The sequence below is a fragment of the Mustela lutreola genome, chromosome 2 (genome assembly GCF_030435805.1).
Source record: "Mustela lutreola isolate mMusLut2 chromosome 2, mMusLut2.pri, whole genome shotgun sequence".
Lineage (NCBI taxonomy): Eukaryota > Metazoa > Chordata > Mammalia > Carnivora > Mustelidae > Mustela > Mustela lutreola.
In genome coordinates, this window is record NC_081291.1 from 105,607,443 (window position 1) to 105,726,172 (window position 118,730).

General features: G+C 38.7%; 1 protein-coding gene across 1 annotated transcript; it reads right to left on the bottom strand.

The window, feature by feature from the left end:
• Positions 1-1,391: 1,391 nt before the first annotated feature.
• OSBPL11 (oxysterol binding protein like 11) lies at positions 1,392-99,586 on the bottom strand. Its single transcript, XM_059162949.1, has 13 exons — positions 98,674-99,586; positions 64,533-64,601; positions 53,362-53,537; positions 52,394-52,473; positions 50,421-50,597; positions 47,420-47,621; positions 42,769-42,914; positions 36,993-37,133; positions 29,769-30,267; positions 26,533-26,719; positions 16,379-16,561; positions 7,052-7,205; positions 1,392-3,074 (listed from the first exon to the last, which is right to left on the bottom strand). The coding sequence occupies exons 1-13, from the start codon at positions 98,868-98,870 to the stop codon at positions 3,009-3,011; spliced, it is 2,277 nt and encodes a 758-aa protein (XP_059018932.1). The 5' UTR covers positions 98,871-99,586; the 3' UTR covers positions 1,392-3,008.
• Between the last annotated feature and the right edge of the window lie 19,144 nt (positions 99,587-118,730).

Here is a 118,730-nt window from a genome sequence, read left to right on the forward strand (position 1 = left end):
TAATGTATTAGTACTAGGATTATTGAGTGAGAAATTCAATACTTTTTATCTTATCTGTGGTTGCAAGTAGGCATTAGAGGCGATGTTGGTCACAGTTGAAAAGGCCAGTGAATTGATAAACAGATGCCGTATCTCACCCAATACATAATCTAAAAATTACTTTTCAGAGCTTAAACACTGTCTATTCAAAATGCAATTAATTAGAATACAATTGTGGAGCTTAAATATAAATATCTGACAGAAGGTATAGGGTAGTGGTATCACTATAGTAAAAAAAAAAGTAAGTAGTTCAAATACATGGCCAGGACATTGTCGTTTTGTTACTTCTGGTCTTGGACTTCTTCACACATAATTCCTAACAGCCAGAAGAAAAGTCTACCTTTAAAACTCTGACCTAGGGGCGCCTGGGTGGCTCAGTGGGTTAAGCCGCTGCCTTCGGCTCAGGTCATGATATCAGGGTCCTGGGATCGAGGCCCGCGTCGGGCTCTCTGCTCAGCGGGGAGCCTGATTCCCTCTCTCTCTCTCTGCCTGCCTCTCCGTCTACTTGTGATTTCTGTCTGTCAAATAAATAAATAAAATCTTTAAAAAAAACAAAAACAAAAAAACTCTGACCTAAAAGAGAGAGATACAAATAAGTAGCTACTGCTATAAAGGCTCCTTTCTCTGGCCAGGTGTCAACAAGGTGTGAATAGAAAAATGAAACAAAAAAGGCCTCTTAGCTCTATCTAGTAGATAAACTACAGTGGGAAGTCAAGAAGACAGAGACAAAGTAATTACCCAAAAGTAGTAGTATTTCAGGGTGCCTGGGTGGCTCAGTGGGTTAAGCCTCTGCCTTTGGCTCAGGTCATGATCTCAGGGTCCTGGGATTTAGCCCCACATCAGGCTCTCTGCTCAGCACGGAGCCTGCTTCCCCCTCTTTCTCTGCCTACCTGTAATTTCTCTCTGTCAAATAAATAAATAAAATATTTTTTAAAAATTCACTATTTAAAAAAAAGTAGTATTATTTCACTCTTGTCAAAGAAGCAACCCATTATCATGAGATTTCAATTACTCGTAAATGTATTGTTTTCCTGAAGAATTTTTAAAATTGTATTTCAATATTTCTTAAAATGGCTCAGCAATTCAAAGAAATAAATGGGTGTTCAAGTGGCTCAAAGAACAAAACAAAATCACTAGTTTAATTTTACATTCTTGCTCTATTTCTAGTATATTTAAATTAAACATTTTAGTTTTTAAAAACTCTTATTGAATTTATTTCCTTTTCTCCCTAAGAGATTCTTGAAAATAAGAATGTAAAGAGAAAAATCAATATCCCTCTCATATGAACAAGGTGCTAACTCTACTAAATATAAACTTTCTATTTCTCTCCATTCATAAAACAGACAAAGGCATTATTATTCTCTAGTTTTATTATTTTTCAATCTTCCCAACACATGAACTATAACTCATTTTGATATTTTTCAGTGCATTTCACAGCAAAAATGAACAAGGGAATCATTAAAATGGTTGTACATAAACCAGTTATTTTCTTAGAATTTACAGTTTGTTGAAAAAAATTATTGTTTTGCTGTTTTCATCCTATCAACCCCTTCAATAAAACACAATTTATCAGAGCACAAAGCTTAAACTTATTATGATGATGCAAGAGATACAGCCACCTAACAGGGCTGATGCATAACAGGTATGTTACACACACTGATTGGAAGACCACATCAGAAGAAACAGAGTAAGGCACCACTCTTCGAAAATTAAGGTAGCTTGCAGTAACAAGTGTTGAGCACCATAAGTAGGTGCTCAATAAATACTTGAATGAATGACAAAAGCCATAATTAGCACTATCCTTTTAATTGCCAGCAATTCTTCAACCTCAATAAAATACTTATTTAAAAAAAAGATTTGTACCTGAATACAACTTCCTGATAACTTTTTATTTCTTATTCTTTCTTCAGCATTTGAGTTTCCTTGAAAAGAGAACCACACCATACATGCACTCAGCCACATACACAACTTCTGAATTACTGACAAATATGAATAGTTGGTTTAAATTTGAGTGAACAGAGGTAAGATGAAGCATACTTATCCAGAGGGATAGCACATAATACTGGGTATTAACCTACGAGTGAAAAAAAGGTAAGGAAAAAGTAACAGTTTTATTCTTTAATGTTTGCTATGTTCTTTAATGCCTCAGTTCTTGAGAAAGGCCAAAATCTCATCATATTGACATGAACACATTTAAAAAAATTGTCTCTCAAGTGTAGTATTTAATAAAACTAGGTACTGAAAAACTGTTCTGAAATTTTTCAAGTCAATGTTGTTTTCAAGTATATTAAAATGCTCAGAAGAAAAAATCCTCCATGGTTATAATTCTAATCAATTTATAAATATACTTTTTAAAAGAGAGTTCCAACAGAGGTGGAGAATGGATAAGCTCCTCAGACACAGGCACACAGTCTCTTTGAAGGAACAGAATGCCTTGTTACTACAACCTGGTTGATTTTTTTAACACTGATTTCAGGCACAATGGCTGAATCCACTTCTGGGTCATCGTCCTCCTCCTCCTCTTGAGTTTGTAAGAGTAGTGAATACTTCAGTTACTGACAGAAAGCAACACACAAACTCTGATAGAGACTTCACTTCTCACTATAAAGAAATCAAAATCACTGAGTTCTCACTGTTGTGTGTGTCTTGCTGCCCCCCTGCAAAGACAGGGGATTCGAACTGAACTTTAGGAGCGGGGACTGGATAAAAGATTAATCACCTAACAATTCCCGTGAAAGGTTTTTAGATGATATTGCTCGTGTCATGTGAACAGGTTGGTGAGAGGCCCATCGTGCTTCTTCAACACTTTGGTCTTACTGCCGTTCTACGGTGCCTTCACAGGTACATTCGTGTTCAGCTAGATTCAGTCTGTGCGATCAGGAAGCAGGTCACTCAGTGCAATGACTCCATTCTGGGAGGGTTTAGGGTAAACAGAGAAGTTCATTTGGTCGAGTCTTAGATAGCGTGTGTCACTCTGCTGGTTGTGCTGTTGGGATTAGTTTCCAAAGGGGTTTATGATAAACCCAGCCGTCACCCTGAAACAAGCAAAAAGTGTATTAAAGAACGGTTCCTCTAATAGTTTCACAATCGGTGACCCAAACTAAAAGCAACACCTTCTCTGAGGTGGAATTCTATTCTCACATTTAAAAATAAGAATTTTTGTGACAGAGAAAAAAATCTGTGCTTAAGACATTACATGATACCAATGGTTTAGCTAGGATTAGGGGAGAAGTTCTGGTGGGGGCCCCTAGTTGATGCTCAATGATCACTTTATTTGCAGAATTCATTTGTAGCAATTCTGCCAGTTTTGCCAAGACGCTGCACACTGATGGGCACCAAGCAGGCAGAGCATAAAGAAATGGTCAAGGTACTAGCTGTTCTCTCTACCTCAACCAGCATCTCTAGTATCTGAGTACTGTGTCCTAGTTCTCTCCTGACTCTATTCCCATTAGTTTTCTCTGGCTCCTGTGAACAGAAAGATACCGCAAGAAGATAAAAGCTAACAGTCAGAGAATGAACTAGAACCAGGGGAATACCAAGTGAGGAAAAGAAACCCATGAAGCTATATACTGGGGGTGCAGGACTTGATAAAGATTACCTGAGTTCTGTGTTCACAGGACTAGGTGAAGTAACACATCCTTAATGCATACTTCCTTCAGTTTACTTGTATTAAAAATTTTCTTAAAAATTTAAATACATGTAGGGCACCTGGATGGCTCAGTGGATTAAGCCGCTGCCTTTGGCTCAGGTCATGATCTCAGAGTCCTGGGATCGAGTCTCGTGCATCAGGCTCTCTGCTCAGCAGGGAGCCTGCTTCCCTTCCTCTCTCTCTGCCTGCCTCTCTGCCTACTTGTGATCTCTGTCAAATAAATAAATGAAATCTTAAAAAAAAAAAATTTAAATACATGTATTTTATCTTGTTCCTAAAATGACTTGAGGCTGGCAATTACTTGGTTTCTAGTGACAAGGACTCATTCTCTCCTTGACTACATTTCAGTTGGACTACTTTGAGCTCTCTTCTCGACTAGGCCTCAACCATGGCCTACTGAGCTCAATTTTAGCAAAGAATTCTGATAAGCCAGTTAGCCAAGTATCCCCCGACCCCAAATCCTTGATTTTGAAACTCTTGTTTTCCTACCCTTGATATGTAATCAAGTTCCTCTCTCCCCACCCCAATCCTTGATATCTAACCAAGATTCTTTTTTCTACTCACTCCCTCACATTTCCACTTATCCCTGTACTCAGCGCGGAGTTCAATTCCTCTTCTCTATTACAATAGTCCTGAATGAAAATTTTCTTGATGTTTTTAGTAAGTATCAAAATAATTCTTCTTTAATAATAGCAACCATTAGGGGCATTTGGGTGGCTCAGTAGGTCAAGTGTTCTGCCTTTGGCTCAGGTCATGAATGTCAGGCTCCCTACTGAGCGAGAGGAGTCTGCTTCTTCCTTTCCCTCTGCTGCTCCCCCTCATGCTCTCTTTCTCCCTTGCTCTCAAATAAGTAAGTCTTTAAAAAAAATAATAGCAACCATTAGATTGTTTATATTAAATCACCTGGTTGGTAATTCTCAACTCCTTTAGTACTGTTCTTTGAAAAAGATGTCAATTAATTACATCACAGAATGCCAGATTGGTATATCTCCAAGAATAAACGAGAAGTCTCAACTTTACATGTCATGTTATTAGCAAGAATTAGGGTGCTTATCTTTTAAAATTTCATTAGTTGTTATTTTTCTTTTTTTTAAGATTTTATTTGTGAGGAATTTCTACACCCAACACAGGGTTCAAACTCACAACCCTGAGATCAAGAGCTGCATGCTCTACTGAGCTGGCCAGGCGCCACTATATCTTTTAGCCATTATAGCCCCCTGCTCTCGACTCCCAGAGTTCACTTTTAATGATTTACAGAAGTCCTCCTTTAGAAATTCTCCTCCTAGAATCTACTCCTGGTATATCTGCCTTTTTTTTTTTTTAATTTTATTTATTTATTTGACAGACAGAGATCTCAAGCAGGCAGAGAGATAGGCAGAGTGAGAGAGGAAGAAGCAGGCTCCCCGTGGAGCAGAGAGCCTGATGTGGGGCTCGATCCCAGGACCCTGGGATCATGACCTGAGCCGAAGGCAGAGGCTTTAACCCACTGAGCCACCCAGTGGCTTCTTTGAAATGAAAAAAAAATCCAAAGCTACCGGACTATAACATTGAGTAATAACAACAAAGTTTTATTTTTTCATATAAAAGACTAATGTGAAGTATTTTTCCCTTTATTATTCCTATCCATGAAAATGGCCAGTATTTTTTTTTTTTTTTTACGATTTTATTTATATATTTGACAGAGAGAGACACAGCAAGAGAGGGAGCACAAGTAGGGGGAGGAGGAGAGGAAGAAGCAGGCTTCCCACTGAGCAAGGAGCCTGATGCGGGGCTCGATCCCAGGACCCGGAGATCATGACCTGAGCTGAAGGCAGACGTTTAACCGACTGAGTCACCCAGGTGCCCCGGACAGTATTCTTAATACTCAAAAATTAGAAAAATAAAGGTAATGAAGCCACTATAATAAACTATGGATTTTTAGGGTTAATAACTATGCAAAAATCAACATCAAATTACTTTTGGCAAAGTCCTCCTGATGGACCAATATTAAAATTCAGTGGACTTTAGACGTGTTTATTGACAAGAGAACATTTTTTTCTCTCTTTTAAAAATATTTTACTTATTGGGACGCCTGGGTGGCTCAGTTGGTTAGGCAGCTGCCTTTGGCTCGGGTCATGATCCCAGCGTCCTGGGATCGAGTCCCACATCGGGCTCCTTGCTCAGCAGGGAGCCTGCTTCTCCCTCTGCCTCTGCCTGCCATTCTGTCTGCCTGTGCTCGCTCCCCCCCACCTCTGATAAATAAATAAAATCTTTAAAAAAAAAATTTTACTTATCTATTTTTAGAGACAAAGGGAGAAAGAGAGAGCACCTGCAGTGGGGAGGGACAGAGGGACAAACAGACTCCCCGCTGAGCAGAGAGTCCAATGCGGGACTCAATCCCAGGAACCTGGGATCATGACCGGAGCTGAAGGCAGATGCTTAACTGACTGAGCCACCCAGGTACCCTTTTATTTTCTCCACCCAACGTGGCGCTCAAATTCACAACCCCGAGATCAAGGGTTGTGTGTTCTTCTGACTGCGCCAGCCAGGCAGCCTGACAAGAAAACTTTTTGGCATCAGCTCTGGTCCACTATTCACCTTTCTCTGAGTTCTACCAGAAAGTAATAAACAAAACAAGACAAAACAAAACAAAAATCTTTAAATTTAGATAAGATTCCATAAATCATTTAATCCAGCTGCAAAATCAGTGCATCAAAGTCTTCCAAGTAAGCCATGGTCTCATATAGGACTAATGATGCATTACTATAAAATGTACTCCCTTATTATTGGATATTTTTGATTGTTGTATAATTCCTTCTTATTCTAAACTCAAAATTCCTGGTAGGGTAGGCCTAACTCAGAACTGCTATACAAACTGATAAAAAATTTCTACAAGATAAAGCATACACATATCTGAAGAAGATTACAACAAATGGCCCTAATTTTCGGTTTTCTAGGCTAAACACCCTACTTTATTCTTTTTTCCTTAAATGTCAAGATTCCAGCCACTTCATTACCCTTTGTATAGCTATTTAAGTTTCTCATGTCTCCCCTTAAAATGTGGTCTCTGGAAGTAAACAAAGAGTTTCAGTGTTTTTCAAAAGGTAATAAATTATAAATTGTATCCTCTATTACTGTGATTGAGATTATGTTATTAGCATTTTTGTTTCTGACCAATTTAATCCTGAAATCTACCTCATCTGAACTGCTGCTAAACTATTTTACCTTGGCAAACTGTGAAAAGCTCATGAAAAAGCTCCTCGTTAAGCTGGACTAGTTTCAGAAATAAAGATGTATAAGTGATAACAATTCAAGAAAGCCTAATAAGCTAAAGTCCTCACTAAGTAGATAATGAGTTTTAGTCTGAAGATACGTAGGACAAACCTCTTTAATAAAATACTTGGTTTTCCAGGGTGTGCCTGTTTCAGTTCGATGCCTTTCTTCAGTCCTCTGGCGTTCTTCCAAGGTACGTTTATGCTCCGTGGCTTTATCAATTTCAGATTCCCTCAGAGAGTCTGTCACATTTTTCCACAATCGCCTAAAATCAGAAAAGCCACAGATCTTACAAGCATTCTTTAAAAAAAAGATAATAGAACTGATACCCTTGGAATTAAAAGTAATTTAAAAAAACTTTGTCTCCTGATTCAGATATATAGTTTCATGTATATGAGTTACGAAACCATGGAATAATACTATGGTGCTGATATTGATGTCCAAGATGCCGCTCCTTTTGCTTTTTCTTTTCAAATAAAAAATAGTTTGTATTATATAAAGTAATAGATTTTTATTTTTAAGACACTTAGGAATTAATAAGCAAAAAGATAAATAAATTTTTTAAAAGCTGAAAGTTTAGAGACTTCTACTTCTGGACATGATAAGAATGTGGGGACCAGACTTAATCCTCCTGCCTTTAATCAGCTAGGAAACCAGACAAAATATATTGAAACAATGGAGACTACAGATATTGAGCAAAAGGCAAGTACAGGACAGTGATTCCTGAGAGTAGGAAATAGATAAGGAGAGTCCTACGGGTGCTCCAACTCACTGGCTAGAGTTTATTGGCACAGCAGAAGAAGGAAAGCTCAACTAACTCCAAGCAAGAGAAAACTGCCCAGACAACTCTTTGGGAGAAAGAACAGTCTGTTCAACAAATGGCGCTGGGACAAACGGATATCTAAAAGCAAAAAGAGGACCTCAGACCCTTACCTCAAAAGGAAACTTTTACAAGAACACACAGGAGAAAATCTCTGAGGCCGGGTTAGGCAAAGATTTCCTAGATACAATACCCTACTCCATAAAAGAAAACATCGACAATCTTATCTCAAAAAAATTAAAACCTTTTACTGAAAAATACTCACTACAAAAATTTTAAAATAAGGAACAGACAAGGAGAAAATATTTTCAAAACACATATCCAATAAAGGATTTGTATTTAGAATTCAAAGAATTCCTGCAACCCAAGAGGACAATCACACATTTCACCAAACAAGATAAACAAATGTGTAATTAATTAGCACATGAAAATATGTTCAACATCATTAGTCATTTGGAATATGCAAATTAAAACCATAATAAGACTATTTCACACCACCTAAAAGGAGTAGATGGGTATAAGGTAGGCAATAACAAATGTTGATAAGGATGTATGTGGAGAACTGGCACACTTCTACATTGCTGGCAGGAGTGTAAAGTGGTGTAGCCACTTAGGAAAATAGTTCGGCAGTTTCCTGGAAAGTTAAATGTAAAACTTCCAGACAATCCAGCAATTAACATTTCAGATATTTACCCAGAGAAATGAAAACATAGCCACCCAAACAAGAATGTTCATAGTGGTATTAATCATCATAGTCCAAAACTGTCAATGTCCACCAGCTGGTGAAGGGATAGACAGACAGAATGTGGTTCCATATGATGGAACACTATTCAGCAATATAAAAAATGAGCTACTGATACATGTTGTATCTTAGATGAACCTCAAAAACACTATGCTAAGTGAAAGAAGCCAGGCACAAGATATCACATATTATATATTCCATTTATCTGAAGTATCCAGAAAAAACACATTTATAGACAAAAGTAGGTTCCCTGAGAATGGGGATGGGAATGGAATGGACATTAGCTATAAATGGGAATAAGGGTCTTATGGGATGCTAAAGGTTGTGAAACTGATTTATGGTGATGACTGCATTGCTCAAGAAAGTTGCTAAAAATCACTTATATATAAACTTGAAACAGGTGAATTTTATAATATGTAAAATATATCTTGATAAAGTTTTTAAGTATTAAAGCAGAACTTTTAGTATTAAAAAAGCAGAGTTTTAGTATTAAAGCAGAATTCAAAGCAAGAACTATCACAAGGGGAGCGCCTGTCATTGGTATCTGCCTTTGGCTCGCGTCATGATCCCAGGGTCCTGGGAACGAGTCCCGCATCAGGCTTTCTGCTCCATGGGAGGTCCTCTCCCACTCCCCCTGCTTGTGCTCTCTGCCCTCTCCCGCAGTGTCTCTGTCAAATAAGTAAATAAAATCTTAAAAAAAAAAAAGAAAAGAAAAGAAAGCTATCACCAGGGATAAAGAAGATCATTTCATAATGATCAGAGTTCAGTGCATTAAGGGGACATACAATCCCAAATGTGTTGTCCCTACCACAGAGCTTCAAATAACATAAAGCCTTAGACAACTATGAAGAGAAATATGCAATTATAATTGGTAATTTCAATAACTGACCTCAACTGATGAAACAAATACACAGAAAATTAGTAAAACAAAGAGTACTAGAAAAATACTATCAACCCAGTTGAGCTAATTGGTATTTATAGAGTACTGTCACCTAAATCAACTGAATACACACTCTTGTCAAGTGCCCACGAAATGTTTACCAAGACAGAATGTATTCAGGGTTATAAAACAAATCTCAATAAAATCTGAAGGACTAAAACCATACCAAGTATATCCTTGGCCAAAATTAAGTTAAACTAAAAATGAATAGTGGGACGAAAGCTGGGAATTTTCCAAATATTTGGATATTAAATAATACATTACTAAATAACTTCATGAGTCCCCCCCGCCAAAAAAAAAAAAATCAAAGGAAAATCAGGAAACACATACCAAAAGTTTGAAATAGCTAAAGTAGGCTTAGAGAGAAATATATTAAATATTTATATTAGGAAAGAAGAAGAAATCGGTCTAATGAGGGGTCAAACTATGGCTGGCTACCCAAATTTTTATTATAACACAGTGGTGTCTATCCTTTCAAGGTCTGTGGCTGCTTTCATGCTTCAGTGGCAGAGCTGAGTAGTTGTAGTAGAGACTATCTCGCCCACTAGGCTTAAAATATTTACTCTCTGGGCTTTTATAGAAAAGTTCGCTGATCCCTGACCTAAGTTTCCCTTTTAAGAAACTAGAAAAAGGAAGAGCAAATGATGTACCAAGCATAAAAGAGGAAATAAAAGAGCAGAAATCAATGAATAACAAAATAGAAATATAGACAAAAAGCAATGAAATAAAAACTGGCTCTTTGAGTAAAATTAATAATTCTTTAATAAATAATCCTTAATAAAAATCTTTAAACCCATTGATAGGAAAAGAAAATATTACCAACATAAAGAATGAAAGCGGGACATCACTATAGAGATCCTACACACATTCAAGGAAAACTAAGGAATTATTATAAACTATATGTCAATAAATTTGACAAACTAGATGTAGGTGAAATTAATCAATTCCTTAAAAGACATAAACTACCAACCTTCAATTAAGACAACCTCACTATCCCTCTAAAGATAATGAATTATATAGAAATAAAATAAAAACTCTCTCAAAGAAAACAACAGACCAATATCCCTCATGAATGTAGATATAAAAAATTCTTAATAAAATTTTAGCGAAGAGAATCCAACAGTATCTCTTTTTTTTTTTTTTTTTTAAAGATTTTGGTTTTTAAAAATTATTTATTTGACAGAGATCACAAGTAGGCAGAGAGGCAGGCAGGGAGAGAGGGGGGAAGCAGGCTCCCCGCTGAGCAGAAGGCCAGATGCGGGGCTCGATCCCAGGACCCTGGGATCATGACCTGAGCCGAAAGCAGAGGCTTTAACCCACTGAGCCACCCAGGTGCCCCTCCAACAGTATCTCTTAAACATTTGTCTGCTTTAGTAATAGCTGGATTCTTACAAATGTTTCTACATTCAACCTGTTCTATTATTTTAGTTTAATTAAAAAAAGAAAAATCTAGGGGTGCCTGGGGTTCAGTGGGTTAAGTGGCTGACTCCTGGTTTCTGCTCAGGTCATGATCTCAGGGACCTGGGATCAACACCTGCATTAGGCTCTGTGTTTCGTGTGGAATATGTTTGAGATCCTCTCTCTCCCTTTGCTCCTCCCACCCCACCAAGTGTGTGTGTATGCATTCTCTCTAAAATAAGTAACTTTAGGAAAAAAAAGTACACAGATGAAGGAAATCCACAGAGAATAAATGGTAACATTGGTGACACTCTCTAGAAAATAATAAATAAAAATAAGTCTTAAGAAAATCTGGCCTCACATAGATACAGAGTTGGAAAAGAGAATATTTTAACATACTTCTCAAGTAATTTAATTCTTTGGTATTGTATTAAATTCACCAGGTGGTATTTTTTTTATTCTTATTTATGTATTTATTTACATAATCTTAACCAGGGTCTGTGTTGCACAGAGACCAATATGGGCCTCAATCTCACAACCCTCAGGTAGTGACTTGAGCCAAAACCAAAAGTCCAACATTTAACCAACTGACACACCTGGTTACCACACCAGGTGGTAGTTTTTTAAAAGTTGCCTGCAGTGTGGAAAATGAAAGATGTCAATTAATTTCTTATATTGTGCTACAAGGAAACTCATTGGTCTAACTGGCATCATGACTGGATTTTTCTTTTTTTTTTTAATTTAAATTTTAGGTAGCTAACACACAATGCAATGTTGGTTTCTAAATCAGAATTCAGTGATTCATCACTTAAATACAATATCCAGTGCTCATCATAACAAGCGCCCTCCTTAATACCCATCACCCATCTAGCTCATCCCCCACCAACCTCCCTCCAACAACCCTCAATTTGTTCTTAGGAGTCTCTTATGGCATGTTTCGCTCATTCTTTTTTTTTTTCCTTTTCCCCTCTCTCATATGTTCATCTGTTTTCTTTCTTAAATTCCACATACGAAATTTTCCAAATTCTGATTTTTGTCTTGAAGCTTAAATAGTTTTTCCAGTTTAACTGAGATACAAATGACATACAGGACTGTTACATAAGTTTAAGATGTACAGCATAGTAAATTGACTTATATACACTGTGAAATACTTACCACACTGAGTTTCGTTAACATTCATCATTGCATATAAATAAAAAAGTTTTTTTCCCTTGTGATTAGAGTTCTAGGATCTACTCTTTTAACAGCTTTCAAATATACCACATGGCAATGTTAACCATAGTCATCATATTGTACACGACATCCCCTAGTACTTGTTTACCTTACAAATGGAAGTCTGTACCTTTTGATCACCCTTATCTAATTCTTCCACTGCCCAACCCCCACCTCTGGTAACCTCAAATCTGATCTATTTTCCATGAGGTTTTTATTTTGCCTAGATTACCTATAAGTACGATCATACAGTATTTGTCTTTCTGTGACTTATTTCATTTAGCATAATATCCTCAAGGTCCATCCACATTGTCACAAATGGCAGGATTTCCTTCCTTTTTATGGTTGAATATAATTCCGCTGTGTATATATACTACAACTTCTTTTCAAGTTAAAAAAAAACTTATTTAAAAATAATCTCTACCCCCCAAATGGGGCTCAAATTTACAACCCCAAGATCAAGAGTTACATGCTCTTCCAACTCAGCCAGCCAGGCGCCATATATACTACATATTCTTATCCATTCATCTGTTGACAGATACAAGTTGTTTCTGTTTATTTATCTACCTATTTACTTTCCACTTTCTCTTTTTTAAAAAAAATTTTTCACTTTATTTCTTCATCACGGTATTTCCCCCAACCCTCACCCACCTCCCCTCTTGGAACCATGAGTTTGTTTTTGTTTTTAAAGATTTTATTTATTTGACAGACAGAGAGAGATCACAACTAGGCAGAGAGGCAGACGGGGGGCGGGGGGGAAGCAGGCTCCCTGCCGAGCAGAGAGCCTGATGTGGGGCTCAATCCTAGTACCCTGGGATCATAACCAGAGTTGAAGGCAGAGGCTTTAACTCACTGAGCCACTCAGGTGCCCCTCATTTTGTTTTCTATAGCTGAAGAGTCCATTTCATGGTTTGTCTCTATTTTTCTCTCTGCTCATGTGTTTCGTTTCTTAAATTCCACATATATGAGATCATCATATATTTGTCTTTCTCTGACCTATTTAGCTTATTATACTTTCCAGTTCTATATACAACATTGCAAATGGCAACATTTTCTTCTTTTAATGGCTAAATAATATTCCTCTGTGTGTATGTGTGTGTATGTACCATACACACACAGTGGGTTAAAGCCTCTGCCTTCAGCTCAGGTCATGATCCCAGGGTCCCAGGATTGAGGTCCCCATCAGGCTCTCTGCTCAGTGGGCAGCCTGCTTACCCCTCTCTGTCTCTGCCTGCCTCTCCGCCTACTTGTGATCTCTCTCTCTTTGTCAAATAAATAAATAAAATCTTAGAGGTGCCTGGGGTGGCTCAGTGGTTAAATCCTCTGCCTTCAGCTCAGGTCATGATCTCAGGGTCCTGGGATCGAGCCCCGCATTGGGCTCTCTGCTCGGCAGGAAGCCTGCTTCCTCCTCTCTCTCTGCCTGCCTCTCTGCCTACTTGTGATCTCTGCCTGTCAAATAAATAAATAAAATCTTTAATAAATAAATACATAAAATCAATCTTAAAAAAAAATATATATATATATATAGAGAGAGAGAGACAGAAATAATGCTCCTCTAAATATATACAGGAGCATGTATCCCTTCGAATTAGTGTTTTTGTACTTTGGGATAAATACCCAGTAGTGTGATTGCTGGATCATAGGATAGTTCTATTTTTAATTTTTTGAGGAACCTCCATACTATTTTCTACAGTGGCTGCATCAGTTTGCATTTCCACCAACACTGTAAGAGGGTGTCTTTTTCTCTACATCCTTGCCAACACCTGTTGTTGTATCAGTTCTTTATATACTTTGGATATTAACCCTTTATCAGAAATGTCATTTGCAAATATCTTCTTCCATTCTGTAATGTACCTTTTAGTTTTGTTGTGCAGAAACTTTTTTTATTTTGATGTAGTCCCAATAATCTACTTTGCTTTTATCTCTCTTACCTCAGGAGACACATCTAGAAAAATGTTGCTACAGCTGATGTCAGAGAAATTATTGCCTGTGTTCTCTCTATTCTAGGATTTTTATAGTTTCAGGTTTCACATTTAGGTCTTTAAGCCATATGTTGTTTCCATTTAAATTTTACTATTAGCAAAACATACTGTCCATTGTTTTTCTTGAAATGTCATGTTCATGTCATTAATTTGTGAGAAAAATGTCTGCCCAACATTGAATTAGAATAGTCATAGTTTGCCAATCATTCTTTTCTAATTTAAAAAATTCTTCTTAAAAGATTTTATTTATTTATCTGAGAGAGTGAGAGAACACAAGCAGGGGAAGCACCAGAAGCAGAAGCAGGCTCCCTACTGAGCAGGGAGCCCACTTCTCCCTCTGCCTGCTGCTCTCCGTGCTTGTGCTCTCACTGTCTGTCAAATAAATAAAATCTTAAAAAAAAAAAAAAAAAAAAAAAAGAAGTGTTGTTTCATGAAAGCAGCAGTTAATTCAGCTTCTAACTCAAACAACTGCACAAGTGCTTTTCCTCCAGATAACCACCGTACTTCTCATTATCTACCACCAGCACTTTATGCATACTACCAATCTGTCAGGTAGACTATTAAAAAGATGAGTACTCAATTGTACTGACATAATAAAATTAACAATCTGTACTTAAAAAAAAAAAAAAAACATTTTATTTTTATTGAGAGAAAAAGAGAGAGAGCATGTGCAGAGGGAGGAGGAGAGAGAATCTCAAGCAGACATGCCAAATACAGAGCCCAGTGCTGGGCTCAGTCTCTCATGATCCTGAGATCATGACCTAAGCCAAAACCAAGAGTCAGAGGCTCAAGTGTGCCACCCAGGTGCCCTGGAACTTTTTAAAGGATATTAAAACAAAACAAAACAAAACAAAAAAAACAACAAAAAACCTGGCATCTTAAAAAAATGCAAGTACATGGGCAGTGAAGAATACAATGACTTCGTGTACAGTTGTGTGCCACTGCCATGATTAGTGTGAAGACTGGCAGTGCCACCCATCACCGCTTATGTACCACCAACCCAAGTGCCACAGAGTGAAAGAGCAAATAACATCTTAGCATTATTATGAAAATAAAATTCAACCTGAAAACCTCCTGAAACTCAAGGACAGCTGGGGGTCCACAGACTAAACCTGAATGAAGAACCTCTCCTTTTGAATCACTGTATTGTAAACCTAAAACTAGTTTCACATTCTGTTAACTATGCTGGAATTAAAATAAAATAAAAAGAACCTCTCCTTTAGGATAAATCCCTAGAAGAAAACGTTTCCCTCATCATTACTGTTTTGTTTCATGATACAATCTGAGTCTTTGGTTAATTATAAATGGTTAGATTTAATTATATAATTATATAATTATAAATGGCTTAGTTCTATTTATACAATCTTAAGATGTTTAATGCTTCCATTTATTCCATTTTTCTTTTTTTAAATTGATACAGCAATCCTTCCACAAGATATAAAATTTCAACAGTTCAAAGGGGATTCTGTGGGGCACCTGGGTGGTTTAGTCGTGAAGCGTCTGCCTTTAGCTCAGGTCACGATCCCAGAGTCCTGGGATCAAGTCCCAGATCAGGCTCCCTGCTCAGAGAGAAGTCTGCTTCTCCCTTTCTCTCTCTCTGCCCCTCCTCCCCCACCACTGATTCTCTCTCTTTCTCAAATAAATAAATAAATAAAATCTTTTAAAAAAATGAGGTGGGGAGGTTTCTATAAAAGGAAGTCTCTTTCCTATCCTAGATCCCAGTACTTCTCTCTAGAAGCAACCACTATGAACACATCTAGGAAACTTCATTTATTGCCAAAATACCCTCTAGGGAGGTTGTACCAACAGTATGAAAATGACTATTTGCTCACGTTTTGTCAAAAGAGGTATTATTTTAGGGACACCTGGGTGGCTCAGTGGGTGAAGCGTCTGCCTTCAGCTCAGGTCATGATCCTGTCCTGCATTGGGCTCCCTGCTCAGTGGGGGAGCCTGCTTCTCCCTCTCCCTCTGACTCTTACCCCTCTACTTGTGTGCTCACTCTCTCTCTCTCAAATAAATAAAATCTTAAAAAAAAGAAAAAGAAATATTATTTTAAAAACTAATTTATCTTATTGTTTAATTTCTATTTCTTTGAATTCTAAATACACGGAGTAATTTTTCATTCTTAGTGGGCCTTTTCCTCTACTTTTGAACTGCCTCTTTATGTTCTTTACTCCCATTTGGGGCATCTGTCTTTTGTGAATAATTTGTTAAGAGTTTTTCTGATAAAGATAGTAATCCTTTGACTGTGAACTGGTGAAGTGACTTGCCTAAGGCTGCAAACTATGAAAAGGCTTAGACAGAGCGTTGGACTCTTTCCTGGATGGATGTGGGGATGACATACCTGGACTCAAATGGATCTTGCTTCTCCAGAGGTCTTACTCTCTTCTTTGTTACTGCCAATTTAGTCAAGTCCACATACTTGGTCTCTCCATTGCTGTAAGTGAACTCAAGAACACTATTCCATTCACCTTGCACTCTGCATACCACAGTATTGGTGATGTTGTGCTTTACTTCACCTGTAACCCTAGAAGCAGGTAAGAAATAAAAATGTGCTCTAATAAGTGAAACTAGGCTTGTTTCTTAGTATTCTGAAACCTAAAGACATACTTTCTGAATTCTGTTTAATTTGGTTAAATAGCTCACTTCAGTTTGTCAGTGCCAAGCCAGAATGTAAATCCCATGACAGCTTACTAGATAATTTTTTCAAATAATGTCACCTTTAATCTTTTAGAAAGAGTACTGGGACTCAAACCAGAGACTAAGTTACCATAAATGGTCACAAAGTGTGATCTTTAAATGCTTGCTACAAATAAAACTATAATACTAAAACTAAATAGAAATATAAAAAATATTAACATTTCCTTTTTAATTACAGTTTTTAAATGTTACAATATTACAATTTAACTTTTTAAAAAAACTAGCCCTACTCATTTAAAAGTTTCGAGTCCCTATATTTGAAGTTCTGGTATAAGCGTAATTTTATTTATTTTTTATTTATTTTTAAAAGATTTTATTTATTTATTTGTCAGAGAGAGAGTGAGCGAGAGTGAGCACAGGCAGACAGAGCAGCAGGCAGAATCAGAGGGAGAAGCAGGCTCCCTGCGGAGCAAGGAGTCTGACGTGGGACTCAATCCCATGACGCTGGGATGATGACCTGAGCTGAAGGCAGCTGCTTAACCAACTGAGCCACCCAGGCGTCCCATAAGCGTAATTTTAAATATAGACACCAGATAAACCAGTAAGAGGCAGAAAAATTGAAAAAAAAAATAAAAATTTTAATATTCTCTTGCCAAAAGAGAAAAATTAAAAGAGTATGGGCATAAAAAATTATCATCATCAACAGAGAACTCCAAGAGAACTCAAACACTATTATTGTTGAAAGTTTAATGAAGAGTAAGTTATCCAGCTAGGTTATCAACAGACAGGATGTGGCTCAGATGAAGATCAGAATAAACAGGTCTAATTATTTTTATTAATTTTTTTTAGAGATTTTATTTACTTGTCAGAGAGAGAGCAAGAACTGGGAGCGGCAGGCAGGAGGAGAAGCAGGCTCCCTGCTGAACAAGGAGCCTTGGGACTCGACCCCAGGACCCTGGGATCACGACTTGAGTTGAAGGCAGACACTTAACCGACTGAGCCATCCAGGAGCCCCTGGTTGAATTATTTTTAATGAAGCATTTTGTGTTCACTGTAGGACACAAGTAACAACAGGGTCAGATAAGACAAAGGTTCAGAACTTAGAGAATAGTGGGCAAATGTTAGGGTCTAATCAGTGCGTCAGTGACTGTGGTTTATCTGGATTCAAAAGGCAGTCCACAAGACCAAAGCCCAGTGGTTCAGGCTACAGGAAGCAGTATTTGTCAGGAATAAGTCAAGGTACTAGGAACCAGAAGGACACAGCGAAACATAAGGAGCCCATCCATGGTTTTCAATCAGGAGAAGTATGCAAACTCAGAAGTCAAAGCAGAGATATAGGGACCAATAAGCAAATGATCTATGAACCAGATTTTGGAGATCGAGGTAGGAGGGATTTGGAATCCAAGAGCAAACCAAACGTCCAAAATCAAGAGCTATGCATAATGACAGCTCACTGGACACAAAAGAACACCATGGCTACAAGTCTGCTTGATTACAGCACAGATGGGAACTTGGTTATACTTCAAAGCATATGAACTTAAATAAGTCCATGTGGAGGGTTTCTTGCCTGTTTCTTGTGACATCCGTGTTTCCTCTCTGACCCCATTTGCCAACATTGTTCCCTTCTTTGAAAATCTGTTTCTAACCAAACAGGATATGAGGAGATGGCACTGAGTACTTTATCCGTTCCCTTCTCCATCCACACATACACAGAACCAAATTCTGAGAATTAAGGGACCATCAAATATTCCTCACTTGATCTTTTACTGCCACATCACAATCTCTCAAGTCATCATCTCCTGCACACGCCTTCCCACTGGAAAACAGCACACCTAGGTCCCTGTGCATGCATGCTAAGTTACGTGGGGTCTGTGCTGCTTGGTGCAGCTACACGGCAAGAGCAGCACGAAGAGGGCTAAGGCGGGGAACAAGAATCACACATACTAGAGGGATGGGGAACATGCAAAAGCAACACAAGGACGAAGGGCCTCACCTCATTCTGCTTATAGTAATTGTTCCTAACAGCCTAATGCAGGGCTGGCAAACTTCTGTAAAGGACTGGGAATTAAATACCAGGATTTGCAGGCCAAACTGTCTCACAACTACTTAGCTCGGTCACTGTAACATGAAAGCAATTATAGCCAGTAAATAAATGAATATCTAAACGTATAAAACACATAGATCTAGGGGCAGCTGGGTGGCTCCGTCAGTTAAGCATCTGACTGCTGATCTCAACTCAGGTCTTGATCTCAAGGTCACGAGTTCTAGCCCTATGTTGGGTAAAAAAAAAGAGAAAGGGCATGTAGCTCTAGACCTTGGTACCAACCAATAACACTGACTATGTGGCCCATAAGATACTAAGAGCTGAATCTTAAGCTATCATCCTACTCATCTCTAAACTGGGAATAATTTGGTAATTGATAAGGCATTATTCTCTCACTTTCTATAAATATGACAACAAGTTAGCCTTTTAGATGGTCTAGACTCTGTCTCTACAGCTATTTGGAATACCAGAAAATCACTGAATATATTAACTTGGCTTCATATATAAAGTTTTCCTTGACTGCGGTGCCTGGCTGGCTCAGGTGGGGGAGCATGCAACTCTTGATCTCAGGATTGTGAGTTCGAGCCCCATATCAGGTGAAGAGATTACTTAAAAAAAAAAAAAAAAGTTTTTACTGATTGAAAGTTAAGATTTTTAACTTTGGGTTTTATTGATATATATATATATGTATAAAATACCCACATGAAGGATAATTACATTTTATGCAGAACTACTGAAGGAGACATTGCCTATTTGTGTTTCTAAATGTCACTTATATAAGGATAGCTGCAACAAATCCCTTTAAATTTTAATACCAGGAAAACAGTTTGTCTCTCTTGAAAATGTGATAGGCTTCCTTTATCAAACAATGAGAGGTATGTTGAGCATCAAGTTTCCTTTTTTACTTTAACATGAGTCAGAATTAAATTTTCTTTTCATGTATAATAATTATCTAATCCCTCCTCCATTGCTATGATTATTATAATAATAGACCTTTTAAATATATGACATTTTCCCAAAAAGCCTTACAAACAGTTTCCAAAGATAGGGTGCTGGGTTCTAACACTACACTGAAAGTTTCTTGAAGGCAGAGGTAGCCTTTCTATACTGTACCTCCAGTAAGCAGGAAAGTGTGTCACTTGACAGACAGTTCACATAATCTTAGTATCATTCCACTAGACAGACAGACAGAAGATAGAGTGCTATTTATCTGTACTGCTAATTCCGACCTCACTTTAGGATGACTTTATAAAATCATCATCATCCTGAAGTGAGTGTGGAAAATGGGATCAGGAGATAGACACGGACAAGAGGAATAGTTAAGTAGGCTCACTTGGCTGCACTGGACAGAGTTGTGGAAAATGAGGGAGTAAGGGAAGACAAGTGGAAGATAATATATTTATATCAAATGCAGACAGCAGATAATGTGTCTGCTCTGATTATAGATAGCAGTAAAAAACTAGGCTGTCTGAGGAGAGAGGCACACCATTAATAAAGGCATAAAAGAAAACCTTCATTATAATATTCTTGTAAAATCAAAAAAGAAAAGATATCAAAAACAGAAAAGACAGTTTCTAATAGGAATTTTTTTTTTAAAGATTTTATTTATTTATTTGACAGACAGAGATCACAAGTAGGCAGAGAGGCAGGCAGAGAGAGAGGGGGAGGCAGGGTCCCCGCTGAGCAGAGAGCCTGATGCAGGGCTCGATCCCAGGACCCCGGGACCATGACCTGAGCTGAAGGCAGAGGCTTTAACCCACTGAGCCACTCAGGTGCCCCTCTCATAGGAATCTTTTAAATGAGAAATTAGATGAAACCACTGGTCCTGGGAGAGATTAGAATGGAAAAAAATGAGGAAACTTTAGTCAGCTGAAACTATCCATCAACAGTTATGGAAAGAGTGTGTATGTGAATCCAAAGGAAAGAGACTTTGTTAGAGAAAAGGGCAGTACTTCCAAGTGACAGAAAATCAAGTGATTGTGGCCTTGTGGAAAGGTAAAGGGTATGGAGGGGAAAAAGAAAGCAAATATGATGACTGACCATTAACAAAACTGAAAATGTCTATTTAAAATTATTAGGGTTCTTCAAAAAATCAGAGTATGAAAACCAGGTATCAACCTGTTTTTGTATCAATACGGCTTTTAGAATATTGGTAGATGCTTCCTCTAGAAATCTAGCTGCCAAGGTGGAAGAAGCTGCAATCATGCAGAAAGGCCACATGTGGGCCCTCTGAATGACAGTCCCAGCTGGGCTCTTGGTCCACAGCCAGATCTACTGTTTCCTCCCACGTGAGTGAGCTAACCTTGGATATCCAGTGGATCGGCCCCTTAGATGGCTGAAGCTTCAACTAACATGAAGGACATCACGTAAGAATCACCCAACCGAACCTAGTCAGTCCAGAAAACTATGAAAGATAATAAACCGCTATTTCAAACACTTATGTTTTAGAGAAAGCTATCTTAGCTGCCCTCTGACTTCTCTATATCCTGTTAGTTAGTCCTTTTTTTTTTTTTTAATTTTTTTTTATTTTTTTAACGATTTTATTTATTTACTTGACAGAGATCACAAGTAGGCAGAGAGGCAGGCAGAGAGAGAGAGGGAAGCAGGCTCCCTGACAAGCAGAGAGCCTGATGTGGGGCTCGATCCCAGGACTCTAGGATCATGACCCAAGCTGAAGGCAGAGGCTTTAACCCACTGAGCCATCCAGGTGCCCCCCTGTTAGTTAGTCCTTAAAAGGTCAACTCTGAATGTCTAACTGGTTTCCCTTCTAATCTCTCTTCACTCCCCCTGCCCACCAGTCCATTCTTTACCTGCCACCAGATAGGTCTTTTTAGAAATAAATACTTAAAACATATAATTTCCAGGCACAAAACTGCTTAAGGTATTCCTGCCAAAACTGCATAACCTGAACCTTTAAAAAAAAAAAAAAACAAACCCACACTGAGAAGCAGTCTATAAAACTGACCTGTCATTGTCATAAGAAAAAGAGAAAGGCAATGGAAAATACCAATAGACTCAAGAGACATAACAATAATACAAATGCACGATCCTGGGTAGGAGAAAAAATACTGCCAATTACTGGGAAAACTGACAAAATTTAACATGGATTGTACTTAGTTATAGTATTAATTTAACATAACAATGTTAAATTTCTTGAATTTGACAACTATTCTGATTGTATGAGAGATGTGATTCTATATATTTCCTTGTTCTTAGGAAATTCAGTCTAAAATATTTTATTTTTTTTTATTTTTTTTTTAAGATTTTATTTATTTATTTGACAGGCAGAGATCACAAGTAGGCAGAGAAGCAGGTAGAGAGAGAGAGGAGGAAGCAGGCTCCCTGCTGAGCAGAGATCCTGATGTGGGGCTCGATCCCAGGACCCTGAGATCATGACCTGAGCTGAAGACAGAGGCTTAACCCACTGAGCCACCCAGGTGCCCCTAAAATATTTTATTTTAAAAAAAATATTTATTTATTGGGGCGCCTGGTGGCTCAGTGGGTTAAAGCCTCTGTCTCTGGCTTGGGTCACGATCCCAGGGTCCTGAGATTGAGCCCCACATCAGGCTCTCTGCTCAGCAGGGAGCCTGCTTCCCTATCTCTCTGTCTCTGCCTGCCTCTCTGCCTATTTATGATCTCTCTCTGTCAAATAAATAAATATTTTTTTAAAAATTTATTTATTTGAAAGAGAGAGAGATGGAGTGAATGCATTTGCGTGCAAGTGAGGGAAGGTGCAGGAGGGAGAGAGAGAGAGAAAGAGAGAGAGAGAGAGAGAAAGAATCCTTAAGCAGTCTGACTGATGAGCAAGGAGCCGGACACGGGGCTCAATCCCAGGACCCCAGAATCATGAGCTGAATCGAAATCAAGAGTCTGCTACTTAACTGACTGAGCCACTTAGGTGCCCTACACTAAAATATTTTAAAGTGTCAGGAAGTCTATAACTCTCAAATGTTTCAGGAATAATAATAATAATGATAATGATATGTACATAGAAAAAGATTCTGACAAAGCTAATGAAGCAAAATGCTAACAACTAGGCAAGGGATACATGAGAGTTTGTATAATTATTCTGGAGGTTTGAAATGACTTCAAAAGATAAAAGTAATTAAATAATATATATTAATTCCATGCTTAACATTTTAATTGGCTCCCCACTGCCTTCGGAATTAAGATCAGAATTGTTGGGGTGCCTGGGTGGCTCAGTGGTTTAAACCTCTGCCTTCAGCTCAGGTCATGATCTCAGGGTCCTGGGATAGAGCCCTGCATCGGGCTCTCTGCTCAGTGGGGAGCCTGCCTCTCTGTATACTTGTCACCTGTCAAATAAATATTTAAATTTTTTTAAAAAAGATTTATTTATTTATTTATTTGACAGAGAGAGAGAGAGATGACAAGCAGGCAGAGAGGCAGGCAGAGAGAGGGGAGGAAGCAGGCTCCCTGCTGAGCAGAGAGCCTGATGCGGGGCTCAATCCCAGGACCCTGGGATCATGACCTGAGCCGAAGGCAGCGGCTTAACTCACTGAGCCACCCAGGCGCCCCAATATTTTAATAAAATATTTAAAAAAAAAGATCAGAATTGTTAGCAAAATAGTATACTGTATTCTTGTATCAGAGTTAAGAGATACATTTAAATGGCAAAGACTTAACAGGAATACAGATAAACATACTTAATTTGAAAGTAAAAAAAAAGGTACTATGACTAGGGTTGGATTTTCACAGGTTAGCTCAATTAAACATTCCAACACAACTTTCTGTACATGTGGGTGTTTACAAGCATCAGTGACCCCCGAGAGGCTGACCCTCACTGCCCTAGCGGCTGGCACCCATGTTGTTAATATGCACTGATGTACTCTTGCCTGTCGCTCTAGCATTTTCATTTCACTTACTATCAACTATTTGGCAATGAGAACATACTAATATCAAAACTACCCTATTAGTTCTTCATGTCATTAAGAATGACTATCAAAGAAATGAAGATGTTAACTGCAAGAAGAAAAAAAGGAAGAGAGCCTGCAACAGCTGTTTTCAAACCTCTGCAGGGCTCTCCTAGGAGGAGGAAGGGGATAAAAACTGAGTGAAGTTCTAAAAAAATCTGATCTAAGAGTTCATATCTAAGAGATTATGTTAAAGGAGTAATATATTAAAGGAATAGGTACAGTTTGAAAGGGTGGACTAGATTCTATCTCCAAGAAGAGAGAAACTCACTCATAATCATATTTCCAAAGACAAATATGCAAAACTTTATGAATAACTTACTATGTACACTGTATAGATGGAACAGAAGGCCCAAAACAGTACAGTTCTATCAAAAAACTTACAGCCATATTGGGGGAAATAAAACAACTCAATCAGGAGAATAAGTTTGTGTATTAATAATTTTTTTTAAATGTTTTTACAGTTAGTATGAGTCCTGCAGGATTTCAGGTAACACATACATATGCACATATACATATACTCTCAGAATTAAGTTTCAGGGACCAGAAATAGTTTGCAAAAAGACAACTAAAATCACTCCATGTCTCCTTATCCAGAAAATAATACTTATAAGAGAAAAAAATAAGCAACAGGCCACTAAGAAATAACTTAGTGTCATGATAATAAAATAGTGCTGGCTTGGGAAGATTTATCACGGCAGTTGTTTCCCCTAAGCATTCTATTCAAGCATACAGAGAGACTGAGGAATACTTTCACCAAGGCAAGAATGTTACAGGGATATAGGTTTCAGCTCTAACTTCATATAAATAAATAACATATAAATAAAGGGAGTCTGAATGGACTGCCTCTCACTCACTGTGAGTTTTGTGTGAATAATAAATGTTTGAAAACACTGAACTATCAGTTTTCAGACATGTTGCAAAGGGATATATGCACCTAGTAAATGTTGGTCTACAACATCTAGTTTTAAGGTGTGAATCCTGTGATTACTATAAAATGAGCAGAGTAAGTTGAAGCACATAAAGCAAAGTGTTAACCACAATAATACCTTCTCTAAGGGTAAGAGATGACTATTTTGACAACGTCTAGTGGTTCTGTTTGGGTAATATGTGTGCATATTATAATTCTTGACGTTAGTGTTTTGAAGTCTGTATTTTTATTTTTATTTATTTTTAAAGATTTTTAACTTTATTTATTTGACAGACAGAGATCACAAGTAGGCAGAGAAAAGCAGGCTACCTGCCAAGCAGAAAGCCCGATGCGGGGCTTGATCCCAGGACCCTGGGATCATGACCTGAGCCGAAGACAGAGCCTTTAACCCACTGAGCCACCCAGGCACCACTGAAGTCTGTATTTTTAAAGGCCCATTTGGTGTCTGGGAACCAATCAATCTCTCTTTCCACTTCTAAAATTTTTAAGTACCCAAGTGAAAGTACTAAGTGAAAAAGTAAAACAGCTATATGCAACTAGCTGGAGGGAGAGTACTTTGGTAATAACCCCTTATAACTGTTGGTCAGCATCTATTCAAGTTCAACTTCCATTTCCTATGACCCAGTAATTCCACTTCTAGGTATCTATCCAACAGAAATTCACACAGACATTCACCAAACAATGTTCTAGCAGCACCATTTGTAATGGCCCCAAACTGAAAACTACCCAAATGCCCATCAGCATTAGACTGAATAAGTGAATTGTGGCATAGCCATACAATGTAATACGGTCTTCAGTAAGGAGAATAAGCCATGCTACACATGGATGAACCTCAAAAACATAATACTGAGCAAAAGTCAAATCTGAAAGAAAACAGTGTATGATTTCATTTTAATATATAGTTCAAAAACAGAAATAGCTAATCAATGGTGTTAGAAAGCAGGATAGTGGCTACCCTAAGAGGGAAGGGTATAAATGGTTAACGTGTGTGTGTGTGTGTGTGTGTGTGTGTGTGTGACTGTAACAGGGCATGAAGAGGGTCTCTAGGATGCTGGTAATGTTCCATGTCTAGATCAAAGTGCTCAGATTTTTACTTTGTGAAAATCATCAACAAGAGATGTATTTTTCAGTGAAGAGTTACAGACAGAGAAAACTATCCCTACTTTAGGGAAAGTCAGAACAGACATGAAGGGCTTAAGGAAATGAGTCAGTATCCTTTTGAAGATTCTATTAGACAACCTGTCTTCACGAATGTTGGATGATCTGGCCCGTGCTGAAGAGACAGAGAAGCTGAGATGGGGGTACAGGAACTGGCCATTTCCTGATGGGATTAGAACAAAGGCCTTATTCCATCACTGCACTACCTCAACTATTTCATATGATTTGATACATTCTCATGCTACCTTGTACCAACAGCTGCCTTCACTGAGGCCTGGATTGAGTCTGAGCCCCTTTAAGGCAGAAACTGGGCCAGAGACCGAATGTTCATTTGCTAGGAATTCTACTCTACGTATTGTTACCTATTTAACCAGGAAAATTTTGTAGGAGTAGATAGATCTGTCACTCTTCTAAAAACTAGATCAGGATGGGGGCGCCTGGGTGGCTTAGTCAATTTAGTGTCCAACTCTTGGTTTTGGCTCAGGTCAGGATCTCAGGTCATGGGATCAAGCCTGGCACTGGGCTCTCCATTCAGTGTAGGCTCTGCTTCTCCCTCTCCCTCTCTTTTGCTCCTCCTCCCAACTTGCACTCTCACTCTCTATCTCTAAAATAAATAAATAAAATCTTAAACAAACCAACAAACCAACAAAAAAAAACTAGATCAGGATGCCCAGAATGTCTCAAAAAAGTAGAAATAAATAAAACTACAACTCCATCTACATAAAACAAAGCAGGAAAGAATAAGGAGTTATAAACAGTAGAATAAGAGCCAGGTATCATTTAAATGTTCTTACCGGTGTAGTTTGCCACCATAAAATGGCTTAGTATGAAAAGTGATGCTGGCTGAATACCCAGTTTTTGCACAATTGACACTGACTTTACCACCCAGTTCTACCCAAGGAACAGTTAAAATTGACCGGGCATATGCACACGGTAGAGAAAATGTATACTCTTCTCCATGCTCCAACAGACTGAGGACACCTGAATGTGAAAACATAAAGATGGTTAACATCTTAAAAAAAAAAAAAAAGGAGAGACAGTTATAAAATATCCATTATTAGTTTTTCTCAAGCCTAATAAACAAACATCACTATTTTGCTTCACTTTCATTTAACTTTGGATTAAACTAATTTCACTTAAAATTGTATTTGTAACATTCCTGGTAATAGTGAATCTGAGTTACATTCATTATGACTTTGCTATCCCTTTGGGGTTCATGGGACCAGAAATGTTTTAGTAGAAATAGATCAAGATTTCCCTCTAATAGACTCTTAAAAATAAAACCTTAAATCAGATTTTAAGAATATGCTATACTGCATCATGGTATGGTCTGATAATTAATACTAACAACTTTCTTAGTTTGGGAATAATATCTAATGCTGTAGAGTCACAGAACTTTGTCTCAGTTCAATGAAAAAAAGCATTCTTTATTCTATGTATATTAGGAAGAAAAAAACTAATTCTGTCATGAAAACTATTGTCATAGTAATAACTTTGTTTGCAAAATTCTGAAGAATTTGGTGTGAGGCTACAAGAGATTGAAGTGACAGTTTTCAAACAAATATTATTCTAATAAGACTTGTTTTATATTAAGTGATGCTATATTAAGGATGGTTTTTTAAAAGAAAAATTATAGGAAGAGAAATTACATTAATGAATAATCAACTTATACCAGATAAAGAAGACACACTAAGGATATTTGAGCTACATTACTAACCCAAGCTCATTATCTGGGTCACTAGGAGACTAAATACTGAACTGAACTCTAATGGTATCTTTCTCTTAATGAATGCTCATTAACTACTCTGTTCTTAATGTTTGCAAATAAGGAAGGGCAAGAGTTATAATAAGTATTTTAAGATAGTTAATTCTTAGAATAACCAAACAGATAAACTGAGGATCTCAAGCAGTCTACTTTACATAAAGGAAAACCAACTATTTTCTTGTGTAACCTTTACAGTCTTCACAAAGGGCAATAATAAATCAAGAATTATCAAGCAATTTCATAAGGAACCTGGTTCTGGCTGTAAGACATTTATATGTAATGGGAGCTGTCAGAAGACATACAGACAACACACTCGGGTATCCCTGAAGGATTTAATAGTAACTGCTGATTCATTTTAAGTTAGAAAACATAGGGGCGCCTGGGTGGCTCAGTGGGTTAAGCCGCTGCCTTCAGCTCAGGTCATGATCTCAGGGTCCTAGGATCGAGTCCCGCATCAGGCTCTCTGCTCAGTGGGGAGCCTGCTTCCTCCTCTCTCTGTCTGCCTCTCTGCCTACTTGTGATCTCTCTCTGTCAAATAAATAAATAAAATCTTTAAAAAAAAAAAAAAGTTAAAAAACATAAGTTTTGATTATTTTTCTAAAAATATGTCCCCTTATAACCTGGATTTCTGATCTCTTATTCTGAAACTATATTTGCCATAAGTATCACACACAAAATCTAAGTAATTTAAAATCAGTCAGTTTTGAATGTATATGATAATAGTCTTATTAGGACAACAGATTCAAAGAATTCTAAAACCTCACGTACATCATCATTAAATGGAATTTCCCCCTAACAAATAAAAACATGTTCCTGTTAGAACAAAATTGTCTAACTCCCATTTTCTGATTTTGTTTACTTTTTATTGAGGTTACAAAAGAAATTTAATTTCTAAAAGGCATTCCACAAATATATAATAAGCACATAAATACCAAAAATCACCTATTTTAGACCTTCCTCATGATTAATGCAAGGTTAAGATATTAATGCTTTTCCTTATTTCCTGAAGTATTTCCTTCTTGAAGAGGCTACCATCGGATTCTCAGTAACAGCTAACCGTCCTCAGGGAGAGTGTGTTAAAGGAGGAGGTTCTAAATCTCGCTATGCCTTAACTTTTGTGACCTTGAATATGTCTCATCACTATGGACTTGTGTTTTTCATCTATAAAATCAAACTGATTTATGAAGATCTTAGAGCTAATGGTACGAAGCTTATAAGTGAAGATGGCAAAATTCTAACAAAACATTAAGACTTTCTAAAATTACAGAAGCTTTGATTAACTTAAAACATTATTTGGAAATTGCTAAGACTCATATCACAACAGATTTTAACAATGGGGAAAACTGAAAAGGGGGATAAAGTATTTTCTTCAGAGGTATTTTAATACTATCTCAAAATGTTAGTATCATATATCATAGGCTTAATTATGCCATGCTAACACTGTAATTTTACATTCTGAACATATTATTTAATGCACAAGGGTTTTCCTTTAACATTAAGATGGTAGGGTTTCTTCTGCCTTTATATTTTTACTAACTTTGTAATGGTTTTTGTGGAAGTTTTTTGTTTTGTTTACTTTTGGGGTATTACCTTAAATTATTTTTTCATAACCTTTTGCTGAAGTGAAATTAAAGACTGGGGATGTTTTAAAATATTACTTCCTTGGAAGCTATAAAAGATCAAACTAGAAGATATTTCTAGGTAATATATTTCTTGAGTGCTTTTTACAATAATGAAAATATAGAAACAACTTCAATGTCCAAATAAAGGAAATTGTTAAATAAAAGATGGCAAATATCTCATTTCATAGGGTATTATACAGTCATCAAAACATGTTTTAAAGTATTATCAATTACATGGGAGGAAAATGAATATTTATTGCAAAAAAGCAGGACACAAAACTATATAGAGAGAACTAATCCCAAATTTATAAAACAAAAATAAAAGTACGAACATAAATACAAAATGTTAGCTAAACTCAGCCTTCTCTGGATGGAGGTATTAGGGACGGTTTATTCTCCCCTTGATATTTTTCTAAGTTTTCCAAATACTCTAAAATTTTATATCTAAAATCAGGAAAAAAAATTAAAGAAGATAATTTATATTTCTCCATAAATATGAGGCCCCCTTCCCCACAATTCTGGAACACATTAAAAAATGGAAAAAAGTGGCACATGTAACATTTTAAATTTATATTTATCTAGCTTCCCCAAACTTAAGATTATAGCTTGATACGAAAAATTGGAGAACAGTTTTGCTACTTACCTTCTCCAACCATGGTCACGCCTATCGACATGCCTAAGAATTTGCTCTTAGTCCAGACATGCGCATTTACACACATCTTCCTTTCCGCACATTCTGCATAAAATCCTGAGACTGGAGGATGATGGGAAACCTGCTCAGCAACAAATCTGACTGTATAACAGTCTGATCCCACCTGGCTCAAAGTCTCCTCTGACAGAGGAGTGTGATTTGTGATTGCCTGGGTGGAAGAGCTGCTGACAACACTGGATGCCACCTCGCTTTTTGGCACCCTCCAGGAACAGTGAAATGTTTCTCCAATGATAGGATTGTACGGTTTCTTAGCAATGGCTCCTTTACGGCCTTCGTGAAATGAGGTAAGGTAGTACTCAACAAAACGAATCATTCTATCCTCAGCTGTGGCTCCATTAGTGATGGCTATAAATAGGTCTGGATGAGACATAAAGTCTGCATACATTTCCAGCAAGGAACGCTTCTCTAGGATAAATGTAGGAAGCACCACCTAAAACAAAAACAAAAAAATCAACCAAAGAGGAAAATTTTAATCCATGTGTGTATCTGCAGAAAACTATTCCTACCTTTCTGAAAACATTTCATTCTAGATGAGTATTAAAAACAAAGTCACAAAAGTACCTGGTCTCATTAAAAAATAAGCATGCTTAAAAGGAAATGAAAATCAAGTGGTTAAGATTAAATACCAATGCACGACCGCAAGAGGGTCAGGTAGAAGACATTTAAAAAAAAATCTTCTAACTTCTAGACTGGATATCAGGTAAATGACGGCAAAACTCAAATGCTGGCCATGCCTTTTTTCCTTTCCCACTTTAAAAATAAATTACAGAAGACTGATTAAGATAGAAGAGAAATTTTAATTCCCTGAAAATAGACTAAAGAGATCACCAATCAAAGCAAATACTTTAACTTACAACTTAATTTTAAGCACAAGAGAACTGTCTTTAAGAAGGGAATTTTTAATTTTATTATTAAAGATTATATTTATTTATTTGAGAGAGAGAGAGAGAGAGACAAAGAGTGTGAGTGAGAGAGCAAACACAAGCCTGGGGCAAGAGGCAGAGAGAGAAGAAGACTCCCTGCTGAACAGGGAGCCCGAGGCAGGGCTCGATCCCAGGACCCTGGGATCATGACCTCAGACACAGGCAGATACTTAACTGACTCAATCACCCAGGCATCCCTAGAAGGGAACTTTTTAAGTAGGCTCCACACCCAATGAGGGCCTTGAACTCACAACCCTGAGATCAAGAGCCCCTGCTCTTGAGGCGCCCCACAAGAAGGGAATTTTTGTCTTTTTGCCTTTGTGAAGATGGTGCCAAAGGTGAAGAAGCAATCACCTGCTCCCCTGCCCCAAAGCAAAGGCTTTGAAGGACAAGAAAGCAGTGCTGAAAGGTGCCAACAGTCATTCGCACACAAAAAAGAAAATCCATATGTTGCCCACCTTCCCATGCATGAAGACACTGCATCTCTGGAGGCAGCCCAAATATCCTCAAGAGTGCCCCCAGGAGCCAAGCTTCACCACTATGCTGTATCATCAAATTTCCCGGGCTACTGAGTCAGCCATGAATAACGTAGAAGACAGCAACATACTTGCATTCAAGCACAAGATCAAACAGGCTATGAGAAAGCTCTAGGACATGGAGTTGGCTACCCTGATCAGGCCCAACGGAGACAGGAAAGCATATGATCAACGGGCTCCTGGCTATAATGCTTGGGATGGTGCCGAGAAAATCGGGATCACCTAAAGGGAAGTCCAGGTGGCTAAATCTAATTTTTTCTCATTGAAAACAAAACAAACAAAAGAGGGATACTTTTAACACCTAAAGCCACGTAAGTTTAAGAAAGATTAGTTTTCTTTCTTTTTTTTTTTTTTAAAGATTTTATTTATTTTGAGAGAGAGAGAGAGAGAGAGAGCATGGAGTGAGCAGGGGAAAGGGTAAAGGGAGAGGGAGAAATAATCTATAGTAGGTCCTGAGCCGAGCTCAGGGCCCGATCCCACAACCCTGAGACCATGACCTGAACCAAGATCAAAGTTCGACCTTTAACTGACCGAGTCACCGCAGGCGCCCTGTGGATTAGTTTTCTTCAGAGCAGAATTGGAGAGGCACTGTAAACCCGTTCAACAAATTAAGAAAGCAGTCCCGTAATATTTTTCAAGAGCCCGAAGATGTTCATATCCATTTAGCCTAGTAATTACTCTTCTAGAAATTTAGCCTTAGGAAACAATATGAGTAAAGAAAAAGAAATGTGCAAGTAAAATTAAAATCCATGTTTTTAAACTGTGGTTCTAGCAAACTTAAAAGATCGAACTTCCACTTGATAAACTTTATATCATTTAAAAAGACAGTTATAGAAAAAAAGAGATGGTTATGAAGATGATACAACTAATACAGAAGATATCACTGTTTCAGATTCATTTCATGGTGCATTGAACACATACATCTTAATTTCACTTTCTTCTGAAATCCATTAAAATTATATTAAATGTATTTTATACAAAGACAAACCTGAAGATACCAGGGAAGTAGACAAAGCAATAAAAACTTCTTTTTTTAAAGAGAGTGTGCACACGAGCTGGTGTGGGGGGAGAGGGTGGGAGAATCATAAGGCTCCACACTCAGCGCAGAGCCCAATGTGGGGCTCAATTTCATGACCCTGATATCATGATCTGAGCCCAAATCAAGAGTCAGATGCCTAACCAACTGAGCCCCCCAGGTACCCCTAAAAGCAACAACATTTTGGGAGGTAACTAGAAAGCTGACTCTTGTGCAGTAGTTTGCAGATTCCAGAGAGGGCTCAGGAACTGACAGCATCAGGTATCTCTGGATCTGAGGGTTTACAGGAATGCTAAAATGATGACTGAGTGGAACCTGTGTGCAGAGCAACTGAATCCTTAAATCCCCTCCCCAACTACACACCTCCGGTAACTGTCCCTCTTGCATCCCAGCCAAGTTCTGGAGGTTTTGTCTCCGAAGAGTGAAACAAGGCAGCTTATTCTCTAGTTTGGGGAACATCAGGGACTTCAAAGAGAATGGATACCATACTGATAACAGGTATGAAGTAACTCTACATGAAATAAACATTAGATGCTAAGATCCTCCCCCACCTTACTCTCTTCTCTTCTACCGCTCCTAGTTGCTTTCCTCACCAAGCAGGAGATCAGAATTCCTTCTGGGGTATTTCACCAACCTGAGAGGGAAAATCTAATGATACTAACACTAGGTTCCCCCAACAAATCCAGATTACTTGTCCTGAGAAGCACAGGCTCCACCCATATGTTCAAAAGTTAAAGTCAGGTTTTTAGTTTCCCTAGACTTAAGCGTGAGCAGAAATCCAAGAAATATCAGATCTCTGAGAAAATCCCTAAACAGGATTACAAAGACCAAAATACAAAAGATCAAAAAAAAATGGGGGGGGGAACCTTAAAAATAAAGAGAATTAATATCTTCAGTCTTGAGACAATATTAGATATATGAAACAAATATGCTTTTTGAAAAACAAAATTCAGAACACTTTTAAAACATGGTAACAAAAATTAAAAATCAAGAGAAGGCTCAGAAGATAAAATTGTGAGAAAATCTCTCCACACATAAGAGAGAGAGAGAAATGAAGTGAAAAATAAGAGGACCAGAGCAGGGAGTCCAATGACCATGAAATAAAGATTTCAGAGAAAATAGGAAAAAACACTGGAGACAAAGTCATCAGTGAAGAAATTCAAGAAAATTTCAGAGAACCAAATTATGGCTGTCCTGCTACAAAGGCCCACCGAGTGCCCAGAGATAATTTCAAACTTCAGGGGACAAAGGACAGATTCCAAATTTTAGAGAAAAACAAACAAACAAAAGAAGTCACAAACAGAAGATGATGAACGGAAATGACATCAGTCTTTTCACCAGAATGCTGTAGCAAGGAGGCAATATTCTAAAGGAAAAATTAACTGCAAGTTAGAAATTCTATCCAAACTAGCAATCAAACATGAGGACAAAATAAAGATATTTCAAACACACATTTTCACATTTTGCCTCCCACAGATCTTTCTCAGAGTTTAAAGGATGATGTGCTCCACTGAAATGAGAGGCAACCAGAAAAGAAGAAAAGAATACAGGAGACGGATGTAGCACAAAAGGACAATGAAAAGACATCCCAGGAAGAAAGCTGTAGAGCAGACACAGGGAAACTGGTCCAGATCAGAGTGATGTGATTCAAGAGACAGATGTATGGAAGACCGTCATCCGTGCCCTCCATGCTGCCACTGTTACTGTCTTTTGAAATCTGAGGACAGAATGCTCAAGGGAAACTGGTTCCATCCGCACCTGTATTTGGCCGGTGGTGAGCATCTGTGGAAATGCCAACTCTCCTTTCCATGCCCTGCTGTCTGGGCTGGCTGAAGACATTCATTTCACCCAAAGACATGTTCTGGTTTCAGTCTACTGCTGAGTGCTGGGAAGTGGGTCACAGTTTGCTCAGCGGTAGAAAATACTGAGTAGATTCTTCCCTCTGTCCGCATTCCTGCTGAATGGCCAGTAGCTGGCTCACACCAAATGCTCTAACTTTTTGAACCATGTATTTCACAAAATTCATTTAGAATTTTGCCTTCTTGTGGCTTCAGAAAGGACTCTTCTAAACTTCCTCAATGATTTATAAGATGCTAAAGCCAAGGACTTGGTTTAGCTCATCTTCTCCTAGGAGGTTTCTTCTATGAACGGCAACAGAGCCCCTCCCTTATACAGCTAAACTTGTGCTGGCTATTCACTTTTTCCTAAATTAAATAACATTGTTATGGGGGTACATATGCAGGTGGTAAAACCATTAAAAAAAAAAAAAAAGTAGGGCTCTACCTAGGTAGGTAGTAGGTTAGATCTAGGAAACACAGGGGACTACAACCAGAAGGGGACCTCAGAGCACATCCTTCTGGCAACGTTCCAAGACCTGATAGGTGAGGACACCTTTTACCATGTTCTTGAAACTGTTCATACACACAGAAGACTGTGTGTAATATATTTCACAAAGAAAGAGTGTTAACTGAAAAAAGAAAATGTACAGAACTGGAAATAAACTACATTATATGAAGAACGATTAGAGGGAATTCTCAAAATTTAAGTGTTGTGTGGTTAGGATAATGAAGTCATAGGAGATTTTTTCCTTTATTTTCTCAAACTTTCTGTGAACTGTATAATTATACTGAATCCATAATATTATTTAAAAAGGAACAAAATGAACAGTTATTACTTATTCACAACACGCAGGCTGGGACCATGGTTACCTTTCTTGCTGCTGTAGTTCCAGCACCTAGCACAGTGTCTGGAATATAAGAGGGGCTCAAAAAATATTTGTTCTATCAGTGTTTTGTTAGAAAAGAAGGTAGATGTGACTGCAGTTTAGTCACCAGATTTCTAAAAGTTGCTAAAAAAAAATACGGTTTTTTTTTTAACATTATGTGAATGTTCATAATTCATGGTTGGTTAAAGTTAATGATTTTATATATAAATACTATATATGTATTTGCATCTTAATTAACAAGGAACAAATGTCGGGAAGCTGTATTATATATAGTTATCATGCCTAGAGAAAGCTTTACCATCTGGCTTACTATCATAGCACATTCTTTTCAAATGTTCTTATGCCTCATAAACCCCTATACTGTTTTTATGCCTTATAAACCTAAATCTACTAAAGGACAACAAACACCAGAATAACAAAACAAACCTTTAATACCATTATTCATTTTAACTGATTTTACAGGTAACAGTCTTTTCTGAACCACTAATATTGAAAATATTTCTAGAGCAGAAATATTTCTAGAACAGAAAATGACACCCAGTTGAAATATTAAGGTTAGATAAAACAGGAAAGGTTAATGGGTTTCTTTAATAATTCCTACAATGTCTATTTCTTAGTAGGCTTTTAATTCAATCCATTTTCTTTTAAACTCCCCTGTAATCACTGCAAGTCTAAATAAAGAAGGAAATGTGTTTTGATTTTGAGATGCTTCAAAGTAAACGCTAACGGCAAAATGCTTTCTATTTAAGTTACGTTTTACTTAAGTCACTTTCACTACCTTCACTGACATCAAAACCCTTAATTTGAAATATACATCCTGATGTCAATTCTGAAATTCCTCACTAATGCCAAGAATAATCCCATACTAGTAATATCTAACATACATAGGTTTTGAACCTAATTTCCTTTTCGAATTAACATCATAGGTTAACTGCTAGAATAAATGAAGATGCACTAATTAGATAGCCTGGAACTGGAAAAGACTGATGTAAAATCAAAAACTATAGACTACTGTTTCTCAAACTTTAATGTACATATGAACACATGGGGATCTTATTAAAATACAGATCTGGTCCTCTAAGTTGGGGGATGGGGGCTGAGACTCTGAACTTCTAGCAAGTTCTCCAGCAATGGTGATGCTACTAGTCTTCAGACAACAAATTTGTCTTCAACAAATCAAACTGCAAGATATTTAAAGTGATTTGATATATTTGTACACTGTAAAAGAATTCCCATTTCTAGTTAATTCAGACCACACTTTTAAAGTAAGCAAGGCAACAGACCAGAGGACTACAAAGTATGGCCTTTGGGGAAAATGTGGCCTCTGTTTTTATAAATAGTATTTCGTTGGAACACAGCCATGCCCAGTCCAACATATTATTTATGGTCGCTTTCATACTATAAAGGCAAAGCTGAGTAGTTCCAACAGAGACCTGTGTGTAATATTTATTATCTGGCCCTTTACAGGAAATGTTTGCTGACCTCTGTTACTGATAACACCCAAAATATACAATACAACACGGTAAGAGTAAAGTAGACGTGTCAAAGTCTTTCATGATTTTCTGGGATTATAGCCTTTCCTTTGGATTCTGTATACCAAACGACCTCTTTTATTTGCACAGAAACAAGATTACAGGTGTTTACTTGCCATGTGACTTCCTGCTGCACAAGATAACTGTCACATTTTTTATCAAATAAGAAATGTTGATCAAGAAACTCAGAAACCAGGGGCAGCTGGCTGGCTCGGTTCCTGGATCTTGGGGCTGTAAGTTCGAGCCTCCATTAAGGGTAAAGAGATTACTTAATAAATAAAATCTTTAAAAAAAGAGCGAGATTAAGAAACCAATTCATAAAGAATAAAAAGACCTGACAATATTAATAATTACAGGTCGTCCTGACTTACTGCTCACCGCAGCCAGTTATCCCGTTACTTACTCTCGTTAAATCCATGCCCAGCTTCAGCTGTGACAAGAGATGCAGGATGACACTACGTTGCTCTTCCACAGCTCCTAAGTCATCCTCCTTGTTATCACACGTATCCTCTACCTCATCATCTGCACTGATTTCTTCTGGTTCCTTGAAGTCAAACAAAGCAAAAGTCTAGTGTTATAAGTGCTTGCTAATATCCATAAAGAATAAAAGGTTCTTTTCTCTCAGTTTCTTTGTTCAAAAAGACTCTAGTGTTTTCTTTATTTTCAATACAGAAATTGGATTAAACAGCAAGCTTTGCAAACAACAGATAGGACAGACTTCGTTGCTAAATAAAGGACAGATTTCACAGCCACATTAAATAAAAGAAGAAGAAAAGTATAAACAGTAGAATTGAAGACATTTATACTGGGCCTAAGTGAATCTGGATATGAGCAAAAAATCTTTCTAAAAATATAACTTCCATCAGTTGGCCATGAAACAGATTTCCTTCAATGAGTCTATTATCATTTACACTGAACATACTGTGGTTTTGCCATAAAAATAATAAATAAAATACATATATTTTGTAAACATGGGATTTTTCAAAAAGAGTGAAGTGTCTCATCTCAATCTCAGGCTTTGAGGACTGGCTACCTATTTGGGGACACCATGAATACCTATAATTTAAGTTGAAGATGCTTTGGGAATAAAATATTTGCTCCCCCCCTTTAAAAGATTTTACTTATTTATTTCAGAGAGAGAGTGAGAGAGAGAGTGCGCGAGCACGAGTCAGGGAGGAGCAGAGGGAGAGGGACAAACAGATTCTTGCTGAGCAGGGAGCCCGATGCGGTGCTCAATCCCAGGACCCTGGAATCATGACCTGAGCCGAAGGCAGACGCTTAACCAATTAAGCCACCCAGGTGCCCCAATGTTTGCCCTTTTTAAAAGCTTAAACTAGGGACACCTGGGTGGCTTAGTTGGTTAAGCAGCTGCCTGTGGCTCAGGTCATGATCTCAGGGTCCTTGGATCTAGCCCCAAAATCAGGCCTGAGAGCCCGCTTCTCCCTCTGCCTCCCCCTCTCCCTACTTGGGTTCACTCTTCTGACAAATAAATAAATAAAATCTTAAAAAAATATAAAGCTAAAATTATACAAGTAAAATTTGTAAAAGTGACTGTACATGTTAAGTCTAACTACTAAAATCTATATTGATATTCACTCATTCCTGGAGATGTCTGGAAGAAACCGCAGGGCTGAAGAGAATTCTAGGTGAAGGTATGGAAACCCTACGCCTGCTTATGCCATCTTAATGTCACAAAAAGGTTCTCTGCACAGCTCTTTAATTAATCAATAAATCAACTTCTTGAAAAAGTGAAAATGTTTAACCGTCATTTCAACAGCGTCTTAGTTCCAGATAATTGGTTAAGAGAAATTTCTTGTTTCTACTTAAATAATTTTAAGTAACAGTTTCAAATTCCAAGATTCTATAGAATCTTATATTCACCTCTCATGTGTATGTGGGGGGGGGGGGTCGTGGCCCACCTGTCAGTGGTACCTCTTTTTTAACCTTTATGCAAGAGAGTATTAGTACAGTAGACTTAGGATTTTTTAAAGGAAATGATTTTGATAATGTCTCTTTGATTTTCTCTTCACACAATTAAATTCTATCAAAGAAGAAGCCCATCTGTTCTCTGTAGCTAGGCAAAAACCATTCCTAATCAGGCATAAAATCAAGAATGTAACGTTCTCAAATATTAAAAATATTAGAAACAAAATATGAAACACATTAAAAGTAATGCATTCCTGCTCATTCTTTTGTCTTTTTCTCCTTTTCTCTCTTCCGTTTTACCAAGGAAACTACAATGCTCAAATTCTCATAATTTAATTAATGGTCTAGCTCATTTCCTCATGTTAAGACCATACAGACAACTACTGTTTATATATTTCAGAATTACTTCTGTTTTTACAACCTGAAGGAGAAACCCCAAAAGCTTTCTATATCCCCCTTTTCAAAGGCTAGGAAGTCTATCAAGAAGTACTTCCTGTTGCCTACTCTAAATCAGTTGTATAATATAGTCTAATAAAGTTTAAGTGTACTTGTGACTGTTTATTCACTATACAATGGGGGAAAGTTGATCATCCTCCTCTCTACATATGGATACCAAATATAATAATTACTCATTTGAGAAATGTTGAGAAAAGTCCTATTAGGTCTTGATTAAATAATGTTCTCTAACCCTCTGAAGAGATACCATTACATATGAAGTCAGAACTTGGGATACAGATTAGTAATGCAAATATAACCTTAACATTACTACTTAATACAAAGTTTACTTTGTACTTTGGAACTTCCTCTAATGAAAATAATATTAAAGAAATAAAACATAGGGGGAGACTGGGTGACTCAGTTGGTTGGGCATCTGCCTTCGTCTCAGGTCACGGTGCCAGGATCCTGGGATCGAGCTCCGCTTCAGGTTCCCTGCTTAGCAGGGAGCCTAATTCTCTCTCTCCTTCTGCCTGCTGCTCTGTGTACTTGTGCTCTCTATCTCTCTGTCAGACAAATAAATAAAATCTTTAAAAAACAAAACAAAACATAATCTGGTAGAAAAAATATTTAAGAGTACAGTTCTTATTTTTTTATAAAAAGTCTTGTTTATTGGAATAGAAAAAAGAGGAATTCTATTAATTACTGATTCTAAATCTTGGTGTAAACGGAAGAACTTGGAAGCTCTCCTTTCTTATCGAAATGTCTCTTCTTAGAGGTCATCATCCCTTTCCTAAAGAAAAGCTTAAAGCATTACCACAATTCAAATGAACGTGCACTGAATGTTTAATAGCCCTACAAACCCAGAATGGTTAGCAGACAGTGGCAAGAGCTGTTGAGTTGCTGGGAATTTATAATATATGGACACTGGATGGCAAAGCAAAACCCCAGTACTCCACCAAATTTATACTAACCTCATCTTTATCTTTCTGATTTCTGACTTGGGCACAAAGGAACTGTGGGCTTCGTTCTAGCCTTACTAGGATTTACTTTTTCCATCACCTGGCAACAAAATCTCCCCTACTAGATATCTGTCTCCAGCTTACATTAACACTCATATTTCAAGGCATGTGTGGTATTTTTAGAAAATCCAGGTCTATTCTCATATGCCTGAGTGTAGTGTTTTTGTAATTAAAAATAGTACCTGTGCATTTATTTCTACTTACACTCAGTGATATATGTGGTCTACTCACTATTTCAAGATTTGGAGGGCGCCTGGGTGGCTCATTCAGTTAAGTGTCTGCCTTCGGCTCAGGTCATCATCCCAGGAGTTCTGGGTTCAAGTCCCGCATGGGGCTCCCTGCTCTGCTGGAAATCTGCATCTCCTTGTGACACCGCCCACCTCATACTTTCCCTCTCAAATAAATAAGTAAATAATTTGGAAATATAACAATGTTCTTCGCCTTCCCATCTCTGTGTCCCACCTTTAACTCATGCAGCATGAATGGTCATCTGGATTTGTAAAATCCAATCACCCTATGATAATTTTCCATAATCCAGGTGCTCTGCTATATTCACTTTATGTTCACTTTATGTTCTTATAAGCCATTATTATCCCGGCTTTACAGATGAGAAAATTGAAACTAAGTGGTTAATTATTGGTCCACATGTTAGTAAACGACAGGACCCGGGTTTAAAAACCATCAGGCACAGGGCGCCTGGGTGGCTCAGTGGGTTAAGTCGCTGCCTTCGGCTCAGGTCATGATCTCAGGGTCCTGGAATCGAGTCCCGCATCGGGCTCTCTGCTCAGCAGGGAGCCTGCTTCCCTCTCTCTCTCTCTCTACCTGCCTCTCCATCTACTTGTGATCTCTCTCTGTCAAATAAATAAATAAAATCTTTAAAAAAAAAAAAAAAAAACCATCAGGCAAGTTTTCACAATAAGCCTTCATATCCCTGCTCCTACTATCCCTACATCGACATTATCCTACTACTCTTCTTCTCTTCAAATCCTGTGTTCTTTCAAAGCCTGATTCCAATTCCACTTTCTCTCCAAAGCACTCCTCTTCCACTCTACTCAATACATCTTTCCTTCTTTCTTTCTCTGAATGCCATATCCCAACAGCCTAAACCATGTCAATTAAGATGAAAAAAAAAAAAATTACTTCATGTTATCCTCTCATTGTCTCCATGTATATGTAATTGTGACTCCAGGCAGATCAGTAAGTCTCTCTAGTGAAAGAACTAAGACTTCAAGTTTTTGTGTCTCCTCTAATTCCTAACATTGGACTTCTCATCCACTGGACATCTTAATAAATACTGTTTGACTCTAGAAATGAGCTGGTCAAGAAGTTACAGGGAAAAAAAGAAAGCATTTCGTATTTTTTTTTTCTTCTCTCCTATCCATACTGCTGCCATTGTGTGCCTCATTAAGCCAAGGTCTTGGCCAGTTTTGGAAGTCTCAGTGCCAACGTACTATTTCTTTTTCTTCCTTCTTTCTTTCTTTTATTTCATTTTTTAAGATTTATTTATTTATCTGGGGGGTGGAGAGGGAGAGAGAAAAATCTCAAGTAGACTCCCAGCTAAGCACAAAGCCCAGCAGGGGACTTGAACTCATGACCCTGAGATCATGACCTCAGATGAAATCAAGAGTCAGATGTTCAACCGACTAAGTCATGCAGGTGCCTCCATGTACTTTTAAGAAGTAATTTGCTAATGGGACACCTGGGTGGCTTAGTAGGTTAAGTGTCTGCCTTGGGCTCAGGCCATGATCCCAGGGTTCTGGGATCAAGCCCCGAATTGGGCTTCCTGCTCAGTGGGGAGTCTGACAGTCCCTCTCTCTCTCTGCCCCTCCCCCTGCTTATGTGTGTGTGTTCTCTCTCAAATAAATAAAATCTTAAAAAAAAAAAAAAGAAGTAATCTGCTAATATATAAATAACCATAAGCTGTGCATTGTTACTCTTGACTCAGTAATTCTACTTGGGACTATAACCTAAAGAAATAATCCAAAGTAAGAGGAGAAAAAAAAAAAAGTAAACAAGATGACACAGTGTTATTTATAGTAACAGAAAATATCAAAGAACCTAGATATTTAATAGCTTACTTCAACATTTAGAGTTTTAATTATATGGGCCAGACATAATGCTTATAAGAAGTACCGAGTAAAAAGAGCTTAAAATAAAACTATCTATGTAATTATGATTATCATTAAAAAATAACACAAAAGGCAAAAGATCAATATAATTTTTTACAGTGTTGGAACTATGACTGGAATAAGACATTCCTTAGTTTCTGAGAAATGTGGAATAAATAATACTACAAAAATATAAAACCCTGAGACCATGCTAATTGGGGTAACACCAAAAAAAAAAACTGGTTTGGGAAAGAACTTAAAACAAAAAAGACTTAATAGTAAATTTTTAAACTTGTAAATTTAATAGTTAAGTATCTAATAATGTTAAGATTTAAGAAGAACTATAAGAGAGAAATACTGTGCAAATAATCTTATATTAGGTAAGTTAACTCTCTAGAAAAATAAAAATAATGCGAACTGCAACTTTTAAATACAGTTTTATCAAGCAAAAGTGAGCCCAAACTAAAAAAGGCACATAACTTAACCTGCAAAACACACATGTACAAGTATCATACAACAGATCTCTTCTAAAACAAGTACTGTTTAAATTAGAAAAACAAGGTCTAGAGTCTCAAGAATGTCGTGCTCATGTTAGGATGACTAGCATGCCCTGACAACGAAAAGAGAACTGAACCTTTTTAGTGAGTCCTAGTTTTAACATCAAAACCGTATTTTCACATTACCGTACCCTTGCTAATGGTCCAGATTCTTCAACACACTGCTCTTCGGGGACTGCCACTGGTTTACTTTGCTCAGTTGCAAAAGGCTGGTCAGCTCCATTTTTATAGTGGTTTGATAAAGGTATCTTTGGTTCTAACCACTCGATTGTCGTTCCTGATGAAGTAAGAGAAAACTTTCGCTGAAACTTGCTCATAATCTGGAAAGTTCAGCAGATGTGGATTTTATTAAACAATTTTGTTTTGAGCCCACAAGACTAAAAGCAATTCAACCTGCTAAGAGACTCTGCAAAGCAGCAACTTGTATCTCATTAGCATGAGCATCATGATTGGGTATTTTACAACACAGCAACTTGAAACTTGAAATCAGATACCTTAAAAAAAAAAAAAAATCAACCCTGAATGGGACTGAACGTCTTCTGGGAAATCTGTAAATCATAATGTATTCCTGCCCTGAATAGCTGATTTGCTACCCTTTCTGTAAAAAACACTGTCCCTCTCTCTAATGATCAAAAAACATGCAATTAGGCTTTAGGGAGTCAGAATTACAGAAGGAGCCTGGGAATCTGAAACGGCAAAATCTTCTTCCTTTTGGGACTGAACCTGATTCTCAGTAGCAATTTTCTAACCATTCAAGGTGGTTACCTTGATCTAACGTAAGTATTGCAAATACAAGTCCCTTCCTCTTGTTTTTTAATCCAATAAAGAAAGTCCATATACTTTTAAACTGAAAGGCTTTTCTACTGAATAAATAATAGCTGACCTAGTGAAAGAAGTGGTCACATTTAGAGACCTGTCATCTTCTCAGTTAATGACTCAAATGTCTCTTATTACCCTCAACTAGTTTAACAAAGTGGATTCTATGCCTAATCAATAATGGAAAATGTTCCATTTGATTTCAGAGGCTGATCTAGGTTTCACAGAAGCCTGATTATTACAGTACTACAATAAGGGATGCTCACACCACTATAGCAAAAATTACAGAATAGGTAATTTACTCGATCTATACTGAAATGCCAGACTTCAGTGCAGGAATAAATTACTAAGCACCTACCAGGCTACCAGAGCCTCCTGCCTTGCCACTCAGGCCAGTCTCTCAGGAAATGCCCTGGGGAGGTTTAAGAAGCCAGTTTCAAAATTCCAAAGAAATGAAAATGTTTTGCTCCTACCTTAAAATGTTTAACTCTTACGAGATCTGTTTTGAGAGACTGCTCAATTGACTGGAAACCACAACACTCTTTATCAAACCGATCATCTGGTCTCTCAGGACCCCTCTAAATCAATGATCCTTGGATGACACACATTAAGACCTTATGGGACCGAGCACTAATTTAAACTTAGATTTCATTTCTTGTCATCTCCAAATTTCAGTGAAAAGGTAACTCAGTTTTTCTTTTCACAGTTATATTTTTATTCTCAAGTGACTGACAAATAAATTTCTACAGATCTAATTTGGAAAATGACCACTTATGTAAGAAACACCAATACCGGTTAATCAATTCCACCAAATATCCATGCTCTAAAACATAGTACCAAGGGAGAACAACTTTTACTTTAAACACTTCTATAGAGTTTAAGTCTACTGCATTTTTTAAACTAAAAAAATGCAAATTTATATTGTACATGTTTCACTAATCATGGAGCAATCATTTAAAAATATAATTGTGTATTAAGCTACACAAATGAAATTTATAAGAATTAAAACAATGATATACATTTAATTAATCAAGTATTAAGCATCTAGTATCTAGCACTGTGCTAGCTGATGTGCTTTGTAAAAATTAAGTAGCATCAACTGAAAACAAACTATCATTTTCCTGACAACATTATTATTATGAACACTAGAATTAAATCAAATTTCACAGCTCGAGGTAACTTATCCAATGTTCAACATAGGAGAAGAGTTAAGTAAAACAAAGAACTATCCTTCAAAGGAATGTAATGCAGCCAACAAAAACTCTATCAAAAGTAGGACACAAATTGGAAAATATTCTTGATATTACGTTAAAAAGTATAAGATAGGGTGCCTGGGGGCTCAGTGGATTAAAGCCTCTGCCTTTGGCTCAGGTCATGATCTCAGGATCCTGGGATCGAGCCCCTCATCAGGTGCTCTGCTCAGTGGGGAGCCTGCTTCCTCCTCTCTCTCTCTGCCTGCCTCTGCCTCCTTGTGATCTTTATCTGTCAAATAAATAAATAAAATCTTTAAAAGAAAGTATAAGATAAAAATATTTATTTTCTAGTAACTATGGGGTAAAACAAACAAAAACTAAGAAGGAAAGAAAATCTGGTGGGGTATGTGTTAGTTAACAGTGGCAATTACTGGTTGGTAGGACAGTGCACGATTTCTTTCTTTTTGCAACTGTATAATCGTTCCTAAATTTTTTATGAGTGTGTGTTGCTTTAGTTTTTTAAGTAGGCTCCATGCCCAGATGGAGCCCAGTATGGAGCTTGAACTAACAACCCTGAGATTAAGACAGGAGCTGAGATCAAGAGTCAGACACTTGGGCGCCTGGGTGGCTCAGTGGGTTAAGCCGCTGCCTTCAGCTCAGGTCATGATCTCAGGGTCCTGGGATCGAGTCCCATGTCGGGCTCTCTGCTCAGCAGGGAGCCTGCTTCCTCCTCTCTCTCTCTGCCTGCCTCTCTGCCTACTTGTGATCTCTCTCTGTCAAATAAATAAATAAAATCTTAAAAAAAAAAAAAAAAAGAGTCAGACACTTAACCAGCTCAGCCACCCAGGCAGCCCAGGTGTATGCTTTTATGTTCTGAACACCCTCTCCCCTCTCTCCACCCCTAAGCTTTTTGCAGCTTTTCAAGGCCTTTCCCAGACCTTTTTCAGAAGTATTGGTCCATTCATATATTCTCTCAAAGTATTTTGTTCCCAATGTAAACACCACTTTCCATATTATAGTTAAGTATTTACATGTTCATTTCAAAGTAGACTATGAGTTCCTTACAGGAAACATATATAGCTTACTAGCCTATACCTATAATTGACATTAAGCATAGTTTATTAGCTTGAAATATTGATTTAGGTAGGCATACATGAGGATAGAAGCCATATTTTATCAACTCAGATCTGCCTATGGTAGGAGTGTCTGGGTGGCTCAGTCCACTGAGGGTCCAACTCTTGCTTTTGGCTCAGATCAGGATCTCAGGGTCGTGAGATCAAGCCCCACAAGTCTGCTTGGGATTCTTTCCACCTCCCTCACCACTTGCACAAGTGCACACATTCTCTAAAATCAATCAATAAAATCTTTAAAAAAAAAAAAAAAGATCTGATTACGATAAACTTTTTCCTGGGCAGAGGCTCAGTATCTTTCTAAAATTTCTTTCACAAGGGGAATTAATTGGGTAAGAGAACAATGAATTGTTGTGAACTATTAAAACAATGGGGATGGGGATACCTGGGTGGCTCAGTTTGTTAAGCGGTTGCTTTTGGCTCAGGTCGTGATCCCAGAGTCCTGGGATTGAGTCCTACATCTGGCTCCTGGCTCAGGAGAGAGCTTGCTTCTCCCTCGCACTCTGCCTGCTGCTCTCTGTGCTTGTACTCTCCCTCACTGTTAAATGAATAAATAAAACCTTAAAAAAATTCTTAAGAAACAAAAAACAATAGGGATGGGAGAATCGAGGAGATGTTAATATTAAAGGGTACAAACTTGCAAGTAGAAGATGAACAAATTCTGGAAATCTAATGCACACCATTGTGATATAGTCAACAATACTATAATATACACTCTCAAGTTGTTAAGAGACTAGATCCTAATATTCTTGCCATAAAAAAGTGATAATTATGTGATAAGACTGAGGTGTTAGCTTTGGTAATCATGTTGCAACATGTATATGTATCAAATCAACAGGCTGTACACCTTCAACTTACACAATATTGTGTCAACTGTATCTCAATGAAGAAAACCAAGAGTTTATTCATCCCATTAAAAAGAAAAACTCAGGGTGCCTAGGTAGCTCAGTGGGTTAAAGCCTCTGCCTTCGGCTCAGGTCATGATCCCACAATCCTGGGACTGAGCCCAGCATCGGGCTCTCTGCTCAGCAGGGAGCCTGCTTCCTCCTCTCTCTCTGCCTGCCTCTCTGCCTACTTGTGATCTCTGTCAAATAAATAAATAAAATCTTAAAAAAGAAAAAAAAGAAAAACTCATATTTTGTCCTCACATGCAGTAACTTTATTTTCCCCAGTAGATTATTTTCAACAAATTTAAGTGCTCTCAAGTATTAACTGTATACCTTATTTTTCAAACTGAAAAGTGACTGACAGACTTGAATATCTCTGGCTCAATATGGATATAAAGAACAGTTGACTCAACCAAAAGTTAAGAAATGGTCCCAATATTTTTATTAAGGTCCACTGGATGAATAACGATGCAACCGATTTTAGCAGATTTTACTAGATGTAGATTTTGAGTTCAGTTTTCGACATGTAGAACTGAGGTCTCCAAATTCGATTATATTAAACATTAGGCCAAAAATCAGTTTAGATTTGAAAAAAGGCACAATAAGACTTTAACATTAACGTGATAATTAAAAATCAAGAGGCTCATTGTTTTTCTTTTTCTTTTTCTTAAGATTTTTTAGGAGTTAGAATTACAACAAACACATATTTCCATGCTTTGGCCCTTAATATTGTCTTACTTTTTATTTATAACTTACCTGAAGACAGTGAGCCCTTCTGATGTGATGCATGCTGCAACTGGAGAATATGAAAGCAGTCGTTTAAGCAGTTCATAGTTGCCATGGAAGTAGCTTTGAGCATTAAGAGATCCTGGTCCAAGGAACTAAGATGGCCAGAAGCAGGAAGGCATTCAATTCGCCTAATTAAGTCTCTCTGTTGTCCTTCAGCATGAGACATCATCTAAGGAAAACAACAGTTCCATGTGTCCTACTCATGATGTCTGTGTATCATGTATACATACAGTTTCCATTTTAATTACCATATTCAGCTTCTGAGCCATTTTTAGGATCTATTAGGCTTAGAAATCTATTTTACATTTGGCTATTCTCAATGAGCACATTTAATAATGCTTATCAATTGTGCAAAAGATGGTAATCTTTGGCAGCTGTATTTTTTCTTCAGAAGCAACAAAGCTCAAAAGCCTTGACAAACCTTTTATTAACAGTATGCATTTGTACAAGTCATTAAAAACATTCTGGATCATCTTCAATAGCAGCATTAAATATTTCATTACAAAGTAAAATTAGTTCCCAATCTGGGTTCTTAACCTCTTTCTCCTCAGCACCTCTGGTCAGGCTCAGTTTGAACCTACATTGAGAACACAATGGTTTTCCTGCTTTCTTTTCTCTAATCTAACTTTCTTGTCCCATTAGCCTGATCATGAAGCAAGTACTGGATATAAACTTTCAAGTTAAAAAGAGTTTAATACACTCTGCTTTGATCAAGAGCTCTGTCCACTTTTCCTAAGGGAGCAATAGAATAACAATGCTTGATAAGCAATTCAGTATTTTAAAATGAAAACTGAATTTATTATGATTAATTATTCAATTGTGAGCAGACAGTTCTCAGATTACCTATCTTTTAGACACTATTATAATCCATACAGAACCTCTATAATGGAAAGACTCTTTCAGCTTTCAGAGGCACTGTACCAGATGAATTTTAACACAGTTCATCAGTGAGCTAGTGAAAGAGAGACGCAAATATCCTACCAAACAAATCACAAGTGTATAGTACTTGAAATAGTCCCTGAAAACACATGTTATAGCAATGGATCAAACATTCACCTTTATCAGAAAAAAAAAAGGTTTCTAAATGAAAAGTGTGGATATAAAGATATCTATATGTACACATGTATGCATGCATATATGTGTGTGCTTTGTGTGTGTAAAGTATTTTGGATACAAATGTTAGGACTAACTTCCAATAATCCAAATTTATGAATAGTACAACCACTCTTGCCAACAGCTGGGCAGTCTTTACTAGAGTTAAATATACAAAATTAAATAATTTATAATCTATGATTGAACAATTACACCTTTAGATATGTAACCAACAGATGTGTGTTTAATTGCACCTGCCAACCTCTACAGTGGAGACGGGGCTGGAGGATAAATTAATCACCAAAAGGCAATGATTCAGGCAATCACGCCTACCTAATGAAGCCTCCATAAAAACCCCAAAAGAAGAGGTTCAGAGCTTCTGGTTGGTGAACACTTGGGAGTACCAGGAGGGGGGTATAACCAGAAAGGGCATGGAAGCTCCATGCTTTCCCCCCACCACCCCAACGGGCCTTATGCAACTCTTACATCTGTCTGTTCCTGAGTTCTTTATAGCAGGTTGGTCAGAGGCACAGGTGACAACATCAACTTGCAATTTGTGTCTAAAATGGGGACAGTTTTGTGGCATCTGACGTGATCTCAGGCAGACAGTGTTGAAACTGAATTAAACTGCAGGACATGCAACTGGTGTCCACAGAGAAATAGAGAGTTGCTTGGCGGTGGGAAAACCCCAACAGTTGGTGACCAGATTACAGAATTGTAGAGTGTTATAGCAGAGCAGAGGAGAAACATAGGAGTGTTTTTCCTTTACAGAATGACTGTCAGCCACTGTAGATTATCAGACTTGGAGGTATGCGGTGACATCCCAAAAATAAAAAAAACCAAGCCTGTCACTTCAAAAAAATCCGAGGGTATTCACTGCCAATTATAAAATCTGAGCTTTAAAATGAAAAGAACTTTGGAAAACCTTTATCTGTTACCATAAGCTTGATTACTTCCCAATACTGAAAGCCTTTTCTAATGAGATTGATGAGGTCATTAATGAATGGGAATTTTCAAGGCTGCATGATAAAACAGATCAACATCTGCAAGACAGGCCTAACTCTGGGAGATGATATTTTCCAATGAATAATGCATGGTGTTACAAAATCATGCATAGGTTAAAGATAAGTTTCAAGTGCAAGACAGATAATAGATTTTCATGTAATAGAACATGAAAAGTTCATGGATATATATCAGATTCCACACTACATCTAACATTTACAAAACTATTACTGTTAAGTTTTCATGCAGCACCAAAGAAGAATAACCACAATTATCTTAAAAGGCAATTAAAATATTCCTCTACTTTCCAATCACATACCTGTGTGGGGCTACTCACTACATAGGTATCTATTTGCTCTACCAAATTTAACTCAGGAATATTTAGGATCTAATAACTACAACCTTTATTAACTAGTATTTAGTACTCAGTTTGAAAAGAAACAGGGAAATGGTGAGATAAGGAAACATAGAGGATTTAACTGTTCTATTTTTGTGTATGTTTGAAATTGTCTATATAAGTTTTTTGTTTTTTTTTTTTTAATTACTTGTTTGGCCACATAGTCTTCTCAACAGGCTTAAAAACCCTTTTGCTCATAAATGTTCCATCAAAAGAATCTGTACTTTTACTTGAGAAATGCAAGATAACAGACTGAAAAATGAGAATGTACCAAGGAAACTTAGGACAACACAGAAAAGTAACTTAGGACATAACACATAACCAGGGAATCTCTGTGACTTGAAATTGTCTCAGCATAGTAAACAGAAAACACTTCAGGGCCCCAGAAGACACAAACAGGATTTCTAATTTTTTTGTGATAAAACCAAGCAAGTTAGATCATTTTGGCATTTTAATTTGACTTCAATTCATACTTACTTCTCTGACTTCCACAAGATGATCTGGAGGTAAGTTAGCTCTTTTGTTCACTGATTGTAGTTTGGAATGTCCAACATTAAAAAAAGAAATGGCATTTTGACTTGGTCTCCTCTGGGATATAGGAGAATTACCACTAGATGCAAGTGAAAAGCTTCGTGATTTCAGAGGAGGATTATTCTGTCAGACAAACAAAGAAAATCATTCGTTTTCCGAAATTCTGGCTAACCCTTACCTATTATATATATATACTTTGGCCTACACATGAACAGTTTAAAAAAATGAATTAACCTCAGAATTGACTACAAGAACATTTCTGAAAAACGCTAAAATTTAAAACACTCCAAGTTTAAACATTTGACACATCCAACAGTAAAGTAGTAATTTATTTAGAAAACTGATTATAGGTTTGTGCTGTTGAGAATATTTTTTCACATTTTACAAATACTAGAAAAGTCTAATTTTAGATTTTTAAGTATCATGACTTAAGCAAAAAAATATTCAATAAAATACATTTTCTAATCTCACTGCAGGTATCTTTGGAACAAACTAGTACTTTCTGATCACTTCCAATGACTAAAATCTTGCAGCAAGAGTAAAGCTTTTGTGATTAACTTCCTGAAGACTGGGCAGCAGGCCTAAATCACAAACAACTTTTTAAAATTTACTTATGGGGAAAAAAACACAAGGGGGAAAAAAAAAACGCCTTTTTTAAAAAGTCAAGCTATCACCTAGGTACACCAAGGTACAGAATCCTTCAACTATGCTGCCCAGGTATTAGTTTATAGGGATCTCTAACCTCAGATTTCAAGTATTGAGACCATCCTCTCCACCTTAAAAAATAAAAAATATTCCAAAGAGGATATGCAAATGATCACTAAGCATACTGAAAGATCCTCAACATTATTAGTCATTAGGGAAATGAAATCAAAACCACATATACTAGGATGCCTATTACAATTAAAAAGAAAAGGGCATCAGCAGGTACTGGTGAGGATGTGGCAAAACTGGAACCCTCATACACTGCTGGTAGGAATGTGAAATGGTTCGGTTACTCTGGAAGACAGTTTGGCAGCTCCCAAGAAAGTTAAACAAAGAACCACCAGATGACTCAGTAATTCCACTCCTAAATCTCCACCTCAGTGAAATCATGTGTTCACCCAAAAACCTAGACACAAATGTTATTCATAATAGCCACAAAATGGAAACAACCCAAATGTCCACCAACTGATGAATGGATAAACAACATGTGGTGTATCCATACAACAGAATATCATCTAACCAAAAAAAGGAATAAAATGATATATAAAATGACATGAGTGAACAAAGTATTATGTGTCAATGGAAGACTAAAGAACAAGTAAAACTGGGTATCTAATAAAATTTGCTTTTAACTCTGAAAAAAACTATGAGAAGTGTAAAAAGCCAGACACAAAAAAACCATTCTATGATTCTTTATATAAGAGACCCAGAATGGACAAACTCATAGAAATAGAAAACGGATGGGTGTTTGCCAGGGGCTTGAAAGGCGAGTATGCCAGTGACTGCTCACAGATACGGGTGTTTTGGAGGGTGATGAAAATGTTCTGGAACTCGAGAGTTGTGACTGTTGCACAATCTTCTGAATAGATTAACAACGGAATTGACACTTTACAGTATATGAACAGTCTTGCAATTTAATAATATTAAAAAAATTGGGACGCCTGGGTGGCTCAGTTGGTTAAGCAGCTGCCTTCGGCTCAGGTCATGATCCCAGCGTCCTGGGATCGAGTCCCACATCGGGCTCCTTGCTCCGCAGGGGGCCTGCTTCTCCCTCTGACTCTGCCTGCCTCTCTGTCTGCCTGTGCTCTCTCTCGCTCGCTGTCTCTCTGACAAATAAATAAATAAAATCTTAAAAAAAAAAAAATATGTTAATCCTTTAAAAAAAAAATTATTTTCCCTTTTCATGCTTTAATATCATAAACGAATCCACATACCTTTCCAATAGCTTCAGTGTGATGCTGTGTACATATCTGAAGTCTACTAACCCAATGTTGTCGCTCTTTAGCATCTGTGGCTAATAAAGAGAATCTAAAAGTTACTCACTTTTATATTTATTTTTGAAATTAACTGTGTACAGGATGAGAACAGATAACTAAAAGCCAGGGATTGGCCCTACTCTTCCTAGAGCAAATGTCCCCAGTAGAGGGAGGGAGGAAAAAGGCCAAGCACCAATTCTGTTAAGTAACACAGTAGCTGAATATGGATATTTCAGAACAAGGATATATTACATGCAGCAAGACAGGAAGCTAAGACTTGACAAATCTTAAAGTTTCTCATAAAAAATATGCTCTTACTTACCGACTGAGCCACCCAGGCGTCCCTAAAAATATGCTCTTACTTAAAGAAATAACCTTTATTAAGTATTTAATGTGTACTCCGTATTTTCAGATCTCTTGTAGCATGCTCAGTTAGGATTACCATTATATTTTATGTACATTAATTAAATTAAAAAACACAAATTATATTTACCTAAGCAAAAGTTATACTTTTAAAATGAATGTGAACATTTTAATAAATCCCAGCTATGTGTATTAGTTACTAGAAACTTCAAAGGGGGCATGCAAACCAAATCAAGAAAAGGGGTAAAATACAAATCCATGGCAGACATAAAAAATACCATTTAGACAAGCTATGTTCTTAGATTTTTCAGTAATCAGGGCTTATCTACACAAATATTTTACAGGGGCCAATTGTAAACAGTTGTTCTCTGTACTACTTGAGAAAAGTTATTTATTAAAACAGATTTCATAAACTCATAAGCAATTCTAAGATTTTGAATATCACATGTACATCACTGATGATAGTATTTTCTATTTCCAAAACTCACATGAAAGCAGGGAAACACATCAACTTCTCAAGGAAAGAAGAAAATCACATATTAATTCTCATATCTTGATCGTACCTCTGAGTTTATACTGTTCCCCACTGGCAGCATTCACAGTGAAGGTGTGAGAGTCCTCGTCACTAGGTGATATTACAGCTCCTGCAAGCTGCAAAGTACCTCTGGGTTTTTGATTTCTAGACTGTTCATTCACAAAGTACTCCAATAACCCAGCTTCATTGTTTAAAACAAAAAACCTGTAATGATTCAAAAAAGAAAGTCATAATTTTTAAACATTCCCACTCGCCAAACTAAAGCAAACTAAACATCAATCACCATACTTTGTGGAGTTTTTGCTATTAAAAAAAATAAAATTCATAGGGTGCCTAGGTGGCTCAGTTTGTTAAGCGTCTAACTTTTGATTTTGGCTCAGGTCATGATCTCAGGGTGGTGAGATCTTCTCTCCCTCTTCTTCCACCACTATCCTCTCCCTCTCAAATAAATAAATTTCAAAAGCTTTTCAAGAACTTGGACCCTGATTTGAGGAATCTGAGAGGCAGAGTGGGGGTTAGGGGATAGGGAAGGAAAAATGAAACAAGATGGAATCAGGAGGGAGACAAACCATAAGAGACTCTTAATCTCACAAAACAAACTGAGGGTTTCAGTTTGTTTGGGGACTGAACAAACTGGGGGAGGAGTTGGGGTTAGGAAGAGGGTAGTTGAGTTATGGACACTGGGGAGGGTATGTGCTGTGGTGAGTGCTGTGGAGTATGTAAGCCTGACGATTCACAGACCTGTACCCCTGTACCCCTGGGGCTAATAATACATTATATGTTAATTTTAAAAAAAGAATAAGAACTTGGAAACATGAGGTTGAATTTCCTAGGAGTTGAAAAACTGAATGAATTTAATAAATGACATAAAACCTTCAGCTGAAGGAGAGGCACTTAATGGGATGAGGCATACCACATAATGCAAAAAGGAAACAAAGATAGAATATCCTCTCAGAGGAAGATTTCTCTCCAGAATTCATTAACAGGGAAGGTAAATTGCCCAAAGACAAATGGTACTGAGAGTTTTTATTTAAAATTCACTGGAAACAAATCAAAACATGAACTCTGAGGATAACTAAATAAGAAATAAATCTGATTTAAGATTTAGTCAGTGAAATATACAATGAGAATAATGTCAAGGTAGAAAGGTTTGGTGAATGTATCACTAAATAGGTCACAACTAAAGATTACTTATCCTGTTTAAAAATGTAAAAGCTGCAACTGGAGATGAAGAAACATAAGGAACTTGAAACTAAATGACGAAATACTGATATACTTTGGAAAAGAATTTGATGTTATGATTTGGTTCCAGATTAAATACTTTATTCAGATTCCAATTTAAGTAATTCAGTAGTTTGTTTTTTTTTTAATCTAAAAAGTTTCGATTTAAAAAAATTAATGTTTGAGTTCGGAGCAATTTGGCATTCTATGTTACTGAGTTCTACAACACTAGACCATAAGATAAGAGTTCACGGTCCTAGAAGATACTGTCTTTTTTTTTTTTAAACAGATTTTGTTTTGGGCTTTTTTTTTTTTTTTAAAGATTTTATTTATTTATTTGATAGACAGAGATCACAAGAGAGAGAGAAAGCAGGCTCCCTGCTGAGCAGAGAGCCCAATGTGGGGCTCGATCCCAGTATCCTGGAATCATGACCTGAGCTGAAGGCAGAGGTTTTAACCTATTGAACCACCCAGGTGCTCCTAGAAGATACTGTCTTAAGCAACAGCCAACCATATCATATCAAACTGGGAGAAAATGAAATCAGCCTTTTCTTCAAGGAAAAAAAAAAAAACAAAAAAACCAAGAAAGCAAAATTTGAAAGTGGTTGCCTGAAGAGGGAGATGCAAAAGCAAAGAACTATTGTTGTTCTTGTTCATCTTTAAGCATGCTTCTGACTTTTAAAATTATGTTCATATATTTTAATTTTCAAAATTAGCATTTTTCAGAGATTTTAAACTTTCATTAATTACTAGAAGAGTTATACACCTTTTTCACGTGTTTAATGACCACCCATCGTTCTATTTCATGAACTGCTCATCACATTTTGCCCATTAATAGGGTTATCTTTATTTTCCAAAATATTTGAAGAGATTATTTGAATTAACACAAGATAGTCACTGAAATCATCTTCAGTTTCTAAAACATAAACATAAAACACAAAATGGACATACAAATCTGCTATGGTCTGACTGTGTGCCCTGCAAATTCATTATGTTGAAATCCTAACCCCTAAGGTAACTGTATTAAGAGACAGGGCCTTTGGGAGGTGAGATGATTAGGTCAGACCCTCAGGAATGAGATTAGTGCCTTTATAAGAGAAACCCAAGAGCTCTTCCTTGACCCTTCTGCTATGTTCTCACACAAGAAGTCTATGATAGGAAGAGGACCCTTACCTAACAACACTGGCACCATGCTCTTGAACTTCCAACCTCCAAAACTGTGAGAAATGTTTATTAGCCACCCAGTCTGTAGTATTTTGTTATAGCAGCCCTAATGGACTAAGAAATGAATCTACTACAAAAAATTCGTCAAATAAACAGAAAAACAAACAAAAGGTGGGTTAGTAAGAAAGCAATTTTGTCAAGATACTAAAAACCACTGAGTTGTACACTTTAAGTGGGCAAATTGTATGGACTGTGCATTATATTTCACTAAAGCTGTTAAGAAACAGAACAAACAAACAAAAATGGAAGGAAGGAAGGAATCTCTTTGCACTGTTCTAAATCTGAGTATAATTCATTTCAAACAGACAAAGGAAAATGGTCTCTTCAAAGTAGTCAAAGAAAATTTAGACAAACACTATGTTTAGAAATCTCAAGTTTGGTGTGAACACGTATTTCTTATCCCAAAAGCATTTCCACAAATTTATAATATAGGAGGCAAGCACTTAAATATACAGAAATATGGTGAGGACAGATTGGTGAAGTCATAGAAATAACCAATAACTGAAGAGCATGGTGTCTACAGTTAATAACACTGTATTGCACATTTGAAAATGGCTGAGAGTAGACCTTGAAAGTTCTCATCACAAGAAAAAAATTTTGAAATTACATATGATGACAGATGTTAGCTAGACTTATTGTGGTGATCACTTCATAATCTGTTGTACATTGTACACCTAAAGCTAATATAATGTTAACATGTCAATTATACCTCATTAAAAAAAATGAGCCAATAGCTGATCATCTTTTTTCCCCCCCAAGAATATTTATTTATTTATTTATTTATTTATTTATTTATTTGACAGAGAGAAAGGAAGAGAGGGAAGGCAAGCAGGGGGAGTGGGAGAGGGAGAAGCAGGCTTCCCACTGGGCAGGGAGCCTGATGTGATGATCGATCCCAGGACCCTAGGATCATGACCTGAAGGCAGAGGCTTAACGACTAACTCACCCAAGTGTCCCAATCATCTTTTTAATACCAAGATGAAACCATGGGTCCAATGCAATAAGAGAGCACTTTGGGCTTTCATTATTCATGGATTAATATTCTTTTTTATCCCTTTTATGTAGAGAAATTTTACAAGACATATAGTTTGGAGATAGAAAGACAACCACATAGTGAGGAAACTTAACAAAGCCCTTTTGTTCAGAAGGGTAGTAGACTCTTGATGGAAACATTCTGAGCAAGTTGGCCTAGCCAATAAACAAAGAAAATGTAGAAACGCAGGTTAAATGTTAACAGGGAAACAAGATTCATCATGAACCTTCTTCATATGCAGAAAATTCAGCTAAGTTGTTAAAAGAATTTTGCTATTAAAATTGGCAATTAAAATTGCTATTAAAATTTGCTATTAAAATTGGCAAATAATTTTTTATTTTATGCAATTTCAAAATAACAAAGACTGGGGCGCCTGGGTGGCTCAGTGGGTTAAGCCTCTGCCTTCGGCTCTGGTCATGATCTCAGTGTCCTGGGATTGAGCCCCACATCGCAGCATCGCAGCAGCCATAGGGCTTTCTGCTCAGCGGGGAGCCTGCTTGCCCCTCTCTCTCTGGCTGCTGCTCTGCCTACTTGTGATCTGTTAAATAAATAAATAAAATCTTTAAAAAAAAATAACAAAGACTGTCAATTTGGGGAAATGACTAATCTTTGAAATAATCTACAATTTAAAGTGAAATATCATCAAAATGCAACTTTAATCTAAAAATATTTTGACTTAGAAATCTATCTTAAAATGACAAAAATAAACTTGAGAAGATTTTGGGGAAGAATTTAATGCTCTGTGTCTATATATGCCAGATGGGAAGTAATCTCACCCTCAGGAATTAGAAGTTAAAGTGGCAGGAAGTAGGTTCAGGAGAGGGTCTTGCTCTTCTGTACTTTCCTAGCCTACCACATTCTAGAGCAAGTAGTTATTTATAGAGTATGCCCACAGTGGATTTCTCCAAGCTGCTACAAGTTGACCTTAGTCAAAACAGAAATGGATTGGAAGGAAAGGGTCTTGAATATGCCATAGGTGCAGTGCTTCTGTTAAGCTACACCAGCAGCACATGGACAAGAGTGGCTAGGCATGCCAAAGAAACTGAGCAACTAAGCCTAGGGACGTTAAACATAGTCTTAACCTATCTGTTCACCTTTGATCAGTGTACATGTTTCATGCTGAGGACTCAGTTATCTCTGCTGTACCACAGGACCTCCAGCCCAGCTGACATAAAGTAAAAATGGAAAATGGGAAGGGCTTTTTTTAGGTGGGGCTACAGTTGGGCTCCTGGGTGGCTTAGTCAGTTAAGTGTGCGACTCTTGGTTTTAGGTCAGGTCATGTTCTCAGGGTTGTGGGATCCAGCCCCACCCTGGGCTCTGCACTCCCCAAAGTCAGCTTGAGATCCTCTCCCTCTCCTTCTGCCCCTCCCCCAACTCACACATGTGTGCTCTTTCTCAAATAAATAAAATCTTTAACAAAATAATAAGAAAGTGGGCTTATAGCAAACTGACAAGGTGAGACCTCTCTCTCTGATGGGTTAAGTCTAAAAAGTTCTGTGCTCTCTCAGTAGCAAACATGGAAGAGTTTACAAGCACTGTCTAGAGAGGCTGAAAACTGGTCTCTCTTATATCCGGAGGGATCATGTCTGGAGAGCCAGCACCCCTCCCTATCCCAGAATATTTGCTTGGATCTGCTAACTCGAGACAATCAATGGCCAATGTATCATTTGTTTGTTTGTTTGTTTGTTTAAGATTTTATTTATTTATTTGACAGAGGTCACGAGTAGGCAGAGAGGCAGGCAGAGAGAGAGGGGGAAGCAGGCTTCCCTCCTAGCAGAGAGCCTGATGTGGGGCTCGATCCCAGGACCCTGAGATCATGACCTGAGCCGAAGGCAGAGGCCCAACCCACTGGGCCACACAGGCGCCCCCCAATGTATCTTTTTGGCGGGCTTCCTCATGTAATAATAAATACCTGCCATTTCTTCCCATGGTCTCGAGTTGCTGCTCACCTGAAATGACATCTTGAAATTACACTAAATTTGTACGTTTGTGTATATATTTTTTAAAGATTTTATTTATTTATTTGAGAGAGTGAGAAAGAGAGCATGAAAGCGGAGAGGGTCAGAGGGAGAAGCAGAAATCCCACTGAGCAGGTAGTCCATGCAGGACTTGATGCCCAAGATTCCAGCATCATGACCTGAGCCAAACGCAGGCGCTTAACCAACTGAGCCATCCAGGCACCCGTGTTTATGTATTTTTGGAGCTTTCTTACTCTGTTCCCCTTCTGACAGTTTCTCAGTATTATTCAATATGATATAAACAACAGTTGTTGAATATTGGGGGGGAAAGCTAACCTATCTTCTTTTAAGAAAGAGAACAAAAAATAGTGCTAAAACCAAAGTGAAATTACAATTTTAAAAATTAGTATTCTGGGGGTACCTGCCTGGCTCAGTTGTTAAGGATCTGCCTTCGGCTCAGGTCATGATCCCAGGATCCTAGGATCGAGCCCCACATTGGGCTCCCTGCTCAGCGGGGAGCCTGCTTCCCCCTCTCTCTACTCACCCTGGTTGTATTCCCTCTTTCACAGTCTCTCTGTGTCAAATAAATGAAAAAAATCTTTTTTTTTACATTTTTTAAAAAATTAACTTTCTGGGGGCATCTGAATGGCTTAGTCAGTTAAGTGTCCGACTCTTGGTTTCAGCTTAGGTCAAGATCTCAGGGTCATGAGATCAAGCCCTATGATGGGCTCTGTGCTCAGTGGGGAGTCTGTTTGAGATTCTTTCTCCCTCTCCCTCTGCTCACACTGTTTCTTTAAAATAAATAAAATATTTTAAAAATTAATATTCTGTATGACATTTGAATATATAAGCCTTCAAAAAATTTCAAAAACCTAAAGTGAAAAATACAACATGAAAAGACTCCCTTGACTTGGCTTTTTTTTTTTTTTTTTTTTTTTAATATTAAAGATGGGACCCCTGGAGAACTGCCCTTTTTTAACTTCAATAGGGATTCCCTTCTAAGTCTTCATATTCCTCTCTAAGTCTTCATGCCATATGATCTCTAACTTTCCATGTATCATTCTTATTTAGATTACCTAATGTCACTTCCAACTAAACACAACCCAAACTGCCCTCTCTGTTAAACAATCACCTTTTCATCAGTGCTTCTCCTATTCTTTTAAAGTCTGAAAATCATTCTTTTGTAAATTATGTCTCATTTTCAAGTTGTTTAAGGTCGGAAAGCAAATTCAGCTCCCATTATTTTATTGTGGCCAAAAGCAGAAGCATCCAAATGACATGTGAACTAGAAGCAGCATGATAATAATATAAAACCATAGACTCTGGAGTCAAAACTGTTTAGGTTCAAATTCCAGCATTATCATTTTTAAAAAAATTTAAAACCAACAGTGAGATACCACATCACACCTATTAGGAAGGTTATTATTAAAAAACAAACAAACAAAAAACAGAAAATAACAAGTGTTGGTAAGGATGTGGAAATAATTGGAACACTTGTGAACTGCTGGTAAGAATGTAAAATTAGTAGCCACGATGGAAAATGATATGGAATTCCCCAAAAAATTAGACACAGAATTACCATATGATCCAGTAATTCCACTTCTGGGTATATACACAAAAGACATGAAAGTTGAGAATTGAACAAGTATTTGTATCGCAATATTCACAGCAGAATTAGCAGCTAAAAGGTGGAAGCATCCCAAGCATCCACTGACAGATGAACAGATAAAGAAAATGTGGTACACACATGCAATAGAATACCAAAATCTTAAACAAACAAACAAAAAAGAGTATTAGTCAGCCTGAGAAAGGAAGGAAACTCTGACACACGCTACAACATGGATGAACCTTAAAGACAGGATGCTCAGTAAAATAAGCCAGGCACAAAAGAACAAATACTGTATGATTTCACTTACAGGAGGTACCAAGAATAGTCTAAGCATAGACACAGAAAGCAGAATACTGGCTGCCAAGGGCTTTGGAGAAGGAGAAATGGGAGTTATTATTTAATGGTAACGTTGAGAAGATGCAAAAAGTACTGTGGAAAGATAGTGTTGATGGCTGCACAGCAATGTATGCATTTAATGTCACTAAACTGAACACTTATACGTGGTTAAATGATAAATTTGTGTATATTTTGCCACAATAAAAGAAAATGAAAGTTTAATCCCCCTGTACCACAACTACCAATTTCTACCCTGGCTTTGCTCCTTACTGCCTGCCTTTGTGACCTTGGACTGGTTATTTAAACTCTTCAAGGTCCCAGAGAAGTTTGAGAATCCTGCACAAAATGGACCCCTAAACAGAAATTTGTTTGCTGACTCCAAACCAACCTAAAAGCTTAATCACTACAAGTATTTTTAAAAGCCCAACGCAGGTAAACAAGTACCTATAAACCTAGTATATAAGTAACTTTTGTCTATTGTCAACACTTTGATAAAATGTTGGGGAAACTGGACAGTTACACATGAAAGAATGAAACTAGATCACTTTCTTCACCATACACAAAAATAAACTCAAAATGGATTAAATGCTTAACTCTAAGACCCGTAACCATAAAACTCCTAGAAAAAAAACATAAGCAGTAAGCTCTCTGACACTGATCTTAGCAATATTATTTTGGATGTCTCTTCAGGCAAGGAGAAAAAAAGCAAAAATAAACAACTGGGACTAGAACAAACAAAAAAGCTTTTGCATAGCAAAAGAAGCCATCAATAAAATGAAAGAGCAACCTACTAAATGGGAGGAGATATTTGCAAATGATATATCCAATAAGGGGTCCAATACCAAAATCTTATCCATCTAAAATATATCAAGAATTCATAAAATCCAATATAAACAAAACGAAACAAAACAACCAACCCACTTAAAATGTGAGCAGACAACCTGAATAGAAATTTCTCTGAAAAAGACATATAGGGGCGCCTGGGTAGCACAGTCAAGGTTAAGCGTCTGCCTTCAGCTTAGGTCATAATCCCAGCCAGGGTCCTAGGATGGAGCCCCACATCAGGCTCCCTGCTCAGCAGGAAGCCTGCTTCTTTCTCCTTCTCCCACTCCTCCTGTTTGCATTCCCTCTCTTGCTCTCTCATTCTCTGTCAAATAAATAAATATAATCTAAAAAAAATAATAATAATAAAAAATAATAATAAAATAATAATAAATAATAAATTGAAAAGACATACAGAGGACGACTGGGTGGCTCAGTTGCTTAAGCCATCTGCCTTCAGCTCAGGTGATGATCCCAGGGTTCTGGGACAGAGTCCTGCATCGGGCTCCTGTCTGCTTCTCCTTCTCGCTCTGCCCCTTGCCACCACTTGTGCGCTCTCTCTCTCTCGCTAGTTCTCAAAAAAAATAAACTTTTTTTTTTTTTTTAAGACATATAGATGGCCAACAGGCACACGAAAAGATCCTAGTACTACCAATCATTAGGGAAATGCACATCAAAACCACAATGAAGTAACACCTCACAGCTATCAGAATCGCTAGGATCAAAATGACAAGAAATAACACATGTTGGCAAACATGTGGAGAAAAGGGAACACTTCTGCACTACGGGGGGGGGGATGCAAACTGTTTTTACAGCCACAATGAAAACAAGTATGGAGGTTACTTAAAAATCCAAAATAGGAAAACATAACTGAAGGTATCACAACTCCAGACTTCAAGTTATATTAAAACTACAGTAACCACAACAGTATGGTACTGGCACAAAAACGCACCCACAGGATCAATGGAATGGAATAGAAAACCCAGAAATCAACCCACAATTATATGGTCAATTAATCTTCAATGAAGGAGGAAAGAATATACATACAATGGAAAAAGTCTCTTCAACCAATGGTGTTGGGAAGACTGGAGAGCTATATGCAAAAGAATGAAACTGGACCACTTTCTTATACTACCTACAAAAATAAATTCAAAATGGATTAAAGACTTAAATGTGAGACTTGAAACCACAGAATCCTACAAGAAAGCACAAAATTTCTTTGACATCAGTCACAGCAACATTTTTCTAGATGTCTCCTGAGGCAAAGGAAATAAAAGCAACAACAAACCACTGGGACTACATCAAAATGAAAACCTTCTGCAGAGCCAAGGAAACACTCAACAAAACTAAAAGCAACCTACTGAATGCGAGAAGATATTTACAAATGACATATCCAATAAAGGGTTGGTATCCAAAATATATAAAGAACTGATAGAAAAATTGTTGGCGAGGATGTGGAACAAAAGGCACGCTCTTGCACTGTTGGTTGGAATGCAAACTGGTACAGTCACTGTGGGAAACAGCATGGAGTTTCCTCAGAAAATTAAAAATAGAACTACCCTGTGATCCAGTAACCGCACCACTGGGCTTTTACCCCCTAAATACAAAAACAACAATGCAAAAGGATACATGCACCCCTATGTTTATTGCAGCATTATTTACAATAGCCAAATTATGGCAGCAGCCCAAGTGTCTATCAACAGATGAATGGATAAAGAAGATGTGGTGTACACACACACACACACACACACACAGGAATATTACAGTCATCAATAAGAATGAAATCTTGCCATTAGCAAAAACATGGATGGAACTAGAGAGTATAATGCTAAATGAAATAAGTCGGTCAGAGAAAGACAAATACCATATGATTTCATTCAAACAAAACAAAACAAAAGAGAGAGAGAGAGAGAGAGAGACTGATTCTTAACTACAGAGAACAAACTGATAGTTACCAGAGGGGAGGTGGGTATGGGGGTGGGTAAAATAGAAAAAAAAAAAATTTTAAATTAAATAAAATTAGAAAAAAAAAAAAAAAGAACTACCATATGATCCAACAATTCCACTTCTAGGTATTTAACTGAAAAAAAAATGAAAACACTACATCAGAAAGACATATCACTCTATGGTCATTAGAGCATTTACGATAGCCAAGATATGGAAGCAACCTAAATGTCATCTTTTTTTTTCCAAGTTTTAAAAATATTTATCTAAAGTCTACTTAATCAACATACACAGTGTATTATCAGTTTCAGAGGTAGTTAAATGTCTTTGACGGATGAATGGAGAAAGAGGATGTGGTGTAAATATAGAAACACACACACACACACAAATGGTATACTATAAAAAAGAAAGAAATCTTGCCATTGATGACTTCCTGGATGAACTTAGAGGGTATTATGTTAGCTGAAATAAGTCAGACAGAAAAACAAATAATGAATGACTTCATTTATGTGTGGAATCTAAAAAACAAAACCAACAAAACAGAAAGATTTATTGATACAGAAAACAAACTGGTCATTGTCAGAGGAGAGAAGGGATGGGAGAATAAACAATATAGGTAAAGAGGATTAAAAGGTACAATCTTCCAGTTATATAAAATAAGACAAAAGGATACAATGTCTGGCATAGGGAATACAATCAATAATACTAAAGTAATTTGGTATGGTGACAGATGGCAACTAGACTTACTGAAGTGATATACATAAATATTAAGTCACTATGTTGTATACCCGAAACTAATACAATACTGCATGTCAATTATTCTTCGATTAAAGAAAATATTAACTTCTGAGGCATTTGGAGGGTGCCATCTGGACAGATGTCCACTCCTCTCAGCCTCTGCAAAGGAGAACTTATCAGACTTTAAATAACTGTCAATCCTTCTCTAAAAGGTTTCCCATCCATGTCTGTACAGAAGTAATTTCAGAATATAAAATTATCAGCCCCATTTCTGGTCTCTTAGGAGAGGGATGTGATACAGAATAATCACTTACCTGTACTGCCACCCAGTGACAAGGTTGGTGTACTTCATTAAGTAGCCATATACATTTTCCATGTGATCACTGTTTCAAAAGATCAGAATGCATCGAAGTCAATAAAAATTAGAAATATCAGGAAGGTAACTGAACAGCTTTAAAAACAGCTATAGATATATATGTTTTACGAATGCCTCAAACTTTCTTCAGAAGATTTACAGCCTCAAACTTTCTTCAGAAGATTTACAGCTCAACGAAGAGGTATTTAATCAACCAAATTTGATATCCATAGGTCTTTATTTTACTAGATTTCTTCAAAACAAATATAATCCCCCATAAATTATTATATATTATTTCAAATATGAAATCATTATATAAATAAAAAATTATATAAATATAAAACAAATATACTATAAATATAATTATAAATAAAAATATTTTATAACAATTCCCTACTAAAGAAATAAAATGGTTTTATGGTTGTAGAAAGCCAAAAAAGGTCTCTAAATTGAATAGTGGCTCCTCACTCTGGTAGGACACATAAGAGGCCAATCTGTTGTCTCTGATTCCTTGGGCTTCCAAAACAATCAGACTGTGACACCTCACTCCCACTCCATTTCAGACAGGTATGAGGCAAAATATTCTCTGTGAGTTTTGCCAATGGAAAGATTTTAATAAAGGCTTATTACAATTGAGTTTGTTTACTTCCTGCCCCATTTTTCACTTATTACACATATATTCTGCTATAGTGGTTCTTAAAAATGCAATATCTCATTGATATTTCTTTTCCAACATTTTAAGGTCCCTTATACTTATGAAAAGTAAAGGAGACCTACATTGAAATATCTTGTTGATACATTCATTTTTTTATTTCATGGCTTACATTGGAATTCCTTTAAAACTCACCTAAAGTTTTAATTTAACACTATAAAATACAATGGATATTCATTATTAATTTTCTTTACTATCCCTAATCACAGAGATACATGGTAAAATTTCAGCTAACCAGCATAACAGAAACTGGAAGTGTGAGCCAACTGGCAACCTTTAAAACGTGGATACATTAAAGGCAAAAACCAAGGAAGAGTTAGCTGACACAACTAACAGAACAAAGTTCAAAACAGATTTAAATTGATCCCAATGACAAATAAAAAGGGCTGAAGATAAAGACTCTCTCAAGAAAATGAAATGACCAAATATAACATTCTAGTGCTACTACTGGGAAGTGAGTAGGGGGATGCCTCAAGAATAAACTCAATGTAGAGTGTCTTTCTAATCTCATTTCTTCAAAGGGTTTGAAAATAAAGATCAAATCTACAAATAAAGAATTGAGCCCACGACTATGCTTTTTTTCTGATATTTTTCTTCTATTCTAAGGCTAGCAAGCAATACTGTCTATTAAGTGAAACTCATCAAGTCCTTTGGGTTTCATAAGGTCACTAAATCTCAAGAAGACAAAGGTTGTCTACTTCTAAAATGCCAACCCAAAGTTCTGTTACATGGTAGGTCATGTTAAAACTGACAGTATCAGCTGAATTCTCATTTTAATACTTACTAGAGCCCATATCTAGAAGAAAGGGTTCTCTGGAAACCCAAGCTCTTGGGTTTTTGCTAGAGTTCCTCTAGCTGCAGCCCAGGTCACAGTAAAGCTTTTCTTTCAGTTCCACTGGTACTTAAAAAAGCATGAAGATATTTATCTCGCCTGGCTCCCTCATCTTTCCCAAGCTTCAGTCTTAAACAACTCTTTGGGGTCACAGGAATCCCAATGTTCATGGATTTTGCCCAAAAATAACTTCCCAGAGTTCTTCCTCTGTTCTTCTTTAGGGAAGCTCAGCTTCCCTCAACTGTATTTGCCTTCAAAACTTATTTCTTCGCTTATATGTGGACTCTAAAAAAAAATAATTAACTTTTAAAATAATTTTTTAATTTTTAAGTTATCTCTACACAAAATATGGGGCTTGAACTCACAACTCTGAGATCAAGAGTGGTATGCTCTATTGCCTGAGTGAGCCAGGCACCCCAAAAATAATTTTTAAAAAAGAACTCATAAATACAGAGAACAGACTGATGGTTGCCAGGGATGGAATAATAAGTAACATGGATGAAAGTGGTCAAAAGATACAAGCTTCCAGTTATGAAATAATTAAGTCTTGGGGATGTAATATCTAGCACATTGAGTATATTAAAAATACTACATTGCATATTTGAAAGATGCTAAGTGAGATCTTAAAGGTTCTCATCATAAGAAAAAAAAAGTATAATATATGGTGAGAGATGTTTACTAGACACTGTGGTCATCATTTCACAATGTATACAAATCAATATGGACCAAATTAAGCTGTGTACCAGAAACTAATATAATGTTGTATGTCAATTATAAATTAGGAAAAAGCTTATTTGTTCATTCTAACCTATATTTTCATAACCTGAATATTTATTTATTTATTTATACATATGATGCATCCATCCACAAAGACTAAGGTGCCACATAACCTATTTAAATATTTCTTCAAAGTATCAAAATAGTCCATAATTCACCATTTTTAGTTTTCCAAGCCCTTATAATCTAGTTTCTCTATACTAAGCCTTCATAACTATATTATGACTATTAGTACAGAATAAAAACATTACAATTCAATTATAGTTCAATTGCTCTGGTTCTAACACAATTATATTCTTTAAATGCATATGTGAACTGTGGAAAGAATCTTTCTGAAAACCTCAATATATATTTATAACTGAAAAAAAAACAAGTAAAAATTTCATTTCTAAGTAACTGAAGAGAATGCCTCATCTCCATAACTTTTGTCCAGTCTCTCTTATTACTAAAGCTAATTCTCATCTTGGTCACATTTTAAGTTATTTATATCAATCATTAATAGCTACCAATGAATTTTTAATGATACAATTCCAGTAGAATCATTCCCAAAATAAAATCAAAGTATATCCTTGTACTTCCCAGTAATGTTTTATGTTCAATTTTTAAATGTTAGTATTTTGTCCATGCTTGTATCCAAAGAGTTAACTTTCTCACAAAAGCGACAAGGGCAATATTGATATGGCTATGATACTCAAATGTGCAATTAAGTATAACATGCAGGCCTGCTTTCACTTCATGAAATAGACATCTGAGGCTACAAAGAGTCAACTTAAGAACATCCTGTGCTTCAAAACAGCTGGACGCACTGTTGCTTCTCATCCTTCCGAGCCGCGCAAGCAGCAGATATGGAACAACTGCGCCATCTGGTGGTCAGTATAAAGAGTTTTGTGAGTGAACACCTTTTGTTCACTTTTCCCTTTCTCCTCTTCTCTCCTTGTAACAGCCTCATGTAGTACCACTAACCCTTATGCTCTGCTCCCATTTAAAATGTGTGAATTTTGAAGAGGTAATACGGCTGCAGAGTAGGGTGACCCTAAGCTTACCCCTTTCCCTGAACACAGCTGGATAAATATAAAATCACTATGAATACCCAAGAAATCGACTGGAAGTCTTATAGAACAAAGCTGCACATCTACAAACCAGAAAAACAAGTGAAATGTAGGAGCTGCAGTCAGTATGAGAAAAGAGCTATGGGCACTGCCCAGGGGAGGGCGCCCTGACAGTGGAGGGAGCATCCAGAAAGGAGGAAGAAAGAAAGCACAAGACAAGAAAGAAAAAAGAAAAAAAAAAAAGTGAAAACAATATGCAGGGGACTGCACAAGAAAACTATTTCCCAAAATCATGGATGGGGAGAAAGGACAGGGTTACAATACTGCCAGTTTTCTACACAGTAAAGTGCAGATTTCGAAGTTTCTGAAGTCTGAGACCTTGCCAGGTTTGCACCTGGGGAACTAAGCAGTTCTCCAATGGAAGCATAGCTGAGCCCCAGCACCAGGCAGCCTAAGGATCCTCAGGGTCACACAGGGAGAAGTGGTGCCCCTGCTTAGAGTGCATTTGGTAGAGGTGACACGGCCTCTCTGTGGGCAAAGGGCCTTGCAGGAGCCATGAAACTGTCCCACTCACCAGTACAGGAACAAAAACTCCAAGTGAGGGATTCAAACCCTGGCATGAGCTGTGTGTTGTGATCTACCACAAACTCCAAACTGCTGAAACATAGCGCAGCTGTCTCCCGCAACAAGCTGCCACTGGCCACAAGGCAGGGCGACCCTCCCCCAGAGGTCTCTGAAGTGTGAAATTTTGAAACATACCTATACTTCAGATAAAACACAGGCGTGCTCACAGTTTGACAGGACAGCTAGGGCACAGGCAGGGTGAAGGCAGGGATGTGACAGAAACCAGTAACACTCACAGGGTCAATGTTTGGGCATCTGTGAAGGCTTACTGAAGAGGAGTGGCACACATTTCCCCGCTCTGGAGAGAACAGGTCAAAGCCAGCTTAATCCACCTCAGGGAGCTGAACAGCGCCACCAAGTGGAGAACCGAGCCACTACATCAAGCCCCACTCCTCTCTGCAGGAGCATCCCCACTAGGGCAGTTCCACTGAGAATCGGAGCGGCAAGGCCCCTCCACCAGAAGACCAGTACAAACCCCCTCACACACCAAATCTACTGATCACAGAGTGCTGCAAAGCTTTACTGCTAACGAAAACAGGATCCAGCATCCTTTGGGTTTTATTTATTTTACTTTTTGTTTTATTTTTTGGATACAAAAAGCAATTTTTAATGTTTTAATTTTACTATTTTATTATTTCTTAATTTTTACTTTTTTCTTTCTACCATCTTATTTTCTTTCATTCTTTTAAAAAAGATTTTATTTATTTATTTGACAGACAGAGATCACAAGTAGGCAGAGAGGCAGGCAGGGAGAGAGTAGGAAGCAGGCTCCCCGCTGAGCAGAATGCCCAGATGCTAGGCGCAATCCCGGATCCTGGGATCATGACCTCAGCTGAAGGCAAAGGCTTTAATCTACTGAGCCACCCAGGCACCCCATCTACCATTTTTCTTTTTTTTCCATTTTTCTTTTTTTAAAAGACGTATTTATTTGTGCTCCCTTCAGCAGCATATATACTAAGGATGACATGCAAATTCGTGAAGCATTCCATATTTTACACAGTTTCCCAGTGAACTGCTGCTCTTCGTGGAGTAATTCCAAGGAACGGTATCAAAGTACAAGAATAACGAAATTGTGACATTTCACTAGAAAAACATTCCTGTAGCACACTCTATGGCCTGTGAACGAAGTTGAACTGCACCTAGAAATTTATGTGTTGTTTCTACATATCTCAGAAATGAGAAAATGTCAACTTGTGATTCCTTATAGAATTTAAAAAAAGAATTAAGATGTATTTGAGAGAGAAAGAGAGAGCATGAGCAGGGAAAGGGAAGAGGGGGAGGGAAAGAGAGAATCCTCAAGCAGACTCCATGCTGAGAACAGAGCCCAGTGCAGGGCTCCATCCCAGGACCCTGAGATCATGACCTGAGCCGAAACCAAGAGTTGGCCATTCAGGGCGCCTGGGTGGCTCAGTGGGTTAAGCCCCTGCTTTCAGCTCAGGTCATGATCTCAAGGTCCTGGGACCAAGCCCCGCGTTGGGCTCTCTGCTCAGCGGGAAGCGTGCTTCCCCCTCTCTCTCTGCCTGCCTCTCTGCCTACTTGGGATCTGTCAAATAAATACATTAAATCTTTCAAAAAAAAAAAAGAGTTGGCCATTCAACCGACTCAGGCACCCCTATCTTTTGTCAATCAAGCTTTTCGTAACAAGTAGACCAAAACATACCTAGGCTCTAGCTTCCTTTATGTATTTTTTCCTTTTTCCTCGATTTTTAAATTTTAATTTTGTTTTATTTTCCTCTCTCCAAAATGACAAGACGGAGGAATAAACCTCAAAAGAAAGAACAGGAAGAACTGATGATCGGAGATTTAATCAATTTAGATCTAAGTAAGATGTCTGAACTAGAATTTAAAGCAATTATATAAATACTAGCTGGGCTTGAAAAAATCATAGAAGACACTAGAGAATCCCTTACTCCAGAAGTAAAAGAACTAAAATCTGGTTAGGCCAAAATTTAAAATACTGTAACTGAGATGCATGGAGGCTACAAAAATGAGGATGGACGAAGCAGAGGAGCAAATCAGTGATATAGAAGATAAAATTATGGAAAATAATGACGCTGAAAAGAAGAGGGAAAAGAAAGGTAATGGACCACAGAGGTAGACTTAGGGATCTCGGTGACTTATGAAAATGTAAAAACATTTGTACCCCTGGAGTTTCAGAAGATGAAGAGAGAAAAAAAGGGGTGGAAGGTATATTTCAACGAATTACAGTTGAAAATTTCTCTAACCTGGGGAAGGACACAAGCATCAAAACCCAAGAAACAGAGAGAATGCCCATTAAATTCAACAAAAGCTGACCATCACAAAGGTATATCATAGTCAAATTCACAAAATACACTGACAAGGAAAGAATCCTGAAAGCAGCAAGGGATAAAAAAGTCCTTAACCTAAAAGGAAAGACAGGTAAGGTTTGCAGCGTATCTTCACAGAAATGTGACAGGCCAGAAGTAGTGGCAGGAAATATTCAACAGGCTAAATGGGAAAAGCATGCAGCCAAGAATTCTTTATCCAACAGGGCTGTCATTCAGAATAGAAGGGATAGGGACAAGGACTTTCCCAGACAAAAACTAAAGGAGCTCATTACCACTAAACTGGCCATTCAAGAAATATTAAGGGGGATTCTTTGAGTGGGGAGGAAAGGGACCAAAAGTGACATCACCAGAAACACCAACTCTACAGGTAATACAATGACACTAAATGTGTATCTTTCGATAATTACTCTCAATGTAAATGGACTAAGTGCTCCAACCGAAAGACATAGGGGTTATCAGAATGGATTTTTTAAAAAGATCCATCTATACGCTGCCAATAAGAGACCAATTTTAAACCTAAAGATACCTTCAGACTGAAAGGTAGAAGGGCATCTCGTGGGGCTCAGTCGGTTAAAGGTCTGCCTTTGGCTCAGGTCAAAGCTCCTTGCCAGGCTCCCTGCTCAGTGGGGGGTCTGCTTCTCCCTTTCCTTTTGCCCCCACCCTACCCTGGTCATGTGCTCTCTCTCTGCTCTCTGTATCAAATAAGTAAATAAAATCTTTAAAAAAAAAAAAAAAAAAAAGGAAGAAAGTGAGGGGATGGAGAACCATCTATCATGCTAATGTACATCAAAAGAAAGCTGGTGTAGCCATACTTAATATCAGACAAACTAGATTTGATTTTATTTTTTCTATAGCTTTTTTTTTTTTAAATTTTATTTATTTATAACAGAGAGAGATAGTGAGAGAGGGAACACAAGCACAGGGGAGCTGAAGAGGAAGAAGCAGTTTCCCCACTGAGCAGAATGCCCGATACGGGGCTCAATCCCAGGGATCATGACCTGAGCTGAAGGCAGATGCCCCACAACCGAGCCACGCATGTGCCTGAAAAACTAGATTTTAAATAAGAGACTGTAACAAGAGATGAAGAAGGTCATTATATCATAATTAAGGGGTCTATCATTCAAGATCTAAAAATTGTAAATATTTATGCCCCCAACATGGGAGTACCCAAATATATAAATTAATAATGAAGAAACTCATTGTGGGGCACCTGAGTGGCTCAGTGAGTTAAGCCTCTGCCTTCAGCTCAGGTCATGATTTCAGGGTCCTGGGACTGAGCCCCACATCAAGCTCTCTGCTCAGCGGGGAGCCTGCTTCTCTGTCAAATAAATAAATAAAATCTTTTAAAAATTTTTTTTAAAAATAAAGAAACTACTTGATAACAATACAATAATGTAAGGGACTTTAACAGCACCCCCCCCAAAGCAATGGATAGAGCATCTAAGCAGAAAATCAACAAGGAAACAATGACTTTGAATGACATACTATGGACTAGATGGACTTAACAGATATATTCAGAACTTTTCATCCTAAAGCAGCAGGATATATAATATTCTTTTCGAGTGCACATGGAACATTCTCCAGAAGAGATAACATACTGGGTCACAAATCAGCCTTCAAAAGCACAAAAAGATCGAGATCATACCATGCGTATTTCCAGACCAAAACACTATGAAACTTGAAATCAACAACAAGAAAAAATTGAAAAGAATTCAAATACATGGAAATTAAAGAACACCTTACTAGGGATCCCTGGGTGGCTCAGTTGGTTAAGCATCTGCCTTCAGCTCAGGTCATGAGCCCTGGGTCCTGGGATTGAGTACTACATCAGGCTCCTTGCTCAGCAGGGAGCCTGCTTCTCCTTTTGCCTGATACTCCCCCACTTGCGCTCTCTCTCTCTCTGACAAATAAACAAAAAATAAACAACAAAAAAAGAACATCCTACTAAAGAAAGACTGGGTTAACCACTAAATCAAAGAAATTTTTAAAAATACATGGAAGCAAAAATGAAAATGAAAACATAGCAGTCCAAAACCCTTGGGAGGCAGCAAAGGCAGTCTTAAGAAGGAATTATATTGCAATACAGGCCTACCTCAAGAAGCAAGAAAAGTCTCAAATACACCTTACCTTACACCTAACAGAGCTAGAAAGAGAACAGCAAATACTACCTAAAGACAGCAGAAGAGAAATACAGATTAGAGCAAAATAAATGATAAAGAAACAAAACAACAACAAAAACAGTAGAACAGACCAAAAAAACCAAATTGTTGGTTCCTCGAAAGAATTAATAAAATTGATAAGCCCCTAGCCAGACTTATCAAACAGAAAAGAGAAAGGACCCAAATAGATAAAATCACAAAGGAAAGAAGAGAGAGATCACCAGCAACACCACAGAAATACAATTATAAGAGAATACTACAAAACACTATATGACAATAAACTGGGCTATCTAGAAAAAATGGACAAATTACCAAAACTGAAACAGGAATAGAAAAATTTGAACAGACCCATAACCAGCAAAGAAATTGAATCAGTTATCAAAAATCTCCCAACAAACAAAAGTCCTGGGCCAGATGGCTTCCCGGGGGAATCTTTTTTTTTTTTTTTTTTAATTTGCCAGAGAGCAAGAGCACAAGAAGGATCAGCAGAGGGAGAGGGAGAAGCAGACTCCCTGCTGAGCAGGGAGCCCAGTGCTGGGCTGGATCCCAAGACCCGAAGATCATGACCTGAGTCGAACATGTTTAACCATCTGAACCACCCAGGCACCGCCCCCCCATTAGGAATTCTAACAGATATTTAAAGAAGAGTTAATTAATACCTACTCCTCTCAAACTGCTCCAAAAAACAGAAATGGAAGGAAAACTTTCAAACTCATTCTACAAAGTCAGCATTACCTTCATTATAAAACCAAAGACCTCACTAGAAAGGAAAGTATAGGCCTGATGAATATGGATGCAAAAATTCTCAATAAAATACTAGCAAATCAAATTCAACAGTTATGTTAAAGAATTATTCACCACAATCAAGTGGGATTTATTCTAGGACTGTAGGGGTGGTTCAATATTTGCAAATCAATCAATGTGATACACCACATTAATAAAAGAAAGGATAAGAACCATATGATGCTGACAATAGATAAAAAGCATAAATAGTATGCATCTTTGATAAAAACCCTCAACAAAGTAGAGACAGATTAACACATCTCAACATCAAAAAAGGCCATATACAAAAGTCCCAAAGCTAATATCATCCCCAGGGAAAAACCGAGAGCTTTTCCTCTGTGGTCAGGTACAAGATAAGGGTGTGCACTCTCAATATTACTATTAAACAGTACTGGTAGCCTTAGCTTCAGCCATCAGGCAACAAAAATATATAAAAGGCATCAAAAAAAAAAAAAAAAAAGAATCCAAATCAGCAGGGAAGAAGTCAAACTTCCATTATTTGCAGATGACATGATACTCTCTGTAGAAAACCCAGAAGACTCCACCAAAAAATTGCTAGAACTAATACATGAATTCAGCAAAGTTGCAGGATATAAAATCAATGTGCAGAATTCAATAAAAAAGCAGCAGAAAAAGAAATTGAGGAATCGATCCCATTTGCGATTGCACCAAAAACAGTAAGATACCTACGAATAAACATAACCAAAGAAGTAAAAAGATCTGTTCTCCGAAAACTACAGAACGCTTATGAAAGAAACTGAAGAGGAAATAAAGAAATGGAAAAGCATTCCATTGGAAGATTGGATTGGAAGAACATTGTTAAAATGTCTATACTACCCAAAGCAAGCTACATATTTAATGTCATCCCTATCAAGATGCCATAAGCATTTTTCACAAAACTAGAACAAATAATCCTAAAATTTCTATGGAACCATAAAAGACCCCAAATAGTCAAAGCAATTTTGAAAAACAAAACAAAATTGGAGGCATCATGATTCCAGATTTCAAGCTACATTACAAAGCTGTAGTCATTAAGACAGTATGGTACAGGCACAAAAACAGACTCAAAGATCAACGGAACAGAATAGAGAACCCAGAAATGGACCTAAACTACATGGTCAACTAATCTTTGACAAAGCAGGAAAAAATATCCAATGGAAAAAAGACAGTCTCTTCAATAAATGTTAAGAAAACTGGACAGTGACATGCAGAAGAATGAAACTGGACCACTTTCTTAAACCATACACAAAAAGAAAATCAAAATGGATGAAAGATCTAAATGTGAGACAGGAAACCATCAAAATCCTAGAAAAGAACACAGCCAGCAACCTCTTTGACACTGGCTGTAGCAACCTATTAGACACATTGCCAGAGGGGAAACAAAAGCAAAAATGAATTATTGGGACTTGAGATAAAAAGCTTCTGCACAGTGAAGGAAACTATCAACAAAACTAAAAAAGCGCACCTACAGAATGGGAGAAGGTATTTGTAAATGACATATATGATACAGTGTTAGTATTCAAAATCCAGAAAGAATTTATCAAACTCAACACCCAAAAAATAAATAATCCAGTTAAGAAATAGGCAGAAAACATGAATAAACACTTTTCCAAAGACAAACAGATGGCTTACACACATGAAAAGATGCTCATCATCACTTATCATCAGGGAAATAGAAATCAAAACCATGATGAGATACCACCTCATACCTGTCAGAATGGCTAAAATGAACAACACAAAGAAAAAACAGGTGCTGGCGAGGATATGGAAAAAGGGGAACCCGCTTGCACTGTTGGTGGGAAAGCAATCTGGTGCCATCAGTATGGCGGCTCCTCAAAAAGTAAAGGAAACAGAACTACCCTATAATCCAGCAATTGCACTACTAGGTATTTACCCAAAGTATACAAAAATACAAGCACCCTTATGTTTACAGCAGCACTATCAATAATAGCCAAACTATGGGGAGAGCCCAAATGTCCATCAACTGATGAATGGATAAAGACTGGTAAGATATACACAGTGGAATATTACTTGGCCATCAAAAAGAATGAAATCTTGCCATTTGCAACAATGCAGACAGAGCTAGAGCACATTATGCTAAGTGAAGTAAGTCAGAGAAAACAAACAGCAAATGATTCACTCATCTGTGGAATTTAAGAAGGAAAACAGATGAACAGATGGGAAGGGGGGAAAAAAGGGAGAGGGAAACAAACCATACAAGAGACTCTCAAACGAGAACTGAGGGCTGATAGAGGGAGGTGGGTGGGGGATGGGCTAGATGGGCTGTAATGAGCACTGGGTGTTGTACATAAGTGATGAATCACTGAATTCTGCTCCAGAAACCAATACTGCACTGTATGTTAACTAAGCAAGATTTAAATAAAAAAAATTTAAAAAGGGGCCCCTGGGTGACCCAGTCAGTCAGTTAAGCATCCAATTCTTGGTTTCAGCTCAGGTCATAATCAGTAGTATTGTGAGATCAAGCCCCAAGTTGGGCTCCGTGCTCAGCATGGAGTCTGCTTGAGATTCTTTCCCTCCTCCTCTCCCTCAGCCTGCTCATGCACCCTCTCTCTAAAATAAAAAAATCTTTAAAAAAATAAAATAGTGGTGCCTGGGTGACTCAGCCATTAAGTGTCTGCCTTTGGCTCAGGTCATGATCCCAGGGTCCTAGGATGGAGCTCCACATTGGGCTCCCTGCTCGGTGGGGAGCCTGCTTCACCCTCTCCCACTTCCCCTGCTTGTGTTCCCTTTCTCGCTGTCTCTTCTCTCTCTGTCAAATAAATAAATGAAATCTTTTTAAAAAATAATAAAATAAGATGTGTGACATTTTATTTATTTATTTATTTGACAGATGGAGATCACAAGCAGGCAGAGAGGCAAGCAGAGAGAGAGGAAGCAGGAGCGGAGAGTCCCATGCGGGGCTCGATCCCAGGACTCTGAGATCATGACCCAAGCCGAAGGCAGTGGCTTAACCCACTGAGCCACCCAGGCGCCCCAGATGTGTGACATTTTATAGGAGATTTTTAATGTACCTGTTAATATGAATAAAATCTGGTTGTTCAATTGGGAACACACAAGTCTGATCATATCATACTGCTATTTTGTGTTCTATGAAGTAGAAATGATGGTCCAAAAAACTAATACACTAAAAAATAAGCTATGAAAAAGTTAATTTCTTTTTCAGGCCTTCAGCAACTACACTGCTCAACAAATTGGGTATATTCCAATCTTCTAAACTTGTTAACATTCAATTGGGATTAGTACTAGAGGCTGATGGTCTGTAAAAAACAAGATTAACTGAACTATGCCAAGTGGCATTATTATAGTTAATGTGAGCCTCATCTTCTCCAAAATACGTTAATAACGATTATTTCAATTCCTAAGTCTCCATTACTATAACATACTTATTTCTTACCCCTTCTTGATCAGACTGAAGATATATAGAAGCTTTTCAAGTTAAGCTACTTTCTTAACAGTCTTAAATCCTTTCATTTCACTTCAGCGTAATTACTCAGTACCTTCTAAATGCAAAGCACTCCAAAATCACTAAAAGGGATGGGGGGGGGCGTTTGGGTGGCTCAGTTGGTTGGTGACTGCCTTTGCCTAAGGTCATGATCCTGGAGTCCCAGGGTCGAATCCTGCATGGATTCCCTGCTCTCTGTTCAGTGGGGAGTCTGCTTCTCCCTCTGACCCTCCCACTTTCGTGCTTTCTCTCTTTCAAATAAATGAATAAGATCTTTAAAAAAAAAAAAAAAATGGGAAAATAAAAAAGGCAAATTCTTTCCATCCCCAAATGATAGTCTGATATAGGAGAAATACATCTGCTTGAAGAAAAAGAAAATGACAAGGGCTCCTATTAGAGGAGACACACATTGGGACTTTGTTTTTAGCTGTCACACAAATGGGAAAGGTTATTTCACTAGAGACATAGGATTCATTAAACAAATACATAGGAGTTGATAGTGACTGAGGCTGAAATGACTGCATGGGACTGATCAGATGTGAAGTGAAAAAGAGATTGACAGTGAGAGTAAGGGTGAGACAGAAGGGGCAGGGCCATCCCCGATTTCCAGGTGGAACAACTGTGCAGATACTAATACCTTTACTGGGAAGTTTTGGGTTTGTTACAATTTCCCATGTTGAATTTCAGGGATCTGTGGGACTTACACAGGGAGATATCCAATAAGGTAGCATGATTTGCTTTGGACATATAGATTTGGTAGTCATCAGGGCGCCTGGGTTGCTCGATGGGTTAAGCCTCTGCCTTCAGCTCAGATCATGATCTCAGGGTCCTGGGATCGAGTCCCACATCAGGCTTTCCACTGGGCAGGGAGTCTGCTTCCGCCTCTCTCTCTCTCTCTCTGCCTGCCTCTCTGCCTACTTGTGATCTCTCTCTATCAAATAAATAAATGAAATGTTTTAAAAAAGAAAAGATTTCGTAATAATCAGCATATAAGCATGTAACTAGCTTTAAATCCATGAGAACAAATAAAATCACCCAAGGATTATAAAATGACAAGAGATGGAAAAGAGTCTAAGAAAGAACCCTAAGGAAAGTTTTAGAGGCAAGGGGTGTACAGAGAAGAGTAAGAAGTGGCTGAGTAGCAGGAAGAAAACAAGGAATGTTTCAAATAAGTTTGTGGTCAAGCATGTTCAAAGGTAGTGGGGGGAGAAATAAGATGAAGACTAAGAAGTTTCTATTAGATTTAACAACCAAGACACAACAGATCAATGGAATGATGAAGGCACAGCCAGCTGGCAGTATTAAGAGAAGCTGGGAGAAACAGGACTGGTTAAAAGGACGTAGCCTTCAGACAGGGTAGTTCTAAGTACCCAAAGTGAAGGAGATAGAAAGAAAGACTCAAGACAGGATAAAGAAAATGGGAGAGAGGTGGCTTCCAGAACCCAGGTAGAGGAATTATCTTAGACTCCTTACCACATTTAACTGCAGTCAGGAATTTAAGCAGGCTGCAGTCAATCAAGCCACAGATCAAAATTTCTATCTTCTACGAAGCAAAAACTGTCCTCCAAAATTAGATTAGTTTTGGTTCACTCCCTTGATAGCATAAATAGCATGATGAAGGGAGACAGCAGCCAGCTTAGCTAAGGAAAAAGCAACTGACAACAGATGGGAGTGACTGCAACACATGTACCTCCTTCTGCTGTAAAGAGATATTCTGCAGAGCAGTGACTGCTTCTTATTCATCCTAGTGTTCCTTGCAGCACCTAGTGTACAGCCTGGAATATAACAGGTGTTTAAGAAATCTATGCTGAATGATTTAAGCAATGGGAAGACGGAAGCAGAATGTTTCTATAAAACCACAAAATAATTCTGAGTCACTGGCAAAAAAATAAAAAATAAAATATAAAATAAACTCACATATATACTCTAATCAATCTCAGATAAAATTCTAATTCCAACTGTGTTTTAGTCTATACTCAAAAGTATGAAGTCAAGTGAAAGGTACTCTCTTCCTGCCAAAACCTTAAAAATGTTAATGCTCTTTGCACTAATGTACGAAATTGTTGAATCACTATACTGTACACCTGAAACTCATATAACACTGTATATTAATTATTCTGGAATTAAAATTTTTAAAAAATGTTACCACTCGGAGCACTGGGTGGCTCATGGGGTAAAGCCTCTGCCTTCAGCTCAGGTCATGATCTCAGGGTCCTGGGATCGAGCCCCGCATCGGGCTTTCTACTCAGGGAGCCTGCTTCCCCCTCTCTCTGCCTGCTTCTCTGCCTACTTGTGATCTCTGTCTGTCAAATAAATAAATAAATAAATCTTTTTAAAAAATGTTAATGCTCTTGGGCCCAAGAAATTTACTTCCAGGGATCTAGTCTCAGAAAATGATTAGAAATGAGACAAAAATAATATTCAACTGTGTCCACTGTAGCACTATTTATAATAATTAAAATAATAAGAAGAAAGAAAGAAAGAAAAAAGGAAATGGAGAGGAAGAAAACAAACAAGCTCAATGAAGCCATCAAGAGAATGATTAAGAAGTATCACAGATTGGGGTGCCTGGGTGGCTCAATTGGTTAAGCCTCTGCCTTTGGCTCAGGTCATGATCCCCGGATCCGGGGATCAAACCCTGGATAGGGCTCTCTGCTCAATGGGAAGCCTGCCTCCCCCCTCTCACTCTGCCTGCCTCTCTTCCTACTTGTGATCTCTTTCTCTAAGTCAAATAAATAACTAAATAATCTTAAAAATAAAAAAGTATCACAGATTACACTGTATGTTAAACCCACTGGAATTTAATACTTAAAAAAAAAAAAGTATCACAGAATAGTATTCATCAAGTAAAATGTTCTTGAGTTTCTAACAACATGGGAAAGTATTTTAAGATCATTAAAAACTCAGACTATCAAATTTTATATAGTCTATAAAAATATGCACAGAATAAAACTACACAAAATAGTAACTATGGTTATCACTAAATGGGAAGAATTATGGGTGGTTTTACTTTGCCCCTTTACTGTTTCACATTTTCCAACTTAAAATCATATTATTTTTACAACCAAACAGTTTTTAAATGTTCAATTATCTTGAATAGGTGGCATAATTCACCTTTTCAGGCACAGAACTATTTCTATTATTAGGTATAGATTAAATTTTTTAAAACTTTCCAATGTGGCCATACAACCACTGCTCTTCTGACCATTTCCTTCCTATATGTCCTTAATTCCCAAATTAAGTTACACATACCCAAAACTGGGCTGGGTGGCTGGAAGAACGGGGTAAAACCAGACTGCATTCTAAAGCAAGTTCACTTGGCTGTAAGAAGTAAAAGCATTTTTAATATAAAAACTCTCATAAATGTTAAAACAACAACAAAAACAACAACAAAAAAAAACTCCTTGCTCCCTCCTGACACATTTCCACATGCAGAACTTCTCCAAAGAGCTCCTGTCCTCTCCTCCCCTTTCTTACCCTGACACCTTCCACAGCTGGGCATGAATGGTTCACCCTCTCTCTTTGAGCACTTTCCCTTGGCTCTGCCTCCTACCCAAAGAAGACATTCTTAACTGCTCTGACATAGAAAAGACCTGAGTATTCCAAACGCCTTTGACTAGGTAAATAAGCATGCCTAACTCCAGGGTGGAAATAGCAAACCTACCTTACCGCATTAACTGCTGCTGCTTCCTTCAGTGAGCTTTTCCAGTAATAAAAATATTTTTCTTTTTCTTTTTTTAAGATTTTATTTGATTACAAGTAGGCAGAGAGGCAGGCAGAGAGAGAGAGAGAGGAAGGGAAGCAGGCTCCCCGCTGAGCAGAGAGCCCGATGCGGGGCTCAATCCCAGGACCCTGAGATCATGACCTGAGCAGAAGGCAGAGGCTTTAACCCACTGAGCCACCCAGGCACTCTATAAAACTATTTCTTAACATCCATTAGAATGTCTATTATCAAAACCAAACAAAAGAAAGAAAATAACAAGAGTTGGCAAGGATGTGGAGAAACTGAAACCTTTCTGCACTGTTGGTGGGAATATAAAATGGTACAGCTGCCATGGAGAACAGCAAAGGTGGGTCCTCAAAAAGTTAAATGTCGAATTGTTATATGACCCAGCAATTCCACTTCTGGATATATATCAAAAGAATGGAAGCAGGGACTCGAACAGATACTTGTTATACCAATGTTCACTGCAGCATTATTCACAGCAGCCAGAACATGGAAACAAACCCAAATATCCACCAACAGATGAATGGATAAACAAAACGTGGCAGACACATGCAATCAAATATTATTCAGTCTTCAAAAGGGAGGAAATTGTGACACACGCTGCAACATGGACGAAACTTGAGGACATTATGCTAAGTGAAATAAGCTAAACACAAAATGACAAATATTGCATGATTTCACTTACATGAAGTACCTAGAGTAGTCAAAATCAGAGACAGAAGATAGAATAGCAGTTCCAAGAGGCTGAAGATTGGGGTGAGGGATGGGGAGTTATTATTTAATGGGTAAAGAGTTTTAGTTTCGGATGAGGAAAAATTCTAATGAATTGTAGCGACGAGGCACCTGGGTGGCTCAGTTGTGTTTAAGCATCTGCCTTTCGCTCAGGTCATGATCTCAGCATCCTGGGATCACGCCCTACGTCAGGTTCCTTGCTCAGCATAGAGTCTGCTTCTCCCTCTCCCTCCACCCCTCCTGCTCATGTTCTCTCTCAATCTCTCTCAAATAAATAAATAAAATCTTTTTTTAAAAAATAGTAGTGATAGCTGGACAACAATGTGAATATACTTAGTGACACCAAACAGCACACCTAAAAAATAGATGGTAAATTTTATATGTATATTTTATCACAGTTAACAACAACAACAACAAAACCTGCCAATTTAATTACATCCTGTCTGATTCCTGTGTTCTTTCTCAACTGGCCCTGAACTCAGGATATTATTTACTGACCTCTGGAAGCAACAGATACAGAGTAGAATATAAAATTGTCATGAATTTTGAAGATAGCATAGAAAATTCTCATGGAAGTTACACCAGCAATGGACTACTTGAAATCACAAACTAGATCCACTTAAGTGACCTACTATCAGGAAGAGGGGAACCTGGGTGGTTCACTTGGTTAAACGTCTGACTCTTAATTTCAACTCAGGTCATGATCTCACAACCCTGAGATCATGACCTGAGCTAAAATTAAGAGCTGGGCTCCGTGCTTAGCAGGGAGTCGGCTTGAGATTCTCTCTGCCCTCACCTTCCCCCTCTCCCCAGCTACACTCACCTTGTGTGCACATTTGCACAAGAGAGAGGTCTCTCTCCCTCTCTCTTAAAAAAAAGAGAGAGAGAGAGAGATTACTCAGCAAGAAAGTTTGAGAAGTATAGTTGTAAAATGTTTGCCTATAAAGACCAAAAAAAAAAAAAAAAAAAAAGAATCCTATACATAATCTGATTGTTGGAGACAACTAAGAAATCCCTGATGTAGATAAAAGGCCAGAGCTTCAGTGATGATGGGACAGAAATAATTTCCACGGGGAAAAGTAGAAAGTCACCTCTAACATCTCAAGAAAGCTGAAAAGTTGTTTATTATAATGGAAAGAACATGGCTTAGAGCCAGAAAGATACAGGTAGGAACTCCAGTGTGACCTTGGGTAGATAAAGCATCTGGCCCTGAGTTTCCTCAGCTGTAAGTGGGGATAAGACTTACAATGTGGAGAGATTAATATAGTTCAACCCATTTTTTTTTAAAGATTTTATTTATTTATTTGACAGAGATCACAAGTAGGCAGAGAGGCAGGCAGAGAGAGAGGAGGAAGCATGCTCCCCGCTGAGCAGAGAGCCTGGTGCAGGGCTCGATCCCAAGACCCTGCGATCACAACCTGAGCCGAAGGCAGAGGTTTTAATCCACTGACCCACCCAGGCGCCCCTCAACCCATATATTTTTGAAGTGTATTTCAATATGGTTAATGCTCAACAAATATTGATTCTCTCCCACTGCAGGAAGTCAACTCCTCCATAGGCAAATTCCTTTGATCTACGCTCATTTTCTAGATCAGTTTTCTAGATCTGCCTTATCTTCTTAACCTGACATTTTCAAGTCAGAACAATGGGACCTAAAAAGCTCTAAGACTTCCACTTCTTTTAAGAAATTATTACTGTTAAATGAAACAAGATGGGATCAGGAGAGAGACAAACCATAAGAGACTCTTAATCTCACAAAACAAAGTGAGGGTTGCCAGGAGGAGTGGGGTAGGGAGAGGGTGGTTGGGTTATGGACACTGGAGAAGGTATGTGCTATGGTGAGTGCTGTGAAGTGTAAACCTGGCGATTCACAGACCTGTAACCCTGGGAATAATAATACATTATACGTTAATTAAAACATTAAAAAATTTTAAAAAAAGAAATTATTACTATTATTACCCAGTAGGCATTTTGTCAACAATGAACGGCCTGAGATGTTACCCTGCTTGCAAGCTAACAAGTTAGCCCAGTTTCATGGATGCTGGCAGAAGGCATGAGACTCCTGAGACAGAAACAAGAGACTTCAGCAGCCACAGCCATAGTTCCGATCACACAGGGCAATGCAAAGAGGACCAGAGATGCCTACACCGGCAGAAGGCTGTCATACAGGTGAGGAACCTTGTGTACAGGGAACCCAGATCTTTCAGTGGCCAGTAAGTCAGCCTGACCTCTGCAGCAAGGAGACCTTATGTTTATTGGATGGTAAATAAAGTGACTTTTGTTCACAAGGAAGATACTATATCTTCTAAGACTGTTTGTTATACAAATTTTGGGAGGAAAAAACAGTAAGGGACAGAGGAAGGACTGTCTCCCACAAGCATTACTATGTATTACATTATCCAACCCTGTCATCTAGCCACCAGTTCCCCTCCTCAGAGACAAGGATTTCTCTCAATTTCTTGTGTACTTCTTCAGAGATATAATATGCACCTACAAATGCACATGTACACACACACACACACACACACACACTTTATTTTTTTAAACAAATGCTTGCAATTATATGCCCAGTTCTGTACCCTGCTTTTCTTTCTCTTTTTTTTCTTATGGCTTTGAACTTTTTTTTTTTAATATGAGAGAGAGAGAGACTCCAAGCGAGGGGAGCAGTAGAGGGAGAGGCAAACTCTCCGCCAAGCAAGGAGCCCGATGCAGGGCTCGAACCCAGGACCTCGGGATCATCACCCGAGCCAAAGGCAGATACTTAACTAAGCCAGCCGGGAGCTTTTCTCACAGTTTTCTTAGGGATCGTTTTGTACTGACACATATGGGTCTAACTCATTCTTAACATCTGCACAGTCATCCATTTTATGGCAGTATCCTATAGTTAACCAGTCACCTTACGAACAGCGTTGTTTCTAGGCCTTTTGCTAACTTGATCTCCAAAGAGGTTACAACCAATTTAACTCCCATCCTTTAAGGAAGAACAAGGAGCTATTTCCTCACACCAGCCGAAGGCAGCATTGTTTGCCAACAAAAATGGGGTATAGCTCTTACCTATGAACAGGACTTTCAGATGTTACTAGTAGGCTTTTCAATACCTCTTATGTTCAAAATTAAGTTTCTAAAACTTAAGTGCAAGGTAATGTTATACTGTGGAATAAACTCATAAAAGATAAACAGGATCTAGTTCTGATTTTCCCACTGACTATTGCCATGAGTGACCTTGGTCAAATCAATCTTTCTGGACCTCAGTTTTCTCATGTGTTAGATAACCCTTAACTTAAATGTGTGTACATCACTCATCTCTTAAAACTCTAAAGGTTTTTCTCAATAGGAAATTGTTATTTCAAAAGTAAAATTTGCAAATAAGAGCAACACTGCATTTATAATTAAAATTTTTTTAAGTAGAAAACGTTTTCTGGTACCATAACTTACTCACATAGTGATGCTTACTTATCCCTCATATACTTCTAAAAGGTCTTCACAATAGCCATTTCAGTAAGACCAAGACATCACAGACCTAAAGAATACTGAGGCAATGGAAGTCTCACTGCCACCTTCACTATCTACATCTATACTTGCCTTCCATTTTGACATGTATCTCTCTCTGGTTTTATTTTATTTTTTTTTCTCTCTCTCTGTTTTAAACCATACATAGCTCCCAAATATACTCAAGAGTAACATTTTTGTCTGTAATAGAAGAATTCAAGAAATGAGTATAAAGAAATGTTTTCTTTCTTTGGACTAATTCTTTCTAAACTGAAAGTAAAAAGAAAAACGAAATCATTTTTTTTCCTTCATATTTGAATAAACAAAAAAAGGGGGGGGGACAACCACACAAGATACAACAATCAATGTTTGCTTTCCTTCATTTATTACTGGACTAAAAAAAGTTAATCCTTCTTTGGAAAATTTCATATTTATGATCTAAGTAACAACAAATTCAAAACCTCAAGCTCCCCCCTTCAAAGTACCTATAAATGTTATTTTTAAAAATGCAGAAAATAAAAAGGCTCATTCTTTTATTTAAATAAAAGAAAAATCTTGATTTTTTTTTTAAAGATTTTATTTATTTATTTGACAGAGAGATCACAAGTAGGCAGAGAGGCAGGTGGGGGTGGGGGGAAGCAGGCTCCCTACCAAGCAAGAAGTCCGATGTAGGACTCGATCCCAGGACCCTAGGATCATGACCTGAGCCAAAGGCAGTGCCTTAACCGACTGAGCCACCCAGGCATCCCAGTCTCTTGATCTTTTAAATAACAGTTTGGTAGCAATACACACATATACATACATACACATACACACACACACACACACACACAAACACACACACACCCTTTCAAACTCCCTATTGCTAGGAAACAGATCACCTCCTAATTATAAATATCTATATAATCAAATGATTCCACAACTTGTATAGCTACAAACTTCTGTAAAAGTTTTTAAATATTACTTTAAAATATACATTGTATATTCTAAGATGAAAGCATATCTTTTTGGGACTCCTGGGTGGCTCAGTCAGTTAAGAATGGCCTTTGGCGGGATGCCTGGGTGGCTCAGTTGGTTGAGCGGCTGCCTTCAGCTCAGGTCGTGATTCCGGCATCCTGGGATTGAGTCCCGCATCGGGCTTCTTGCTCGGCGGGGAGCCTGCTTCTCCCTCTGCCTCCATCTGCCAGTGCTCGCTCTCGCTCTCTCTCTCTCTCGCTGACAAATAAATAAATAAAATCTTTAAAAAAAAAAAAAAAAAAAAAAAGAATGGCCTTTGGCTCAGATCATGATCCAGGGTCCTGTTCAGTGGGAAGCCTACTTTTCCTCTGCATGCCACTCCCTCCTGCTTGTGCGCTCCCCAACCCCCAATAAATAAATAAATAAATAGTTTAAAAAAAAAAAAAAAAAAAAAAAAGCATCTCTCTGAATTACCAAGAATCTAACAGTAACAAAAAAAAAAATTAAGGGACACCTGGGTGGTTTAGTTGGTTAAGCCGCTGCCTTCAGCTCAGGTCATGATCCCAGGGTCCTGGGATCAAGTCCCACATCAGGTTCCTTGCTCGGCAGGGAGCCTGCTTCTCTCTCTGCCTCTGCCTGCTACTCTGCCTGCTTCTGTGCGCACATGCTCTCTCTGACAAATAAATAAATAAAATTTAAAAAAAAAATTAAGACATCAGTATTACATTTATAGAGAATATTCAAAATTAGTTATTTTAAAAATACCATGATGGCAAAACAGGATAAAATCCCATTCAAAACTGTAGCTAAAACCTCACTCATAAGATAGAAGCAAATTAAAACTACAATGAAACACCATTTTCAACATAACAAACTTTTGCATTCTCTCCATTCTAATTAATATGTTACCTTGACAAAGTGTTACCCTGACAAGGCTGACGGAAGGTAAGCACTCAGACATTAGCACTGTACACCCCAATGAAGAGAAATCTGACAATAACTATCAAAAACAAACCAACTCAATAATATCACCACTGGGTATTTTTCTCACAAATACATTTATATGCTTGCAAGATGACATGTGTACAAGTCTGGGGTCCTCTATGAGGGGATTAGTGCCCTTTTCTCTCATGTCCTCCCTCCCTCTCAAATCTGTGTTAAGCCAGCCAGTGCAAAGTATTTTGCTTTGGCAATCTGAACTAATACACACAGCAAAATACCTCTGTGATCAAACTAAAAGTGCAGCAAACATATATTTGCTTAATTCTTTAAAAAAATCTCTGGAGGGATACCTGGATGGTGGAGTCAGTTAAACATCCAACTCTTGATTTCAGCTCAGGTCATGATCTTGGGGTCATGAGATTGAGCCCAGCCTGGAGTCTGCTTAAGACTCTCTTTCCTTCTGACCCTCCCTCAATTCTCTCCCTCTCCCTCCCTGCCTCAAATAAATAAATAAATAAATAATAAAAACAAACAAACAAATAAATAAATAATAAAAATAAATGATTTTTTTTTTTAAACCCACCCTGGAAGCATACGCAAGAAGCCATTTTTAGGTAGGAGGAGACCTGAACCAGTAGAGGATGGGAAATGATTTTTCACCTTCTAAGTATTTTTTTAATAAACTGAACACACTACCTATTCCAAAAAATTACATTAAAAATATACTTTTCATTTATGTTATAAATATGTGAAACATCTTCAAAATGATAAAGAAGTTTTCTTTGTAGAAATAATGGTACAAGGGCACCTGGGTGGCTCAGCGGGTTAAAGCCTCTGCCTTTGGCTTGGGTCATGATCCCAGGGTCCTGGGATCGAGCCCCACATCGGGCTCTCTGCTCAGCAGGGAGCCTGCTTCTCCCTCTCTCTGCCTGCCTCTCTGCCTACTTGTGATCTCTGCCTGTCGAATAAATACATTTAAAAAATCTTAAAAAAATTTTTTTCTAGAAATGATGGTACAGGCTCAGGCACCACTTTAAAAAGGCCTCTATCAAGGATAAGAAAGCTGTTTTAGAAGCAACTACTGGTTTCATCTCACATTTATACCATTCTCATTTGGTATAGTTGTTGGAAGTCTCCCAACTTCTCCTTCTCCCCCATCTCTTATCTCTTTGCTCTGTCCTTTTTTCTTTCCCTATTTTCCTTCTTTTTTTTTTCATTCTCTCCCCCTACCATCCTTGACTAGGTTTTCCAGCTGCAGCCAGCAGCAACCACAGACTTCAGTTTCTCCCCTCCAGGGCCCTTCCGACCAACCTCAAGAACAGCAACGGAAGTAAACGGCAAAGGCAGCCAAAACTTAAATACAGGGAGACTCTGAGTGGGAAATCATGCTTTGTTACAAGACCTAATAAACCCAAAAGAGAATCATTTCTTTTACCACCAAACTAAGTTGTTCTAAACCCAGATGGTAATGCCAAAAGAGTAATTATTAAATCAGGCAATTTGGTTTTAATTTAAACCTGATTAAGTCTGGACACAATCATTTTATTAAGCAAGATCAGTATAAGGGAAGATTCTCAACTAGGGAAGATGTTCCCTCAAACAAAGGAAACCAAGATCTTCCCTCTCTGCAAGGGTATAATTTACATCAAGAATATTCTCCACTAGGGACGCCAGGGTGGCTCAGTTGGTTAAGCAGCTGCCTTCGGCTCAGGTCATGATCCCAGGGTCCTGGGATCGAGTCCCACATCGGGCTCCTTGCTCGGCGGGGAGCCTGCTTCTCCCTCTGCCTGCCTCTTTGTCTGCCTGTGCTCGCTCGCTCTCTCTCCCTCTGTCTCTGACAAATAAATAAATAAAATCTTTAAAAAAAAAAAAAAGAATATTCTCCACTATTTTCAAAAGCAAAAACAGAAGAGTTTAAAAAGACATAATTTCCAACAAATCTATTTAATGGACATTTCTTCTGGAACCTAAATTATGCAATTTGAAAAGGATTAAAAAGACTAATTTGCATGTCCTAACATTAACCTATTTGTATAGTTTTGATACACTATAACTTCTATGTAACAAATGGACTGTATTTAGATCTACAGAGGAAAAATATACAACACTAAGAAATTAGAATATTCCATTATTAGCCAAACCTTCTTCCTCAAGGTTTGGTAGAGTTCTCACTAGATTTTTGGAACAATATTTTATACATGCCTCTAAGTTGCCTTTCCCTTATTTTTACTAGCATTGATAGCCAATTTCAGATAAAGAAAACAAAAGCTAGGGTACAGAAATATACATTCAACTTCCCTTTAACCCCTACAGAAAAAAAAAGCAAATATTCACAACTTCTTCAAATCAAACTCAGTCAAGGCTTGAAGACAGTAAATGTTATGTTATATTTAGGCAGATCTCCTTTCCCCATTTGCAAACAGGTATTCTTCCTTGTAACAGATATTTATAGTGGTAGACACCAGGTCTGACCATAAAAATTATTTCTAAACTATACCTTTGTAGACTTCTATCCATTAACTGAAACCCGTAATTATTTGGTAATGAGGAAAGTAGATCTGCCTGTTTGTTAATGGTGCTTAGCCAGCATGGAACCCAAAGTAAGAAAAGCAGGCCTGTTATATACCCCAATGTGCTATTCAGTTCCTCCTCTGGGTAGTTCTCTTCTGTCCATTTCAATAAACAAGTGGCATATTTGCAGATTTGTAAATTTTTCTAAAAACTGACATGAAGAATATGAAAACAATGGAAATAAGCACATTTTATATACTTTAAACATTTATTATAAAAAAAGGAAAAACTCAAAATTAAGAAATCTATTTTCCTTTTAAATGGTGAGCAAGGACCACAACATATAAATATAAATTATTTTGGAAAGAAGAACATTTAAGGCTGATCTAATAAATTTACTTCTCGGCTTTGGTTTTTAAAAGGGTCATCATGATATAAGTTGCAAATGCAGCTGAGGCTCTTCTTTTTTTTTTTTTTTTCCTTTTTTTGTTTTTCTTTGGAAGATTTTATTTTTAAATAATCTCTACATCAGTACAGGACTTGAATTCACAACCCCAAAATCAAGAGTGGCATGCTCTACCAACTGAGCTAGCCAGGCACCTCTCTTCTCTTTATGATTCCTGCTCAGATTCCTCCCCAAATAAGCCTTGGGAGTCCTTACTTTTCACTGTTGTGAATGTATACATTAATTTGGAATTAACAGGGATTCACACATGGTAGAGGCTCAAAAATATTTGCTACTTGATTTAGACCACTAGTAAATGATGAAACCACAATTTCTAAACAATTTATCAGTAATTCTTCATTCCTTGGGGGCACCAGAGTGGCTCAGTCAGGTAAGCACCCAACTCTTGATTTTGGCTCAGGTCATGGTCTCAGGGTCATGGGATCTAGCCCTGCTCAGGACAGAGTTGCTTGAGATTCTCTCTGCTCCTCCCCCACTTGCGCACACACACTCTCACGCTCTTTCTCTCTCAATAAAAATCTTTTAAAGATAATAATTATTATTAATAAAACACCTGGATTAAATGTCTGCCTTCAGCTCAGGTCATGATCCAGGGTCCTGGGACTGAGCCCAGAATCGGACTCTGCTTAGCAGGAAGTCTGCTTCTCTCACTCCCTTTGTCCCCCACAGCTCTTGCTCACTCTCTCTCAAATAAATAAAAGGTTTTTTTCTTTCCCTTTTTTTTTTTTTTAAGATTTTATTTGTTTATTTGACAGAAAGCTAGAGAGCATAAGTAGGCAGAGCAGCAGGCAGAGGCAGAAAGGAAAAGCAGGCCTCTAGAGAAGCAGGAAGCCCAATGCAGGACTCGATCCCAGGATCCTGAGCCCAAGGTAAGACACCCAACTGACTGAGCCACCCAGGCACTCTCAAATAAATAAAATCTTTAAAAAAATAAAATAATTTTTATTCATTCCTTTAGAGAGTTTATCCACTTTAAATACCTCTACACAAATAACCACCTAGAAATAAAAGTTCTTCCACTTAATAGCTACTTAGCCTTGGCCAATTCATTTTGACCTCCATTTTCTTCAACTGTAAAATGGGGATAACAATGTTCTGCCTTCCTATAAGAGTTGTTGTGAGGGTTAAATGAGACAACAGACGTGAAAACACTCTGGATACTATAAAGGCAATTATTTACCTTCCTAATGCCCCACATCTCTAAGGTCTAGCTAGATATGCAACTTAAACATTCTGGCAACTTTAGCTCAACATACCTAAAACCAAATGCATCATTTGACTCCCCAAATCTGTTTCTCCTGTGGATTTCTCAAAGGTTCAAATCTGGATGACTGATGCCAATTTTTACTCCCTTCCCTCACTACAACCCTCCAACCAATCACCAAAGTCTGTCAACCTTCCTCAGTTTCCTTCTTTAACAAGTTTCCTTCTTTTCCAGCCTACTAACACCTTTCCTGTATTATCTCATGTCTAGATCATTGCAACAGATCACCTAGTAGCTCCTCTTATTTCTAGACAGTTTCAGTCCCAAACCCTCAGCTTTAGAAACAAATATTCAACTGCCTACTTGTTAAATCTATCTTAACAGAAGATGACAATCTAGAGTCTATTTATACTAACATCTGTAATAGGCACCTTCTTAGCCAGATCCTAGCAATCCCCACCCCACTGGTTTTCACACCCGTGTGTGGGCTGACCTTTATCACTTTTTTTTTTTTAATAAAGATTTTATTTATTTATTTGAGAGAGAGAATGAGGGCAAGTGAGCATGAGAGGGGGCAGATCAGAAGCAGACCACCAACCCCAAGTTGAGCAGGGAGCCTGATGCGGGACAGATTTGATCCCAGGACTCCAGGTTCATGACCTGAACTGAAGGCAGTCACTCAACCAACTGAGCCACCTAGCGAACAGTGAGAAGTGACAGGACTTTACTTCCATGGTTAAGTTACAAAAGACTGACTTCCACTTGATAGCATTCTCTTGCTTTCTCACTTCCTCTCTCTGGTGAACATGCTGCCAAGTAGTAAGATGCTCTGTGAAAAGGCCCATGCAGCCAAGAACAAAGGAGGTGGCTGGCGGTCAGTTTATGAGGAACTGAGGTCTTTGGCCAACAGGTCAAAGCAACTGCATTGTGCCAAGAGCCACGAGGTAAGCCAGGAAGCAAATTCCTCCCAGTTGAGCCTCAAGATGACTGTAGCCTTCTGAAAGACCCAGAACCAGTGGATCCACCTAAGCTTCACAACATTGTGGGATTAAAAAATGTTGCTGTTTCAACACACTAAATTTTGGGATAATTTGTAACATAAAAGTAGGTAATACACTATCTCACATATTTCAAAATAAATATATAGTTACCAAAACATTTTAAAACCACACAAAAAAATAAGTATTTATAAAAAATAACTTTCAAGGGCGCCTGGGTGGCTAAGTGGGTTAAAGCCTCTGCCTTCGGCTCAGGTCATGATCCCAGGGTCCTTGGATCAAGCCCCACATCAGGCTTTCTACCCGGCAGGGAGTCTGCTTCCCCCCCTCTCTCTGCCTGCCTCTCTGCCTACTTGTGATCTCTGTCTGTCAAATAAATAAATAAATAAATAATCTTTAAAAAAAAAAAAAAACAAAAAAACACACATCAAACTTTCAGGCATCTGAAAGTCCTTAGTTAAGCATCTGTCTTTGGCTCAGGCCGGGATCCCAGGGTCCTGAAATCAAGCCCTGCATTGGGTTCCCCTGCTCATCTGGGAGTCTGCTTCTCCCTCTCCGCCTTTCTCTACACTAGCTCATGAGCACCCATGCATGCACACTCATTCTCTCAAACTAATTAATTAATTAATTAATTAAATCTTAAAAAAAAAAAAAAAAAAAAAACACCTTTCTATGGGATCAGTTGGTAGAACATGCAACCCTTGGTCCGGGGTTGTGAGTACAAACCCTACACTGGGCATGGAAAGTACTTAAAAAATTAAATAATAAATAACTTTCTATAATTCGAAGTGAAAGGAAAAAAGGTAGAAGTGATAAGTTTTCTATATGCCTGAAAACATGTAAAAATTAAAACACAGCTAGGAAAATCTTTGTACCAAGTTTAGCAAGTAATTTAACTATACAAAATTGAATATGTTGTATATGTTTATTATATAAAGAACTAATATAAATTTCTCTGGAACTATAGTGAAGAAATCAGTAAAAGATATTGACTCCAGGGAGGGAAACTGGGCAGAGAGGACAAGTATGCAAGGTAAGCATTTCACTGTATGTACTTACTTCTTTTACCTGTTTAAAAAAAGAAAAAGGCAACAAAATATCTTTAGAGTACTATTGGTATTAAAAATATTAATTGGCATGTAATATTTTAAAATATACTTCAAGTATATTAACAAGAAAAATATTGAGAAAAAACAGAAAAATGAATAAAACATATAAGTAGATACTTCACAAAAGAAACATAATTGATCATGGGCACCTGGGTGGCTTAGTCGGTTAAGCACCTGCCTTCTTCGGCTCAGGTCTTGATTCCAGGGTCCTGGGATTGAGCCCACATCGAGCTCCCTGCTCTGCTCACCAGAGAGCTTGCTTCTCCCTCTCCCTATGCCTGCCACTCTGCCTACTTGTACTCTTTCCCTATCTCTCTGTCAAATAAACAAATAAAATCTTTAAAAAATATATTTATATGTATATATAAAATCATCTAAAAAGTAACTCAAAATGATCAGATGCCTAAATGTGTTAATATAAACTCTTAGACAAAAACATATGCATTAACCTTTGCAGTCCCAGACTTAGCAACGGTTCTTAGATGTGACACCAAGTATAAGAAAAAAAATTTTTTTAATGATTGGACTTCATGAATAGTATAAGTTTTTTGTGCTGTAAACAGTATCATGAAAAAAGTGAAAAAGTATTCCACAGAATAGGAGAAAATATTTGCAAATCATATATCTGATAAGGAAATGTATCCAGAATACATAAAAAACTCTTACAACTCAATAATAAAAAGATAAATAATCCAACTTAAAAATGGGCAAAGGATCTAATAGGCATTTCTCCAAAGATATACAAATAACCATGAGAGATGCTCAATGCTTTTAGACATCAGGAAAATGTAATTCAAAGCCACAATGAAAGACCACAATCACTACGATAATTAAGACAAGTGCTCATAAGGATGTGAAAAAATTAAAACCCTAATACACTGCTGACAAGAATGTAAAATGGTGCAGCCACTTTAGAAAATAGTCTGGCAGTTCCTCAAAAAGTTAAACATTAAGTTACCGGACGAACCAGCAATTCCATCCTAGATATACACCAAAGAGAAATGAAAGCATGCATCCACACAAAACCTGAACACAAATGTTCAAAGTAGCATTATTCATAATAGCCACAAGATGGAAACAACTCAAATGTCCACCAACTGACAAATCCATAAGTGAAATGTGGTATATTCATATAATGTAATATTATTCAACCATAAAAAAGAATGAAGTAATGATACACGTTACAGCATTTATAAACCTTGAAAACATTACACTAACTGTCTAAGTTTGCAAAGCCAAAGCCCAGGGTCTTAATCATAGGGTCTTTACTGAATTTCAACTACTCAGTAAGACATGACCAAAAATCTCCATTTTTAAAATGGGATAGTAGCAAATTACAGGTACAGTTGAATATATTAGCTCCCAAGTTCCAGAAATAGCTGAGGCCATGGAGAACAAAATAACAAACAGCTTAAGAAGATGATGGAATATCACACCAGCCTTTTAAGGAAAAGAGCCAAACAAAGATAACTGAGATAAGGAGAAACCAAAAGAAAGTAATCAAGTCAAGAAAAGAGAGGCGCAGGCGCCTGGGTGGCTCAGTGGGTTAAAGCCTTTGCCTTCGGCTCAGGTCATGATCTCACGGTCCTGGGATCAAGGCCCGCATCGGGCTCTCTGCTCAGCAGGGAACCTGCTTCCTCCTCTCTCTGCCTGCCTCTCCGCCTACCTGTGATCGATCTCTCTCTCTCTCTCTCTCTCTCTCTCTCTCTCGGTCAAATAAATTTTAAAAAATTTAAAAAAGAAAGAAAGAAAGAAAAGAGAGGCGCTCGGCTGGCTTAATCAATGGAGTATGCAACTCTTGACCTCAGGGGTTTTGAGTTCTAGCTCAATGTTGGGTATAGAGATTGCCTAAAAATAAAATCTTAGGGGCACTTGGGTGGCTCAGTGGGTTAAGCCGCTGCCTTAGGCTCGGGTCATGATCTCAGGGTCCTGGGATCCAGCCCCGCAGCATCGGGCTCTCTGCTCAGCGGGGAGCCTGCTTCTCACTCTCTCTCTGCCTGCTTGTGATCTCTCTGTCAAATAAATAAAATCTTTTAAAAAAAAAATCTTAAAAAACAAAAAACCACCACCAAGAAAAGAGCTGTAACAAATACACTTACAAAGAAATAAATGGTAATATGAATCTAAAAAACTCATCATTTTCACTCATATCCTTGGGGAGGATAGAGCCAACTGTTGACTCAAGCACTAAATGAGGATTAAGGAAAAGGAGGCAGCTGAGTGTATATGACTTTCAAGAGGAAAGGATTAGGCTGGATTTTATTATTGCTGTTTTTGAAGTCTAGAGACCCAGTCTCAGGGGAAGAAGCCAGGTAAAGAGAGTAACACAGGACAATAGAGAAACTACTTGATCAATGTCTAATTTGAAAAGGGACAAATTAGATTGGGGGGTAGGTTAAGAATTAGCCTTGGACAAGCCTCATTAAAATAAAAATATGTATGTATAGAAAAGCATTTATATCTGCATGGGGAGGAGTTCCTTCTTAACACAGAGTGTTTTCCTGGATGACTTAGGTCACTGTGACTGATCATTGTACTAGGAAGTAATATAGCTGAGTCTGCATGTGAGTCTGCATGTTAATTTTTCAAATCTTCTTGGACTGTCCTACATTGTCAGTTGCCATTTTCACTGGTACATTTCCCATGATAATCTTTTTCACTTGTGCTTCCAACAGATTCTAGTTTGAAAATTATGTAGCCATTAAATAATACTCTAAATAGGGGATATTACGATTTTGAATCAAAGTACAGAAGTACTTTGTGTATGGTTTTATGACAACTTTCTCCAGGACTAAGAAACCTGTTTCACTTCTCAATTCAATCGAGACTGGGTTTCAAAAAGCTAAGAAAAACAGAAGACTGACTTCTGACTTGGAATATTACTTTATTTTGCTTCCTTAAGTCATATCAAAATATCCCTACCAAGTAACTGCTAATTTTATAGGTTAGTCTTAAGCCACCAAAAAATTAAAAAAAAAAAAAAAAAGGTCATGCTGATTCCAAAAGTGCGCCTGAGCATCTCACAATAACGTAATATACTTTCTTGCCCTATAGTCATTTATCAATAAAAAGTTATAATTTTCTACACTTCATTTCTGTATGCTAATATAGTCATGCATATTTCACATATATGGATATTATTCATGATAAATGTATACCCTTTACAAAATCTTGGTTTTAGTTCTTTCAAATTTCACAAAAATTTCACAACTACAAACAGCACAAGGCTGAAAAGGACTAGAATTAGGTACACAGGCAGTCAGTTAAACAAAATTCATTCCTTTAGTTTCAATACCATAAATTAGTCTGATTTCATTCACTCTAAAGATTCTGGTGATCTAGCCAATTCTATTTCTGGGTATTTATCTGAAAAAAAAAAAAAAGAAAGAAAAGAAAAGAAAACATTAACTTGAAAAGATTGTCTGCACCCCCATGTTCAATGCAGCATTCTTTACTATAGTTAAGCCATGGAAGCAACCTAAGTGTCCACAACAGATGAACAAATAAAAGAAAATGTGGTATATAAAATGGAATATTACTCAGCCACAAAAAAAGGGAAATCCTGCCATTTGCAACAACATGGGTGGACCTTGAGGGCATTATGTTAAATGAAATAAGTCAGACAAAAACAACCAAATACTGTATGGTCTCTTATATGTGGAAACTTAAAAAACAAAACAAAATAAAAATGAACTCATGAAAAAAAATGAACTCATAGGTAACAGAGACGGATCAGTCGTTGCCAGAGAGGGGGCGTAGAGTGGAGGGTTGGGCTGTGAACTGGGTGAAGGTAATCCAAATGTACAAGCTTCCAGTTACAAAATAAGTCCTGGGGGTGTAATGCATGGTGACTATAATTAATGATACTATATTTTGGGGTGCCTGGGTGGCTTAGCCATTAAGCATCTGCCTTCAACTCAGGTCACTATCCCAGGGTCCTGGGATTGAGCCCCGTATGGGGCTTCCTGCTCAGTGGGGAGCCTGCTTCTCCCTCTCCCACTCTCCTGCTTCTGTTCCCTCTCTGGCTGTATCTCTGTCAAATAAATAAATAAAATCTTAAAAATAAAAAAAAGATACTATATTGTGTGTTTATAAGTTGCTTAGAGAGAAATCTTAGAAGTTCTCAACACAATAAAAAAAATGTAACTACTGGGATGCCTGGGTGGCTCATCTCAATTAGGTGGCCAACTCTTGATTGCGGCTCTGGTTGTGATCTCAGGGTGGTGATACTGAGCCTGGAGTCAAACTTCACACTCAGCAGGGAGTCTGAGATTCTCTCCCTCTCCCTCTGCTCCTCCCTTTGCATGCCCAGTCCTGGTGCACTCTTGCACGGGCACGTGTGCTCTCTCACGCTTGCTCTCTCTCTAAAATAAGTAACTAAATCCTTAAAAAAAAATGTTGTATCTATATCTAGTGATGTTCTCTAGATGCACTGTGATCACTTCGAAAACACATGCAAATAAGGAATCCTCATTTGTATGTGTGAATATAATTAAGTTACATGTAAAATATAGCTCAATTAAAAAGATTTTGGATGGTTATATCCCTCTCTACTTTACATATCAAAAACAAAAACAAAACTACCATTGCTTTTCCAGCACTCTTTTCCTGTTCCGTAAATTTTTTCCCTCATATCAATAAAAATGAACAAATGTAGAATTTCTCAACAAGACAGAGCTTGTAAATGGCCCGACCAACTCAAACTGAACCATCTTCAGGCTCCCTGGTCTGGAGTATCAAAGGCAGGAGCATCTGTACCTCTGCCCCTGTATTCAAATTATTTATGCATGGCTCCCCTTTTAAGTCACAAACTGAGGTGAGAATATTCTTATTAAATGATTCCATTCAATCATTCTATGAATGTTTCTAAGGCTAGCATGTGCGAGCCTTTGGAAAGAGCTGAGTTAAGCAGTTCCTGCCCTCACAATCTAGCAGGAGAGGCAGGCCTGCGAACAAATTGCAACACGAGCAAAAACAGAAGTTGAGTGCAGAAAAATTAAATCAGAGGAGGGATTAACTCTAGGGATATTAGAGGAAGTTGACGGATACATTTATGTATTCTCCAAAAGGCCTTCAATAAATAACCTGTTGAATGGACGAATGAATGAATAGAAACCTTGCTAATGAAAGATGAGATCCTAGGTCCAAGTGAGATGTTGTTTCGGGAAATCAGTGGGTTACTTTACCTTTCAACAGCTGCAGAAATGAAGACTTGTTACCCCCACCTGAGGAAATCACCTTGAAGAAAGTGTCATACCTGTACTGCCAGCCTTTTGCACTGCCACCGCGGCTGCTGCTGCTGCTGCTGCTGCTGATTCCACCCCCACAGCTGCTGTTGCTGCTGTTCTTGTTCGGGGTCACCGCTGTGGCCAGGCCCTCCAATTTCCCTTCACTCTCTGAGACTTTCATTGTTGCCAGTGGTTCACCTCCCTGCATCTTAACTCCGAAGTCCATTTGCCCTTCTTGGACGGGAGAGAACAACTCTGCAGCGGAGTTTTGTAGGTAATCTTTAAGATCTGATCTGAAGGTGATTCCAGTTACTAAATCAGGCCCGCGGCTGGAGTGGGAATCATCAAATCGTCCACGGGAGGACTACAAGCATTCCTACCAAAGGAAAACTTTTAAGAGGGCAGGGGCAGCAATGAAGACAGAAATCCTTTTAATATGTATCTCCTTCTCGGCAAAAGCAGGGAGGAAAAAAGCTCACCCTGCCACACGGTTTGGTGGCATACTGGAAAAAAAAAAAAAGAGGCTGAAGCAGCGTGGGGAGGTCGCGGACTCTAGCCAAGAGGGCTGGGCGAAGGACGGAGGACCATGGACCGCGACCCGAGGCCTGACCTCTGAGCTGACGGCCTGAGCCACCGCGCTCCCTCTACTCCTCCAGCAGGTCCTCTGAAGGAGGGTTCCGTGCAGCCTGCTCGACGGTTCCCGCCGCAGCCCCCGAGACAGAGCCGCGGCCGCCCGCGCGCAGCCCGGGAGGAGGGACGGGGGAGGCCGCTGGGGGCGGGACGCCGGCTCCCAGGGCCGTCTCTCCTCCGGCCCGTGGCGAGCCTCTCGGGGCGACTTCCTCCAACCCCCCGGCCCTGGGACCTCGACTGAGCTCCCAGGAGCCGGCGAGTTCCTCTCCCTCTCTCCAGCCCCAAACGTGAATGCCACAGCTGCGGCCGCCGCCCCACCCACAGCCCGACGGCGGGTCACCCACCCGCCTGCTCTTTCCCCGCCTTCCCTTCCGGAGTAGTGTGAGCTCACTTCCCCCAGAGCAGAAGCGCCTGGCGCCATCTTGGCGCAGGGCACGCAGCCCTGAAGGGGGCGGGGCCTCGGGGATAGGGGTGCTTGGGCGGTTGACCCGGAAGATGGGAAAGGACGGAGGGAGAAGGAGGCTGGACGGCCAAGGAGCATGAAACAAAGAAGTGGTACATGTTGGGCGCTAGTGAAGTGTGATTTCCGGCCTTCCTAACGGGGTCCTGTCCATTCATTTGAAGGTCCATTCTAGCCATTTTTAAAAAGAAGGCTTAGAAAAATAATGTTATTTCTGTAAGAAATTACAAAAAACCTCATTTTAGTGATTTTGCAAAAAAGGCATCACGTTGGTATAGGGCAAATCAGTGTGGAAATTAGAGTTCTCAAAATCAACTTTTTACCCCAGACAACTCTTCTACACTCCTTAGACTCCTTAGACTTTGGTTTTGGGGTCTGTAAAGTAGGAGTAATTGACAGGTGATTTTTTATGTCCCATCTAATTGTAAATTCTAGTTTCTCCAGTTTCTAACAACATGACCTGTGAAGTAAATGTATACAAAATGCAAAACACTATGGAAAATGCGAAGAAGTATTACTCAAAAGTAAAAAGCTAATGCAGTAAAAATGTAGATCTATAGATAAAGCTATGAAGAAAATTACAGGAGGTGATATAAGAGACAAGTGGGATGGGATAGATAATCTGTTTTAGGAGAAAAGTTGAGAAAATTCATGTATGAGGAGATGACATTTAAGGTAAGAAATGAGGGCCGCCTGAATGGCTCAGTTGGTTAAGTGGTTGCCTTCAGCTCACCTCATGATCCCTGAGTCTAAGGTTGGAGCCCTGCCTTAGGCTCCCTGCTCAGTGGGAAGCCTGTTTTCCCCTCTCCCTCTGTCTCTTGGCTTGTGATCTCTCTGTCAAATAAATAAATAAAATCTTAAAAAAAAAAAAAGGTGAGAAATGAAAAAAAGATGAGGAAACTAAGGAAAAACCTAAGTTTTATTTATTCTGGGAAATGAGAGACCCTGCAGCCTGGTGAGCAAGAATGAGAGTGGCATAAAATGAGAGTGAAGAAGTAGGTGGAGAAGTCTGGATTTTATTGTAAGTGCAATGGAAAGTTATTAAAACTTTTAATCAGAGAAGGATTATGATCCGATCTATACTTTTAAAAGAAATCTGTAGTTGTTTCAACAAATATTGCTCTATTATTCTATGTAAAGAATGAAACTGGACGCCCACCACAATCATACACAAAAATTAATTCAAAATAGATCAAAGCCATAAATATAAGAGCTGAAACTATAAAACTCTTGGAAGAAAACAGAGGAGTATATCTCCATGAACTGGAGTTAGGTAAACTTTGAGATGACATCAAAGCATAAAAAACAGAAGAAAAAAATAGCTAGATTAGGCTTCATAAAAATTAAAAACATTGATGCTACAAACAATGCCATAAAAAACAAGTCAGAGAATGGGAAAAGAATACTTGGAAACCATATCTGAGAAGGAAGTTATGCTTACAATATGTAAAGCACTCTTGTAACTCATTAATAAAAAGATGACCCTATTTTTTAAAAAATGCGCAAAGGAGCTGAATAGACATTTCTATTTCTACAAAGATGATCTACCAAAAGTCCGATGCCTAGGTGACTCAGTTGGTTAAGTGTCTGCCTTCAGCCCAGGTCATGATCAAGCCCCACATAGGGCTCTCTGCTCAGTGAGAGTCTGCTTCTCTCTCTCTCTCACTCCCCCTGCTTGTGCTCTCTCTCTCTCTGTGTCAAACAAATAAAATCTTAAAAAAAAAAAAAAAGATGATATACCAAAAGTAAGTACATTGAGAGATTCTCAACATTATTATTCATCAAGGAAACAGATCAAAACCACAATGAGATGGTTCTTCGCAACCATTAGATGACTATTATAAAAAAAGATAGACAATAACCAATGTTGATGAGGGATGTGAAGAAACTGGGCACCTCACACACTCCTGGTAGAAATGTAAAATGTATTATGTCCATACAATTGAATATTATTTGGTCATAAGAAATGAAGTGTTGATGCATGCTTCAACAAAGATAGACTTTGAAAGCATTACACTACGTGTCAAAAGCAAGACACAAAAGCCACTTCTGTGATTTCATTTATATGAAGTGTCCAGAATCAGCAAATACATAGAGGCAGAAAGTAGATTCATGGTTGCCAGGAGCCTGGAGGAAGGAGGAATGGGAAATTACTGCTAACAGGTATGAGTTTTTCTGAGGCATAATTAAAATGTTTTAAAATAGACACTTTCAGGTGCCTGGCTGGCTTAGTCAGTAGAACGTGCAACTCTTGATCTCTGGGTTGTGATTCAAGCTCCGTGCTGAGTGTAGAGATTACTTAAAAATAAAATCTTTAAGGGGCACCTGGGCAGCTCAGTTGGTTAAGTGTCTACCTTCGACTCAGGTCATGATCCCAGGGTCCTGAGATTGAGCCCCACATTGGGCTCCTGGTTCGGCAGGGAGACTGCTTCTCCCTCTCCCTGCTTGTTCTCTCTCTCTCTCTTTCTCAAATAAAATAAATAAAATATTTAAAAGTAAATAAAATTAAATAAACCCTTAAAAATAAGACTCTTGCAGCAGTTGCACAATCTTGTGAATATATTAAAATCCACTTAATTGTAAACTTTAAATGGGTGTATTTAGGGTGTATGAATTATATAAAAATGAATTTAAAAAAAATTCTCTAGTTACCATGTAAAGGATTGATCTTCATGGAAGAAAAAGAGGAATCAGGGAGACTTGTTAGGAGACTTCATAGAAAATGAAGTGAGAAGTGATAATGGCTTGGACTAGGGTGATAACAGTGGGGATAGGGAAGAAAATGGATCCAAACTGTATGGATGTGGGAAGGCTATTGCACTGAAAGTTGATTGAATTTGAAACGGTGTAGTAATATTTTTACAGACCTTTCCAATGCCAGTCTCCTCCTCACAGTTCCGACCATGCCCCTTTGAAATTCAGGACCCTCCATAGATCTTTGATTACTTTTGGAATAAACTCCAAAATTTGGAAAAGTTTGGAATAAATTCCAAACTCCTCTGAAAAAAAATGGTATTGTAATAGCTATAGGATCTAGAGTTATCCTTTTAGAGTACAGTACTGATCAATATAAAGATCTCTATATAATCAATAAGGTCAGCTACCTGTAAAAGTAAGCCACCCGAAACTGTGATCGTCCAGACTCCAATCAAGGAAAAGTAGCATTGTGAAGGTATGCCTTCATTGGATCAATGACAGGTGTGAAGGAGGAACTTATTAAGCCAAGGACAAGAGACAACATGGAGTCTGGGGAAATCTTCAATTTTAGAGACCCATGAACTATTTTTTCATTTTTCCCAATGGTGATAAGACTTGGGGACTAGCCCATGCTAATCAAATGCACAACAAATGATGTGTAGCAACTGGAAAGACAAGTGTTGCTAATGAAATATGCATTCCAGAGTGTTCAGGTTTGAGTATCTACACTTTTTGTGCAAGACACTCAATAGGTTAAATTTTTATCAGACGTTTACCCAATGTTCATGGAATCAGAGGCAGGAGAGTTGATTGATCGATATTTTGTTTTTTTTTTAAAGCAAAAACCTTTTTTGTTGTACAGTAGGGTATGAGTCTGTTTCAGTCAATATCTAAAGAGAAAGGAGAGCATATGATTTAAACTAAGAAAATAAACAAATGCACTTTTTTGGAAAGCCTTCAAAGAAGGATATGTTCATCCCTGTGAAGAGTTTATTGTGCATTCCTCAGTGTTCTACCTGGATGATGGATCAATGCATCCTTCCACATGGAAAGAAGCTGCATAGCACGGTGGTCAAGAACATTTTATCAACATTCAGTTTAAAAAGCTTTACACACAGGGATACTTGAATGACTCAGTTGGTTAAGTATCTGACTCTTGATTTTGGCTTAGGTCATGATCTCAGGGTTATGAGATCAAGCCCCATGTTGGGCTCCATGCTGGGTGTGGAGCCTGCTTAAGATTCTCCCTCTCCTTCCACCTTTGCCCATCCCCTCATGTACATTCTTTTTAAAAAAAAAAAAAAAAAAAAAAAAAAAAAAAAAAAAAGAGCTTAACACCCGTGGTATACCAGGATATAGGACTTTTTAAAGAAGTTTCCCTTTAAGGCTTGTTCCTTGGTTTAAAAGTTGTAGGGCTTTGATATTTTGTTGTTGTTATTGTTGTTGCTGTTGTTAAGCACCTTCATAATTCATGATTTTGGTTCAGGGCTAGTAATATTGTGCCATTTTCTTCTTCCTCACAAAGATTTCTATTTATTTATTTATTTATTTGATAGAGATTACAAGTAGGCAGAGAGGCAGATAGAGAGAGAGAGAGAGAGGAGGAAGCAGGCTCCCTGCTGACTAGAGAGCCCGATGCAGGGCTTGATCCCAGGACCCTGGGGGTCCTGACCTCAGCTGAAGGCAGAGGCTTTAACCCACTGAGGTACCCAGGCGCCCAAGATGGTTTTTCATATGTGTCAGACTGACAATCATTGGATACTGATTCCACTGCATGTGACCATGGGCAAATCCCCTGAGCTCTTTGTACCTATTTCCTTACTTGTAGAATGACAGTAATAAGGATATTTCTGCTATGGATTGAACTATGTTCCCCTGAAGTCTGCATATTTAATTCCTAATCCCCAGTGTGATGGCATTCGGAGATGGGGCTGTTGGGTGATAAGATAGGTTCCATGATGAAATTAGTGCTCTTATAATCGACATCGTAGAGCTCACACCCTCCCTCTCTTTCTCTCTACCACGTAAGGACACAGGGAGAAGAAGGCTGTCCACAAGCCAGGAAGAAAGTTCTCAAGAAAACTCAACCATGCCAGCATCTTGATCTTGGACTTCTAGCCTCCAGGACTGTGAGAAAATTAATCTGTTGTTTAACCCACCCAGTCTGTGGTATTTTGTTATGGCAGCCAAAGCTCAGACAATCTCCCTTTCGAGGGGTTGTCGGCATTAAATGAAATGACACATGTAAAGCACTTAGACCCATGTCTGACACATAACATGGCAAGTGCTTGGCAACTCTTACCCATTGTTATTAGAAGAATAGGGTCACCTGCTACGTAAAATGAATGCTTTTGTTGAAAGGTGAGAGTACCTTTCTCCTGGACAACTCCGAAGACACACCAACCGGCATATTTCTGAAGACACAGTCCAACATATTTCTGTGGAAGAGCGACAGCTTTGTCTTCCCAACGAAATAGAGGTCTCTAGAAGTACCCTGATCCAGAGAGATCTGTCAGGGTCTGTAAATACGGAGCCCCAGAAGTATTAGCTGGGATCACCAGCATGCAGGTGTCTGTGAGAAAATGCAGGAGCATATGGTCCCCATTCTAGTGGGATCCTACAGAGGCCTTCTCTGACCACTCAGTCTGGGTGGAGGAGCCACCCCTTCCCCCTACTCTTGACCCTGTTACCCCGCTTAGCTTTCCTCATAACACCTGAAATTTGCTGTGCATTTTCTGTCTCCTCACTGGAGAGGAATCCACATAAGGAAAGCCTTCATTCTTTGTCCCCACTCCTGTATCCCCAGCACTGGAACACTGCCTGACACATTTGTCGAAAGAGTGAATGAATTTACTGCAGCGGCCAATAACATGAAGTTTGGCATCAGTCTTCAGATCTTGGCTCTGTGCCACGTAGTGTGTTTGTCTGTGGGCACATTACCTTGGTGAGCCTTCGTTTTCTCATGTGTAAAATGGAAATGGGATAAAATAAGAAAATACATGGAAAGTTGTTAGCACAGTGCTGGTATCTAGTCAGTGCTGAGCTGGCTATTTTCATTTTCTTATTCTCACCCTGACCTGAGAGGAGGGGAGGGTGATATAGTCCCCTAAGTACTGGAGACCGGCTTTCTCTGTGAGCCTGCCACAGTGAACAGGCCACAGAGAAACTGGGCGCAGGGCAACAGGGAGCAGAGAGTGGGGAGCAGTACTGATCCCGGGATCCCAGGATCCCATGGTGAGCACTATGAGAATAAGGCTGCAGACCCACCATACAAACAAACAAACAAACAAAGGCAGGGGTTGGAGAGGAGGAAGGAAAAGGGAGAATTCTGGGAGGACAAAATATTCACACCACAATAGATGCTACTGCTGGGGTGGTGAAACAGTTTCAGGGGCTCAGGCAGAAATCCTTTAGCAATTTCCCACTCCAGTGGGGGTGACTCTGCGAAGGGCTCCCAGTGAGCAAGCATTTCACTGGACACCCTCCCTTTCCCAGCTTGAAGCTGATAGTGGGAGTAAAAGAAATAGACACACTTAGAACTTCTGTTTGATAGCAGGACGGAAGGTGGGGAGGAGAGAACGGACTAGTCGCTGTGCTCACATTTTGATAAAATGAACTTTTTTCTCCCCTTCTTCGCATTTCTCCCCTGAATCCCTGTTGAGCCTACAAGTATTTCACTTAAATACCCAGCAGAGCAAAATTAGCCCTTAAAACTGTATTATAAAATGAAAACACGTGTTTCTTTGAAGTGACGAGTTCCTCTTGTCCATTTTTAGACTCCTTAAGCTAGTACAGGTAGTCTTCTGCTGACAGCAGCCCATAAAAATGCAGAGTCCACTGGAGTCACGTGCCTTTCCATCACTCAGTGGTGAAAGCCATAAGAAAGGAGAGAAAGAAAAGCCAGCTAATGCTCTAGCATGAAATCACCTGGGTATGAATTCTGGGGAGCACTTACGTGGGTCAGCATGCAAATTTATTGTTCCCATCAAATGAATCAATTGACAGGAAAACAGCATTTTACTCGACAGGACATAAAACAAATGTTTCTTAGGGGAAAAAAACCCATCCCATCACCAAAAGAAAGCAAATACGAGTGTAGCACATTTCTGTTTGTGTGCCACACAATATCACAGGGTATTACTCAGGGTTATAGGATTTAAAATTTTTCCTGCTGTGATTAAACGCATTTGAAAAACACTGATTTTTGTTTGTTTGTTTGCTTTTCGAAATTAGACTAGTTCCTTTATTGCACAACTGCTTGGAAGATTTAATTTGCTAATCTACGTCCCGAATCTTCATGACAGAGATAAAAGGTGCAATATTTTGCAACATTATTTGACCACAGAAACCTTTTACATAAAACATCTCCCAGAAGCAGTGTCCACAGATTTCATAGACCAGGATATATCATTAGAAAGCAAATGGCATCTTAAGAAGGAATCCATCCATGTTAAGTTTACCTTACTGTGCATGCTTTAGTGTCCTATGCCTCCCCAGTCACCCTGCTTCTGCATGGCTTGGAATTCCTCCTGTGAGAATAATTCCGCTAGATGGTAATTTAGAACAGATGTGCCCATAAAGCCCCTGGCTGGGAAGGAGTCGCACCTTCAAGGCTCTAAGCATTAAAAAGATGTTGATGGGGGCACCTGGGTGGCTCAGTTGTTAAGCCTTCAGGTCAGGTCATGATTCCCAGGGACTTGGGATTGAGACCCATGTCAGGCTCCCTGCTCAGCAGGAAGCCTGCTTCTCCCTCTGCCACTTCTCCTGCTAATTCCAAATTAAAAAACATCAACCAGAGGGCACCTGGCTGGCTCAGTCTGTAGAGCATGTGACTCTCCATCTCAGGGTCATGAATTCAAACCCCACACTGAGCACAGAGCTTACTTAAAAAAAAAAAAAAAAAAAATCAGTCAGTCCTCATCTGTGGCTTTACTCTTCCAAAAAAATACCAGCCTGGGAAACAAATGTAAAGGAGGTTCACAAACTTTGAATTTTCTCCATGCAAGACTGTTTGGAGATGTGTATCAAACTTGAAATCGTTGGGAGGGACAATGCTTTCCTGGAGGGCTAAACAGCCACACAGTTTGCTCCTCAGGCAGTCTAGCACTGGCACAGGGAGGAAATGCCTTGCTGCCTGGGGGAAGGGGGTCCTAAGGATCCCTTGCTGCTCTACCCTGGTACGGATGGACTGGGTTCAATCTCTTTCCCATCTGTGAGAGAAGACTCAGGATGGTGAAGTAGGAGAAAACTTGCAACAGGAAGCCAGGGGGGCCAGGACGCGGAGCCACTGAGGACTGGCCCACAGCAGTGGGGGACTGGGAGTGGTCTACTTGGATGGTGGGTTGCCTCTTGGATGGTTTTGTCATAGGCCTTCTTTCTAGTCTTTTTTCCAAGATGCTAACTATCTGCTCCTGTGGGTTCTGTGCTTAACATCTCTGTGGGGTATGTTTGCATTTATGTGGTATCTTTAATGTGAATCTTTAATAAACCAAGAACAGGAAAAATTTATTTTTTAAGGTTTTATTTTTACTTATTTGATAGAGATCACAAGTCGGCAGAGAGACAGGCAGGGGAGGGGGATACAGGCTCCCCACTGAGCAGAAAGTCTGATGTGGGTCTCAATCCCAGGACCCTGAGATCATGACCTGAGCAGAAGGCAGAGGCTTAACCCACTGAGCCACCCAGGTGCCCCAGGAAATATTTAGATAAGAAGTCCTCCAACCCCATCACCCCAGACTGTGAGCACTTAGAGGGAAAATTACTAAATGCCATGCCCCTAACACCTAACCTGGCACAGAGTAGACCTCTGTCAATGTCTGTGGCCTGAAGGAGCGACAGGGTTCTTTCAGAAGGCAAAATACCTTCCCTGTCCTGGCTTGGCATCTCCCCACAGCATTCAGGCCAGGACTCTGCATTCAACAGGTGCCCACCTGGATGTTATTTTCTGGGCTGGCTTTCCAGGGAGGTGGCTCATGCCTCTCTTTTGTCCTCAGCACCAGCAGCCCCAGTGCCAACTGTGATGATGGCATTTGTGATATTGTAACTCACAAAGTATCAAAGGATCAAATCGCCTCATCTTCCCTCACATTGGCCACCGGTGCTCCATGGAGGGTAATTTGTTTTTCTAAATACCAAACTAGTAGAGTGTCTGCATGAAAACAAGTTGCTTGTAGTCCAGGTGGAAGCAGGAGGATGGCTGAGTCTGTTACAGCAGGGAACAAAGAGGCAAGGTAATATGATAAAAAGTATAAAAAGTAGCTCTTTATGATAAGTTAATTGACAAAAAATTAGAGGTTTGGTAACATGCATGGTAAACAAGATGTGTGATTACACATGGATCGGAATTAAGTCAGATTTATCTAAAGGTTGCTTATGTAGAACCCAAAGATGAACTATCAAAAGAGTTATGGTTTCTCCTTTTCTGGGGGAGTTTAAGTTGAAGAAAGATCCCCATCTTCCTGAGCTGAAATGAGGTCTTCCCAGAAGAAAGAAGATTAAGAAGGTCTCAGATTTTCAAAGCCCACGAGTGTTCTTACTTCTCTGAAAACCTTTACTGTAGTCACTAAACAAATCCTTATTACACATGGATTCTGTGCCAGCTGCTGCTAATTGCAAAATATACAACCATAACCAAGACATAGTCTCTGCTCTCAAAGCCTACACAGAGAACCACGAAGCCAGACATTCAACAAGAAATTGAAAATAAGAGTGAGAAGTGTCAAGTTGCAGGTAGTATGGAGCCCATGAAGAAATGGGAGGGTGGGCAGCCTTTTTACTAATGTAGCAATAAGAGAAGACCTGCTTGGGAAAAAGTGACCTTCATGCTGAAAATGGAAAGGATGAGCTGAAGGCAGTGAGGCAGTATTCTGGGTAGAGGGGAGAATGTGTCCTAAGAGGAAACAGAAGAGATATATAAGAGGAACTTAGAGTCAGGGTGGTCAGAGCTCAAAGGTGTATAGTAGAAGATGAGTCTAGGGAGGTAGTCAAAGATCAGAGACTAGACCAAGAAATTTGGACACAAGGAGAACCACCGAATAATTTTAAGCAAGGGAATTAGTTACATGATGAGAATTGGGTTGTGTAATATAGAATGCCATTATTTCCAGGCTGAGCTTCTACTTGGACCTAAGTACAGTTTTGCTCTGAATTAGGTTCTTAGGCAGCCCTATTTTCCCTTTTCCATTGCTGGATTTCAAGTAGAAAGTTGACATGTGGTCCAACTTCCAGGTCTTGCAAGCCATAAGATACAAAAAGACACTTCCTTCAAGGAAATCTTCCCTCCAACAGTGTATGAGAAGTAAGTGATTTATTTTTGTGGTTGTATTTCATCATTTCCTAATCCCTGTTCAAGCAGAAAGAGGCATGAGTTCTTCTCTTCCTCCTACGTGGCTACCATCTTTAAAGTGCTATGGCACAACCTTACAGCCTTGTGAAAAGTTGCTCAATCCAACGGACACGGCATAAAGGGACACTCTGTTCTTTCCTTCCATCTTTGGAGGAAATGTTGTCTTTGTCATAAGCTGTTCTTTTCACGACTACTGTAGTTGTTCATAGCTCTTTCCCTTGCAACAAAACCTGTTTTAGCTCTTTGGAGCCATTCCAAATGTTTTAGAATTTCATCCGATCTTAAACCAACTTCTCCAATGGTGTAGGAATAGAACAGGTAAAGACATTTCATGCAGACTGTAGCTCAACAGCATCAGTACATCTCAAAGCAGCACAGTAAGAGACAGCGTGCTAAGCCATGCAGGTGTGATTCTGTGCACTTTCAATCCTGGAGAGTGTGAAGCAAGATCGATTTCCTTGTTGTTCTGGCAATATAAATTATCCTTTGTGAATGCAGTTCTGTTGGCAGGCCAAGATGGTAATTACTTGGAGCATCTGACCAGGCTGCTGAGGCCAAGATCAGCTAGTCTTCCAATCTCCTGTCTCCAGTCTTCCCTAAGCCTGAGCCTTCCCTGCTTCTCTGACCTGTTCTCATGGTAGCATGTTCCCAATTTCACACTCAACTTTTGGTCAGGGTCCAAAGAGCCAAATGTGGTATCGACTTTGCTGGTTGAAAGAAGTCAAAGAAAGTATGACACTTAGAATTATATATCTCTTGCTATGGAGTAGAAATTCTGTGATTACCTTCTGCTAGGTGAAGAGTAACAGATTTTTGGCCTCTTTAGTTGACAAGAGTCACAGATACAAATCCTAAACAGGGTCAGGTAGGTGAATGCAGTCATCCAGGTGGGGTCTGTAGTAAGGGGAGAATACATTTCCCATCTAAAGAGAGGACCACTACTTCACTCCAACAGACTATTACAGGGAAGGCCTGGTGAAGCTAAATCTTCCGGTTTTCTGAGAGAAGCCAGAAATATGGGCTTTAGCGTGAAAGCCCCTCAAGTTTTAATTATTTGCCATTATGGCAAAAAAAAAAAATTTGTAATATGTGGGGACCAAAACAGAGCATGTTTGTGACCACATTCAACTTGTTTGGATCACCAGTTTGAGATCTGTGGTTTAGAGTCTGTTCTAATTGCAAAAATCTGCAACTAAAGAAAAAGCTTCATATTTCTTAGAAGGATGGATGAAATCTAAGGATAAATCCTGGTAGTATCTTTTTTTTTTTCTTGAGAGAGAGCAAGCAAGTGGGGGTGGGAGGGAGGACAGAGGGAGAAGGAGAGAGAGAATCTTTTTTTTTTTTAAGATTTTATTTATTTATTTGACTGAGAGACATCACAAGTAGGCAGAGAAGCAGGCAGAGAGAGAGGAGGAAGCAGGCTCCCCTCCGAGCAGAGAGCCCTAATGCGGGACTCGATTCCAGAACCCTGGGATCATGACCTGAGCTGAAGGCAGAGGCTTTAACCCACTGAGCCACCCAGGCACCCTGGAGAGAGAATCTTAAGCAGGCTCCACACCCAGCATGGAGCCCGATGCAGCACTTAATCTCTTAACCCTGAGATCATGACCTGAGCCAAAATCAAGAGTCAGATGCTCAACTGACTGAGCCACCCAGAGGCCCCTATAGTTTGACACTTTTGGAAAAGGTTTCATAAACAAAACCTTCCATTCCTGGGGCGCCTGGGTAGCTCAGTGGGTTAAGCCTCTGCCTTCAGCTCAGGTCATGATCCCAGGGTCCTGGGATCAAGCCCTGCATTGGACTCTTTGCTCTGCAGGGAGCCTGCTTCCTCCTCTCTCTGCCTGCCTCTCTGCCTACTTATGATCTCTGTCTGTCAAATAAATAAATAAAATCTTTAGAACAAAACAAAAACAAAAAAACCTTCCATTCCTCTTCTCCCTGCCATGTGTGCAGAGATGTGAAAATAGCAAATCTAAAAGTCGGCTAGGGCTACTGTAACAAAGTATGGTGAACTAGGTGGCTTGAACAACAGAAATTCATTTTCTTACAATTCTGGAGGCTAGCAGTTTGAGATCAAAGTGTTGGCAGGGTTGGTTTCTTCTGAAGCTTCTCTCCTTGGGTTGCAGATGGCCATCCCCTCTCTATGTCTTCATGGGCCTGTCTACATCCTAAATTTCTTTTTTTATTTTTTAAATATTTTATTTATTTGATAAACAGGGAGAGAGAGATATCACAAGTAGGCAGAGAGGCAGGCAGAGAGAGGGAGGGAAGCCCACTCTCTGCTGAGCAGAGAGCCCTATGCAGGACTCAATCCCAGGACCCTGAGATCAGGACCTGAGCCAAAGGCAGAGGCTTAACCCCCTGAGCCACCCAGATGTCCCCTAATTTTCTCTTTTAATAACAACACCACTCGTATTAGATTAAGCCCACCCATATGACCTATTCCAACTTAATTAGGGTCTTTTAAGATCCTATCTTCGAATATAGTCACATTCTGAGACATCCTCAGGTACTGGGGGTTACGACTTCAACGTAGGAATTTTGGAGGGACACTATTCAACTGTAATAGCAGGTTCTCTCTCCTCACGTAGCCTTTCCTGGAGTGGCATGCATTTTTCCCGTTGCTTTCATTTAAGGGAACAAGGTAAACTGGAAACAAGTATGGTTTTTGTGGTTTTTTTTAAATTTAAAAAAGATTTAATTTATTTATTTCACAGAGAGAGAGAGAGACAACAAGAGAGAGAACACAAGTAGAGGGAGTGGGAAGAGAAGCAGGAGCAGGGAGCCCAAGTGGGGCTCCATCCCCAGGACCCTGGGATCATGACCTGAGTGGAAGACAGATACTTAACTGACTGAAGGCACCCAAGCACCCGAAACATGTATGCATTAACTCCCATCTGTACCCAGCCTTGAGAGAAAATTCAAAGAATAAGAGATACAGAAATACAATCTGTTCAAACAGAAAAAGAGCTTGGAGATCAGAGTTCTGCTCAGAGATCATTTTATACATGAGGAAATAAGACACATAGGGGTCCTGTGATGTGCCAGAAAGACAAGGCCATGGCCTCTCTGAACTGGAAGGGGCCTTGGGCATCATCTATTCTGTCATTCTCTGAGGGATGCCTTCCTCCCAAAATGTCCCTGCCAGATGGCCCAACTTCATTCTGTATCCATATGTCAGAGTTCCCCATATTTCAAGACAGAAATCATGTCACCATCAATATTTTTTCTTTTAGATAAAAATCCTTGGCTCTAGGTAAAATATTGAATTCCTTTGACCATTCCTTTGAAGACATGATTTCAAGTGCTTTTACTGTTCTGTATATACCCTAATATTTGTTTTCTTACAGGGTGTGCCTAGAATCTGAGGAGTAAATCTGTAGACATGGCCACACTAGTATAAAGTAGATCAGGTCAATCATCTCCCTGACTGTTGATACGATGCTTCTATAATTATAACCTTATTCATCTCAGCACAACTCTCTGTTCTTGAATATCAACCTAGTCTTAAGTCCTTCACATGCACGCTACGAGAAGCCCATCCTCTCACCTAGTACCTGTGTACTGGCTTTTTTTCCCTTGTCCACTTTCATCCCACCAGGTTCTCCCCATAGCTCCAGGCTGCTGAGCTCTTCGGATTTGGATTCTGATATCCTCTGTATTCATGTCTCCTCTGGCATCGTGTCAGCTGCAGATTCATCACGTTGCCACTGTTGTACTCATTCAAGTCATGGGCAAAATTTTGACCAGAACTGAGCCCAAGTCGAGTCTGCTTTCTGAATTCACATGGATCCAATCAATCAGAGCTCCGGTGTGGCAGATGATCTCCACTCTCACCCGGTTTGTATTTCTCCACCTATTTCAGAAGGACGTTTTTAGAGATTGGCTGAAATCCTGTGGCTGGAGACGATAAGCCTTTCCCTACCCTATGGCCTAGCAGCCTTAATTTTAAATACTCATCCAACAAAGCCGTGGCTGAGCTGAAACAGTACAGACTCTGCCGCCCCGAATATCTCAAATATGTGGAGATACGAGAGGCAGACAACTGGAACACAGGCAAGAGGACTGGGCCCTTCTCTTCTCCATCAGTCGAGAGAAAAAAAGGATAGGAGAAGGGAGGGTTTTAGAGTGACCTGTCCATGAGAACATAGTTGCAAGTGGATTAAAATCTCTTTGGCTAAATCTGCTTTGAGCATGCCTTTGTCCTTTCCCACGATTTTTCTCTTCTGCAAATTAGAGAAAAAGGTATCTTCTTGGGGCATCTGGCTGGCTTAGTTGGTGCAGCATGCAACAACTGATCTCAGGATTGTGGGTTTGAGCCCATGTTGGGTATAGAGATGACTTAAAAATAAATCTTAAAAGAAAAAGGTATCTTCTTTATATATGGGCTGGTAGTCATTTGAAACAGTCAAACATGGATCCCCCACTATAGTTTTAAGATACTTCTTAAGGATCTTCTGTTTTCTCAGGTAAGAGAATTTTTTAATTACCTGACTAATCAAGAGAACTAGGCATTACTAAATCTATATATACTAACCTGCTAGATATGGAGCTTTGCAGACATTTCTATTCTAGTCCAATGCTCAAAAGCTTCTATGCCAGCCTTGAGTTCCATAGTCTGTGCTGTTGTAACTCTAATATCACAACTGACCTCCTGTCCTTATTCTTGTCTATTAGAGTTGAACCAAGAAAACCGAGCTCAGCTTTAGGTGGGGGATGCTGGGAAATACACTTGCCTTTGAAAGTATGGGGAACCCTAAAATGAGTCTATAAGGATGATACTGGGAATTCTTCATCCCTGTAGGGCTTAGGCAGAGAATTAACACCAATCTGTGAGAAATGGGGTTGGTACAAAACCTAAGGAAGGTGTGACCCCCAAACAAATCTGACCTCAACCTTGTAAGGGTTTCAGTTCTTTTCTTTTAAGATTTATTTATTTATATTAGAGAAAGAGAACTCAAACATGTGAGCGGGGGAGGGGTAGAAGAAAAGGAAAGAGAATCCTCAAGCAGACTCCCTGCTGAGCATGGAGACCAATGCAGGGCTCAACATGGGGCTCCAGTCCCAGAACCCTGATATCATGACCTGAGCTGAAATACCAGGAGTCAGGCACTTAACTGAGCCACACAGGCACCCCTAGGGTTTCAGGTTTTTTTGATGATTAAAGGACCACTAGTAAGAGAGCTGCCACAGAGCAGGGGAAAGTAGAGGGCCTTGTTATAAGTCAATGACCTTCTAGGAACAATGCTTAACAGCCAGCCAACAGTAGCAATGGTGGTCAACTGGCGGAACACCACTTCCTGAATGCTGCCTGGACCATCAGCTTCATGTGCTGCATTGCTCTGAAAGTCTTTTCCACTTAGCCTGATTTCTCCCCTTTCTCACCAGATTCCTCATTAGGTGCAAGCCTTCCTAGGAAAAATATATCGCATTTCCATCACTTGTGCCTTCTCTTCCCAAGTGTATCCATGAGAGCTGTCGTAATCCATTTGGGCCACTCTGATAAAATAATATAAACCAGGTGGCTTAAGCAACACTTATTTCTCACTGTTCTGGAGCCTAGAAGTCCAAGGTCAAGGCACTGGCAGATTCAGTGTCCAGTGAGAGTCTGCTTCCTGATCCATAAACAACTATCTTCTCACTGTGTCCTCACTTAGCAGAAGGGGCAAGACAGCTCTCTGGGGTCTTTTTTATAAGAACACTAATCCATGCATGAGGACTATGCCCTCATGACCTAATCACTTCCCAAAGGCCCTGCATCTTGATACCATCGCATTGAGAGCTAGGCCTTCAACATATGAATTTGGGTTCAGAGCAAGTGCTGTGAAGGGTCCTTCCCTAACTCCAACTGGATTCTGATAGGCTAGTGTTATTCTCTGTAGTCCTGGGCTCAGTCATATTTTGGCTGATATTAATTGGGCCTAAGGTAATGCTAGAGTTATCTTACCATCTCATTCATCCTTTAAGGCTCGAAAAATCTATTTAGCCACACCAAGAAGATGGGCATCTAGTTTTTTAAAAGACTATTTTGAGAAGTAATCTTTGTCATAACCAATTTATTGAACACCTGTATAAGCATATTCTTAGTTAATAATAAAAAAATTAGAAGCAACCTAAATATCCATTAGTAGGATAGTGCATTGTTCCCGAAATAGTTTCTGTATTATTTAAGTATTAGATCATGAAAATGCTTTCATATAATTTGTGTCAAGTTATCCTTGGGGACTTCCAAGTAGACCCTTTCCTTTGCTCCTGCTTTTATAATGGCTCTCACTGCTTTCTCTGTGATTATCAGAAATGAAATATGATCATGGCACTTCGGGAATTACAGCTTTCTTGTGGCTTGTTGCTCATTATCCATTCATTAAGTGCCAAGCTCCTTGGCATATGCAGTGGCCCTCATGATCTGTCCCTGTTCTCCACAGCCCCGGCGTCGGGGCCTGAATGCTGCTTTCCAGCCACATGCAATTTCTATCAATCCTTTGAACCTGGCAAGTTCTTTCACGGCCATGTGTCTTTACCCTTCCTCTGCTCTCTGCTTTTAGTACCTCTTTTTCTCAAAATCAAATTTGAGCATCGCCATACTGCTTTACCTTCAGAAAATTTAGGCTTGTTTGTTCCAACTGTGTCTATGGGCTCTTAGGACGCTCTGCCCAAAGCCATGTCCATATGGGTCTGCCCAAATAGATTGTGTGTTCTTGAGAGGGGAGAGTGTATTCATCTCACATTCCCCACTGATGCATGGGCCCTGTTGGAGGCTAAATAATGAACGGATGAATGAATAAAGTACTGTATGAACAAGTGTACAATTCTTCCAACGCCTGTATCTATTAGTTTCTGTTTATTTTAGGCTGGACTTGATCTTTTAAACCATACTCGCATATATGAAAATGTTGGGGGGTGCCGGGGTGGTTCAGTGGGTTAAAGCCTCTGCCTTTGGCTCAGGTCATGATCCCAGGGTCCTGGGATCAAGTCCCACATCTGACTCTCTCCTTGGCAGGGAGCCTGCTTCCCACCCCCCCCTCGCCTCTCTGCCTACTTGTGATCTCTGTCTGTCAAATAAATAAATAAAATATTTTTTTAAAAAAATGTTGGGCTAGGAGAAGAGAGACCCCATGCCATGCCCACTCTCGAGCTCAAACCTTCCTAAGGATGACCCTGCTCAAAATAATAAAGCCCATCTGTAGTCCTCAGTTCCACCAGATCTTCTGTGACATTGGGGACACATCTGGGTATTTCAGCTGGGATATCCTATGTCTCTGGGAGATCAGAATCATCTCGGGATTTGAGCCCAGTCTCAGTCACCCCATTCTTACTTAGTTTTCACTCCAGGCTGGCACAGGTATCTGTTTCCAAAATAATTTTGAAATATGAAAGTATTCCAAGCATGATGGGAATTAGTTTCCCTAGAATGCGTTATCTGCATATGTGTGTAAATTAGCCTTAGGAATAAATAGCTAACTGAGACGCCAGGGTGGCTGAGTTGGCTAAGCATCTGCCTTCAGCTCATGTCATGATCTCAGGGTCCTGAGGTGGAGGCCTGTGTTGGGCTCCTTGCTCAGCAGGGAGCCTGCCTCTCTCTCTCTCTCATAGACAAATAAATAAATAAAATCTTAAAAAAAAAAAAAAACGGGGGGCGCCTGGGTGGCTCAGTGGGTTAAAGCCTCTGCCTTCGGCTCAGGTCATGGTCCCAGGGTCCTGGGATCGAGCCCCGAATTGGGCTCGCTGCCCAGCAGGGAGCCTGCTTCCTTTCCTCCCTCTCTGCCTGCCTGGCTGCCTACTTGTGATCTCTCTCTGTCAGATAAATTAAAAAAAAAAAAATGGTATTCCACTATCTTTAAGAGAAAAAAAAAAAGGAATAAAAGCTGATGTTGATCTCTTGATGTCCCCCGTACTTCTAGAACAGCACCTGTAGTGCTTATAATTGGTTCCCTAAGCCCCACTGGAAAGTAAGCCCCATGGAGCAGCTAGGTTTCTTTGATATATAGAAAATTATATAGATCTATGTCTCATACGTGGAAGTTATGGAGCATAGCACTATTTCTTGTCTTTCTATCCCTCCTGCCTAGAGAAATGTATGGCACAATAAATATGTGTTGAATATATGAATGATTCTTCTATGAATAAGAGGACCAGGAAGACCAGCAACTCCCAGAAAAAATGTCCATCAGTTGTCAGACAAGTGAAGGTTTCATTCTAAGGTCTCCCCTATTAAATCTATGAGAACTAAATTCTATTCTACTTTCTAGACCTATTCTCTTCCTTTCTGCCTTTTGTGAGTTTAGGAGCGTGGCTCTTGCATGGAGCTGTGTGGTGGAGACACTCTTGCTCTTGCAAGACCATGGACTGAAGTCAGACCGTTCTGAGTCTAAATCCTTGCTTCACTGTTCTACAGTTGCCCCACCCTGAGCAAACTGCATACCAGCTCCACAGATCAGTTCTCTAATCTGTTATGAGTTATGAATACTCACTGCTAGAGTTACAGGGAAGGAAAAGGAAATAACATGTGATGTTAATTAATTTCTTACATTAGGGACACCTGGGTGGCTCAGTCAGTTAAACGTCTGACTCCCTCTCAGCTCTTGATCTCAGGGTCGTTGGGTTGGAGCCCCTAGCTGGGTTCCATGCTGGGTGTGGTGGAGGCTGCTTACAAAAAAAAAAAAAAAAAAAAGAAGAAGAAGAAGAAGAAGAAGAAGAGGAAGAAAGAAAAGATTCTCACATTATTTCAGGTTAAAAGAAATCTGGTCTAAATATTTCTAGACAGAAATCATCTGATCTCTGCTATTGATGGCATACTAGGAAGTTGATTAAATGCTATCTTTATAAAGTGTCCCCATGAGCCCATAGGCTTCTGCTCCCCTCCTGAATTCATGTGCCTTATGAAACCTTTTTTCTTACTCCTTTTATTTTTTAAAAAAAAATTTTATCTTTAAGTAATCTCTACACCCAACATG

Coding starts and splice junctions, on each gene's coding strand:
- OSBPL11 (XM_059162949.1), bottom strand. CDS start 98,870: ATGGACTTCGGAGTTAAGATGCAGGGAGGTGAACCACTGGCAACAATG. Junction 47,622..50,420: donor ATCTTGTGGAAGTCAGAGAA/GTAAGTATGAAT, acceptor TGTTTTCCTTAG/ATGATGTCTCATGCTGAAGG. Junction 37,134..42,768: donor AATCTGGACCATTAGCAAGG/GTACGGTAATGT, acceptor TTTGACTTCAAG/GAACCAGAAGAAATCAGTGC.